Source organism: Citrus sinensis, chromosome 7, assembly GCF_022201045.2.
Source record: "Citrus sinensis cultivar Valencia sweet orange chromosome 7, DVS_A1.0, whole genome shotgun sequence".
Taxonomy (NCBI): Eukaryota; Viridiplantae; Streptophyta; class Magnoliopsida; order Sapindales; family Rutaceae; genus Citrus; species Citrus sinensis.
The window spans coordinates 22,718,959-22,863,137 of NC_068562.1; the positions used below are offsets into that span (position 1 = coordinate 22,718,959).

General features: G+C 33.1%; 13 protein-coding genes and 2 long non-coding RNA genes across 35 annotated transcripts; 8 read left to right on the forward strand and 7 right to left on the reverse strand.

The window, feature by feature from the left end:
- Positions 1-4,771: 4,771 nt before the first annotated feature.
- LOC102616819 (uncharacterized) lies at positions 4,772-7,230 on the reverse strand. 2 transcript variants are annotated; one of them, XR_001507776.3, is made up of 5 exons: positions 6,955-7,230; positions 5,581-6,310; positions 5,283-5,439; positions 5,082-5,186; positions 4,772-5,000 (listed from the first exon to the last, which is right to left on the reverse strand). It is a non-coding gene; the product is annotated as an uncharacterized LOC102616819 (long non-coding RNA). The 2 variants fall into 2 exon arrangements; XR_369248.4 differs by having other exon boundaries at positions 4,772-5,186.
- Positions 7,231-17,119: 9,889 nt separating this feature from the next.
- Positions 17,120-18,781, forward strand: LOC102615939 (uncharacterized). 6 transcript variants are annotated; one of them, XM_052443939.1, is made up of 3 exons: positions 17,144-17,287; positions 17,684-17,743; positions 17,990-18,781. In XM_052443939.1, the coding sequence occupies exon 3, from the start codon at positions 18,002-18,004 to the stop codon at positions 18,347-18,349; it is 348 nt and encodes a 115-aa protein (XP_052299899.1). In that variant the 5' UTR covers positions 17,144-17,287; positions 17,684-17,743; positions 17,990-18,001; the 3' UTR covers positions 18,350-18,781. The 6 variants fall into 6 exon arrangements, with proteins under 6 accessions (XP_006465098.1, XP_006465099.1, XP_052299899.1 ...); XM_025097919.2 differs by having other exon boundaries at positions 17,146-17,287; positions 17,970-18,781; XM_006465035.4 differs by lacking the exon at positions 17,684-17,743 and having other exon boundaries at positions 17,120-17,287; positions 17,970-18,781.
- A 4,735-nt stretch (positions 18,782-23,516) lies between these two features.
- On the forward strand, positions 23,517-24,087 carry LOC107176416 (uncharacterized). The gene is made up of 2 exons (XM_015528908.1): positions 23,517-23,622; positions 23,690-24,087. The coding sequence occupies exons 1-2, from the start codon at positions 23,517-23,519 to the stop codon at positions 24,085-24,087; spliced, it is 504 nt and encodes a 167-aa protein (XP_015384394.1).
- Positions 24,088-25,279: 1,192 nt separating this feature from the next.
- LOC112496041 (uncharacterized) lies at positions 25,280-27,843 on the reverse strand. The gene is made up of 11 exons (XM_052431485.1): positions 27,634-27,843; positions 27,417-27,482; positions 27,260-27,325; positions 27,103-27,168; positions 26,946-27,011; positions 26,610-26,854; positions 26,396-26,480; positions 26,241-26,321; positions 26,019-26,156; positions 25,680-25,939; positions 25,280-25,595 (listed from the first exon to the last, which is right to left on the reverse strand). Exons 2-8 carry the CDS (start codon positions 27,426-27,428, stop codon positions 26,241-26,243), a joined length of 621 nt encoding a protein of 206 aa, XP_052287445.1. The 5' UTR covers positions 27,429-27,482; positions 27,634-27,843; the 3' UTR covers positions 25,280-25,595; positions 25,680-25,939; positions 26,019-26,156.
- Positions 27,703-29,447, reverse strand: LOC112496108 (uncharacterized). Its single transcript, XM_052431484.1, has 4 exons — positions 28,629-29,447; positions 28,403-28,549; positions 27,935-28,279; positions 27,703-27,849 (listed from the first exon to the last, which is right to left on the reverse strand). The coding sequence occupies exons 1-3, from the start codon at positions 28,779-28,781 to the stop codon at positions 27,971-27,973; spliced, it is 609 nt and encodes a 202-aa protein (XP_052287444.1). The 5' UTR covers positions 28,782-29,447; the 3' UTR covers positions 27,703-27,849; positions 27,935-27,970.
- A 1,393-nt stretch (positions 29,448-30,840) lies between these two features.
- Positions 30,841-33,787, reverse strand: LOC102615635 (uncharacterized). The gene is made up of 3 exons (XM_006465033.3): positions 33,366-33,787; positions 33,161-33,282; positions 30,841-31,342 (listed from the first exon to the last, which is right to left on the reverse strand). Exons 1-3 carry the CDS (start codon positions 33,622-33,624, stop codon positions 31,178-31,180), a joined length of 546 nt encoding a protein of 181 aa, XP_006465096.1. The 5' UTR covers positions 33,625-33,787; the 3' UTR covers positions 30,841-31,177.
- Positions 33,788-54,901: 21,114 nt separating this feature from the next.
- LOC102614865 (pentatricopeptide repeat-containing protein At2g13420, mitochondrial-like) lies at positions 54,902-58,496 on the reverse strand. 5 transcript variants are annotated; one of them, XR_003067219.2, is made up of 4 exons: positions 56,749-58,496; positions 56,408-56,553; positions 56,215-56,316; positions 54,902-55,395 (listed from the first exon to the last, which is right to left on the reverse strand). XR_003067219.2 is itself a non-coding variant. In XM_006465031.4 (2 exons), the coding sequence occupies exon 1, from the start codon at positions 58,413-58,415 to the stop codon at positions 56,793-56,795; it is 1,623 nt and encodes a 540-aa protein (XP_006465094.1). In that variant the 5' UTR covers positions 58,416-58,496; the 3' UTR covers positions 54,902-55,400; positions 56,749-56,792. The 5 variants fall into 5 exon arrangements, 1 of the variants encoding a protein (XP_006465094.1); XR_369246.4 differs by having other exon boundaries at positions 54,902-55,400; XR_369247.4 differs by lacking the exon at positions 56,408-56,553.
- A 1,555-nt stretch (positions 58,497-60,051) lies between these two features.
- On the reverse strand, positions 60,052-60,970 carry LOC127903841 (uncharacterized). 2 transcript variants are annotated; one of them, XR_008056716.1, is made up of 2 exons: positions 60,545-60,970; positions 60,052-60,429 (listed from the first exon to the last, which is right to left on the reverse strand). It is a non-coding gene; the product is annotated as an uncharacterized LOC127903841 (long non-coding RNA). The 2 variants fall into 2 exon arrangements; XR_008056717.1 differs by having other exon boundaries at positions 60,497-60,970.
- Positions 60,971-62,027: 1,057 nt separating this feature from the next.
- Positions 62,028-65,925, forward strand: LOC112496378 (uncharacterized). Its single transcript, XM_052444155.1, has 10 exons — positions 62,028-62,181; positions 62,628-63,390; positions 63,477-63,629; positions 63,718-63,822; positions 63,906-64,163; positions 64,252-64,422; positions 64,508-64,939; positions 65,025-65,120; positions 65,219-65,347; positions 65,465-65,925. Exons 2-9 carry the CDS (start codon positions 62,632-62,634, stop codon positions 65,321-65,323), a joined length of 2,079 nt encoding a protein of 692 aa, XP_052300115.1. The 5' UTR covers positions 62,028-62,181; positions 62,628-62,631; the 3' UTR covers positions 65,324-65,347; positions 65,465-65,925.
- On the forward strand, positions 65,330-65,863 carry LOC127898876 (uncharacterized). The gene is made up of 2 exons (XM_052431374.1): positions 65,330-65,347; positions 65,465-65,863. Exons 1-2 carry the CDS (start codon positions 65,330-65,332, stop codon positions 65,861-65,863), a joined length of 417 nt encoding a protein of 138 aa, XP_052287334.1.
- Positions 65,926-69,839: 3,914 nt separating the features above from the next.
- On the reverse strand, positions 69,840-82,347 carry LOC102613690 (protein CHROMATIN REMODELING 24). Of its 6 annotated transcripts, none has more exons than XM_006465028.4 (24): positions 82,060-82,344; positions 81,833-81,946; positions 81,542-81,640; positions 81,200-81,232; positions 80,052-81,103; positions 79,831-79,961; positions 79,674-79,728; positions 79,116-79,244; positions 77,946-78,053; positions 77,751-77,806; positions 77,586-77,676; positions 76,551-76,688; positions 76,378-76,455; positions 75,897-76,106; positions 75,739-75,810; positions 74,777-74,857; positions 74,579-74,697; positions 73,517-73,628; positions 72,987-73,055; positions 72,805-72,899; positions 72,070-72,198; positions 71,503-71,568; positions 71,274-71,406; positions 69,840-70,261 (listed from the first exon to the last, which is right to left on the reverse strand). In XM_006465028.4, the coding sequence occupies exons 1-24, from the start codon at positions 82,163-82,165 to the stop codon at positions 70,088-70,090; spliced, it is 3,450 nt and encodes a 1,149-aa protein (XP_006465091.1). In that variant the 5' UTR covers positions 82,166-82,344; the 3' UTR covers positions 69,840-70,087. The 6 variants fall into 6 exon arrangements, 4 of the variants coding, with proteins under 4 accessions (XP_006465091.1, XP_052300965.1, XP_006465090.1 ...); XM_052445005.1 differs by having other exon boundaries at positions 80,052-81,112; XR_369244.4 differs by adding an exon at positions 71,045-71,121 and having other exon boundaries at positions 70,113-70,261; positions 80,052-81,232; positions 82,060-82,346.
- Positions 82,348-111,413: 29,066 nt separating this feature from the next.
- On the forward strand, positions 111,414-125,755 carry LOC102612697 (uncharacterized). Of its 5 annotated transcripts, none has more exons than XR_369241.4 (14): positions 111,414-111,801; positions 111,901-112,037; positions 112,147-112,238; positions 112,934-113,047; positions 113,669-113,999; positions 114,564-114,743; positions 115,873-115,953; positions 117,429-117,647; positions 117,825-117,967; positions 123,021-123,187; positions 123,786-124,003; positions 124,187-124,279; positions 125,114-125,365; positions 125,450-125,755. XR_369241.4 is itself a non-coding variant. In XM_052444752.1 (14 exons), exons 1-13 carry the CDS (start codon positions 111,585-111,587, stop codon positions 125,306-125,308), a joined length of 2,187 nt encoding a protein of 728 aa, XP_052300712.1. In that variant the 5' UTR covers positions 111,414-111,584; the 3' UTR covers positions 125,309-125,351; positions 125,454-125,755. The 5 variants fall into 5 exon arrangements, 4 of the variants coding, with proteins under 4 accessions (XP_052300712.1, XP_006465087.1, XP_024953905.1 ...); XM_052444752.1 differs by having other exon boundaries at positions 125,114-125,351; positions 125,454-125,755; XM_006465024.3 differs by having other exon boundaries at positions 125,114-125,755.
- Positions 125,756-127,109: 1,354 nt separating this feature from the next.
- On the forward strand, positions 127,110-127,574 carry LOC102627478 (hypothetical protein). The gene has a single exon (XM_006465065.1). The coding sequence runs from the start codon at positions 127,110-127,112 to the stop codon at positions 127,572-127,574; it is 465 nt and encodes a 154-aa protein (XP_006465128.1).
- A 3,251-nt stretch (positions 127,575-130,825) lies between these two features.
- Positions 130,826-140,671, forward strand: LOC102627192 (uncharacterized). The gene is made up of 3 exons (XM_006465064.2): positions 130,826-130,987; positions 133,644-133,984; positions 140,219-140,671. Exons 1-3 carry the CDS (start codon positions 130,838-130,840, stop codon positions 140,508-140,510), a joined length of 783 nt encoding a protein of 260 aa, XP_006465127.1. The 5' UTR covers positions 130,826-130,837; the 3' UTR covers positions 140,511-140,671.
- Positions 134,432-135,809, forward strand: LOC127898731 (uncharacterized). The gene is made up of 2 exons (XM_052431223.1): positions 134,432-135,311; positions 135,623-135,809. The coding sequence occupies exons 1-2, from the start codon at positions 134,537-134,539 to the stop codon at positions 135,658-135,660; spliced, it is 813 nt and encodes a 270-aa protein (XP_052287183.1). The 5' UTR covers positions 134,432-134,536; the 3' UTR covers positions 135,661-135,809.
- Positions 140,672-144,179: the final 3,508 nt, after the last annotated feature.

A 144,179-nucleotide genomic window follows, 5' to 3' on the forward strand; every position in this document is an offset into this window, starting at 1 on the left:
GATGCGGCCTTACTCCAGTGAAAACATACCGAATCAGGGCGGCAATTCCGTGACTTTTTGTAGCTTAGATTGTGGCTTTCCGGACGCTCAGCGATTAGGACGGCAAGAAGATGATCGACGACGCATGAGCTTTTGATCGATACCAAACTTGACTGGTGGGGTGGCCGAAATTACGAGATCGGGTCGGGTCACGTTCGCAGTTCAGGTTGACCCGACTCTGTTTCCTCTCTCCCCCTCTCTCTAATTGTGGTCTTATTACAAGTAGTGTGACTTTTCGTACCGTCCTCACAGACAGCGCCAAATGTTGATGCCAAAATCTGGTTGAGTCAATTAGTGACTTAATATCAGATTTCTGCACCAGCATTAAATTTATTTGTTGGTGAAGCAGCCTACGATCACTAACAGATCACTCGTAAACACCTGAAATCAAAATGAACAGTAATAGGCACTGGAAGTTTTTCCGGCGTGAAACCTTCAATGCCTAAGTTAATTTCTTAGTTTATGGAAAAAATAAAATATTTCATTTCTAGTTTTATGAATAAAATAATCTCAGATAAATATAATAAGAGAATCAAAATTGTTGAGGAGTCTCCCCCCGCTCTGGATTTTTCAGTACCTTTATAGGCATCTGGAATTGTCTTATCATATTCAATGCATTGGTGTTACTGTGTTGAATGCACCTGTTATAGAGTACTTGTTGAGCTACAATTATAGCAGCTGAGTGTGCATGGACGTTATGCCTGACTTTTTATAAGGAACCTGTCAGTTGAACTTAATTAAGGTCGTTGGCCTGACTTAGTTCTGGTCTCCTCAAACCTATCTGCTCGAGGTCACTAGGATTATCACCTAGTTGAGGTGATCTGCTCGTAACCTCAAATGTTACCACTTGGTCGAAGTGGTTTGCTCATGGTCATCAGAATTAGCACATGGTCGAAGTGGTCTGGTCATATTCTCAAGATTACCACCTGGTCAAGGTGGTCTGCTCATGGTCATCAGAATTACCTCCTATTAGCCTATCAACCATTTGCTCACTTTAATTTTGAAGAGATAATGGTCACCTTATTTTTTTCCCCAAACATATTCATTCTTGTTTTATTCAACAATTCACTTTCCAAATAACGGCTTTAACATTCTCTTGTTCGCCATGAGAGTAAAGTATCCGAAATTTTTAACTTTCACTAACACGATGATTTTTGCCCTTGATGGCCAATCTTATGCTTCTGGTGAAGACCACTTTGCCAACCATGAAAAGGGAATAGTAGTTAGTGAGAATGGTTGAAGGAGTATCCACGGCAATATTTCTTATTAAGTAAATGAGAGTTAAGAGTTCATATCAGAAAAACAAAAGAATGAGAGTTAGAGTTCCTCATATCATGAAGTATAAGAAGATTGTAGTGTGCCATGTTTATTTGACGTTTATACCCTTTGCATCTTGAAATACAAGACAAAGTACAAGACCTTGCCTTATATGCAAGATGAAATGCATGATGGTATCTTATATGTATGATAAAGTGCACGACATGGTCTTGTATACTTGAGAATTACAGATGGAATATCTGACGCACTTTAAATTTTTTTATAACAAGGTTATGTGATATTAAGACTGACACATTTATCCATAATTGCTTCTTTGTGTGATTATAAAAAAAAATATTATAAGTTTTATTATAAATAAAAAAATTAGAATTAAAATTAATTACCTTATGAATTTTTCACTATACCCTCCTCCTAGAACAGTAAAATCGGACACTATATTAATGATAGAGTTACACTCATTAGATGGAAACCCCTGGGTTTTTCGAATTTGATTGAATATCAATAGCTAGCTAAAAAGAAAAATATTTTAAATTAAAATAAAAATTAAAACATATTAAATATTTCTATATGAAATATAACAGAATGCATATTTGTTTACATGCACATATGACATAACATCGAAGGGAATTTGTTCATTTAAATTCAAATAGAGTAATCTATAGTGGATTTTTGCTTTATTCCAGCTTTTCTTCTATCTTCAATATACTTTTATTTATAAGTTATAGTCTCTTTTTTAGCATACCAATCTGAAAGCATATATGCTTCTTTGTGTAATTATAAAACAAATAAATTAAATATAAATTTTAATCTAAACTTATAGAAATAAGATTAGAGATAGATTAATTTATTTTCTTATTAATTTTTTCATCGAATATCGAAAACTAAAAAAAAAACAATTTAAATAAAATGATATCACAAAAATCATGTAACAATATGCAGAATATTATCACTTGAATAAACTCGCACATTTAGCAGTATTTTAATACCTCCTTCACTTTGAGTATTCATCAACGGTGCCTATCACTTCTAGATTGACCATTGTTATGCTCACCGGTGTTTTCCATAAATTTGAGGTACGTGACAAAATTTTGGAAACTAAATTTAATTTGAAATAAAAATAAGTTGTTGTTCATACGATTTATTATTAATACTGTATAATTAAAATTTGAATTTTATATTTTTACTAGAGATCACGCGCCCATGATTGTATGCCACCTTTTGTTCTATCTTGTCTTCACTGCTAGGTTGTTTCTACATTTTCCTTGTAATTTATTACTTCTTTCTACTTTACTGATCTGAATTTATAGTTGTTCATGTGTGATTCTGAATAAAGGAAAAAAAATTGATATCCACAACCACAAACTATTAAAAATATTCTTATATGCCAGAAGCATGCATCTTTGCTTTCATGCGCATGTGAAATAACATTAAAGGGATTTAATCCTTTAAACTAAAAATGAGTAGTGATGCACTGTGGATTTTGGGAAATTTACAAAATTATCCTAAAAGTTTTAGGTATTTTCAGAAATAATCATCTTAGGTTTTTCTATCATATCTAGCCATATATGTAACTTATGGACCTAAATACCCTCAGACCTATTAACAAAATGCCTAAAAAATCTCACAAAAAATCACCACCCATTTCTCATCCAAACTAACCATTCTCTACACACCAAATCATTAATTGGAAAGCAAGAAATTAAGGTTAGTGTTTATTTTACACAATATGTATTTTTATCTTTGGATTATTTGAAATTTATGCATGTATTTTGAGTAAAAATGAGTTGGGGGACAAAGCCAGAAAATGTGCGATAGGCACCTGTCGCACATTGAGGTGCATGTCGCACACAAGCTGTCTCACCCATCCCACGCCCATCCCACGTGCGACAGGTGCCCGTCCCACATATTTTAAGTTTTTTTTTAAGTAGTGATAATTTTATTTATCTTTCCTTAATTATTCAGGCTTGATGGAGTCAGTTGTTCTTCAAATGTGTTTTGATGGATCATGGGAGGAATTGACATATGGTCGTTTTCAGTATAAAAACAGAAGAAATAGAGCTTTTTTTGTTAAAAAAAAATGTACGTTTGCTGTATTTCTTGCAAGAGTATATGAAGTTTTGCAAATAAATTCGAACAATTATAGCATCACATTAAAGACAATTTTACAGTCGAGATGTTCTACTCAACCTCTATGTACACTACCTATGGATGTACAGGATGATGAAACGGTAAGAGTTCTGTTACATATGAGCTCTAATTCGATGAACGAGGGGTGCATCCCTATTTTTGTTACCAAATCCCCTAAAATAACAAACTAAGAGCCTGTTGAAGAAGAGAACGGCATTGCACTGGTAGTTGTTGAAGAAGAGGTGTTCCCACTGACATCACCGCAACAAGATTACTCTTCTTTTCAATATAATAATGATTTGGTTGATGACACAAATAATACATTAGCAGATAGTATTAATGCTGAATCATACCATAGCCCGATTGATGATGAGGACGATGATCTTTTCAATGCTTATTTTGATAATGGTAATGATGATTATCTAAGTAATACTTATGATAATGGGGACGATATGCATGATGAGGGTCTAGTCGACGATAGGGAAGAGTTACCTGACTTTCAGATTGAGCAACAACTGCCCCGGAGTCGTCCTGTCATTCCAAGGCCCCATTCGAAGGGCGTAACAGTTAACCCCATTATTAGTATTGCACCAGTTTTGCCTTCAGACTTGGTTGCTCCAGATTTTGTTAGAAACATTGGGTGCAATGATATTTGTGTGGGCAAGTTGTTTGATTCTAAATATAATTTGATATTGGAATTACGCAAAGTTTCCTTGAGGGATATTGATTTCAAGGTTGCAAGGTCCACATCAACACGTTTCGAGGCGCATTGTACTTCAATGTCATTTAAATGGTGACTTCGAGCAAAGAGAGCATCAAATCAAGAGAATGTACATTGGGTAGTGATGAGATGTGATGACACACACACTTGTCGTATCCGCTAGCTATTGGGATTAGGGATTCCAAAAATAATGACTCATGGGAATGGTTTATGAAGAATTTGCATGGAGTAATTGGTGACATGCCAAATTTAGTAATTATCCCCGATCAATGCACTTTTATTCAGAGAGCTATTCTGAAGATATTTCGTAGTGTCATCCATGGCATTTGTTTTTACCATGTCAAATGTAACATGAAGTCGAAATTCAGGATGTCAAAAGTTCTTTGGGATAAGTTTAAGCCAGCATTTATAAACGCAACAAAAGAGTATGGATGCAAAGAGTTTAGAACACAACTTGAGGGGTAGTGGGGGATGCATTCGGGAGCAGTTGATTATTTAGAGAACAACGTGGGCACGTGTAATTAGGCACGATCTCAATTCTATCTATCCGAAGAATAACATAATCATATGAAAGCTTTGATTTCATCTGTGATAAAAAACCAAAAATAAAAAATAAATTAAGCAGGAGAAACTTTATGTATAACTTGTTAAATCCAACATCATTGTTTTAAAATTAATTACAATATTAACAACAACGTGTTACCTCTCTTTCATGTGAATCATCTACTTCATATTAATTGTGATCAAGTGATTGATCGTCCACTTCATATTTATCATCAACTTCTGGCTTATTTTGGTCCATTTCGATGGGCGGCACTTTTATATTCAGGTGATGCTATAACGAAAACAATTAAATAACTTGTAGTAGTCCTAGATTCAATAATAATATTATAACTTCATTGAATAATGTACTTACACTATGGACCCAATGTGGGATTGATGGCCTAAAATCCTTCACACTATTCCAATATGCCTTGTCTTTTTCACGCGTGCTAGGCTCGAGTGTTTGTTTAACAATCCCCTGTGCATAAAAAGTAACCCAAAATTATTGTTTGGCAGATCATCCTTTATTTACTATATACTTACAACTAAAAATTAAATTATATGTAATACTTACAAGACGGTTGTTGTCATTGAAAAACTTAGACACCTCAGTATAACATATTTTAGAGGATAAAATGCCTTCCCAGTTCAATATACGAGAAGCCTTCTTATTTGTTGGGATAGCCCATTTTTCCCTTAAAAAAATCATCACTTACTTCAAACAACCAAGCCTGTATCAAACAAAGATACAAAGTCAAGGAAAATGAAAAAGATGTTAATCATTGTTATGTATAAAACAAATTAACCATATTGTTAAGTATAAGACAAAGTACTTGAACCCCATGACAGAAGCCATAAATGTTGTACTTCACCTCTTTGAGAGTGTTCTCTTAGAAAGACTCTAATTTTTGGTTTAGTGCAGTGTCCAAGCTGTCATATACGATGTTCCAGGATTCAAGACCCCATAGAAGAATTCTAAAGTACTGAAGATCATCAACATTGTTTAGCAATGATGGATTCAGTTTGCGTTCATCTTTGCTTCTATTAAGAACTCTATCCGCAAAGTAATATAACACAATCTTTAGCGCATCAGTGTTGTCCATATCTTTAAATTTCAAATCCTCAAAGTTTTCATCTAATTCTTTAAAATTTTCCCTTATACTACCATCAAAGTACAAATCACGCAACCGGTGGTGTGTCTTAAGCTTTGCTTTTCTGTGTATATCGTATGTCCCATAGCAAAGTCCTATAATTAAGCATCACTCACTGATCAATAATTTCACCAATAGGCCACCAAATTCAAACCACAACCGATTATCATCACTTTCATCATGCGCTACTTGCCTCAGCAGTGCGTTCTCCACGATCACGCCATTAAACACATACGTATCCATCTTTACGAAATGTCCAAATACATCTTCCTTGAATAATTTTAATTGTCGCTTTGTTAACTTTGTTTTGATCACTTCCATTACATTTCCAAACTTTGAAAGATTCATAATACAACCAGGGAAATGCTCGGATGCATAAATGTTTATTGTACGTGGTTCCCTCTTTGGACCGGCAGATTACGCTTTGCCTGCAGCTTCTTGGCCATTTTATCTGCACAAAAATTTCAAGTTTATTTGTTATAACATTCAGTAGTCACAAAGAAAACAAATAGTAGATGATAGAGAGGTTGCTAGAATTTTAGCTGACAAGCGCCCGTCGAACAAAACTCCAGCAATATTGCTTTTGGAGTTTCAGGCGACGAGCCAGCAACGTTGTTATTGGAGTTTCGGGCAACGAACGAAACTTAGAAGCAACCTTGCTAGAATTTTGGCTCGTCACTCGAGCGACCAATACCCATCGCTCAAAATTTTAGTAAAACGTTGCTTCTCACTTGTTGCCCAAAGTTCAAACAACAAATCACGCAATCTTGGTTGGGCAACGGGCACCTATCACCCGAGCAACGAGCTTCAATTAGCAACCTAAGTGTTTTTGATAATGCACTAAGTGTTTTTGGAAATAATTCAAACGGAACAATTCCCCCAAGCCACCATCAACCCATAATACCGTAAGTTATAAACATAACAAGACAAATAAAGTCTTAGAGGCATTTTATCAAACACCAAACGTGCCATTGGTAATAGAAAACTTAACACAAAACAATATTCACCAAATGCTCATCTATCATGAAATATATGCAAATTTACACCCAAATACATCCAATTGATGATTTAATGTTATGGAAAAGAAAAAAATACCTTACTTTGACATCAAAATCTTGAGATGTAGCTATCAAATGCCTGTCTTGCCAGAATAACGTTTAATGTTATAGAAAATCACAGTCCAATTGCTGGAAATATAGTCGCGTCTCATCGAAATTGATGTTGCTGTCAAAAGCCCGTTGAGTCGCCGTTGATCTTGTTGGAAAAGCACCGACAGTGGAGGATGATCAAGCCACCAACGGTTTTGAGAGAGAAAAGAAGAGAGAGTTGCTACTTTGGAAGGCAAAGGTTGTTTGGTCTAAAAAAAATTAAATTGGCTACTAATGATACAAAATCCTAAGGTGGCTATTTGTGAAAATGCCTAAAACTTTTAGGCTATTTTTGTAAATTTCCTGTGAATTTTTGTCATCCTTAATGATAGTGAAACTATAAAATTCAATAAATAGTAAATAAACTCCACCGTACTATTTTATTTTATTTTATTTTATTTTATTTTAGGTGATGACGTGATTATTGTCACCAGTTTCTTATGAGAATGCCCGCAGTAAGATTGAAAGATCCAAAATGAAAAGTTCCTATTAGTTTTTTTTTTATCATTTTATTGTATTGTGTATATGATCACAATATAACACTGTTGTTTCATACAGAAGACAAAATTCCTATCTATTTTTATATCTATTGGCAAAGCCTTTGCTCCTTTCATTCCCAAAAGACTTAATTTTGATGTACATTAATGTTAACAATTATATTATTGTTCACAATCACTTTCTTTACACCACACTGACTTTTTTTTTCATTTTGTTTTTGTTTATGAAAAAAAAATTCTATCCTAGATGTGCCTAAGATCTAAAGGACAGTGAGATGAAAGGATTGTGGGTGAATTATAAGAATATGGAGGCAAAGAACAAAAAATATTTCTTAGGATTTGAGACGTGTTTGCACACTTTCCTTTAAGGTTTTATTTGCCCTCACTAATCTTGGTTTGCTATAGAGTTTTAATGGCAAATTACCCCAAAAATATATCAAATCTTGAATACAATCTCTAGCAAATAAGATTGTATTTCCAGAACATATATGAAACTTGCAAAATCTGATGATATTCTAATTGTATATTTTTCCTTTTAATGAAGAAGATGTTTATTTGAAAAAATACAACCATTTGAAATGGTACTTCTTCAAAGACACTCTTTTTTGTTTGAATTTGCATCAATTCACAATTGAAATTTTCAATCTTGTTAACCGTTTTTCCAATTGACGCCTTTTTGGAAATAAACGGTTAACCGTTTTCTCAATATTTAGGTATTTTGTTCAGCTTTAGGAAAAGGTTTCTTAGTTAATTTAGCTTGGATGCAGATTTCACACTTATGACCTTTAACATCATTGCAATTAATCAAACCATGCTTAGACATGTATTTCAAATATCTAAAGTTCAAATTTGCTAATCTAGCATGCCAAACATCACAAGACTCAACAATATAAGCTAAGTTGATATTATTATTATTAATGCTGAGTTTGTACATTCCATCACAAGAATACCCTTTTTCCCAACAAATAATCCATTCTTTGAGATAATACAAGTATTACCCTCAAGCACAATCTTAAGCCCATGCTTACACATACAACTAGCAGAAATAAGATTCTTCCAAACAGAAGGTACATGAAAGACATTATACAATATGACTTTCTTTCCAGAAGTGAAATTGATCTCAACTACTCCTTTCCCTGCTACTATGGCTGCATTATTGTTCCCCATGAGAACCATTTGTCCTTCTGTTTCTTCTTTGTATGATAAGAAAAATTTCTTATAATTACAAACATGAATTGTTGCACCCGAATCGAGCCACCAATCATAAGACTTAGTTTCAGCCATGTTGGTTTCGGTAATCATGCCAATTTGCATTTCAGAAACCATAGCACAAATCTCTTCAGATTTGTTTTCAATAACATTAGCTTTATGGGAATTCACTTCTTCTTTTTTCTTCTTGAATCTGCAATCACTTTGGCGATGGCCTTTCTTACCACAAAAGAAACAATTTCCAGAAAACTTTTGTGTGCTGGACTTCTTGAATTTCTTGTTATTCTTGACTTTAAAATTCTTTGAGAATTTACTAGCTTCAACAACATTAACTTTAGTAGAATCATGCTTATCCTTGGATTCGCGAGACCTAGTCTCTTCTTCAATTACCAAGTGTTTTTGCAATTCTTCTAAAGTTATGTTCTCTTTACTATGAAGGAGTTTCTTTCTATAATCGTTCCAACTTTGAGGCAATTTAGCAATAATAGCCCCAACTTGAAATGATTCAGAAATTTCAACTTTTAACTCTCGAAGCTTAGCAACAATAATTTGTAACTCATGTATTTGATCAAGAATGGATTTTGTGTCTACCATAATAAATTCAAAATATTTAGATACAAGGAATTTGTCGGTACCTTCTTTCTCCGTTTTGTATTTGTACTCAAGAGCATTCCAAATTTCCACCGGAGAAGTCATAGAATTGTAGAGATCATATAACCTGTCAGAAAGCGTATTGAGTATGTGACCTCGGCACATCAATTCATCATCTTCACGACATTTTCGTGCAGCCTTAACAACTTCGGTATCATCTTCTCTTGGTTCTAGAAATGGTTCCAATTTCGCATCAAGAACATATGCCACTTTAAGAACAGTAAGGAGAAATAACAATTTTCCCTTCCAACGAGTGAAATTAGTTCAATCAAAACGATCGAGATGGACACTAGGATTCAAAAATGATGTCAAACTCTTCTCAGCCTCCATTTGCATAAATAAAACCTTAAAGATTGTAGGTGAATTATAAGAATGTGGAGGCAAAGAACAAAGAAAATTTCTTAGGATTTGAGACGTGTTTGCACACTTTCCTTTAAGGTTTTATTTTCCCTCACCAATCTTGGTTTGCTATAGAGTTTTAATGGCAAATTACCCCCAAGATATATCAAATCCTGAATATAATCTCTAGCAAATAAGATTGTATTTCCAGAACATATATGAAACCTGCAAAATCTGATGATATTCTAATTGTATATTTTTCCTTTTAATGAAGAAGATGTTTATTTGAAAAAATACAACCATTTGAAATGGTACTTCTTCGAAGACACTCTTTTTAGTTTGAATTTGCATCGATTCACAATTGAAATTTTCAATCTTGTTAACCGTTTTTCCAATTGAAGCCTTTCTAGAAATAAACGGTTAGCCGTTTTCTCAATAAACGATGAGCCGTTTTCTCTAGAACATAAAACATGCACTCTGGAGTTAAACGGTTAGCTGTTTTCTCAATAACGGTGAACCGTTTTATTCCAGAACAGAAAACATGCTCTCTGGACTTAAACGGTTAGCTGTTTTCTCAAGAAACGGCAAACTGTTTTCGTCCAAAATATCAAACCAAAAAATTGAAAAATGTTACAATCTCTCTTACAAGGATTGGGCCGTGAAGGTTTGAGATGTAAATTAATAATCATTAAATTTTGTGTTTGGATTGAGAGCAAGAAGCAAATAGCTGATTGAGATGAAATTAATGATGATTAAATCTTATATTTTGATTGAGAATGAGGTGCTAAGATAAATGGCAAATGTTAAATATAACCAAATCTACCGCCAATATTAGTTGATGGTTGATAGAAGATCTCGTGTTATGAATATGAAATTAGTAAGCCCCCAATACTAAATAATATAACCAACATACTAATTAATTTTAATATACATATCACTCAGGAGTAATAAATTCAACATGTAACCTAATTGTAGCAGGGATTAATTAAACGGGTAAGTTGCAAATAAAAATCAACATATACTCTATTAAAGTTCTAATAAAAAGGGTTCAGAATCATGAACAAAGTGAAATATATCATCTCTCTTAACATGAGAATTTCATTTTTCAACTTGTAACATAAAAATTCAGTGATAAAAAACCGGATACTTGCAAAAAAACACATGCAATATATGTTTTTAGTGGAGTTTAACCGAGCCCTCAATTTGCTCAAGCCACAAGCCACTCTTTTACAAAGAGAATTGACTCATCGTTTCCATAATATTTTAAATCTCTGACTCATTTTTTCCCCCAAAAAAAATATAATTTATTTTACAATTTTAGTATTAATAGATGGATTTCTCTATGATGCTATATGAATTTTTATAGTATTGATAATGAAGTTATTATGGACCTTTGGATTTAAATATTTTAATTTTCACTATTGATTTAATTTAGTGGATAAATAACTAATTACAAATATGAAACAAAACATCAATATTTTAAATTAGCTTCATTTTTTTAATTTAAAAATAGGAAAACTTCTATCAACTATCCATCCAAAAATTACTCTGTTAAAAAAAATCTAACAAAACTTTGAATCTATTCGATTTTTCACCCACCACTTACAATGTGTATCAATCTTCCACTAAAAAAAAAACAAAATTATCCTTACAAAATAACAACCACTATTATTGTATTTGCTTTTGAAAAAAATTCTTAGGTGTTTTTGGAGCATTACTTCTTAAGGTTCAAAAATAAATCAGTAATCTAGATATATAATTAAGAAAAATTCCGAATATATAATTATATACAATAACTTCAATAAATCAAGATTTCTCCTTGTTCTTTGAGTGTATATTCATGAACTTGACTCGAATGTGGTATACAATGGCACTCCAAGGCTCTTATCACTATTTGTTTATAAACCTCTCTTAATTTTAAATTTGGTTTTTCTCTTTAACAAGTGAAAAAATAGTCAAAAGATTCTTTCTCGATTCTTTTGTCCTCTATTGATAGAACAAAGAAAATAGTCATGGTAGGAGATTTGATATCAAATCTAAATCTTTGTCCTTCATTCCTTTTTTTCGTTCAACGCTGTTAGACTTTTGAACCATTTTTTTCTGTACTTGAACAGCTAACATATGATTTTGTTAGTAATGATGTGTTACTTATTGGTAATGTTATGGGTTGAATTAGTTATTTTTCCCATGCTTAACAAAATTGTCATGTGTTGATATCTCTTAAACTCGGATCCGAAGTAATATGAAAATTTTTATAATTTTCTAGACATGTGGTGCAATGTAAGTGGCTGTGTATTTTATTACTTACACCATCCTCCCATGGTGTAGTCTATTCAATAACCATTTATAGTAACGTTTCGTATGTAGAATACATCTGATGTTTCACTCGCCATCGCACACGTGTCCATTGCTTGCCCACTTGTTTACTTGTAACTAATTCTGCTTAGACATCATGGGGCGATTGCTTTGAATTTTAACTGCTGCTGCTTGGTTTTCCCTCCACTGTTGTGGAGACCGTGCCTTATCAAAGTTCGTTTCCGTTTAATTTTGGGAACTATTTGTGATGCCCGCTCACCACATATATATATATATATACATACATATACATATACTAAAAAATAGAACCGCGTTTCAAGCAAATTTAAAAAAAAAATTTAGTATTATCCTTTTTTTTACTTTACACTTGATAAAACTGATAAAAAATATTAATTGATTTTTTTTTTAAGATGAGACAGCCTTATAAAAAACAAAAAAAAAACTATTAGCCATCAATACAAATAAATAAGCAACGCAAGATAAAGAATAAAATGAGAGAATATATTATACTGTGATTTTATTCATTCCAATTGTGTGTGTACAAAACAAAAAGATGAGCTCTCCGTTTATAGTTACATAATCACTCCATGAAATTAATGAAAAATTATGGATCATAATTTCTTGTGAGATAGTGGGAGTTATAGGGAAGCTAAATGTTGCTAATGGGAGATAGTGAGGAAACAAAGAGATATATGTTATGAACATCTACATTTATTTTAATAAATTCATAATACTCCCCATTGGATGTTCATTATAAAGAATATGCCTCATTAAAACATTTACATAATTGTTATTGTGTAATAACAATCAAATTAATTATGAGAAAATGAAAAGCTAAATTTAAAAGAAAAATTCTCTATTTATTAGATAATAGAGAATATACAAAAATAAGAAATGGTGATGCCACATCACCTCCTCAAGTCTCAACTTTATATATATATTAGGAAATAGAACCGCACTTCGTGTGGCTTTAATAAAAAGAATTTAGTATTATTTTTTTATTACTTTACACTTGATAAAATTGATAAAAAATATGAATTGATTTTTTTTTAAAGATGACGCAGCCTTATAAAACTAATGTTATTTATGAAAGTTAATTATTTTTTTGTTAACTTTAAAAATATATATTAATGTGTATAGTTAAGTGTATACAACATTTTCATCAATAAAAATTATGTTCACACTAATCAACTCTCTATTCTTCTTGGTGTTAACAGACTCCCACATTTTACAAAACCTAACCCTTATCATCCAACTATCTTTATCATTGTTTAACTCATGAAGAAAAGAATACTATATGAAGCACACAATACAAAAAATTTAAATAAGTCAAAAAATAAAAACACAAGAACATTTATAAAGAGCATGTTGGTTAAATAATAAAAAAAAACCCAAACATAACAAAACTTAAATACTTAATATTTATATAGTTTGAAGAAGCCAAAAGACACTAAATAAAAAGTTGCATAATTAAATATGAAATTATGACATTAAAATTAGGTCCTAGTGGTATTGGTGAGAGAAGATGAAAGAACATTCCTTCCTATATTAATTAATTGATGTATTTTAAACCATTAAAGTTTAGTTGTTGGCTTAATAAAATAAATGAATGTTTCAAAACTATAATTAATTTATTATTAATGGTTACATATTGTTGAATTTAAATAGAAAGAAGAAGAGACATGTAATCTTTTATAATCTACTAATTATTTTCTATTTTTAATATTTTGTAATGTAATTATTTTTTAATCTCAACCAATATATTAGATTATAGAGAATATAAAAAGATGAGAAATAATAATGCCACAAATCTTAACTACTTAATATTTATAAAATTTGAAGAAGCCGAAAGGTACTAAACAAAAAGTTGCATAATTAAATATGAGATTATAGCATTAAAATTAGACCATAATGGCATTATTGAGGGAAGATGAAGGAACATTCCTTTCTATATTAATTAATTAATATATTTAAGCCACAAAAATTTAATTGTTGGCATAATAAAATAAATTAATGTTTGAAGACTTATAATTAATTATTATTAATGGTTACATATTATTGAATTTAAATAGAAAGAGGAAGAGACATATAATCTTTTATAATCGAATAATTATTTTTTATTTTTAATATTTTGTAATGTAATTATTTTTTTAATATCAACCAATTTATTAGATAATAGAGAATACAAGAAGATGAGAAATAGTGATGCTACATCACCTCCTCTAGTCCTAACTTTATATATATATATATATATATATATAGATAGATATAGATTTTTAATATTTTGTAATGTAATTATTTTTTAATCTCAACCAATATATTAGATAATAGAGAATATAAAAAGATGAGAAATAATGATGCCACAAATCTTAAATATTTAATATTTATGGAGTTTGAAGAAGCCAAAATGCACTAAACAAAAGATTGAATAATTAAATATGGAATTATGACATTAAAATTAGGCTCTAATGGCATTGTTGAGGGAAGATGAAGGAACCTTCCTTCATATATTAATATTAATTAATTGATGTATTTTAAGCCACTAAAATTTAATTGTTGGCATAATAAAATAAATGAATGTTTCAAGACTTATAATTAATTATTATTAATGGTTACATATTGTTGAATTTAAATAGAAAGAGGAAAAGACATGTAATCATTTATAATCTAATAATTATTTTCTATTTTAATATTTTGTAATGTAATTATTTTTTAATTTCAACCAATTTATTAGATAATAGAGAATATGAGATGATGAGAAATGGTGATGTCACATCACATCCTCAAGTCTCAGCTTTATATATATATATATATATAGATAGATAGATAGATTGGACAAGATTCAACATTTATCTGTTTACTCTTCATTTTGTTCTCTCCTCCTTTTGCTCTAAATTTCTTTTTTTTTTTTGGAATAATTTCACAATGTCTCTTTTGTGTTTATGGACTTTTTTCACACTTCCATACCAGTCGTAGCTTTTAAGTCACGGTATCTCAATATCAAACAAGTACTACGTTAATAAGCAAAATTATTTAACACAAGTTTTTAACATATATGAAGCTGGTAGTAAAATAAAGGTATGTTTGGGACAGTAGTGCTGCCACAGTGTAGCTGCTCCACACCCTATATTCTCATGGATTTCTATAAGATTATAGGGTGCAGAGTAGCTTTGCTACTGCCCCAAACGCACCCCAAAACTAGAAACCCAGTGACACCAATATCACCTTCTTTATGCTAGCATGAAACTTAGAGAATTCTACTTTATCTGCTTATCCTTGGCTTGCTGAAATAAGAAAATTAATGACCAATTTAGAGAAAAAGAAAATAAGTGTTAACTATATATTGAGAGCATAAATTGGCAAATAAAAACAAAATTACCTTGCATCAGCCACAACATGGACTTCAACACCACATCCATGCAAGTCGTAAAGCAAGAGCTTCGATGAATGCTGTCGTTTGCCCAAGATTGTTCAAGTATCTTGACGAAATGAAAACGTAAAAGATTATAGATAGTTGAAACAGAAGTTTCTTAATAATTAAATTTATTGAATAAGTCTGAATTAATAAAGTTAGGGTTTTGGCCTTTTTACATAATAACCCTAAATATTTTGAATTTATCAAAATAAGTAAATTTGAAATATTATTTTATGATAAAATTCTCCTAATCTAAATAAGAAAAGGAAAAAAAGTTTTCCAAATCTGAATTCTAGAAAAAAAAAATGATAAAAATATAGAAGAAACAAGAGAAATAAGAAAATATCTTAAAACTGAAAAATGATCAAGGAATAAGCAAAAGTTTTTGCTCGACTACTAGGTAGAATGGTACAAGCGACTCTGGATTTGTTTATCTTGTCACAAATTTCGTAATGGTATATTATACGCTGAAAACAAATACTTATAACTTAAGTTATGACTTTCAAAATATACCCTACTTGTAATACACAACCATCCAACATCAGATCTTATTTTCATAATATATAGTCGGACCATCATCTTTATGGGATTGTGAATTTGGCTTCATACTGGTTTAGCAAACAATTGCAGAATCCAGCCTGATAATGTTTTTTTTTTCTCCCATTTGCTTGGTCAGCAAGAAAACCGGATCCAAACAGCCCGGTTCTTTGGACCTAATTCAACCCAAACTGGATGTATACGGTCTCAGATTCTTAAACCCAGGCATTTTGGGTCAAAACCGGTTCATAGAACCCTCTTATCCAAACTCGGAGGTTGGTTTTCATGTTAAGTAACATAGTACGGTATAAATTATTTTTGTATAAATGTAATTCTTGTAAAAATTATGTGGACTCATATAATTGATTGAATAAAAATTTAAAATAAAAAAATAATTTATATAGCTCGTGTCATGTGATGTTAAATCAACTTTGACAAAATAGTTTGTATAAAGTATTTGATAGCTATATCATTACCCTCAAATTTTTTTTAACCAAAAATAACTTTTTTTAAGTATATAATTAAAAATTTTTTTTACCAAAATTACCTTTTTTTTAAGTACATAACTAAAAGAGAATAGAGGACAAAAAATTCTACCCATATTTGAAAAATCTTAGTTTTACATCAGATCTAACTTTGACAAGTTTAAATCGAGAACTAAACCTAAATTTTGCCATCCCTAATTGGGTTGAATCCTAAGACTAAAAGTTATTTCATCTAATGGCTCCTATTTATTGTCATTTGCAAATGGAAGTCATACATTGTGTTAAAAGTAAAATAAAAATGAATGCATATTTATTTATACTTATTAAATAAATAATTTTTCAGCATATTTTTATTTAGAACAGTTAATACAATATATTAAAAAAATGTTTTATTTAATATTTTAAGAGGAGATGAAATTTAAAATTCGGAAGAAGAAGTCATTAGCTGCTTCAAATAGAAGGATAAAAAATGATTATTTTAATTATGGCCCACTTGTTGGACTTTTTGGAAAATAAATTGAGTCTTCAACCTTCTAAATAAAAACGATAAAAGAAAAAAAAAACTTGAAAACTGTCGAAGAAAATAGTTATTAACTAAAAAAAATATTAAAGTACAAAAATAAAAAGAAATTAAATAATTGAAAATAACTATATTTTTTCAAGTGCATACAACAGTAGATAAGTGGCATTTGGGCTCAATTGAATTTGTAACTGATTTTGGGCTATGTTTCAACTGAGCAAAAACCCTTCCCCTTTTCCCAAAGGGTTTAGGGTTTCTTTCATTTTCCCAGGAAAGAGAGATCTTCATCTTCTACATTAATTAATTATCAGGTAATCTCAATTCTCCTTTCTCTATAAAACACATACGCGCTGGCTATAAATAAATATTAGCTGCTTTTTTCTTTCTTTTTTCCCCGAGCTTCTTAGATGCTCTTGAAATTGAAATTAGTGTTAACCATGTCTGCATTCTTCAGTGCCCATTTAATAAGTTATCCAATTGCTTATAACGATGACTTTTGTACGGTAAAGTAGTAAAAATCAAGTGAACAGTTAGCAAAATAGTATATGTTGGATTCGAAGAAAATAATTTTAAAATAGGATGATTGAAACAAGATTTGGATTTGATGGTGGTTGTACTTTCATTTTTAGTTTGCATATAAAGTTGTGGTTTCCTATCTTCATTTTGATGTTGTCTGTTGGTTTGATTGTCAAATTTCTTATTTTCAGTTTTCGGTACTTGATTGTGAGTGCATTTTTTTGTGTAGATGGATGGATAGAATCTGACTTGTAAGCTATCTTACATCGACATATTCAAAATTTTAGTTTCTTTTATGCCCAAAACTGATCTAACAAAATGACTTATAAGACACATGATTTTGGTCAATGATCCTTAAATGACAGAGATGGATCTTACAGAGCTGGTGCATGACTATGCGATTCATTCAAATAGTGGGTAATAACTTGTTTAGACTATCAAAATTGATTTTTATTCTGTATTTTCTGATTTTTGTAGTTTGCTACGTTGTGTAAAAGCATAAACAAGAAATGACAACTGAGCAAAAGAGAGAAGATGATCAGTCAACTACTAGCTCCCCTGCTGTTGGTTTAAATGGGATTGTTGAACAGTACCGGAAGATCAGAGAACATGCTGAAACATATCCTTACGTGTGGGCTTCTTATTTAGTTGTTTATGGTGGTTTTGGCCTCTGGGCTACTTATAGATGGAGAAAGCTTCGGAAAACCGAAGACAGAGTAAGAGCTCTTCAAGAGCGATTGCGTAAACTTGTTGACACTGAAGAATCTGCTGGCTCTGCTACTGCTACTCCAGTTGAAAAGTTTCACCCATCTACTGAAAAGACTTCTCAAACTGCTGATAAAGCTTCCAGGTCATAAGGTTATCTGTTGATTAAGCTCAGCTTCCTTTTACCTGAAAATTTGTTTAAGGAATTTACCCCTTTTTTTGGCTGCCTCCAGAAATCTGATATAAATGATATGTGGAAAAATTTTTAGGAATTCAATTATGATATTTTCCCTAAAACTTAATTGTTGAGATCTACAATTCAGCTATGTCAAAATCTTTGCACTCATGTCATCCGGAAGCTGTGTTCAAATTATTGTCTTATTGTGTTGGGGGTAATAGAGTTAATAGATGTTTTCTAGTAGTCAACTCAAAATGAGGATAACAGATGATTGACTGCATCTATATGTTTGTAATTTTGGTATAACAGCTTTTTAAAAACTGAACTCGCAATTGTGAAAGTATTTTTCTGGTTTAGCTGATCCCACTATTGAGAATATATGATGGTTGCTGCATTTATTTTTTAACATTCTGTGCTTTAGAATTGGCAATAGACTTGTAGTTGGATTTGCAATGACTGATATTGTGCCAGCTAAACACATTAATTGCAAAACTGGCATGCAGCTCTTTTAAGGGACTCGTTCTCTGACAAGTTCTGTTTGGTTATATTTAACATGAAGTATCTCTCTAAATTTTCTGGGCTTATGCTTGAGTTGCAGTTAAACAAGGAGAACTCATAAATAAGATGCAATCAGCGCACATTTAGTGTATAACAATTCTAAGTCCGAAACAATAGAAATATTTATAAATTAATTGATACTAGATTAAATGATAAGTTCTTCAGGTTGCTGTCGTAAATCTGTAATTCAAGATGGAATTAGAAAGCAACATGAATAATGCAGAAGATAGTTGCATACAATCTGCCGATGCGGATTAAGGCTTAGGGCGGGGAATCAAGCATGGTGAAAGATACAAAAACCAATGGAGAGCAAATTTGCTTCCTTAAGTACGTAAACAGGTATAGTCTGGACTCATGCTCGGGTGCCAATTTGTAAGTAAAAGCATTCATTGTATTTTCTTCTAAACAAAAGCCGTACCGGGGCAGTGGAAATTTTTTTTTTCGCCCTCCAAAGTACTGGATGGCAGTAGGCTTTTGGAGTTGATCATTATACTTGCCTCATGATAATAAGCACAAAGATGGAGTAAAATCACTAATTTCACGAACACTTACCAAAGTCATTATGGTCGATCTTGGAAACAACTTTAGAAAAATAGATTTAAGGACATTAATAATTATAATACCTCAATCCGAACCATGAGTTCATAAAATTAATAATTCATGATGCATCTGGCATTGGAGACTTCTTCATTTCACATTCCACTAGCGGACGACTGAGTAATTTACTTCAAAACTTGAGAAAACATAAAAGGATTAAAAAAAAGAAATAATAATATTAATAAAAAGCCAACAAAATGGCAGCAACTCATCCACTTTTGCGAGTTAAGCTCAACTTTCGTTGCCAGACTCCAGATAGCAGCTAAGCTGGCTAATATGACATGTTTTACAATTTCAACAAACTTATATTCGTTCAAGACCCTGTACTCTGCTCTTAGTTGTTAAGTAGTCTGCTCAGTGCAAATCCGTCAGATACAACTGATACACAAGCTCACAAACGGGTTTTTTATTTAAATGCCCCCAATTCACCCTCAAATACCAAATTTATACCCTATTACATACATATACCCCATGAAGATAGGAAAAGTCAAAAATAACCTTAAAAAACCAAGAATTCACATCTTTTTTTCCCCCATGGCTTCTCTTTTTCGGGCTTCTCTCACCATTCTCTATTTTTCTTCTCAACATTTCCCTCTTTATTTTCTTCTCTTCTCGCCATTTTCCCTCTTTGACAGTTTCCTTCTATCTCTCCATTTCATTATTTGATAGTTTCCTTACTTGACTTTAGCTCCAATACAAAGGTTTTTGATAAAAATAAACAGTTAAGAAGGTGCATTATCAAGGTATGTTTGAAATACATTCTATTTATATGGTTAGGTTTTGATTTCATTTCATTATAAGTGTTCTTGCTAATGATTTATAAATTTTAGTAGTACATTATTTATTTTTTGTGCTTGCACACACACACTATTTCATAGAATGTAGGGATTTAAGACTACATTTAAGTTTTGAGTGATTGAAGAATCAGTACAGGAAGAAGTCGGGTACGAAGTCGGGTAAATCGAGAATTTAGTCGAGTAAGAATTGGAGATAAGTAAGTCGAGTATATGGTCGGGTAAGAAGTCGAGTAAGAATATTAAATTAGTCGAGTAAGAATATTAAATAAGTCGAGTATATGGTCGGGTAAGAAGTCGAGTAAGAATATTAAATTAGTCGAGTAAGCATATTAAATAAGTCGAGTATATGGTCGGGTAAGAAGTCGAGTAAGAATATTAAATGAGTCGAGTAAGCATATTAAATAAGTCGAGTATATGGTCGGGTAAGAAGTCGAGTAAGAATATTAAATGAGTCGAGTAAGCATATTAAATAAGTCGAGTATATGGTCGGGTAAGAAGTCGAGTAAGAATATTAAATGAGTCGAGTAAGCATATTAAATAAGTCGAGTATATGGTCCGGTAAGAAGTCGAGTAAGCATATTAAATAAGTCGAGTATTAATGGTCAAGTAATAAGTCGGGTAAGTACATTGAGTTGAGTATTAATATTTTTAAAGAAGTCAAGTATGGAGTCTGGTAAGTTGAGCATTCAATCGAGTAAGAAGTGAAGGCAATTGAATAAGTCGAGTATCTAGTCCAGTATAAAGTCGGGTATAAAGTCAGGTAAGTTGACCATTTAGTCGAGTAAGAAGTTAAGGCAACTGAATAAGTCGAGTATCTAGTCAAGTACAAAGTCGAGTATAAAGTCTAGTAAGTTGAGCATTCATTCGAGTAAGAAGTAAATGCATTGAATAAGTCGAGTATGTAGTCCAGTACAAAGTCCGGTATGAAGTTTGGTAAGTTAAGCATTCAGTCGAGTAAGAAGTGAATGCATTGAATAAGTCGAGTATCTAGTCGAGTATTAAGTCGGGAATGAAGTCTGGTAAGTTGAGCATTTAGTCGAGTAAGAAATGAAGACAATTGAATAAGTCGAGTATTTAGTCGAGCGCGAAGTCGAGTAAGTGGATTGAATAAGTATAGTAAGAAGTCGGGTAAGTCGAGAATTTTGATGAGTAAGAAATGAGTTGAGTAAGTCAAGTAAGAAGTCAAGTTAGTGTGTTGAATGTTGAGTATTAAGTCGAGTAATTTTACAAAATAAGTCGAGTAATAAGGTCGAGTAAGTCACTAGATCCATATTTTTTGTACTAAAATTTTTCTAATGATGGCAGTGTCTTCACTCATTCATGGCAATTGTACGTGTTCCTATATTGTATAATGGTGAATGGACTCAGGAAAATGGTGAATATATATTTACCGGTACTCAGATACGGGGTATTAAAGTACCACATTCAACTACACTTGAGCAACTTGTTGAAAAAGTGGCAGAAGTGATTTCTATTGATCTTTCTGAATTTGTTATTAGCATGAAGTTCAAGTTCAAAACATCGTCAGAGCCTTTGCCACCTATGGAAATTTTGAATGATTGTGATGTAGAATTTTTTTTGGAAGAAGCTAATAGTGGTTTTAGAAATCCTCTATGCATCACTTATGAACGTAGGGTAAATATTATCGAGCGTAATGGCGATATAAGGGCAGAGAATAGTCCACCTGCAAGACACCTTTCTTGGGAGGAGAGTCACTATTATCCAACCGTTGATTTATCAGCTTCCCAACCTGAAGTTGACAGAGTTAGAATAGAAGATGATAGTTTTATTCCTCATCCAACAGAGGTCCATCTTGATGTCGAAGACAGAATGGTACCGGATATTGAAGCACGAACTGTCCATCTTGATGCCGAAGACATGACACTACCGAATATTGAAGCAAGAACTGATAGTCCACCGGTGTTGACCATAATTCAGCCACGGTGTAGTAACAACTATTTGCCGAGACTTGGTTTGCTGGCTAGTAGTAATTCAATAAGCACAAATGATTCGTTCGTTAGTGTTGATAATTTAGCATCAAATGAAGTTGGTGATGATAGTGATGGATTTATGGAAAGACAACAATTTTCTTCCAGAGAGGTCTTGCAAGGCAAGCTCAGTGCATATGCTATAGCAAGAAATTTTGAATATAAAACCTTTAAGTCTGGTAAGAATCTACTTGTTGTCACTTGCGTGGATAAAAACTGTAAATGGCGTCTTCGTGCTGTTAAGGTCAATAATTGTGGTATGTTCGAAATTAGGAAGTATTGCCATGTACATTCTTGTTCCCATGATGTCTCGAAGAAAGATCATCGCCAAGCTTCTGCAAAACTAATTGCCCAAAATATTCAGTTTAAGTATGATGGTTCATCTTCTTCATATAGGGCTGCAGACATTATGCAGGATTTTCAGCAACAATATGGTTACGATATAAGTTATCACAAAGCATGGAGAGCAAGGGAATGTACAATGCAAATTGTTCGAGGTTCACCTGAAGAGTCTTACAAATTGCTTCCACAATATATGGCAATGCTTGAGAAAAAGAATCTTGGGGCTCGAACTTTCCTTGAGATTGATAACACAAATCACTTCAAGTACTTCTTCATGGCAATAGGTAGTTCTTTGAGGGGATTTTCTTCTTCCATTAGGCCAGTTATTGCAGTTGATGGTACCTTTCTCAAAGGAACTATGTTCATTGCCACATGCAAGGATGGTAACAATCAGATTTATCCATTAGCTTTCGGTGTCGGTGATAGTGAGAACGATGCATCTTGGTTGTGGTTTTTCACAAAGTTGGGGGAATCAATTGGGGAAGTTGAAAATTTAGTTTTCATTTCTGACCGCCATCCAAGTATTAAGAAATCTGTATCTACTGTGTTCCCGAATGCAACCTATGGAGTTTGTACATACCACTTAAAGCAAAACCTTAGGACTCACTTTAAAGATGTTGATGTTGGTGGTATATTTGAAGCGGCTTCAAAAGCTTATCGACTAACACACTTCACATATTATATGAATGAGATATACAAGGTCAGCGAAGCAGTTGGAAAGTATCTTGAGGAGGCAGGGATTGATAAGTGAGCACGTTCGCACTTTGATGGACGACGTTACAATATTATGAATACCAACATTGCTAAATGCATGAATGGGATTTTAAAATCTGATCGATTGTTACCTATTCATAAACTAATGGATGGGATAATTGACAAACTACGAGAGTGGTTTTGTAAGCGTCGTGAAGAGGCTGCGGCTACAAATAGTCGACTGACAAAATGGGCGGATAAGGTAGTGAGAAGTAGACAAATTGCCTCTCAAACTTTTTCGAGTGATCAACTTAAATCTATATGAATTTATTGTTAAAGATGGTGATCTTGATGGGCATGTGAACATGTTAGAGAAAACTTGCACTTGTCGGGAATTCCAACTTGAACAATTACCATGTGTACATGCTGTGGCGGTGTGTAGGCATCGGGATTTTTCAATCTATGATTACTGCTCCCATTACTATTCAAGTGATGCATGGGTGTTAGCATATTCTGAGACTATTTATCCTGTTGGTCCTCAAGAGGGGTGGGATGTTTCTGGTGATGTATGTGCCCGCGAAGTACATCCTCCTCTAGAAAAGCGGTCAAGTGGGCGTCCAAAAAATAATAGAATACCATCTAGGGGTGAGGAAAAGGTGCCTCGTAAATGCAGTCGGTGTGGTGGTCGTGGACACAATCGACTCAAATGCATGACGCCAATGTCGTTACATGAGTGATACCTTGTTTTAAATTTATATGCAATGTAAGTGTCTCAATTCTTGGTATTCATTTATGTTTTATTTATTTCGTTAATGTTGTTTAAATATGTACTAAATTTAACATTATGTGTACAGGGCTTGACGAAGGATTTAGCTTGTATGTTGTCTTTAAATTGTGGCATCGTAGATTTTTGGGTTATGGCTTGAGTTCTTGGAGCAATTAAAGGACTATGCTAAGTCATTGTATAAGGATTTTCGTATTGAAATTGTAGAAGGATGAATTTACTAGTTGCTATTTAATGTTTCCTAGATAAAGATCAATTTACTAGTTGTTATTTACTAGTTGAAATTGTATAAGGATGAAATACAATTGTATTTAATGTTTCCTGGATAATTTAAAGTTGTTACAGATACTATTTCATGGTCAGTTATTGCAGATAATATTTAGTAGCTATTACATTTTTTGATAGATTATTACATATTGATACAATCAAAGTCGAGTATTCTCGACTTTTAACCCGACTTTTATATTATAGTCGAGTATTCTCGATCTCAATCCCGACTGCACTGAAAAAAGTCAAGTATTTTCTGTTATTTACCCGACTTTGATGAAAGTCGAGTATTCTCGACCTCATACCCAACTTTGATGAAATAAGTTGATTTTTCATTCAATCTGACGTAATGTTACATTAAAAGCCGAGTATTCTCGACCTCATACCCGACTTTGATGAGTCGAGAATTTTCATTCAATCTGACATAATGTTACTATAAAAGCCGAGTATTCTCGACCTGATACCCGACTTTGATGAGAGGAGAATTTTCGTTCAATGTTAGAGAAGATTGCAATATAAGTTGAGTTTTCTCGATTATTTACCTGACTTCGATGAGGAGAAATTTTATGTAATGTTAGGCAATATTACACTAAAAGTCGAGTTTTCTCGACTGTTTACCCGACTTCGATGAGGAGAAATTTTGTTCAATGTTAGGCAAGATCACATTAAAAGCTGAGTATTCCCGACTATTTTCCTAACTTTGCTGAAGGAAGTCGAGAGTTAAGTCAATTAGAGGAGAATTTTTTAGGCAAACATACATTGAAGTATGGGAATCAAAATACCAGACTTTGATGAAATAAGTTGAGTATACTCGACTCTTTAGCCGACCTACATAAAAAAGTATAAAATTTCTTTGGAGATTTAATGCTGACTAAATAATAACAAAACCCAAAATATTTAACTTATTTCACCCATTTACAACAATACAAGCCAGTTCATAAGGTTTTGATTAACATTATCCCAAAAGTTAAACTACAAACTAATACGAAGTCGAGTATTCTTGATTATCCAAAACAATGAACTTCTTGTCATCATCAATCGCACTCCTCTATCAACTTCTTGTCAGAAAACAACCTTGTTGCCACTTGTTTTCGGTATGAGTTAATGCCTGCTTGTGTACGAACGTCATATGGAATGTCTAGACCATATACAAGTGCCTCCAAATAAAACATAACAAAAACCCCACAATCATTGCTGCAAGAGATAAATATAAAGTGATAGTTATTTGATATTACATAACTCAAGAGATAATATAAGAGAGGCAACAATATTTCTTACTTGTTTTTTTGTTGTGGGATGTCTGAAACTCGCACAGCCTTCCACTTACGAGTTAGAGAATTATTATCAGAATGTGAAGTATACCATGAGATCCTATCTAGAATCAATGGCATCATAACTACAAACGGCAACAATTCCTTCTCAAATGCACTGTCATTCATATAATCTAACATGGAGTCATACACAAAAATTATCTCCTTTTGAAGGTCAAACTGTGCTAGTGCCCAATGATCTTGATTAGGATGAAGCGGAATATATACCTACAGAAAAAACCATGTAAACCACTAAATGGAGAAAAAAAACTATAGTCAACATATCAAATAAATATAAGCAACTTACTTTGGAAACATCTTTCCAATGAACAACACAGTTAAGTTTTTCACCCTTGGCATAATCAACGACATAATTAGTAGCATTATTTGTCCATACTTTTTCAGGGTTGATCACGTAAACTGAATACAGATGCTCTAACTTTCGCTATCATTACAGAAAACAAAAGTGTAAGTGTCTTATATATTTTATATTTTCCTATATGTTTTATAAATGTAATAACAAACTTACTTAATATATAGTGTCCATTATGGCACAAGATGGGGAGTTTACCAAGCTGTGTCGTACAGCATAAAAAAAAGAGTCCAAGTGCTGTAGATAATAAACAATAGTTATTATATGCATTGTTTAACATATTCATTAAAGTACCTAACAAAAATTATTACTGCGCTAGATATCCATGATCTTGGTTTGCATAATAGACGGAAGAAGTCTTTATCTGCGTCGTGGACGGGCCACCTTATTGTCAAACTACCATAAAAAATAAGAAATATTATTACATAGCAACTTGAATAAATATAATTAACCCTAAAACAAGAATAAAAGAAGAAATAAATATAATTAACCCGAAAACAAAAAAAAAGAATAAAATAAACTTACGGCTCCATATTGCCATCACGCATCCAATCATCAAAGTTTATTGGACCTTTTGATTCAGTTACTGCATCCTTTCGTGACTTCTTATAAGGGTCAGTGTAAGGTGTGCTAACATATACTGATTTTTTTCTCTTTTTTCTCAGATAATGTTGTTCCAATGGAACACAATCTTGTTCTTTGCATCTTTTTTTGTCGTGAGATTTGCTAGAAATTTCATCAGTAATGTTAATTACACCATGTACAGGTGGCTGTATTACAGGTAAATAAAACAAAATTTAGAATTTTGTATATAATTGCTAGTAACTTATTTTAACACGAACTAAATTTAAATTTACCAACCTCAACATCAATTTTATCGGCATCTACATGAGCAGCCCCTGCGGTTTGATGATCATGTGCATATGGCTGTATTATCGATAAATACAATCAAATTTAGAATTTTGTACATAATTGCTAGTAACTAAATTCAACACGAACTAAATTTAAATTTACCAACCTCAACATCAATTTTATCGGCATCTTCATGAGCAGTCCCTGCGGTTTGATGATCATGTGCAAGTGGCTGTATTACGGATAAATACAATTAAATTTATAATTTTGTACATAATTGCTGGCAAGTAAATTCAACACAAACTGAATTTAATATTACGAACCTGATCATCTATTTTATCATGGTCTACATGAGAAGCCACTGAGATATGAGGATCATGTGCAGGTAGCTGTATTACAGATAAATATAACATAATTTAGAATTCTTTACATAATAGTAACCAACTGAATTTAACTTCAACTAGATTTAATATTACAAACCTGAACATCCATTTTATCTATGACTACATCAGAAGCCACTGAGGTAGGAGGATTATGTGCAGGTGGCTGTATTATGAATAAATATAACAAAATTAGAATTCGCTCGTAATTATTGTCAACTGAATTTAATTTCAATTTTTTCTAAGCCACTGAAATAAATGTAAAAATATATAAAAAAATAAAAATTGCTTCTAAAAGTGTTTAAAATGTTGCAAACCTCATCAGTGAGACTATCTTTGGCTGCATTAAAAGATGCTAAAAACTCCTCGAGTAACTTCGTCGTTCTCCATAAGTCTTTTGTAATGTTGTCAAGCTTTGCTTCCAACACATCAATCTTTTGCACCTTTTCCTCGATTTTGCTTAATCTGTCATAAATTTTCTGAAATGTTGGAGCAACATGATCGCCTATGGAGACACGACAAGACGGAGTGACCTACGAACATGTTTTAAGATATACTGCTAAGTTAATTTCATAAATAAAAATCTCAAAATGTCTTTAAACAAATCAACTAACTTACATTTTTGCTTGTTTTTTCGTGGAACAGTGTTGTCCTCTAAAAAGTAGGTGCATTACGTGGCGAAGGAAAAAATCCTGGGGAGGGTGCATTGAATGGTGTGTGTGAAATATCATCAGTGATGGTTGCATGCCTATCATCCATTACAACATCAACTTGCTGCTGCATTTGCACATTTGAATGTGCAGAATTTGGTTCGTTGTTAGGCTCATCACCACTCACAGCATTGAGTTCGCCAAGCTCTTGCTTCCACTCAATTTCCGAAGCCAAGAACCATTGCATGTAATGTTGTGCAATCTCATTACTTCCATCACTTCCGGTGGCATGCAATGTTGTCGCTACAGTAAACTATATAATATAGATGTTAATTAAATTATACCAAGAAGGTACTAATGCTTTAACTAAATAACTCAAGTTAAACTAAATAATTCATGTTAATGGTTCGCACTTAAATAAGAATGAAACACTTACGGTGTCTTCCTCTTTCAAGGCTTTATTAATTACATCAGCCATAATCTTGTTCTTACAAAACCACTTAAGAATTCTTGGAACCTTTAAATCACCCTTTTCGGTTGCAAATTTTTGGCCGAATTCAGAAATGACCTCGTATGTCCACACCTACAATATTACAACACTACATCAATATCATATAAAATTCATGTGTTTATTATAAAAATAAATAAATAAGCATTCTCACCTGAAACGCAAATGGAAAACCATAAAGGCTGTATTTCTCTTCTGTGTTTGGATCTAATGAACCAATTCTTTTACTTCTCCTTGTAACTGTGTTTGGATCTAATGAACCAATTCTTTTGCTTCTCCTTGTAACTGTGTTCTTCAAGCTTAACATTGTTGCCTCAAATGACAAGCGACCCCATGGATAATTATTAAATTCTTTAAAGTTGTCTAATAGACGAAAAAGTTGTCTAATAGACGAATATGGAGGTCATCAATCTTATTCTTGGGCTCCTTTCCTAGCAACACAGACTCCAAGAAATATAGCATGGCGAACTTAACCATCAAGGTATCATCATTGGACTGGGCTGTTGAAAAAGCTTTCTGTAATTGTTTTTGAGTAAATTCATGATTGCCCCCCATGAACACATCACATATACTATCAGTATTGTCTTTCTCATGTACTAGAAGATCATGTTCTTTATGGCATTTCAATCCCGTAATTAAGGCAAACTCAAGCATAGAAAATCTGCACTCTTTTTGTCCTATTTTGAAGTACATTGCCTTATCAGTTGATCTCACATATCGTAATAATAATGCATGAACAATTTGGCCAGCGAATTTTAGATCTTGAAGGTACACAAAATGACCAAAGCATGTTTCCTTAAACACTTCATATTGTTGCTCTGTGAGACGTTGCTTTATAAGTGAAAGTGCCTTTAGTGATGACATATTAGACACTTTTACTAAAACCGCCTTATGATCGTCGTTATCTAAATTATCATCGGATGGCATGGTTTTTTTTGGTATATAGTCCAGAACCTACAGGATCAAGTAAAAAATTTTATCTAGAGGTTAAATGAGTTATAAACTAATCATATGAAGCATTATAGTAAACAATTCAAATGTTATTAGGCTAATAACATGCCAACAACTATTTTCCAGCTCATAATTGAACTCTAACCCTGATTTTAGAACACAACACATATAGATTCTTACACTACAATCCTTAATTTCATAAATTTACAGAACAATATGTTTATAACAAAATTCAAAACAATAATCAATAAAAGGCAGATCCAATGAACACAATCAAATAACCTTTAAAATTGAATCATAATGTTTCAAAACTAAACACATCCTTTCTCCAACCGCAAAGCAAAAATTGAGAAAATTAACCCACATTATTCTTTAATCAACTTTTCTTTAACCACATTGTTGCCAAATCTTAATTGTTGCACTAAAAAAAAAAAGAATACAAAATCCATAGAGGAAATAAAATAAATTTGAAGTTCTTCAAATTAAAATATGTTGTCTAACATTTGTTTTTGTATGTCTTTTCGTGATATATTGTATTACATTGTTTATGTTATACTTCTAATTCTTTCTATTTTCAGTAATCTCATAAATTATACCCAATTCACTAAATCACTTACTATTTTCAAGCAAAACCCTAAAATTTTTCTTTCAATATTTGTAGGAGAAAGAAGAAAATGAAAATTGCTTACCTAGTAACCAATGACGGAGGCAAGACAAGGTGGTGGTGACACAGCTGAGGCAATGGGGATAGCTGAAGTGCAGAATGGGTAGAGAGCCGCTTGTTCTTCAAGGAGTTTTCTCTCTTATTTTGTTTACTCGACTTTGTGATTTTGGGTGGGAATCGATTCTGTTTTGTTGGCTTTTATTAAGGTTATTTTTGTATTTTCCCTGATCTTTTTAAGTATATATGTGTAAAGCTAGCAATTTTAATATATGGAGGTATATTTTAAGTATTTTGAGGGAAACCAGGTATATTCCACGCAATTCGCCCCTCACAAACAAACATGTTTCTGCTTTCTATTTATTTGCCAGCAGTGAATTTCTTCCATTCCCCACTGACCAACAGTTAGCCAATCCTACCCTTCAATACTACATTGAGTTTATACAAAAACATCTCTATTAGCTTAAGAGACAAAAGATTGAGACCAAAGCCATGCTCATGCCTCCTAGTTTCCTATATTTAAACAAGTTCATCTTGCCTATATGTCAACCTCCAGACATACTACAAATTCAATAATCATCAGTTCTGAAGTCCATGAAAGCATACCCCAGAGATTTAAGGGATTGGGGAATACAGTTTTGAATACAGTTTGAAACTTCTGATATTAAATTACTCAAGAATTAATCCAATCACTTATATGCAAAATATGCTAGTTCTGGCACATGCTTAGGTAAAGACAGAGTCATTACACAACTTAAATTTGAATACTAATTCATTCTGTTTATTCTTCTGTAAAGAAAATGTTTACAAGTTAAAAGGCCAACTCTTTATTCTTCAATCCCACACTAAGCTCTGAAGAAAAATCAACTCCCAATCTACCCGTCTTGACTACCAATTCCAAACGACAGGAAATTTGACAAACACAGATCAAGGCAAGTGAAACATGTGCTTCAGAAACTGCACAATATCACTAGTATTTTCTAAGGTTTCAAACAAAAAACAGTAACCTAAAAAACCACAAATTTGGAATAAAATCAAACAATCAAAAGTCAACATCTTCGTTAAGACTGCAAATGTAAAGAACAAAAATTTCAAGATATGGATATTTTCTTCTCTTCCTCAAGCCGCTGCAGCTCTGCCAGTCTTTCAGCCCATGCCCTTTCCCTTGCCACTGCAGCCATCTTGTGCTCTACCCTCTGAGCTCTTTTCTTCCTGTTAGCCTCCTGCAACTGAGCTTTTCGCTTCTTTGCCTCTGACTGCATAGGTTTAATATACAGAAAAGATTTTGTGATTACAAATGTTTGCACCAGAGCACATCCTAATCTAAAAATATTGCACCCAACACAAAGGCCCCAAAAGCCTCTTATTAATTTATAAGGATGCCAAAATTCTAATAGAATATAACAAATAACAAATAGGTAAAACATAAGCTCAGGCCAATTGTTGAATTTATCTTTGTACTCAATTCAAATGTAATCAGTGTAGGTGATGCAGCGTGGTTCTATAAACGAACGTTTTGCAATAAAACTGATTCAGCAGAAGGATAAAAATGTAGGGTGATGGAAAGATAGTGATATTTTTAATATCCCGTTGATCCTTGAGAGTACTGGAATAAATAAATAAACTAAATTCATATTGACTCGAAGAATATCCACGAATCTAGGTCTCGTTAATTCCACAAAAGATCAACAAAAAACAAGAATATAACTCAAACCTAGAGTTTATTCCAAGAAATAATCAATAACAAATAACCAAGGCCAGCCTATAAAAGCTACAAAAGACACTGATTTATACCAACTACGACTTATCCTAATATGACTAGAAACCTATTTTAATAAAGATCATACCTAAACTAGGAATACAACTCAAATAAACAATATATAAACAATAAACTCTAAATAGCAACCCCTAAATATTATAAATTTCAATCTAAATAGGATTTTTGCAATTTCTTGCTCTTCATCAATAGGTCTTTCCCTTAGCAAACTCTAAGGAATAGAAAAAGGAAATGCATGTCGCTCATCACAAAATGGAAGAGGAAACCAATTTTGTTTACAACATGGTGCACAAACAATGAAGATGTTACTGAAGTGTAAAAAGCAAATAAGATAGTATTGATTTCAGAAAGGAAGGAAAAATAGTGAAAACATTCAAGAGAGCAACTGTATTGGATTTTGAACAAAAATGAAAATTCCTAAGGATGAGACAACCAATCTATTTAGTTTCTTGACCATGAGCCTACTCCAGACAGGTGACTTCCACACAAATGAGATTCGCACTGAAGAAAAACACTAATGGAGTATTTAGCTTTCACAAGAGATGTTGGAGTAAACTCAAGTTTCACAAAATTAATGTCAAAATAGTTTTGTACTAACACATTACGATGAATCTCCTGTAAAACAGAAAACAATAAATAATACAACATTTACAATACTTCAATTAATGGGCGATGACGAAGCTTGAGTTGAAACAAAGGGTTTCCATGTCGTCTCTTGTGCGAAACCTTGCCTATGTCTATCTGAGCTCAATTGTTAATAAAGTTTTACTATTCAAGTGTAATTTGTCCATTAGATACTAAAATATAGTTTTCTTATTTACAAAAAATAAATTAATGTACCAAAGAAATAAAATAACGTGCAATAAAGGTAGAAAGGTCATCTAAGATTTAAAGACAGCACTGCTGCAGCCATCTCACAGCAAAATTTTCCCCCGTGACAAGTACGACAACACCAGATTTTGAAGAAATTTCAAAGACTCTCTCCCCTTGACATAGATAAATGCCTGATACATGGAAAATCTTAAAGAGAGACACCCAAAAAAAAAAAAAATTATTTCTTGCTTTTGTGTTTGATATCAGCATTTTTTAGTGAAAATAAACCATTGTGATCAAATTCGAAAGCCAAATTGAAACCTTACGGCCAGCTCATAGAGAAAGTGGCTCTACTGACTCTACCAATTAGCAACAATGTCTTTACGCTTTATCCGAAAGTGGAACATCAATTTGACAAATAGGACGTGCAAAAATCCATTAACAAGTCCAAAAAAAAAAAATGATAAGTTGTCAAATAACGCACCAAAATAAAAGCGCGCCGCTGCCTCATTCGCTTTTTCTCGTTTCTTCTTTTGACGCTCCCTTGATTGGGATTATTAGGACTAATCGGCTGCCCTGGCGTGTACTGAACCCAAGCATAAGGCCCTGCAAATCAATTTTTTTTTTGAAAAATTGCAAAAATCGTAAATTGAATCAAATGTAAATTGAAAGCTTAAGGGAATAAGTACCTGGAGGACGCAAGCTGGCTCTTTTACGGCGAGGCTTTTCAACCGGTCTCCGCTTTGGAAATCGTGTGTCGGTTAGGCTGTGGAAATGGTTCGAAATCGGGATCCATGGAGATTGGCGGGTCGAAAGAAGTTGAAAATAGGGTTTTAACAACGAAGAGGAGGAGAAAAACGGCGTCGTTGAGGAAGTGGAAGTCGGACTTCGTGATATTAAAGTTCTTGATAGGGGTCGAATAATGCTTCTCAGGACTCCAAATCCCATTTCCTAACAGTCTTTGAAGGCTTGATGATGATTGCTGCCGTATCAGTTTTCAGTATTGTATTACACGGTTACACTACAGAGTTATTTTCAGTTAAACCCTGAAAGCCGTATGGGAGATGAAGCACCACGAAACATTGAAACAAATCATCGCTTCTCGCTCTCCAAGTGGGGCCCGCCCCCCCCCCCCCCCCCCCGCGCGGCGCGTCTGCCTACGTGTCCCAATCTCGGGGCATCAGTGAGTCACTTCACTGTCATTATAATAGTAATAATGTTTGGTCAAGTTCTTGCTTTTGGTATGTGTTACGGCCTAGTGTTGGTTGAAAGGTTCATGGGCTCGAGCCTTATTTCTACATTAGTTGCACTCAGGGAATGGGCCCAGATCACAATTCCCTTCTTCACCAAATTCTCGAGGTAGTTAGTCTTACTATATGATACATTTTAGATATTTCCTTGAGTTCTATTGCTCTAAATTCTACTGCAATTGACTATGCTTGTTTTTGTTGCTACTAGCTCAGGTGAGGACGGGGGAGGCTAAAAGGAATAGTGGGGTTTCCAAGTTTTTTACTAAGAGAAATTTTAAAATACATAAGAGATTTCATATCAATCGTACAACAATTAAAATATTATGTCAGTGGTAGCTATATTTAACTAAACTACACCTCCTCAAAAAAAAAAAAAAACTAAACTACACATGTCATTTATGTATTAATTAGTTGTATTACATATGTCATAGGTGCATTAATATATGCTTATTTTATCAATTACAAAAATTAACACTTTGGATTTTGAGATTTATTTGTTTTAATAAATTCAGGGGTATTTTTGTAATTATAATTTTATTTTTTAAAATTTTATAGGATAAAATAGTCTATGAATTTATTTAAGGGTAAAATGATCATTTTATTTGAATTATTTAATGAATTCTAAATTTTGTTGGTGTCAAAGTAGTTAATCGATACAAGTTTAGAAATAAAGTGATGCAAATCACTTGTTAAAATTTTGTGATGGTTAAATATACATATGACAAAAAATAAATAGTGCAGAGAATTTATTTCAAAAAAATATGCAAATCCGAATATTTAGTTTTCCAAATGCAAATGAATATGGATCCACATGAATCCTCAATTTCTACATCTAGGTCCACATTTTTTATTACGTGGATCAAGATTTTTTGAATTTGAATCTTTCAAATATTTGTGGATGCGGGATGGACCTAGATTTATTTGCTATCTCTAGTAGGGAAGGTTTTAGGTTGAGTAGCTTTATGGGGCGCTGAAATTATTATTGGCTGATTAAGATCAATCCTAAAGCCAAATTTGTCCAGATTTTGGTTCTCAAGATATAAATAAATGGCATATACTAAAGCTTGACCAAGGTTTCGTTCAAATTTAAACTACAGTGATGTGGAGGCTTAAAGAGTTAGAGTTCCAAACCAAATCCAAGCTTATTTATAACGGAATTTCTAAATTGTCTACGTCAATTTAAGATGAGACAAAAATGACTTCTAAGTTAGGCTAAGGCTAATCGCAATGGACAATAGCATGTACTTTTATCAGTAAGGATATTAGATAGCTAGGAGAAGTCTATGTTACAGATTCTGTAACATACATCCCCCACTCCACACACTCCACGTGTCCCTATATGTGGAAACAAAGTCAGCAGATGGCACCATTGGGGAGCTGGCTAACCTGGTCTGTAAGGTACAGCATCTGTACCGTAGCCAGCTCCTAGATAGCTAATAAATGAAACCAAAAAGCATATAACATATGAAATAGGTAAAGCTTACATTACATATAATGTAACAAACAACCAATGAATATATGCCATTAATTTTTATATTTTTTAAATTTAATAGATAAAAATAATTTTAATATAAAACAAAGTACAGGTGAAATAGATATTTATAGAAAATTTTATTTTTAATCATATGTTTACTTATTTTTTCAAATAAGTCCTCATTGATTTTTTATAATTAAATCATTTTTTCATCCATCTTTTCTATATTTATTTTTAAAACTTTATAAATTTTTTACAACATTTTATAAAGATTTAAATTATTATTATACTCATAAAGATCCACAAATTTTGAATATATTTTTGCACTTACATTTATAATTTCTTGTCTCTCTTGAGACATAAACTAATTTTTTCTTCTACCATACACACACACATTCAATCTATTTTCCTTCTTAAATACATACGATCAATGCCATCACACAGATTTTGTAATCTAAATTTAGTATCATGAATTATAAGAGATATTATATGTAATAAATATCTTATAAATCCAATGAATTATTAAAAAGATTGTACAATGAATAAATTATCAAAACCTCTAATAAAAATATTTCAATTCTTTGATCTTATCAATGATTCAAACATGTGGAGAAATAATCAATTAAATTGAATGTCACTATATTTATTTAATAAATTAGAAAATCTAAACTTATCTATAAATGATATAGAAATGGTAGACAAAATATTAGAAATTAATAATTTCAATGAAGGAATATAAAATAAATTAAAAAGTTAAGAGATCAAGTGATCAACTAAGTAAAGAATTTAATAAAGTTAAACAATTCATAAAAGACTTTAACATTAAAAATCATGATATATTAAACCAAGAGATTATTAATATAATGAATAAAAACTCAATAGATATAAAATTAAACAAGTTAAAGATTCAATTAAATAAAATAGAAAAAATTGTTGAGGAGTTTGATACTAACTTTGCTATAAATATAAACGAAGAACTTTAAAAAAATTGAAATATTGCAGCTTGGGTGTAAACAACATGGAGTATAAACAACCTAGGGTATAATGTAAAACATTAAAATTTATTGACCTTTTTAATAATTATTATCTTTTCTAAGAATTTAAAAATTTATAGTTGTAACATACAGCTAATGTAACATAAGCTTTGACTATGAAATAATACCATTCAAACAAAAAGGTTTGTCCAAAGATACACTAGTATCTAAGCATATTGATGCGTTTAGAGATTTGCCAGAAAGCCTCGGTTGTAGGAACTTACACTACCTACACACTAGGGTAGGCATGTACCCATTAAATAACAAAAAGTATTAACAATAAACTAAAAGGTAATTCTACTAAGTACTTTAATATCTAGACAAAGCTTCAGTGTACATTTGTTTATAAGAGGAAAAAAATTTTCTTAATCAATATTTTATTATCTTCCCCACATCTGAGCATCCCCAGGCTTAAAAGGAAATAGGAAAAACCAAAGTTATTTTATATTGACCTACTTTTACTATAATTGAATCTGACTATAGGGTGTGGATGCAAACTACCAAGAAGAAGGCGTTTTTTTTTTTTGAAATGAAAGTAAACATTTCATTACTGATTAAACGACACTGTTAAATACATTCTGTACTTCTACTGGTAATAAATCTAACCAGACAGCAGTTGTATCTTTCCTTATAGTATGTTTAGCTAATTAATGGGCATGAGCATTACAAAATCTTAGTACAAAATTAAAATGGATCCTTTGGAACTCTCATTTCTAGGTTTGAATTTCCGAAATTATCCAGAAAATCTCAGACCTACTGCCCTTTAAACTAACACTAACCAGATTTAGACAAGCACATTCAAAAGCTTGCAATTCGTCTCATCACACAAGAACCTTCGGAAAATGGCAAGACTAGAGCAGAAAAACTAGCTTTCCACTATTGAATATGACATGAATCAATACATGATCTTCTAAAATATATGTTTCAAGATTCCTAGTATTTCTTAGTACCTATGCATCTACACAAAAGAAACAAAATGTCATCAAGAACATACCTTAGTCAACATCATACACATAAGAAGAATCTTTATTCACCTTAGGCATCATTTGCACCAGGACCAGCTTTCTGCCGAGGCAAAATATAGAGACAATTGGATAAAACCAATAATGATTTTGAAAAGATGCTAAGTTTTCCCCATTTCATTTTTCTTGAAAGGTATTAAGAAAAAAACACTTAAAACCAAAAATGAATATTTTTTAGGAAAAAATTATTTCTTTTTTTAGGTAAGAATAAAGTCATAACAATATCAACTATCAAGTCAAGATGACTACAAGACGCATAAGAAAACTATGATGTAAATCAACAAATAATTGTTTGAGAAGTCGTTTGACCCAAACCTTAAGCAAATTGAAGGAATTATTGGCGGAGCTTGCAAGTAGGGGATTTGAACTTGAGACCTTAGCTCTAATATTGACGTTAGATAAACTGTTTTTTATCATTTTTTTAATTTTTTCATGATTAATTGCAAGAATTAAAAGCTTAAATTAGAAATCTTATAACATAAATCAATTTAATAACTTTTAGATTACATACAACAGTTAAAGATATTGTGATTTAATTAGCTGACTAGATTATGATTCTAAATTATAGAGCTTTTAATTGAAAGTGACCATTACAAATTTGAATACAATTAATTATGGATGATACTACCCTCACCCGAATGTCTATAAATTGGTGGCTTCTCCTCATTTCAAAAGCAAAATCACACAAAAACACAAAACATTTTTTTCCTCCTTTGACTTTTTTTGTGTCAACGAGTTCAAGCACTTCAGAAGTTTACTAAAAACAATTCAATAGTGTGCTGAACTTGTTCCATATCCTATTATATCCTGAGAAATAGTTGTCATTCAGACTTAAAGCACCCGTTAATAGGTGGCAAATCCATTTTAAGAAAATTGTATAGTACAAGCCTCTTTTTTTTATAATTTTATATTATTTACAATTTCTATTTAGTTACAATATGAGTTGTAATTTAGTTTTACTATTTAACGGTATTTCAATTTTATTATAATCAAAATATTATAAGTTGTACACGATCAATTCTGGAGTGTTTGGTTAACTCTAAAGACAATTTAGTCTACTTCGGATCAACTCGAGAAGCAATGGCCACTACAAAGTATTGTGCTTTTACTTCTTAATTTTAAGAAATTGGGATCCGGAAAGTTCAGGGAATGGGAGACTAATTCCCCAGTTGGATTGTTATGGAATCATTATTTTTTGTTGGATTGCTATGGAATTATTGCCGGAATTTTACTCGCATGTCTCTGAGGATTTCTGTTAACTAGCAAGAACTATCTTGATGCATCAAATACTGCGTCCGCTTGTTCTTTTTCACTATGTACATTGAAAAGAAGTCGAACAAGGACAAGAAATGTTGGCTAGTCAAGACCAAATTGAAAGCTTCCTTCGCCTATAAACTCCTGAGAATATTTGAGCTGACTTGTAAAAGAGATAAGCTTTCCTTGTTAAAGAACTCTAAGATTAGTGGATGAACAAGAAACGTCAATAATGGATCTGCTAATGATATATCTATCTTCTCGAAACTTTCATCCAACGGGTTAGTAAGTCCCCTTAGATACTCCTTGACTTCCACTCCCTTTTGTACTTCCCTTTGTTCCCTATTCTTTAGATCAATTATCTCTTCAGTGGTCTATTTTTACCCTATAGTCAAAACATCATGTTTCTCAGATACATCTCCAGTTAAGTCAACTGAAACAAATGAGTAGAGACGTTAAGTGGAATAAAATCCAACTCCTTTAACGCAGTGAAAAGAAAGAAAGCAAAAATTTTATAAAATTAATGAAAGAGAGAGTTTAATAGTTAATGTTAAGCAAATAAAAGATAAACCAAGCTCGATTTGTCACTAAGAATTAGAGTAACCAAAAAAAAAAAAGAATCATGAACAAAGGTAATCCAAAATAACAAGAAAGAAATAACGTGGGAAGAAAGCTAGAGGCAGAAAGACACAAAGAAACAACAAAGAAGATTTACGTGGTTCGGTGCCAACGTACCTATATGCATGGTTGAAGAACCCAAACAAGGTGTGAAGCTATATTGATTATATTGATTACAATGAATACTCATATGGCAGAGAACAAATTACTTGCACGAAGAATTCTCTCACTCTCTACCTAGGCCTCTTAAAAAATCGATAAAAGATACCAAACAGTCAGCCTTTCCTTTGCGTTTTATACACTCCTGGTCATAACTAATTAACCACCTGCTGGCCAACACATGCTGAGTCATCAAGTCACCTCATCAGTGATTATAATAGAATGTAACTAACTCGGCTTCACAATTAATTATATAGCATTAAATCAACAAATAATCTTGGCCACTCTTTTTTTTTTTTTGTATATGTGGCACATGTTACTAGAACTTAAAAATCTCAAAATAGACTAGGAGGAAAATTAAGTAGTGTTAAACACATCCAATACTTCGGCAAATCTTTCACTCAAGTGCTAATTGAATTAATGAAAACCTAAGGTCTTTGTCTCGCACACTCTCTCACCTAGAATCACAAGCGAACCTTAAACCCAAGCCTCGTTGTAATTACTCACACTCGACATTACCCTAACCGTCATAAAATTCATTTAACTAACAAAAACTCCAAGCCCTTGTCCTCTAGATTCGACAAAACAAATCCAAAATTATTGTTCCAAAATACGTTAATCTCCATTGAAGTAACATCTTCACATTCAACTACTGTCAACCTCACAAGTACTTTCTCACTCATTCCCTTGACTCCCTAATAGAGCCATGCATCCAGCTACATTTTTTGCTATTATGATTAACTAAAACAAGTTTAAAAAAGTTAGAAAAACAAAATTGAATCATGATAGGACAATCGATCAAAGGGCACAAAACAGAAAACCTGTTGTTTTTCTAAGGTTGGATTTCGAGATAAAGGTATGACACACATGTTGAAGAAATTGTTGTCTAGATAGATTAGAGTGATCTTAAAATGTTTTCTATTTTCATAGTATATTATGTATGGAATGTTCTATATTTCTCATGAAGACTTAATGTCTCCCACTGAAACTAGTGCCATATCCTTGACCACCATTGGCACAGCTTCGAAGAATTTTTTTTTTCTTTTTTACTGTCAATAACTATAGATGCTATTCATATGAGAACAGGCTGATCGAGCATTCCAAAGATGACATTGCAATAGCAGCACCCTTGCTAGATAACGCCAAAGAGATTAGAGAAAATGCTAAAAGTAACTTGTGTTGAATTCGTAGAGAGATAGAACTATATGCAGAGAAGAAGATTGAATTTGCAAACAGGAGAAAGCCAAAGATAACGAATGAGCTAAGAACTATCCATAATTGGCTTGACGCCATCATCATTCTTCCCTAAATTCTTAGTAATAATGCAAAAAAAAAAACCAAAAATGGATGTCCTGGAACAGCTTAACTTTGCTTTAAGTGACAATTGATGGGTTGTTACTAAACAAGGATAATGGAGAGTGAAGTTATATTTTAATTGTGAATTAATTATACTTTGTCTTTCTTACTTTTATTATCTCAGTAATTATGTTTTATTTTTGTTTGAATTCTGCTTTGTCTTTTTTTTTTTTTTACTTTTCTTGTTATACATAATTGTGTTTGAACTTTCGTATGTTTTTTCAATAACATCATGATTTTGGGCAAAAAAAAATGGAGTTTGATCTTTTATTTATGTTATAATTTAAGATATTTAATATTTTAAAAAATTCGTTTGATTTCATTAATGTTAAAATACTTTTATTTCATCAAATTTCTCATCAAAAATTTCTCTTACAGATGATCCAGTTGTTAGTCCATTGTTTGCAAATAAATGTTAAAAGTCTATCATGTTAACGTACGATGCAAAAATGGCATCCAACTCTCTGCCATCAAATACTCTATATTATCTTCTTTAGTCAACTTCCTAGTTAGCATTATATAATATATATTATAATGTACTCATGATTAATGTCCACTACTGAAATGTACTCATGGTTTATGTTTACTATTGCAATGTACTCCTGCATAAGTATTAGTGGCTAGTTAGAACGGCAACAACAAACGTTGTGGTGATAGTGTAACGTGCAATAATAGTATTCATTATAATACCTTTGTCTTTGGGAAATTAAAAAAAAAGACAAGGTAAAGACAAAACATAACAATTAAAATAGCAAATATAATCTATACTTTTAAGAACTAGAAGCCTTACCTTTCCCTGAAAAACAAGAATGGAGGTTGATAAGAAGACCTATCTGAGTTAACTAAACTCGAAGATCGAATGTTATCGCATTTGCTTAAGTTATCTGCCTCATCCAATCCATCTTTATCATCTCTAGAGCTCACCCCCTCCTTATCATTCAAAAAATCTATCATAGCCACATTTGAGTTCACGTGACAGTAAGGTAGATTAACTTTTACCATAAATGGATGAGTCATGTTCTCTTGAGTAATTTTATACTCTGAAAAGCTCTCTGACTCCCTCAACATTGACGATGGGCACTGTAGGAAGGCTAAACCGCAAAAGTAGTTATAATATATCCATCAGAGAATTGAGAGTCCCAATTTTGAAAATTCACCAATCAAGCCACCTTAGATTGGTATTACTCCAAATTCAGCTTGACCACGCTTTGAATGGGCTTACCCCAAAAATTGTGTTTTAAGTAAGTCGTAAGCTCATTTGTAGTAAATGTCTGGGGGATTAACGATCTCTCTAGTTAGCCAAGAGAGCAAAAACATAGAAGAAAAAAAAAAAGATAGAGGGAGAAGCTGGAGTGGAATAATCAAGAAGTTCAAGCCTAAACTCGCGAGGAATTCAATTGCTCGTGTTAATGCCTCCTCCACCCAATCTTTATATTTGTTAGACTGCTTCAAAATCATTTCCTGAATTTCCCATGGATGTTTTTGAGGATTTTTATTAACTGACAAGAACTATTTTGTTGCATCAAATACTGCATCCACTTGTTCTTCTTCATTATGTACATTGAAAAGAAGTAGCAAAAGAACAGGAAATATTTGCTAGTTAAGACAAAATTGAAAGCTTTCATTGCTTGTAAACTTATCATAATATTTGAGCTGACTTGCAAAAGAGACAAGCTTGTCTTATTAAAGAACTTTGAGATTAGTAGATGAATAGGATATGTCAATAACAGATTTGCAGATAATATATCAATATCTTCCAGGAACTTACATCCAACGAGTTATTATGTCCCCAGATAGATCAATTACCTCTTCAGTGATTTGTTTTTACCCCATAGTCAAAACATCACGTTTCTCTAATACATCTCTAATTCAGTTAATTAAGTGGAATCAAACCCAACTCTGTTAACCGCAAAGAAGAGATAGAAAACATAAATTTTGTAAAATTTATGAAAGAGAGAGTCTAATAGGTAATTATATAACGTTAAATTAGAAAATAATCATGGCCACTCATTTTTTTTTTTTTTTGTATATGGCACTTGTTACTAAATCTTGAAAAGCTCAAAATAAACCAGGAGAGAAAATAAGTAGTGTTACACACATGCAACACTTTGACAAATTTTTCACTTGAGTGTTGAATGAATTAATGAAATTATAAGCTTTCTATCTTAGGCATTTTTTGTCCATTACCCGAAATCATAAGTGAACCATAAACCTTAGCCTCGTTGTAATTACTCACACTCTACATTACAAAATCACTCTAACCCTCATAAAATTCATTTAACCAACAAAAGTTCCAAAACCCTTCCTTGAGACTTGGCACACACAAATTCAAAATTACCTTATTGAAATATGATGTAATTCTCAATGTCTCCCAATGAAACTAGTACCATATCCTTCACCACCATTAGCACAACTTTTTGAACTTGTGTGGAATTTGTAGGGAGTTGGAACTGTATCCAGAAAAGAAGATTAAAGTTGCAAATACAAGAGAGACAAAGATAGCAAAAGAAAAATTAAAAGCAAATGCCTTGGAACAACTTAACTTTGCTTTAAGTGACTATTGATGGGCTGCTGCTGAACAAGGATAATGAAGAGTGAAGTAACATTTAGTTACGTTTTAATGTATTTTAATTGTGCTTTTTCTTTTTTTACCTTACTGTTATACTTAGCTGTGTTTCAAATTTGTTGAGTTTTAATAACATCATGATTCGTTACTCTTAAAAAAAATGGAGTTATATCCATTACTTATGTCATAATTTAAGATATCTAATATTTAGAAAATTCTTTAGATTGCATTAATGTTAAAATACTATTATTTCATCAAATTTCTCATCTAAGATCTCTATTGCAGATGATTTGATTGTCAATCCATTGTTTGCCAATAAATATTAGAAGTCTATCACGATAATGTCTGGTGCGAAAATAACATCCAACTCTCCTATTTCAAATGCTTTACAATGTCTTCTTTAGCCAACTTCTTAGTTAGCATTTTATAATTTATATTACAATGTACTCATGGTTTACATCCACTGTTGAAATATGCTCATGGTTTATGTTCACTGTTGCAATGTACTCCTGTCGCAGGAGGAATAATGGCTAGTCAGAACAGCAACAATAAATTCAGTGGCAATGGTATGATGCGCAATAATAATATCCATTATAATACCCTTGTCTTTGGAAAATAAAAAAGAGAGAAGGCAAAGACAAAAACATAACAAATGAAACAACGAATATAATGTGTAAGTTTAAGAACCAAAAGCTTTACCCTTCCCTGAAAAGAAGAAGAGAGGTGGATGAAAAGATCCATCTAAGTTAACTAAACTCGAAGATCGAATGTTATCACTCTTACTTTAGCCATTCGCCTCACCCAATCCATCTTCATCATCTCTGGAGCCCACACCCTCCATATCACTAAAAAAATCTATCATAGCAACATTTGAGTTCACGTGATTGTAATGCAGATTAACTTTTACCATGGATGGAAGATTCATGTTCTCCGAAGCCATTTCATACCTCTAAAAAAGCTCCTGACTCCTTCAACATCAATCACAAACATTGCCAGAAGGCTAACCCCCCCCCCCCCCCCCGCCCCCCAAAAAAAGAGTTATAATATATCCATTAGAGAATTAAGAAACCCAACGATGAACATCCATTAATCAAGCCATCGTAGATTGGTACTGCTCTGAATTTAGCTTGACCACATCCAGTACCCTAAAAATTATTTTTTAAGTAAGCCTATCGTTTGGAAACATCTGGGGGATTAATGATTGATTGACACTAAAAAGTGTACATTTAATAAGAATAAAATTATTAATTTTTCACTTATTGTGTCGATTAATGCGCTCTTTATTTCTAAATTATCTTAATACTCCCTAAATATATTTCTATGTTAAATTAATTCGTAATATGTTAATATCTTGTAAATATTTTTTAGGAATAAAGATGGAATTAGAATTGAAAGCGAGAATAAAGGACTGATGGAGTAATTTGGAATGCATCATTAAGGAGATGTAATAAATAATAATAAATTAAAAAATTAAAAAATTAAAAAATGATAGGCAATCATGTTGGTGATGGTCAGGGGGCCATCACGCTTCCTGACCATTACAATATATGTATATAATATAAAAATAAAATATTAATATTAATAAAAGAAAAAAAGATACTTCCCTTGCCTATAAAAGGCAAGGGGATGCAAGCAGGGGAGGGAGAGTTGAGGTGACATGAGAGAGTGATAGCCAAGAGTATAGCTGAAGAATTTTTCTTTTTTTTTCTTTTCTTTTATTGTTTCCATCTGTATCAATTTTTTTTGTAACATATTTCAAAAGTTTATCAAATAAAAAGAGTGTTGTGTTTTTTTTCAATATGAGTGGCTAATTTATTAAGTTTTTTTTTATTATTTTCATGTCATGTTAATTTATAGATTCTCTTAGATCTATATGGTATTTTGACATAATGTCGACATATTAATATAGTTGTGGCACATTAGGTATTTTATTCCAAATTTATCCACACACATATATTAAATGATATAAAAATTAACTGGTAAAAGTGAGGCAAAATATAAAAATGAGAGAGTATTAAAATTATAGTTTGAATAACTGGGAGTGGATCCTATAACCTTAGCATATTTTTAAATCACTTTCTAGTGATTTCTTTTCCCTCAATTAATTTTCTTTATTTAACAAATTGACAACTAGATTTTAAATTTCCTGTGATTCGATCCCGAACTCACCGGGTTATATTATAACTAGACACTCTTATATTGAGGAGTAATACACTTTTGAGTCACATCAATGATCTCGATCTCTAGATAGTCAAGAGAGTAAACAAAACATAAGGTAAAAAAAAAAAAGGCAGAGAGGAACCGAGTGGAATACTCACGAAATTAGAGCCTAAACTCATGAGGAATTCGGTTGTGCATGTGATGCCTCCATCAGCCAATCTTTATTTCTGTTGGATTGCTATCAAATTATTTTCGAAATTTCCCTTGGATGTCTCTGAGGATTTTTATTAACCGACAAGAACTATCTCGATGCATCAAATACTGCGTGCACTTATTTTTCTTCACTATGTACATTGAAAGGAAGTCGTACGAGGACAAGAAATGTTCACTAGTCAAGACCAAATTGAAAACTTCCATCGTCTGTAAACTCTTAAGAATATTTAGTTAATTTACAAAGGAGATAAGTATGTCTTGTTAAAGAACTCTAAGATTAGTAGATGAATAGGAAACGTTAATAATGAATCTGCTGATGGTCTATCAATGTCTTCTTGAAATTTACATCCAACGGGTTAGTATAGTCCTCCAGATACACCTTGACTTCCACTGCCTTTTGCACTTCCCTTTGTTCCTTATTCTTTCGATCAATTGTCTGTTCATTGATCTGCATTTACCATATAGTTAAAACATCACGTTTATCTGATGCATCTACAATTGAATCAATTGAAACAAATGAGTGGAGACATTAAGTGGAATCAAACCCAACTCCCTTTAACTGCAAAAAAGAGAGAGAAACATAAATTTTGTAAAATTAATGAAATAGAGAGTTTAATAGTTAATTAATTATATAGCATTAAATTAGAAAATAATCTTGGTCACTATTTTTTTTTCTTTTTTGTATGTGGCACATATTACTAGATCTTAAAAAGCTCAAAATAAACTAGGAGAAAAATTAAGTAGTGTTAAACACATCCAACACTTTGACAAATCTTTCACTCAAGTGCTAATTGAATTTGTGAAAATTCAGATTTTTTCTGTTTTTAATCTCTATTTTCTCATATTATACAATAGAGAAGAATATCTATTTATATACATTACACCCTGTGAACAAAATGGTAAAAAACAACTAAGATATTGAAAATTAGTATCCCTGAAATTAGGGATTATATCTCCTAAAATCTAGTATTTAAGTCAACACATAGCTATAAAATACAACTGACATCTACAACAATAGTCAACACACAACTGTAAAATACAGGTGACATCTGCAACACTCCCCCTCAAGCTGAAGCATAGATGTTCGTCATGCCTAGCTTGCATACAAACTCTTCAAACTTGTGTCCAGGTATTCCTTTTGTCAACATATCTGCAGTTTGTTGTCCTGTAGGAATATACACCAAACAGATAACTTCAGTTTCCAATTTCTCTTTAATAAAATGTCGGTCTACCTCCACATGTTTTGTCCTGTCATGATGGACATGATTAAGAGCAATATTAATTGCTGCCTTATTGCCATAGTAAAGTTGCATAGGACTGTTTTTTATTAACTGCAGTTCTTTAAGAACACGCTCTATCCACATAAGCTCACATACCGCGTGTGCTAGTGCTCGAAACTCTACTTCTGCATTGTTTCGTGCGACTACAGTTTGCTTCTTACTTCTCCAAATTACAAGGTTTCCCTACACCTTAGTACAATAACCCGTTGTAGACTTCTTATCCATGACATTTCTAGCCCAATCTGCATCAACAAAAGCTGCTACATTCTTTTTTTTTCTCCCTTCTCAAAATAAAGTCCCTTTTTCGATGTTGACTTCAGGTATTGAAGTATCCGGTTTACTGCCACTAAGTGATCTTCTCTTGGAAAGTGCATAAACTAACTCACTAAGCTAACCACAAAAGCAATATCAATTCTAGTATATGAAAGATAAATTAATCTCCCTACTAGTCTTTGATATCTCCCCCTCTCCACGGGTGCACTATTTTATCCAAGACTCAACTTGCTATATGGTTCAACTGGTGTGGCAGTAGGTTTACAGTCAATCAACCAGTATCCTTTAGCAAATCTAGGGTGTATTTCCGGTGTGTAACTAGAATACCTTTAGTTGTTCTAGCTACCTCCATTCCCAAAAAATAATGTAGTGGTCCAAGATCCTTGATTTCAAAGTCACAAGCTAATTTTGCCTTTAATCATTCTATCTCTTTTTTGTCATCTCCTGTTAGTATAATGTCGTTAACATACACGATCAAAATAGTTAACTTCCCTTCTTTAAATTGTTTGTAGAACATAGTGTAATCGGCTTGCCCTTCAGAATAACCATAATTCTTCAAGACTTTTCCAATCGATCGAACCAGACCCTAGGTGACAGTTTAAGGGCATAGAGAGACTTTTTTAACCGGAAAACTCTTCCAGTCGGTCCTTTTTCTTCAAAACCAGGTGGCATAATCATGTAAACTTCATCTTCCAATTCTTCATTCAAGAAGGCATTCTTGATATCAAGCTAGTTGAGAGGCTAATCTAAATTTACAGCAAGAGAGAGAAGGATCCTTACAGTATTAAGCTTTGCCACTGGGACAAAAGTCTCTAAGTAGTCCACCCCATAGGTTTGTGTGAAACCCTTCACCACGAGTATTGTTTTGTACCTGTCCACACTTCCAAGTCTTCAAATAACAAAGTTGTATCCTAAAGCCATTAAGTGCATATTTCTAGGATATTCTCGTACCAAGAAAGGGTACAAGTGAGAATAACCATAATCCTTCAAGACTTTTCCATATAGCACTTGTACCCTTTCTTAGTATGAGAATATCCTAGAAATAGGCACTTGGTGGCTTAAGGAGACAATTTTGTTCTTTGAAGACTCAGAAGATATACAAAGGCTGTACAACCAAAAGTTTTGAGTGCAAGATTAGAGGTAACAAGGTGATTTTATGGGTAGCTATCAAGAAAACCAGAAATAGGTGTCTTGAATTTAAGAACTCAAGAGGGCATATGATTTATGAGATAAGATGCTGTAAGAATGGCTTCTCCCCAATATATTTTTGGTACATTAGTTGTGAACATAATAGCCCTAGCAACCTCTAAAAGGTGTCTGTTTTTACGTTCCGCAACCCCATTTTGTTGTGGTGTTCCGGAACAAGAACTTTGGTGACAATTCCTTGTTGTGATAGGTAATTCCGTAAAATATAATTAAAATACTCAGTTCCATTATCTGTACGGAGTACACGAATGTCAGTTTGAAACTGAGTTTTTACCATGGCATTGAACTGTTTAAAAGTTTGTCCAATTTCATATTTTTTCCTTCAAAAGGTACACCCAAGTGGTCCTAGAGTGGTCATCTATGAATGTAATGAACCATTTTGCTTTTGACAGGTTGTTAACCCTTGAGGTCCCCAAATATCACTATGAATCAAAGTGAAAGGTTGGGATGGTTTATAAGTACAGGCAGGAAATGGAACACGTGTTTGTTTAGCCATTTGACAAAAATCACAATATAATAAACTCAAATATTTATTTTTAAATAAAGAATGAAACAAGGTTTTTAGATATGGAAAGCTAAGGTGGCCTAACCTATAGTGCCACAACATTATTTCAGAAGAAACAAATTCACATTGAGAGACCTGAGCATGTCCTTTCACAGGTCCTTTATTCTCGAGATAATACAGCCCCTCGTATTCCTTCGCATTCTCAATCATCCTCCCCAATATTGGATTCTAAAATAGACGTTTAGAACCACAGAATTTAGCTACACAGTTTGTGTCCTTGGTAAGTTTACTAATGAAAGAAGATTACATTTAAGATTTAGGACATGTAAAACTGAAAAAAGAGTCAAACAATTTGCTAGTTTTACTGTTCCTTTTCCAGCTACAGTGGATAATGATCCATCAGCAATCCTCACTTTATAATTACCTAGACATGGAGTGTAACTAGAGAAAATTTGAGAAGACCCTATCATATGGTCTAAGGCCCCTGAATCAACAATCCAAGGACCTTTTTCAAGGTATTAGATGCTAAGGGCTGATGGGTTACCTGTATGGACTACATTACAACTAGAGGAGGTCAAGTCATTTATTTTTGCTTGCTGATTTTGTATGAGAAGCTGTTGCAGCATCTCAAATTAATCTTTTGTGAGAGCAAACTAATTAGTTTTCTCTGTCACCATTCCCTTTGCTTCTTGCTGACGTTTTGGTTTCCAATATGCTGGCTTTCCATGAAGCCTCTAGCACGAGTCTCAAGTATGTCCTTTCCTGTGGCAATAGTCACACTCATCCAAGGACTTGTCTTTTGCTTGATGACTCTCTTTCGACTTTCTTTATGTCTCACCTCAGCAAAAGCTTCTCGGATGAAAGGTAGAGGATTCTTTCTCAAAATGCTGCCATAAACTTCATCAAGTTCTTTGTTGAGTCCATAAATGAAATCAAAGAGGCGTTCTTTATCCAACATCCTCTTATATTTGATGGCATCCTCAGAGCAATGCCACTGCGATTCGTAGTAAAGGTTGAGTTCATGCCATATATTGTTTAGAGAATTGAAATATTGAGTCACTGAAAGACTCCCTTGTTTCTTGTCACGTAATTGTGACTTGATTTCAAAGAGCTGAGCCGCATTCCCAAGGTCAGAGTAGGCTTCTGTCACGGCTTCCTAAAGCTCCTTCGCAGATAGTAGGAAAAGATAAGTCCTACCAATATCCACGTCCATCGAGTTGATCAACCAAGCTTGCACCATTGAATTTTCAGCATCCCATTAGGGGTAACCAGGATCCAAGACATTAGGGGCTTTAGTTTCCCTTGTAATATACCTTAATCGACCTTTGCCACGAAGAAATATGGTGACGAATTGAGACCATTGCAAAAAGTTTCTGCCATTTAACTTGTGCAGAGTTATTTGCATAAAGGGGTTTTCGGTACCTAAGGAGACCGAAGAGATGTCCTGTCTTATTACAGAACTAGAGGAAATCTCATATTCTTGTGTAGGGTTTGTTGTCTTCTCCATTGGAAGGCTTGAGACTTTCGAACGAAATAGGAGAAAAATTCAGAGGCTCAGTTCAAAAGAGCTGCTCTGATGCCACATGAAAATTTAGATTTCTTCTGTTTTTAATCTCTACTTTCTCATATTATACAATAGAGAATAATACTTATTTATATACATTACACCCTAGGAACAAAATGGTAAAAAACATTTAAGATATTGCAAATCAGTATCCCTGAAAATTAGGGATTATATCTCTTAAAATCTAGTATTTAAGTCAACACGTAGCTGTAAAATACAGCTGACATCTGCAACACTAGTCAACACACAACTGTAAAATACAACTGCATATGCAACAGAATTAAGCCTAAGCTCTCTATCTCATGCATCTCTCTCTCCCTAACCTGGAATAATAAGTGAGCTCTAAACTTAAGCCTCGTTGTAATTACTCACACTCTGCCTTGGAAAATACCTTAAGCCTCAAAAATTCATTTAACTGACAAAAACTTCAAGCCTCTTCCTCTAGATTCAATGCCACAAATCCAAAATTGTTGTTGTAAAATACATTGATCTCCATTCAAGTAATACCTCCTCACTCAACTGTCATCAACCTCGTAGGTATTTTCACACTCATTCCCTTGACTCCCCAACAGAGCCATGCACCAAGCCATGATGTTTGGCTATTATGATTAGCTGAAACAGAGTTTACCTCAAAGCATAAAGAACCTCTACTTAACCCAAAGTCTGTTGGTTAAAAAACGTTTTGCAGTGGAAATATTTAGATCGCAATTATCATACAACATAAAAAATTACCATAATCTAAAAATGATTCCTTTGCTTTTTTGTAGAAGTAATTTATCCTCATAAGTCATGATATGTCACTACCAATCTTGTTAGATTACGATCTACCACCAACTATCTTTCACATTATGTCTCAAGTCTGATCTGCACTTAATGTGTGGGCCCCTTTATCACTACTGAAAACAACTAGCAGTAGAAAACTTTTTATCTCAAAGCTAAAGAGAAAATTTTCTTTTTCATTATTTTGTATATTATGGCTCACCTATTCTTCTATGAAAGAACAAGACTTTTTCTATCTTTTGGTGGAAACCCTAAGCTTCTTATCTATCTCTTTTTAATTTTATTAAATAAAAAATATTTGATTTAAATTGACATATACGATTAAAACAAAAAAAAATAGCGTTATACTAGTTTTTAGTATAGGGATCCACTTTGTATAATAACACATGACCCCTTATACATTAAAATATTAAATGGAGTCTCTCACCAAATAATATATTTCGGGTTTTAATCTAAATTACTATTTATCTTACTTAGCAATCCAGAAGTGGTACAGTTAATTAAAAGAGTTAACTCAGATCTTATGGGTACATATAATAATGGCTACAATAATTAGGTCTGTAATTAAATTAGCCTGATTTAATTACAAATATACTTCACTAAAATATTGAAACTAACCTCTACAATTGTACGGTATCAATGATAGTGTTCTTGAATAATAATTCGACTCATGCGATATTGATTTCTTTACTGAATAATATTTTGTACCACATCGTTAATAAAATTGATATCTTAGTTATCCAATCAATTTAATTACATTTATTCCTTAACACTTGTTGTGTTTCTCTGATGATCAATTTCAACATACTAACTATGTTGACACATTCTGACCAGAGAATTCCATGATCAAGTACCGAAAATCTGTTAAAAGATGTGTTGTATAAATTCTATATTGTTAATTTATAATCTCATTAATCATAATTGCTTCCACTAAGATACTGAATAATCTTGCTATAAATGTATGTCACGCCTATTGGTAACTCAAATGAAATTATAATAAAAAATATGAAACTATAATGAACTCAAGATTGAGATTGTAATAAAATCAATGCCCATGATATTTAACAAGTTTAACAGTCATTTTAAAGTTAATTAAATTTCAATTATGATATATTTCAATGGAGTCAAACTATATCAGTAAATTTATATATGATTAAAACAAATAATTCAATAAAGTTACTACAGTCTAAATATAAATAAAGCGATCAATTCTATTTATCAACTATGAACTTAATTTATTGAAGGTTATGGTAGAGTTGCTCTAAGTAAAGCACGAATCACCGCCAAACATACAAAGTGATAAATAGTAAAAAAACTCATTCTAACTTTAATCGTGTGGTTATTAAAAAGTGTTTTATTTTATAGCAACTGCTAAATGGTTAAATGGACCTTACGCAAAGGGTTCCAACATAGTCGAACCCTTTATCTAATCATAAGATAACTTTATAGCAACTCCAACGTAGAGCAGCCTCCAGAACTGTTGGATGCATGTACTTGAATTTGAAATAATTGTAACAACGTGCATCCAACAGTTTTGGAGGCTGCTCTACCTTAGAGCTACTCCAAGATAGTTGAACCCTAACTTTATTTATGTCTTCTGTGGATGCATATAATAATCATATAAATATATATAATATAATTAAATGGATTTTATTAAAAAATATTTATATAATTAAGATGCTTAAAAGTATCTTAAATATTTTATTAATTAAAAATATTTATTAAAAATAAATCAATCAATATCCTACATAATCCCAACATACCGAGCATTGCCCGTCGAATGGAAGGGTAGTCATCAGTTGCCCCAGGAGGGTTGACCCTCGTAGGAGGCGGACATCAAAATTCTCCACGGAAAAATATGAATACCAAGAAGCGCTGCAGTCCCTAAAGCATTAATCCTCACATCCGCGGAGGGAGACGGGATCTCGTGGAGAGGGAACAAGTGAGGACCCTCTAGCGAAGAATCCCAATGAAAACAATTTCCTAGCAATCCCATGAATTCAACTAGCTGCCCAAAAAATAAATAAATAAATAAAAACGTTGGGGTTAGTGGACATTTCAAGTAGATATTGTTGAGATTTAAAATGGACACGTGGTATTTTACTTATTAAAAAAAGATCCCATTTACGATATTTTTTGTAAAACTTAGGCTCCGTTTGGTACAACTTATTAAATAGAGTTTATAACAATAGAATTTATAGCAGTAGAGTTTATACCAATATAATTTTTGGACAAAAAGTCATTGGGTGTTTGGTTGTCAATAAAAAAAATACTTTTGAACCATTAAACTATGTATTATTTTTTATATTATATATTTTTAGAAAAGCTCTATAACATCTACTCTCAAAAACTTAAATTTTGGGTTTTTGCTAGTAGAGGTAAATTAGCTTATTTAAGTTAAAAAAATTTTACTAAAAAAATAACCAAACACCATAAAAAATTTTAAAAAGTGCTTATACAATTAAATAAGTACTTATGACTCTTAAATAAGTCATACCAAACAGACATTTATTATTGAGATAAAAAATTCAGCTGTATTTAAATTAAAATGTTTGAACTCATTTCACCAGGAAGCTGTGCTCAAATAATTGAAGCTGTGCTCAAATAATTGTCTTATTTTGTTGGGATTAGTAGACATTTTCAAGTAGTTAATTCGAAATGAGGATAATAGATGATTGACTGTATTTATATGTCCTGTAAATTTGGTACAACAGCCCAAAAAAAAAAAAAAAAAAAAGCGCTGAGCTTGGAATTGTGATGGTACTTTTCCAGTTTAGCTGACCCCACTATCGGGAATGTATGACGTTTGTTGCTCTTGTTTTTCTGAACATTCTGTGCTTTGGAATTGGCGTTAGATTAAGCATATTAGTCGCAAATTTGGCACGCAGCTCGTTTAGAGGGACTCGATTTATAACGAAGTCTGGTTGGTTAAATTTAACATGAACTAATATCTCTAAAATTCCTGGGCTTATACTTGAGTTGCAGCTGCCACTGTTCAACTTGGCAGTTGCTTATGGCCAGTAAAACAAGGAGAATTCATAAATAAAATTCGATCAGTGCACACGGAGTATGTCAACTCTTCTTAGACTGAAACAATAGAAATATTTATAAATTAATTGATACTAGATTAAACAAGTTCTTCAAGTTGCTGTTGTAAATCTGTAATTCAAGATGGAAATAGAAAGCAACAAGAATAATGCAGAAGATAGCTGCATACAATCTGCCAATGCCGATCAAGCTATAGGCTTCGCAGTGAATCAAGTATGGTGAAATTTCTGTCCAAATGATGGTGAAAGATACAAAAGCCAGTGGGGAGAAAATTTGCTTCCTTAAGTGCCTAAAGAGGCATAGCCTGGACCCGTGCCTGTCAGTCAATTTGCAAATAAAAGCTTCATTATATTTTCTTCTAAACAAAAGCTGTACCACCGCATTGGATTTGTTCCTTTTTCAGTGCTGGATAGCAGAAGTTTTTTAAGATCATCTTTTTCACATGCCTCATGAGTCATGATAATAAGCACAAAGGAGCAAAATCACTCATTTCGAAAATACCTATCAAAGCCGTTATGGTCGATCTTGGAAACAACTTTCGAATTAGATTAAGGAGATTTATAATTAAAATACCCCAATCCGAATCATGAGTTCATAAAATTGATAATTCATGATAGATTCCAGGTTTCTTCAAAACATCTGCCATTTGAGATTTCTTTGTTTCACACTCCACTTGGGGATGACTGAGTAATTTACTTCAAAACTTGAGAAAACATAAAAGGATTGAAAAAAATAAAAAGACAACAAAAATGGGAGCAACTCATCTACTTTTGTGGGTTTGGCTAAACTTTCATTGCCGGGCCAGCCAGCAGATACAACTGACACACGAAGCTCACAAACAAACAGGTTTCTGCATTCTATTAATTTGCCAGCAGTTTTCTTTTTCCATTCCCCCCCGACCAACAGCTAGCTGTCTCTTTTTAGTTGAGCTGCTGCTTCTTTTTACTCTTCCATACTCTGTTCTGCGAATCAAAATTCATTACTCAGTTTCAGTGAGAAGGAAAAGCATTCGAGTTTATACACAAAGCAACTCTATTAGCTCGAGAAGAAATATTGAGAGAAAAGCCATGCTTATGCCTCCTACTCTCCTATATTTAAACAAGTTCAACTTGCCTACATGTCAACCTCCAATTCCAAACATACTACAAATTCAATAATCATCAGTTCTGAAGTGCATGAAAGTATCATCCAAAGATTAAGGGATTAGGGAATACAGTTTTGAAGATAGTTTGAACTTCTGAATTTAAATTACTCAAGAATTAATCCAATCATTTGTATTTAAAATATGCTAGTTCCAGCACATACTTAAGTATCGACAAAGTGTCATTACACCACTTAAATTTGAATACTAATTAATTCTTCTTATTTTTCTGTAAATATACTACACCTACCTACTGTACTTAGATCAAGAGGATCAAATATTCCCACTAGCTGTCTCTCCAAGTTGAAAACTTGGATTTCCATCAAAGTAAAATACTGTATCTTAATTCTTGTCATAACTGAAATTTGTACTATTAATAACTGGAAGTGGTAAATTCTAAACCTCAGCAGGTAGTACCAATGCTATAATGCCCTCCATTGTGTCACTAACAGCTGGATTGTAATTTCAGCTCATAAGACTACAAATTAAAGAGCGATCCATTAATGAAGATAAGAATATAAACTAATCCAGGTTGTTTAAATAAAAGGACTGATTTATTCCCATCGACAGAGAAGCATGAGAATACAAAAAGGAAAAATCAACCAGCAGAAAAAAATCTATAAACAATAAACTACCTTCATTTAGTTATAAAACTCAAGGTACATGCCCCAAAACCTTTTTACAGGCAGAAGCAAGGAAATCCACCATGTTTGGGTATTGGTCCCTTGATAAAAGTCCTGTTTACAAGGAAGTTGGGAGCAAAAGTAAGTGTGGGTTCTGAAAAAGATTAGAGTTCAAGAACATATTATAAAGGTATGTATAGCTGACCTGCAAAGCAGGCACCTATATCTAATAATATTCACAGGGACTTCAATCTAGACTTTGACCACAGTTAAGAATGCTGTTTTCTTCAATTTACACCAATAACATTACAGGAACATTGAGGTTTTCAAAGGCTTCAAAATCTGCTATCCCTACATCAATCATCAACAAAAATATATGTAGCATTAAAGTTGGAGATACCTGAAGTGCTGCGGGAATAGACCAATTAACTTAGTCTTAATAGTTGATATGAGATTCATAGTATTGGATTATTAACCAGCTTAATTACACCAGAACAGTGACTAAATTAAATTTTGAAATATGCCAAAATTACTGTCATTGAGTACCTCACGAGCTGAAGATTTGATTCAAGCTGCAAAGACATGGTGCATCATCTCCTATATGGCTTAAAGTGATAATTTTGGAACTCAGAACCAAAAGTAATTGACTCTTCATCAAGCTTCTTCTTCAATCTTCTCCATGTTCTCAACATATCGGATTGTATTAAGCCCCTATAAAGAGTTTCAAAAGTAACTTTTTGTGGAAGCAAACCCTTCTCTATCATCTCAACGAAATACTGGCAAGCCTCTTTCCACTTCTGTTTCTCGCACAACCCATGAATTAACATTGTGTAAGAATCTAAATCCGGCCCCAACCCACTTCCTTTCACATCATTCCAAATCTCCCTCACCATATCCATTCTATTCAATGCCATAAACATCCCTATCAATATATTATACGAATGCATATTGGGGACACATAGACCATCTTCTTTCATCTGCCGATACAACTTCATAGCCCCATTCGCATCCTTCCTCCCCCTATATTCCTTAAAGAAACAATTATAAGTCTCCGCAGAAGGACAAACACCGTTCCTCACCATCTCTCCAAGTAACTCCTCTGCATCCTCGATCCTCCCACATGAACAAAGACACTTAACAACAGAGGAATACGTAGCAACAGTCGGACAAATCCCTTTCTCCTTCATAAAATTCAACTTATCAAGCGACAACTGCGGCTGATGAGCCCGGCTATACACATGTAACACAATCGAAAAACTAGTGACATCCGGTTCAATCCCTCTCACGCGCATTTCATCAAACACCTTCTCGGCGTTCCTTATTGTTTTCTCAAATCTCTCACTCGGATGCAAGCTCGCCCTCCTACAAACCCCATTTAACAACACATTATAAGTCACAACATTCGGCTCGACTCCTCTCTCTATCATCTCTCCTAAAAACCTCTCCGCCATGTCAATTCGATTAATTTTACACCACCCATAAATCAAACTCGTGTACATTTTCACATTCGGTATGATCTCATGCTTATTCCTATTAAAAACCTCAACAGCAACTTTTACATAGCCGTATTTACAAAGGGTATCGAGCAAGAAGCAAAAGAAGTTAACGTTATTGTTGTTGTTTTGATTTTCAGTTTGAACAAAACATTTCATGTCGTCAAATGCTCGGATCGCCTGACGGGTGAGGCCAGCGGCGATTAATCTGCGGATTAAGATCAAGAAAGCGGATGAAATGGGGGTGATGTTGTTTTGGTCCATTTGGACGATGAGTTGCCAAACGACGTCGAATTGGCGGACTTTGGAGAGAATGTCGATGATGAGATTGTAAGAGGAGGCGGAGGTGGAGGGACGAGGGTTGTTGGAGTTGGAGGGTAAAGATTGGGAATAGTGGAAAAAGGCAAGGGCAACTTTGGAAGAGTGTTGGAGGCGGAGGAGTGTTTGGTTTAGGAGGTGAGGGGAAAGAGTGATGCCGTGGAGTTGGAGAGAGGACTCCATGGCGTGGAACGGGTTGTGGTGGGCAAGTACGATTTGGGAGAGTAAGTCGGCGTCGTTTGATGGCTCGAGTTTTGGGAGATCGATGGTGAAAGGAAGAACGGCGTCGCTTTTTGTGGAGTAGAAGTGGTAGTGGTTGTGGTTGAGTCGAAGGAATCGGCGCGTAATGGTGGACGTAGGGGTCCGTGTTTGGACTGAGAATAACGATCGAAGCAGCGCCATATTCAGCGTTCAAACAAACTCCATCAAGAACCATGATTCTTTTGTATTTTATCATGAGTGGGGCTCCAAATAAAATGATTTTAATTTAAATAAATTTGGTGAAACTTATTTAATGGTTATAAATATTTATTTAAATTTTATTTAAAATTGAGATAGTGTATATTTTAATTTATAACTGTTATAGAAAAAAAATTATAATTATGAAATATAAATTAATAGTATATAGTAAATATAAATTTTAAATAATAATTTTAATAAAATTATTAAAGATAAAATAAATTTTTTTATCGTATAAGTAAAAAATTATATTAACATAACTTTTAAGGTACATCAACTAGTGTTTACCAAATAACAACTGCACAACCTCAATCCCCAACGAACCTTTAATCCGATAAGCTCTTATCATAATTTTTGTTATTATTTAATTATTTTTCTAATAGAGTTTTTTAAGCTTAAATAAGTTATTTTGCTTCTATTTGTAAAAACTAAAGTTTTACGCTTTTGGGAGAGGATGTTGAAATTCTTTTTAAATGTTAAAATATTTAAAATATCATTTACTTATTTTACAATCTTAATTTATTTTTTTAATAACATAATTTTTTAAAAAAACTTGCCTATTAAAGTAATTTCATAATTTTTTTAATAAAATCTTATATTAACAACCAAATAACTAAATTGTTTTGGTAAAACTAATAAAAGCTCTATTTGAAAAATTGTACCAAACAAAGTCTTAAGGTGGTTCTGTATATCTTTTTAAATAAATTTTTATAAATAAAATTTTCACAAAATAAATTTTAGTTATTTAGTTATTAACGAGATTTTTTATTAAAAATTATAAAATAACTTTAATATACAATTTTTTTAAAGTTATATTATGAAAATAATGAAATATGATTGTTAAATAATTAAAAGATATTTAGTATTTTAAAAAAATCAACCTCTACTCATAAAAATAAAAAATTTGGGCTTGCAAATAGGAATTAAATAATTTATTTAATCTTAAAAAACTTTACTAAAAAAATTACCAAACAACAATAAAAAAAATTTTAAAATAGCTTATCAAATTAAAAAAGTATTTATAACTAATAAATAAGATCTACTATACACACTTATTTTGTCCTTAAATGTAATTTCAGTGAAAGATTTCAATTAACAGCACAACTTTTATAATTTAATAGAACTATAATCATGATATTGAGACCAAATTTTTTTTATTACTATGAGTGGGTTAAAAGTGTAGTTACAAAATTTATAATTTTTATTTAGTTACCCATAATTCAAGTGGTATACAGACAAAATATGTACTATATTAATAATTAATAAATGAAACATATCAAAATTTATATATAAACATTCAAAAAAGAGTTATACATTGTTTCAAAATACTAATACATGTTTCTATATAATATTAAAAATATGTAAAGTTATCTTAAAAGTTTCTAAACTTTACTTTTTCCTTAAGTTTTCCTCTCGTTATCTTATTGTACCACGTGGAGAGAAGTTACTTTAAAACAAAATGTTGGTGGTAAAATTTGAATCAAGCATGATATGACACGTGTGAAGATATTGCACATGACTTTAAAGTAGTGAATGAAGAGTTGAGGATGAAAGGACAAAATAAAAAGATCACGAAAAATCAGCATCAACCACTCAAATCATCTTAAAATAACAAAAAATATCTCATACAATATGTTCAAGTTGCCACATGTTAGTACGGACTACAGAACAGTGACAGCCTTGCAAACAGAACCAAGACATGTCATCATTGCATGGTCCCTACTCGGCTGTCTCCAAAATATCCCCTTACAAGCCACCAAGATTAGAAGGAGAAGGTCCCCTAATACCTCCACTTTAAGATTCTCTTTGATTTCGATCACCTGCGGACCTGATCACCAAACTTTATCTTCAGCCAAAAGGTTTCCCAATGTTTTCACATCAACCTTGCTTTTGAGCTTTTGAACGAGTTTTATTACTGAATCCTTGTCATGTTGGCTTACCTCGCACGTATCCGCCCCTGTAAGATGGGGGATTAACATAAAGATAAAGAGAAAAAGCTAATGGAAATGAACAATCAAACTCACAAAGAGGAATGCAAATAATGAAAGTCTCCTATGAGATGTAGTGAATACATGAGGAACCTCCCTTCTATGGGTGATTTCTCTGGCCATGACAAACTAACGACCATACCAAGACGTCAAATAAGTAATGACACCTCAAAGGCACAACACACCCTCTTGAAATACCCCTTAAGTGGCAACCAAAACCTCATGAGGACCGATTCCGCACGAATGGCAACCCTGTTCTCCAAAGGGCTACATTTATCCTCCTGGCCGCCTTAGTCCTACACTAGGCAGTAGCTTTGTGGGGGAAAGGGGGGGGGAAGCAAATGAATATGAGGATCATGCCACAAGATCCCAGGATGATCCCTATTGAGACTGTCCCCCAATAGAAGATCTACCTAAGGAGAAGTTTAGTGGTGATAAAATTTGAATAAGGCATGATACAACACCTGTGAAGATATTGCACATGACTTTTAAGCCCTTGAAAGTAGTAAAGAAAAGGGCAAAATGGAAAGATCTCTAAAAATTAGCACCAGCCTCTTAAATAATTTGAGAACAACAAAAAATGCCTTCTACAATATATCTAAGTCACCATGTGTCTATACAGGACCGCAGAACAGTGGCAGCCTTGCCAACAACACTAAGATACTTAGGTTGTCTCCAAAATATCTTCTTACAAGCTACCAAAGTCAGATTAGAGAAAGGGGGACTAGGACACAACTACCTGTACAATCTCTAGTGAAATCATGTGCTTCTTAGCCTAATTAATTTATTTAAAATGAGGTAATTAGAATTAAGGACATGTTGCCAACAAAGACTGTCCCTTAGAGGACAGCTATCCAATCCAAGTAAGCTCAAAGGTCTCAATTAGAAAGGCCAAACTATCCTTAAAACCCTACTCGAAGAGAGAACTAATTAATAGTGGATCATCACATGTTCAAAAAGACACAAAGATGCTCTCGAGGGTATTGCACCTTAAAATGTCTAGTTGATCTCACAAAGGGTGGGTGAGTTCTCTTATTGACAAAAGTATCAACTTTTCTCCTTTTAAGCCCTCGAAAGTAGTGAAGAAAGAGCCGAAGATGAGAGTGCAAAATGAAAAGACCTCCAAAAACCAGCATCAGCCTCCCAAATAATATAAGAATAACAAAAAATGGCATTAAAAAATTTCATAATGTAATATATTAAATAAAAAAATAATGTCATTAAAAATTTTATTTAATTAGAAAATTATGAAGATAATATAAATCAATTTATAATTATATTACTTTTGTTCATATTCTCATTGTTATAATCATCTTTATTGTAGGACCCATGAACTTTATTGTAATGATTATATAAATTCAAATTTGTGAGACCCCTAGCAGAGATAAAAAATTTGAGAATGCCAATATGATTTTTTCTAGTTTCCTTCACAAACTTCAAAAAACGTAAATGATTCATTTTTGAGAAATTTAAACTAATAACCAAAAAAACTTTGCTTTTTTTCATCTTAACCCCCCAAAAATATTTCTATCAACATTAGCCATTAAACAACATTTGAGTCCAAAATACCCCTCCCTCATCTCTTCCCCAACACTCTCTTTCTCTCATCTCTCCCAAACCGATCCAACTCCCATCATCGGCGGCGACATCAACCCCGTCGGCGGCGGCTCCATCTCTCACCGGCATCCGATCTACGATCCACAACCTTCAACAAAACCTAGGTTAGTCATTTTTCTTATTTTCATTAATTTAAAATGAGATTTTAGAATAATAATAGTTATAGCTTGAGATTGATAATGGTGGTGATGATGTTTGTGGTGGTTGGTGGTGTTTGGGAGTACTGTTTTTGATTTTGGGGTGATTGCGCTTAATTTTGGGGGTGGGGAGGGAGGGGGGCAGGGCGCGCACCGGCGCCCATCGCTGGGCAGCAGCGCGCGCCCATGCGCGGCCTGCGGTCGCACCAAATCTGGTGCGACAGCAGGCGCTGTCGCACCAATTTTTTGGTGCGACAGGGCCTGTCGCACGAGTTTTTTGGAGCGACAGGCTTGCCTGTCGCACCAGATTTAGTGCGACAGGCGCCTGTCGCACCAAAAAATTAGAGTTTTTTTTTTACGAGTTAATTTTTTATTTCTGTAAATATAATGTAATAATTTTATAAATATTACAGATACATGGCGAAATCAGAATCACCGGATATTGAAGTAGGCAAGATGTATTTTCGTTATGCTGATCACTTTCCTGGTCGAATTTCGAGCATGTGTATGTTATCTTCGGTCGTAAAAGCTATCGAGGAAAAATTAACAAACCGGCAGTTGAGTATGTTCAAAAAGGATATATTTGGGCATTTCTTGGAGTGTCGAAGTTTTCCATTTAGTGGGGTAATTTTGCATAATCTTTTACTGCGTCAAGTGGCCCATGAAGAAGATAGCCGTGAGGATCAGTTATGGTTTCAAATTGGTAAGCATTTGATTCGCTTGTCAATTGTCGAATGGTGCTTGGTTATTGGACTTTCATTTGGTGTTGATACCAATGAAAAAAATGATGAAATGGAGCAGAGGCTACGGAATACGTATTTTGGTGGTGTGCATCGTAAGATTAATGTGAAGCAATTTGATGCCGTATTTAAGGAGTTGAATTTCGAGGAAATAGACGATATGGACGCATTAAAGATTGCGATGTTTTATTTTGCGGACAGAGTACTAAATGCAAGAAAAAATCACTGTCAAATTAATTTCGATTGGCTTGACCAAGTTGATGATATTCAGTACTTCCGAAAGCGTCCATGGGGTCTATTGTCGTGGGAAATGATTTATGAGAGTCTTGACAATGCACTGTTCGAAAAAGACGAGAAATTTAAGAAGACTCGGTTGAAAAATCCAGATCATAATATTGAAAAATACAATCTTTACGGATTTACGTCTGGGGTGCAGGTGCTTTTTTTTTGTTTATTAATAAGTTTTATAGTATTAAATATTTGATAGTTGTTTTATTTGATTTTTCACTTTGGTTGTTGTAGGCTTGGATTTATGAAGCAATCGGAGGGTTACCATCAACATGGGTCGTCAAAACGAAGAGTAAGATTCCCCGCATTCTGCAATGGAAGCCTATGGCGTCTTCGAGAATCAACTTTGCGGAGGTTTATTCGTTCTTCAACGACGAATCTCGTCTTGTAAGTAATATGTATTACTTATTTTTTTAACTTTACTAAATTTAAGTTGGGTTTACTTACTTAAATTTTTCAATTAAATTTATGGCAGACGGACGTTTTACAAACTCTTGAGCCAAATTCAAAGGAGAGTAGCAGAAAATATTGGCTCTCTGTGAAGGATTACTTGCCAAGCATTCCAGACTGGGTTCATAAGGTCGGTATACTGTAAGTACAAAAATTTTTTTTATCGAAATTTTTGACTTTTCATTTAGTAATTTTAAATGATACTTTATACAGCACCAACCCTCAATCAACGCGATGCCGTCGGTTACAAGACAATCGGACGAGCATGACGATCATGACGACATACCAAACCCAATACCAGAGCAGCGTCATGACACTTTTGAGCAGCGTCATGACGCTTTTGAGCAGCGTCATGACGCTTTTGAGCAGCGTCATGACGCTTTTGAGCAGCGTCATGACGCTTTTGAGGATGAGGTGGCTGTTGATGACCAGCAGCAAACAGACAACTCTGATGACGCACGGGATTCTGAGGTTATAAATAATATACGATATTTTTCACTTTGGTTGTTATTATTTTTTTATTGTTATTCTAAAGTTTTATTTTTTTCTTTTGTATTAGTCGAGGACAAAGCAGTTTAATGATTACGTACGACGACGGCTGGATAAGATTGATCGTAACGTGTATGAAATAAAGTCAGAATTAAAAGATTTTAAAGAAACCGTTGTTGGCTTCATCGACACATTTTCTAAACGTCCAAATAAGGATTCTCCCACTGCACGCTCGTATGCGGTAAGCTAATTTATATTAAATAATTATGTTCGTTTAACTTTTAATTTGATAATTATTTAATATGTTCTTTTTGGCGATTGTACAGGCCCCGGATGACTATGGAGTGTATACTGACGTGGGCAATGAAAATTTGTCTACGCCCACGTCATTGGTTAGTTTCTACGGGGATGTTAGTGGGGAGAGCGTGCAGGTGTTCACAGAGGTGCCTCCGGGCGTTAGTAAGTTCGGCCGCGCGTACATACCGTCGTATGTTTATAACAGTCCTTACATGATTCCTCCGGTCAGGCGAGGACAGAACGTCCGGAGGTTACCTCGACCCCAAATCATGGAGCATGCGATTGACATGAGTACGAGTGTGGATGTAAATCCGCTGAGAGGATTGGAGGACTCTAGTTGGTTTGCTGAGTTTGATCGATGGTTCACTGGTGATATCAGAGTCCGCCGGAACGTCCAGCACCCGCGGTCATTCTTTCAAATAATTTTGGGGACAGCTTCGATGGGATGGCTAGGCGATGAGGTATTTATATTTTCCTCGTGGTGTATACTGTTGTGTATTTGTGTATAATTTTTTTTTAAATCGTAATATTTCTGTTTCTCTACAGCATATTCACGAGTATCTCCGCTTGATTAGCGGGAAACAACGGCAGTATCCAAATGCCTTACTCCAACGTGTCACACATACGGACACATTTTTTTGGGTAACGTGCCGACAAAACTTACAAATACTATTTAATTTCTTTAATTATTGCCTTTAAGTTTAATTAATTTATGCATTTCTTGGTTATCTATGTACTAGGTGTTCTTGAATCAGTTATGGAATAACGGGAATTGTGCAGTCGATTCAATGGTATTCGACGACCGCTTGAATAGTTATCTGTGTGGGCGACAGCACACAATGTAAAAATCAATGACGGATGTCGATATGGTATGTATTTTATTACATTTCACATGTTCTATAATGAAAATATTCGAGGAGTTGTTTTTTCTTTGTTGTATTTCAATTTCATATATAACGAACATGTTTTTAAATTTTTATATGCAGTTACTCATCCCTGTTAACTTGGACGGCGCGCATTGGGTACTAGCACGAGTTGACTTTCGGAAAAATAAAGTCTGGATTTATGACTCATTACTCACATTTCGCGACGACAAAAGGTACAAGTTGAAATTCAAGCCACTTGAAGTTATATTCCCTCGCTGGTTGGAATATGTTGGCTTCTACAATATACGACCTGAGTTGCGGAGTGAAGACCCGTGGAAAGTTATCGCAGTTAAGAGCGCGCCACAACAAGAGCCTGGAACTGGCGATTGCGGTGTTTTTGTATTGATGGTTACGATGTATTTAATGTTCGGGCTTAGGTTGGAGTTTAACGCTAGTCATGTCGAGTACTTTAGAAAGAAGATTGCGGTTGATATATTTAATGACGATATTATATTGTAGACCTATGTAGTAATTTCAATGTTGAAATTTACATTTTTTTTAATTTCCGCACTTAATTTTATATAATTTTAATGCCTCACATTTTGAACTTTAAAATAAAATAAAGTTTTATGAATAATAACAATTTTAACCAACGAAATACAAAAAACAATAACAGTTTTAACCAACGTAACACAAAAACAATAATAGTTTTAACCAACGAATAACACACAAAATACAACTAACTTCGAGTCGACGCAATAGGATTCTTACATCGCTTACGATTATGGCCAAGTTCATGACACCGGCCGCATCTTACAGTTCGCCGGTCAACGTCCTCGCCAGCCGAGGGTATTCTGCGCTCTTTACGACATCCAGGTGGCGGTGCCTCAACTGGTGGGTATACCTGCAGCTCCTGAATTTCATCTGGAACTTCCCAATCAGCCACATCACCAACTGGCTCCACTGGTTGTGCATAAGCCATCGCCAACGATTCTGTAGTGTAAAAGTCCGAGCAAAGGTTAATAAAATCCACCCGGTGTGTTAGACACGCCGCAATTGCATGAGCACACACAAGCTGATCAAGCTGAAACACTCTGCAGGAGCAAGTTCTCTTTTGCAAGTCAACCAACCCTTCCTTAAGCCCACCGCCTATAACTTGAAAGCGATGCGGAGACACCGGCCGAACTATCATTCTTTCAGCTATAGTTCTCCTCTCAGTGACTATTTCATCCGCCCATGTTGTTAGCCGAGTAGTCATGGATTCAGCCACAATTTTTCTATCATAAAACCATTGCTGCAATGTTTTCCTGAAGTGATCAACAAGATGAGTAACAGGAAATTTTCGAGGTTCCCTCATGAAAGCATTAACACTCTCCGCGATGTTGGTGGTAAGAATGCTGTACCTCCTACCTTCAAACTGAGACCTTGCCCAATTACACGTACCGACATTATTTTCTAGGTAATCAGCCGCACCCGAGTGGATCATCCACAACCCTTCAAGTTGTCTCTTAAATTCCTCGTGGCCATATGCTTTTGCTGCATTAATAAAGGCAGGCTCAAATTCATCCCAAAGAGCTTTGGACATTCTAAATTGTGACTTAATGTTACCTTTGACGTGGTAAAAACAAACGCCATGAGTTGCATTGTGAAATACTTTAAGAACGGCTCTCCTTATGGCAGTGCATCGATCAGAGATAATTACCAACTCAGGTCTATCACCAATCACTCCATGTAACTTCATCATAAACCATTCCCAAGCATCATTATTTTCTGAATCCATGATCCCAATGGCTAACGGATACAATTGATTGTTACCATCAAGACATGTTGCCACGAACATGCTTCCACGATATAATCCCTTCAGATGAGTACCATCTACAGCAATGACAGGCCGAATGTACTGCATAAACCCCTTGATGGAAGATCCGAGTGCTACAAAATAGTACAAGAAATTACCATCTCCATCCTGCTCGAGGTGAGTGACTGTACCCTCATTCGCTGTAGTTAGTACGTGAGAGTATTTAGGGAGCAAGTTGTATGACTCTGCAGGGTTGCCGCGTACTATTTCAAGACCAACTTCTCTCGCCCTATATGCCTGCTGGTATGTTAACTGAACACCGTATTCCTGTTGCATATCTGCTCTTATGTCATTGGGAGTATAAATCCTCTTATCTTGAATATATTTTTCTGCGATAATATGACCGACAACCCGGCTCCTTAGTTGATGACGTCCATCAACCAATACCTCATTATGACAAGTGTGTACATTATCAATTCTCTTCACCACCCAAGGAACATGTTGCTCGTTCGAACTTCTAGTTGCTCGAATACGCCATTTACATGATTCTGAACAACAGTGAGCCTCGAAACGTGTCGTAGTAGACCGTGCAATCTTAAAATCAAACTTATCTCTAAAGGCCACCTTGCGTAGTTGTAATATAAGCTCATTCTTCTCAGCAAATAGCTTACCCACGCTGATATCATCTGAGTCACAACTGCTAACAAAGCTTGGAGCAACCATGTTCGAAGGTAAAGTTGGAGCAAGACTTGTAAGGGGGTCAATTCTCCTTCTCGATCGAACCATAGAAGGAATAGGTCTATTGCCTCTGTTATTCATAGGAGTATTGTCTTCACACTCATCCTCATCCTGAAACGACGGAACATTCGAAGGACCGGCTCCTCCATCATCACCATCATTATTGAAACGAGTGCCCCGCCTTGTATTATTAGAAGGTTCTGCACAAACATTATCCCCCTCTGTCTCATTATGAAAATCATCATTGTCCCGAAAATCATTGTTGTGATACGGAGAATATTGTTGCTCCAACGACGTTGTTATTGGAAATACCGTTGCTCCAACATCCTGTAACGTAACGCCATTATCATCAATGTTGTCATAATTGTCGTGGATTGGAGAGTAATATTGCTGCAGCGATATTGTCCTTGGCAACACCTCTTCATCATTATCGGGGCCAGACATATTTGCTCTAAACGAAGTTTCTGTATCGACATGTGGCTCAATACTTTCGCTCGGAACTCGAGGTGATGTGGTCACGAATATAGGAATGCATCCAAAATTAGCTACGTCAGATGCCATATGCAACACAACTCTCACCATTTCATCATCACATATATCCATGGGCATTGCACATATACGATATAATGTGTTACTAGACCTCAAAGTTGTCTTCATTGTGATACTATAGTCATTACGATTTATTTTTAACACCTCATATACTCTTGTCAATAACTGATCAAACAGGTAATTTTTTCCAACCAAAAAAGCTTGATTTTTACCATTCACGTACTCCATACAGCCATTCTCTAATGTCTCCCACCAACCATCGTAACACAATTCAAGTACAACTGAATCCATTAAGCCTGAAATTAAAAAAAAATATTTTATTTCAGTCCTAATTAAAATAATACAATTTTAATAAATCTCCAAGAGTGGGTGCGACAGGCAACCTGTCGCCCGAAGCTTGGTGCGACAGGGTGCCTGTCGCACCAAGTTTTGGTGCGACAGGCACCTGTCGCACCAAGTTTTGCTGCGACAGGCAGCCTGTCGCACCAAGTTTTGCTGCGACAGGCAGCCTGTCGCACCAAGTTTTGCTGCGACAGGCAGCCTGTCGCCAGATTCAGATTCACCCGACTCAGTTCAGTAAGTTCAGAAAATAATTCATACCAGTAAGTGACGTCGATTTGTGTTGAATTTGGATAGATTATGATCGGATATCACTTTTACAGTTGTCTTTTGCGGTCGCCGTTGGCTTATGATTCAAGAATGAAAAGCTGCTTTTGGTTTGGCGAGATGGGAGAAACAATGTTGGTTTTGTTCTGTAAAGAAGGGTAATTTGGGAAGAAAGGCTTGTGTTTGGCTAATGTTGATAGAAAAAAGTTGAGAGGGTTAATTACGAAAATAATAAAATATTAATGGTTATTTTTGTAAATTTCCCTTCATTTTTGGTTATTGTAGTAATTTCCTAAAATATAGCCCACCAAACAAGTTTTATCCATTTTCTTTTTCATAAAATGAAAAACAACAAATTAAAAAGTTACCAAATGCACCTTAAATTTGTTCTATTTCTACCCACGAATCTGATCAAATATAAGAGGGGAACAGAGTCCTAAGAACAATATTGTGACCCGAACATTAGGTTAGCCTCTAATAGGACCTTAGGTGACTGGATTCTAAGACGAATTGAAAGGGGCTGGGGATCGTTTCTTGTGCCACTTCTTATATACCAACAACTTTTGATGTTTACTCCTAAAACTCTTCCGCAGCCAACCCTTTTGAACTATATTATGGGTGCCTCTTTCAAACCAATCATACCATCGAGTTTCATTAAGATTAATGGAACCTATTTGCACATTTGACATTTGGGGTTTGATGAAACTGAAAAGTGAAAATACTTTTCTGTGAGAGAACAATTCTGTTGGTTCGCAGCCTTCTCTTTTGAGAAAATTCCACTTTCATGCGAGAAGAGCCTTGAACTTGAGTATTGCAACTACGCTGTGTTCTTGTTTATTTTCTTGTTCAGGCTCTTTTACAATTTCTAGAAGGATTCCAATTACCAAATAAAAATGATTACTAATGAGTAATCGTCAGATTCATGTTTCTCAAAACGTATTCTCATTTCACTAAGTGACTTCAGAACTGGAATTAGAAAGACAATCTCATATACAACAGCATTGTGCTGTAACAAACATGCCAAAATTCTCAGACGACCATTTTTCCTAAGTTCAAAATTGCTGAGTCAAAAAAAGCCCTCGTTGGAGCTTCCCAGTAACATCATCCAAATCAATGACTCCTGGCTCAGGTCTTTTCTCCATCTTAATCTTGTTAAGCTCTGAATTTAGTTCAGCAATCTGCTTCTGTAATTTTGTTCCCTTGTCTGGTAATCTCTCTACGGTAACCTGGAAACAATGTTTCAAAAAGAACATTCAACATTCAAGCAACTGAGGGTAAATGAGCACATACACCTGTAAGTTTTTCAAATAAAATTTCTTAAGGAGACTGTCTAAACTATAGGCTGCAATCAAAACAGTCAGAGTACATTGCCAGCGTAATTACTCAAACTCAGTTTTTGAGATTTTATACTAATCGACTTCAGCATAAAATCCCTTGTGCTTATATATACATTCACCACCCTCATAATCAAGGTTTAGATCCTTAGAAAGAAACAATGAAATTATGATGACAACAATAGTATAAATGCTGATGAATGACTCAAAAATTTTGCAGGCAATCAATAAGCACTCCCACAAATAGTATAAACTATAGGCTGCAATTGAAACAGTCGAGTACATTGCCAGCCTAATTACTCAAACTCAGTTTTTGAAATTTTATACATATCAACATTAGCATATAATCCTTTGTTCTCATATATTCAGCACCCTCATAATTGAGGTTTAGATCCTTAGAAGAAACTATGAAATCACGATGACAAAAATAGTATAAATGCTGATGAATGACTCAATTTTTGCAGGCATTCAATATGCACTCCCAGAAATTTTACATGTGCTTTAACTAATTAACTTTTCTAAATAACCATTTACTCAAATTGATAGAGGCGCACAAAGGAGACGAGAGAAGATAAAAGGATAATGTTGGTTTTGGCTGACAATTCCATGAACCCCAAGTGCTTATAAAGCCACATCCTAGGGAAAGAACTTGCACTGATACCAACTGTCACGCACACATTGGTAAAACTCCTCTTCAAAAATCAGCTTCCAAGGAAAGGAAGCCCAAATACTTATAAGCCCACAAGCCAAGCCTAACATAGCAATGTGGGACTCAATTAGAGTCGTTACAAAACCTATTTAAATAAAAGGCTAAAATCCAGAAAAACTGGGGAAATTTTTTAAATAAACAGGTTTATCAATTGTCAAGATATTCTAATTATTATTACTTACAATAAAACCGTACCTTGTTTGATATAAGTTGTGACAGCCTTTTAATTCTTTCCTTGATATCAGACTCTTTTAATTTAGCTTCATTTTTTGGGGAAGAAGATTTTTTGTTCAGTTTTATGTCTCTAGGATTGAACGCATACTCAGCCCTGTGAGAAGCACAAAGATTTTACTAACAGCATGCTATTGAAATATAACAAATACATAAACAATTGGTTCAAAAAGGTGAAAGATCCTTCAAGTACCCATCGACGTTTCGTGCAACCAAGTAGCTAGATGACGAATTACCAACAAATGCAGTTCCTTTTCTCCTGCACCCAAAGTTAAGCAGCAATAATTTTGAAACAGTGAGGCAGATGGAAGTCAACCAAAACATTATAGTCCATGAACAACAGTACACCATTAACTTAGTAGACCAATTACTTTTATCTTAATGGTTTTTAGCATCTTCAATAAAAGCCTGATAAACTAGAAAAGAAGAAAATGTTACAAGATGTTACTTGTACTGCACATTTACAAGCTATCCAGAAAACATACAACTTAAATCAGAATTTCACGATCTTGGAGTTGAAAATATATGTAACACCAAACAAGTTTTACTATTAGCAGCACGCATGCCCAGACACTGATACTCTTGCAAATACAAATATAGGATATCAAATTTGCAACAGTTCTGACTTCTAGAAATGTGGATAGGAAACATGTTGAAAACAAGTACTTAAAAAGTCAAAATGTCAGCAATAGACATATCATTGGTGTAATGAGCTAGTTTATTGCACCCAAGGAGGTAAGAATAAGATAGAAATTTTCACCTTGTCGCTTCCTCTTCTTCCTGCACTACTTGCACTCGTGCTGTCTTGGAGAAGAGTAAACTGTGATGACTGACTCCTGCTATACCTAGTGTGTCAAGGAACTGTATGTGGGCTTCCAAGGACTCATCCCTAGGAAAAAGTGTATTAGGATACAAAAAAATTAAGTTTATCTCTTCTGTTTAAAAGAATTAAACACACAACCACAGTCAAACTGTACATTGAGTGAAAGCATACTGTACATGTACAGACATGCTCACAATGCTGGTTAACAACTTAACATATTATGTTACAAAACTAAGATTCAGCTATGCATACATATATTGCTAAAATTCACTATAATATTATAATTTAGCATATAAAAGTCACAGGCATCATAAAAGCATCCATTATCAAAATTAAAAGGATGGATCTGACAAGAGTATCATAACATTGAGCTAATAAAAAAATAATCACAACCTATTTGACCAACTTAAATAAATATGGTTATTAAGATTATATTGCGGCCCAGCACCATTTAGATGTTTTCATTTGACTCAGCTCAGGGAAAAGGACTCAGTTATTGCCACAAGGAGCAGGAGGTAAAAGCTCCAAAAAAGTTTAAGGATGGGACCATTACCAATTTACCATGCAAGTTTATACTATGTTGACTAAATCATTGCACAGTGTAAGCATGCAAATGAGGAACAAAAAGGTAAAGATTTCACAGAAACTAAAATAATGCTGTAGTTTCATTACATGTTGTGCTGGTCCCCATGCTCTTCATGTAATTGCTGCTGGGTGAGAGAAACATCAAACCCCTGTTTGGGTAGACTGAGAAGTTCCCGAAGATCCTGAAAGATAAAGAAGACAATACATCAAGCATCATATGGAAATGAAAATTCAGTTCAGCAACATATTTGAACTTTACAGGCATATACCTGCTGGCTAAAATACCGAATCTGTTCTTTGTGCTCAGTGGCTGTCTTAAACAATCCGCCTTTGAATATCTAAACCACGCAGTTTGAACAGTCAAGATGATGCCAAACTCACGTGTAACAAAAATAAAGACAAGCAAACAGTAAACCTTCTAATCATCCCTTCATAAAGAACTGCATAGAGACTATCTTAATACAACTTGTATCATAGAAAGCATCTAGAAAAATCCATTATTTCTCTCAAATAAGTGTTAGATTGTGTTGAAGTATAGAACATGAGCTTCTTCAATTCATTTCAACACTTCAACAGAGTATGATATTTCCTTCAAGTGATTGAGATGATTCTAAACAGCTATGGGTCCATGTAGGCTTATGGGCCCATGTAGGTTTACAACTTGTTAAAACATATTATTTAGCAGTGTGGTAGTCTCAACAGCTTAAAATCACATCTTTGGAATTACAAAATATGGCTAATAAAAGGGAAAATCTCTGTACAGCTACAACCAAACAGAGGAAGGAAACAAATCTCTAACCTGCTTTCTATAAATCTTTTCTTCAACTGTTCCACATGTCATTAATCTGTACACAACGACATCCTTTTTTTGTCCAATTCGATAAGCACGATCAACGCTCTGATTATCAGTACTGTATATATAAAAATAAATTAATTGAATCAAAATAATGGTTAAACAATGAAAATATTATGCCTTAGTGACATTTTTCAATAGACCACCATCTCATCGTAACTACAATTTACACATCATCAACTTTGCAGTTGACTGTGATTCCTCTACTTTTTTTTTCCTTTTTTTAATCTGTTTTTGTGTTTGGGTCAGACAATGGAGCCTACTTTTAGTTGTACCCTGAAAGATGGGTTTAGAACCAGGAATCCTGTACAAAACATGGGATGCTCCATGACAAAGGAGGTAGCATCTTAAAGATCAATATCCAACAGTAGTTCACTTTTATTTCAAGTCTCTGCCATAGTTTTCTGTTATTAGAGTGTAAGAAATAAAATCAATAAGAGCAAATGTATGTTGATCCAACAGCTTTTACCATGCTTGATCTAAATTTCAATATAAATAGTCAAATTTCTCTCTCTCAGCTCTTGCAACAATATAAACATGATTTCCTCAGCTGTATGCATTTTGATGTTAACAAGTGTTATTTTCCTTGACCCATTTTATTGAGATAGTTTCTGGTCAAGCAAAATTGGGAAGGCCATATGTTTTAGAAGTGACCCGTTTTCTTTTGACATTATAGTGGGTAGAGAAAAATGCTCTGGTCATCCATACTTGGACATGACAGCCTTATTCAGTGTTAACCGAGAGGCATAGGATAAGAGAAGAATCAAGTAACCAGTAGATACGGTACATTAGTAATCAAAAGCTGATAGTTTACCGTATGTATTAAGCTAATACTCAAGGTAAAAAAAAAAAAAAAAAACTTACATGGAATTCTTATGGCCATACACATTCACCCAATAATGCGCATCACAGCCTTTCATATATATATCCAGCATTCATGTCGAGATTCAGAAGAATCATGTGTAAATAATAAATTACCAAGTCCAAGAGGGTGAAAAAAGGAGGCACCTTGGATTCCAAGCAGGATCCACCACAATCACACGGTCTGCTTTAGTAAGTGTGAGGCCTAGACCCCCAACTTGAGATGTCAAAAGAAATATAGGAGCCACGTCACCCTCTTGAAAATCCTTTAAATGAAGAAATATTAAGACATTAAGATTTCACACCAGCAAACAATCAATAAAATCGACTTTGTGGTAAACTCACATTAACAATCTTCACTCTGTCACTAGCTTTTGTGGTACCATCAATGCGTAGAAACTTGTAACCTTTGGAACCAATAGATTCCTATGAACAAAACAAAGATCAAGCACAAATTGGCTTTTATATACAGTAAATTACTAATCCAATATTCAACCAACAGAATGTCTTGATTTGTGACCCAGATTACTTTTGCAAACTTCACAAATGAAATTCAACTGAATTTTTTAAATATACAAACTGGCAGTCTAGTTTTTATGTTGTTTCCACCTTTCAAGTTGGCAATAAATGAGTTCATGCAAAAGGGAAAACAAAAAATTAAGGTTGTAAGAAAAATGGTAAAACAACATGTCGAATGCATCATATTTATATTTCAGTATTCAAATATTTCAGTATTCAAACAATGTGTCCTAGCTTTTGGAACTAATATCACATGTTTTTGAGTACCAATAAGTTGTCACAACCTTTGTATCGAGATTGTAATGACAGGAATATCTACAACAATAGATATTTTGCCACCCCAATCATTTTTTGGATATGAAGCTTAAAGCATTTAAGAGTGTGAGAGTACAAAGGCAGACGAGATGTCGACTTGAGAGGCAAAAACAACTTTACCCAGCAACACCATACAATAAGCTGATTACTCATCCAAACTAACCATGTACAAAAAATAAATAATTTTTACCAGTTTAAACTCAAAATGAAACAAGCCAGAAGCTATAGCACCTAGACAGAATCAGAACTCGACTAACTTTGGAACTTGAATTACAAACAAGGTAATGATATAATGATGAGATTTGGATTCAATTTTTTCAAATATCTCAGCAAATTCCTGAAATGAGTGAGTTTATAGCACTCTTATTTACCACACTATCAATTACCCTCATGAAACACTTGGAAGGTCAACAGCTAAAGATCATAATACTTCAAAGGCATCACAGGCTGGGAAACCATAGATTAGAGCAAACCTGAATAAGGTTAAGCATCTTGCGAGTTTGTGAGAAGATAAGAACATTATGGCCCTCTGGAATCAATTTATCCTGTCAATGAACATAGAACAAATTACACTTCAGCAAAGACAGAACATATTCAGACCATTAATCTGCAAATTTGTGGCATCTCTAACCAATAGTGACAAAATAAAAGATATTTTGCATGAGATGTTGTCGTGCTGCTCTTGAAAGTCATCTTTCTCAGCAACATCCGCAATATGCATAGCCAATTTTTCTGCCAGGGCAGCATCTTCTGGATTAAGCATTGAATCCATCCCATCTAGAACATCTTCAGCTGCTCTCTTTGTCAAGAGAAGTGGGTGATCACATATTTTCTTCAGAATCTACTTCAAAGCAAACAATAACTGTTTATTATCTTGTCGTAAGGTATAGCCAACTAAAGCATAAAAAGTAATAAAATACTTTGCAAACGTCCAAAAAAATAATAAATAAAAGAATTTGGCAAAAAAACCAAAGAAAAAACAAACTGAATAATTCGAAAGGAAATATCTGTAGAAGCCTCAGTAGATGTAAAAAATAATTACATTTAGGATCACACACTAAAGCAAGAAATAGAAAGAGTGAGCAAAGTGAAAACTAAACAACAAAAATTACCGTAAGAGCAGCCAATGGTGAGCCATCAAAAGCAGAAAGAACTATCTCACTATTCAAGAAAGCTTCATAGAGTTGTCGCTATATAGATGAGAGAAGAACTGTGAGAATAACAAGATAATCAAAGATGAAATTACAAGAAACGAAAAATGTTGCCAGAGTAGAGCAAAATGTACCTGACAACTAGTCAATCTTAGCCACACAATCATCTCATTCTTTTTAGAAAGTGTTGCACTTGAAGTGACATCATCTTCATGAAACACCTCATTCTTTAAGCGACGCAAAAAGTAAGGTTGAATCCGTTCCCGTAGTTCCTAAGCAAAAAAGAAAAATGCCAAACATCATGCTACAGTAAAAATCTCTTTATTGGCATAATATTATGCAAGCATGAAAAAAGAGTGTGTTTAGCTGTAATTACCATAATTATAGGAGCTTTAAATTAGAAAGATTGTAGGAATTAATTTAGGTGTTAATTTAGGAAGGACTAGGTTATGTTTTCCTATAAATATGTAATTGTATTGATTAGAAAAGAAATACAGAGAAAAATTATTCTTTTCCACAAAGAGTTAATAGTTTTTACTTTTTACAATACATAATAACAAAAGGGCATCTAAAGTTAAAAACAAATGAAAACAAAAACTAGAAAAACAAAACAATAGGAATAACTAGCAATCACATCTCCAATTAAACTTAGCTGATTTGCGATATTCACCGGGCAACTTGATCAAACCCCCAAAGAATTTAACATATAATACATCCATTATTTATAGCTAAGCTTTAAGCGTCTTAAACAATATTTTCTTAGTGATTATAGTCTGATCATAAAGGAAGAAAAAAAATCAAGGAACCAATGACCACTGTACATTGGTATGAATGCATCATACATGATAAGCAGAGAATTTTGCAATTCGTATAATTTTCTTAGAGATTTTCTGTATTTAAATGCAAGTCCCACTACCACCACAAAACAATTAATAAACTTAGATAGAGACCAAGAAAAGGCTTGGAATGAACCAGTTTAACTAACCACAATATACATGCTTGGTGTAAAAAATAAAATAAAAAAGCTCAAGGTAATTGAAAACGCTATATTTTAATTAAATGGAGATATACATAATATACATACCATGACAAATGAAGTAAAAAAGGGAGAATCAGAACCTCCAAGTTATGATGTTCCAATAAGATAATACAAATAATAAAATCATCACCTTTGCAACTGCAGAACCAATACGCTTTTCCCTATCTAAAGCATGTTTGTCATTTCCACGAAGTATGGGTAGCTCATATTTTTCCTTAAACCTGACAATATTTTGAACCTTCAAGCCACAAGAATCACAAACTCAAGCAAAATAGAGCTTTAAGAACGTATTTACCATTTATTATCGCCCAGTAGCTCAGGGCAACAGAAGTTGAACAAAGCCCACAGTTCCTATTTCAGAGTAACAAGAAACAAAAGCCAAAACATAACATCATATATGTTTTGCCTCAAATGCAGTAAAATCTTAGTGGAGTATTATAAGGTACAAAGAACCAAAAAGGAAAAAAAGAGCAAAGGTTAAAGAAAATACTTTAAGATTGTTTTGAATTGGAGTGCCGCTTATGATTATACGGTGAGCACTTGGTATCTCAAGCAAACTTTTGGCCCTCTGTGTGCTAGGGTTTTTTATGAGATGCCCCTACGATGGTAAATCCATCAATCAAGGAAAAGATAGAGTCATAATGTAACGTAACAGTGTCAAAGTAAATCAAATGCTGATATGAAAGCAGTTACAGGCAAAAGATAACTTCACAAGCCAGTTTCGCTATTATCCCCCAAGTACAAACCCCGTATGGCGCATAAAACAAAAGAGAGAAAAGGAATATATAAGAAGACTCCAAATTCAGAGTGAACACTTTAAATTACCTAAAACATATACCACCTCGTTATCTATAAGCATTTTTGGCGATCCATATTTCTGTTTCCTTATTCTGAATAGACACATCAACAGGAAAGCACCCTTTTTGTTTGCAACATAATTCATTAGTAAAGTTAGCAAAGACTACCAAAACCAGATTTTCTTCCGATCAGGGTACAACTGTCAAGATTTCTACCAGCAATTATAACAAATCAAAACTTATTAGAATTGAAGTTCGAAAAATAGATAATGACTCTCCAAAGTGACACTTGTGGATAGAGATAAAATAATAGTTAATTAGATTTACAAGAATTGACAATGAAGTAGGACATCTAGTCACAACAATTCATCAATAATAAGGCCAACAATCAAGAAAAATACCACAACCACACTTTGGTAAAAGTTATAATTTATTGCTTTTGTTCAACTTCACCTAAAATTAGACATCTAAATCACATCTGCACTGGCAATATTTTACTGCATTTTGAGACCAATAGACGAGAGTGATGGAGCTTTGTCTGAATCAACTGAATTTTGGTGCCCACCATGAGTACAGCTAAAAGCATGCAAGTATGTATATACCCATGAATGTATGTATATAAGCACAAATGTACACATGCATGTAGAGTAAAAGAGAGAAGAAGGATAAATCAAACAACATAAAACATATAAAATATTCATTTCACATTGTAAAATAATGTGTGAAACAAAGAAAAACCCCAAAGAAAGAAAAGCATTTCTAGGTGTACAACTGACTGCATAAATGTTCATGAATGTATTATAGCATAACTGACTGCATAAAAGTTCAGAATTTCTTAACTATAGCTAGCATAAAATTCCTACCTCGTCGAGTATCATATAATCCCATATGGCATCATCATCACCAGCTTCATCACTTATGAAACTGCTCCCTCTCAATGACTTTGAGTTATTCCGCACAATATCATAAGTCGTCAAAAGCACACCTTTGTCCTACAAGGAGACAAAAGATGCAGATAGAGATGGTACCCTTAATGTCATGCCCACAAACAAAAGACCATGAATCTCAGTCATGTATCAAAAAGAAGAAAAAGAAATGAACCTAGACGTTCAGAAAGCTTACAGAATTATTCAGCTTCTAAATTGTCTAATGTTAAATAAAATTTAAACTTTGAAACCGTGCATAAATCAATAGAAAAACCTCATCTACTAAACGCACTAATCGCTTCAACTTCTTTTAAATCCCGAGTTCAATTAGAAGTTTAAGATCTATGTGTATTTGTGGCATTTTTTCTTCCCGTAGATATTATTGACTAAGAATTTGTGGCTTACATGCATTTCTTGCATCTTATTTTATAGCGATTTAGCTGGTGATTAGTCAACGTCTTTGATAGATAGATAAGCAAGGAGAAAAAATAAAACCTGAAGTACATATTGGAGCTCGTATTGCCGAGTTTTAACACAAGTCCCGAAATATCTGCATGAAAAGACATAGATATGTATGTTATAAACAGAAAAATTAATTCTAGCAATTTAGAAAAAATCACAAAATTCAGATATTCTAGCCAAACAGCCTCACTCTCTAATCTTTGCAGAAAGCCCCACGGCAGTTAATTCTTTGATCCAATGAGATAGCAATGTTTTTGGGGCAACAACCAACGCCCTCTTGATCAATCTTGAGTGGAACAATCCAGCTAGAAAGCCACATATCTGCAAAAGGAGGCAAATCAGAGTCAATTGCTTCTACAACAAACATTACGAGTTAAATCATCTCAGAAGGCCTTGCATGCATTTTCTTACCTGCATTGTTTTCCCCAAACCCATGTCATCCCCTAAGATTCCACCCTTCCCCTGACAATGCAAAGACCAAAGCCACCTCAGCCCCTCACGCTGATGTGGAAACAACATATTTCCAATTTTACCAGGCAGCATGTAAGTAGACCTTGGTCCACTCAAAGTAATGGAACCCTCATCTTCCAAAACTGAATCATCTGAGTAATCATCCAGCACATTGACCAAACCAGAGTGAGCAGACTTATTTAACTTACCATCACGTCTATCTGGTCTATTAACCACAAGTTTTCCACTCACAATTACACAATCATCTTCATCATCATACTCTTCTCTACCACCAGATACAAAAGATTGACCATTAAACCTTTCTCCATCATGCACCCTCTTTGGTTCATTTTTCTTCTGCCTTTGATGATGTTTCTTAGTTTCATGTACTCTACTCAAATGCTCATCACCTTCAACCTCACCCAACGAACCACCATCCTCTTCCCCATCAAGATTAGACTCGAATGATTCTCTTGCAGACACCAAATTATTGTCCACCCATCTTGGTTCATTCCTCTTCAACCCTATACCAACATTCTCGGTTTCCTGTTCCTCATCAGCAACATCATCACCCTTAGACTCTTCATACTCATCTGCCACACTCTCAACAACACCTCCAACATTATCCTTCGTTACACCAGATGAGGAATCAGAAAGATCAGATGTGAGGGAAAATGAGGACTCCGCACTTGCATATTCTGGCAAATTTCCTTTGCTCCCTTGACCAGTATCTCCATTTTTAACCAACCGTGAAAAATCATCTTCTGGATCTACAGTTTTAGGGACTCTTCTTTTGTCAATAGACAAAATCTCAAGCCTTGCGCTCAAATCATTTAGAATATCCCTAATTTCATTCCCACCCTTATAATTATCATTCTCACTCACAGTTTTAGCCTTTGGTGGTGAATCAAAAACCGTAATATCTGAAAATTTAGGCCCATCATCAATAACAGCTCTGCTCTCAATGTTCACCATCGTACTCACAGTTTTAGACTGTAGGGGTGAATCAAAATCTGTAATATCTGAAAAGTTAGGTTCATCATCAACAACAGCTCTGTTCTCAGTGTTATCAACATCTCGAGATGAGACTTTGCAGAGCCGACGTCTACCTTCAATTTTAACCTTTTGTGGCTTTTCTTCATCTGAAATAGATCCATTCATGAACAAACCCACGTAAGACAACAAATTTTCCATCATAAGGGGTGAAACATATACCAATTACTAAACCAATAACAATGCTTAAATACAAGTCAAATTTTCAATTTTCAATATCTTCAGTGTTAAGTGTGGCCTCACTGCTTACTACTAAAGGCTAACTTCAATGTCTAAAAGTTTATCATCATTTGTTACAAGTCTTGAGTTGCAGTAAGAATTAATACACCAGTAACTCCATAAAATCCAACAAATGAATGGACAAAAATAGAATCAGAATCCGAAATTAGTTTCCTCACCAATTACTGATCTACTTTCAACATGATCATGATCTCGAGACAAGACACTGCAATCATTAGTTCTAACTTCTGCTTCCACCTTCACAGGCTTCTTATCATCTAAATACATAAAAATTAGAGATTAGTAATCTAATAAAAGAACCACTATAGAAAATCAAAAAAAGTGCTCTTCATATTCTAAGTACGAAATGAACACATAAATAATTAAATAAATAAAACAAATAATAATAATCTAATTTACTATAAACGGAAGTGTATATATATATATATATATATAAAGAACAAAAATACCGAGAGTAGAATCGAAACGAGTGGTGTCGGAAAACTGAAGTCTCTTAACAGAAGCGTTGTCGTTTAGTTTGGAGGAGGCCAAGTGTTTGGCCACGGATGGCTTTTCTTCGTATTCTATAAACAGGATATCAATCAGCAGACAAATTAATTATTACTAGAAACAAACAAATAATAATTGTCAATTAACTTTTAAACCCTAAAAATAAAATTAAAATAATAAAGTTTACCGGAAAATGACGAAAGGGCGCTTCGATTCGTGGGAGAGGCGAGGTCTTGGAGAAGACGATAGTGACTGTCGTTTAAGCTTCGTGGCTTGCTCTTCTTCTCTGCCATTTTTTTTTTTTTTTTGGGTTAAAACAGAAATTCAAGTCGTCGATTTTTTACAGAGAGCAAAAAAGCGAAGGCCAATTTGTACGAATCAGCTTGTTTGGAATATTCTTATTTATTTATTAAAATCATTTGGGCTGCCCTTTCTTTTTCCCGCTCATCCACCGGTTTTTGAATTTTGATTCGCTTTGATTTGATTTGCTACATTGGAAGCAAAACCCAAATACATCAATTAAAAATATGCATTTACAATTTGATTTATGTTTTTTTTTTCCATTTTTCTATGATTTTTTATTTATATTGCAAGTATTTTAGTGGGATTTTTATTTCAATTTCAAGTTTATATTCCAATTTCCAAGTCAAATAATAACAAAGGTTCGCAATAATTACTTCCAGCCTAATTATTAAAGTTTACAGATTTTATAAACACTTGGAAATATTATTTCCCAAATTCTTGTTTCATCATATACTATGTAATATGCTAACATTTAATAAAAATGTTTTTTCTGCAGGTAAGATTTATTTGTAAGGCGAAGAAGACGTTGACACATGGTAGCAATAAGATGGAGGTACGAAATGCGAGAATAATTAGCATGCCCTTCGATTATAAAAAAGATCTACTGTTCAAGGATATAAAAGATTAATATAAAGACTATGGTTATGTTGGAGCAGAGTTACAGTAGAGCACGAATCTCAACCACACATATAAAATGATAAATAATAAAAAATTTATTATAATTTTGATTATGTGGTTACGAATGAGTACTCTACCTTATAGCAACTCTAATATAACTAAACCCTAATATAAATTATGTACACAATGGCAAAATGATAAAAGATTTTCAATTTTCACTCAACCTTTTCTTTTTTCGGAATGCTCATAATCTCATAGAGAACGTCATCTTTCAGTCACTCCTATGCCTTTGTTTCTAGGTATTTCTCTAGTGATGCAAGATTAGATATATGATCAGTTCGGTAATGTTATAGCTTTTTTAAGTAATTGTTATTAATTATTTTGTCGAAATAATCAATTATGAAGATAATTACTTAAATATTTGATAAATTTTGTATTTGAAAATGCTATGAGTTTTAAAAATAGTTATAGATGTTTAGTAAATCTTATTATTAAATAGTTGTAAGAAAATAAATGACTAAAACAAACATAATATAAGATTAAATTTACTTACACACATAAAAACATGTCCATACAATATTTTTATTCTATATTTATAATAATTTTAACTAAAAATAAAATTTGTACTTCATTAATTCCATTTCTTTTATATTATTATCTTAAAATAATCGATAATTAAAAAATCATCTAATAATTTTCACAAATAACATAGTTATTGTATAATCAAAGTATAATGAGGCCCTCTTTCACAAAAACATAAAAAAAAAATGTAATGAGCTACAAAGTATCAAAATGGAAACAAATAATAGATTTCATGTAATAGTAAATTATCATTAAACTTTCAACAATATTATTTTTTAGAACTTTCATTTCTTGTGTTTCGAGTTCATTGTTAATATGTCTTGTGCTAGACCTTCTTGTTCGTTGACTTATTTCCTTATCTCATTGTTGATGTGAAATGAGTTTTTGACTAATTTTTTTTCATCCTAATTTTGTAAAATGAGTTCTCGGGCGATGTCATTTCTCTACTGTTACCTCTTTCCTTGTCTCTTTGTTGGTGTAAAATGAGTTTTTGACCAATTTTTTTCATCCTAATTTAGTAAAATGAGTCTCAGGGCAATATCTTTTCTCTACTCTATGATACGCAAGTTTCAAAAAATTAACAGTCTCATTATCCTATATAGTCTTATCCCGTGGTACATTATTAGCTTTAGTTTGATTGACAATTTTCTTGTTTCTGTCCATCTACATAATTGTAAACATATTTTAACATCAACGATGATTTAAAACTTATAATGAATAAAAAGGAAATGAAAGGTGGATACAATATATGAGAAAAAGGTAACAATCAATAATATTATTGGAAAGAATTGATAGATGATATAAAAACTAACAGTGACAAACACCCATATACATGAACCCATTGATTGGCACAAAAAAATTATTAGAAATAAACAAAATTTAATTGGATGTTATCATTTATCACCTAATATTTTTTGACATATGCTATACTACCAAAGTTTTCGATAATTACTTTTTCAGTATTTCAGTTTTTATCCTTTACCACTAAACCATTAAACTTAATAGAATTTTTAACGACAATTATAATAAATAAATTTTAATCCTAAACTATGTAAGTATAATTTAACCATCTAAATTTTTAAAAATAAGAAATAAATTATAACCAAAGAAAAAAATGCTTCTGTTAATTGATTATTTTAAAATAATTAATTAATGGAAATATTGCTCTCACCAAATTTTCTCTAGAATCCAAATTAAATCATTTAGTGGATGTTTTACTGAATCTAGATGAAATCTTATTCAAACAAATAAATTTATATTTAAAGAGAACTTTAGTTAATAAAGGTTTAAGTGTACTAATATTTAGGATATGTGATATAGTTGAAGTAATTTGGGAGGTGAGTTGAGGTGATTTTGGAAGTGAACTAAGGTTTTTGAGTTTGGAATAATATGGAAAGCTTAATGAAACTCACTTGAGTTAATTTAGAGAGTTGACATGGGGAGTTCAAGAGAGCTTAGGGGATAGTTCTGGTGAACTTGAGGCTAGCTCTAAAGAGATTATCCAAGGAACTCAATAGAGCTCATAGTATAACTCATGTGAACTTGTATATGAAATACGATTTGGGCATCAAAATCATCATAATAAGTAGAAAGTAAGCATAATAGAATGCACAAGATTTGACGTGATTCGGCCCTTTAGCCTACATCCACAAAAGTAATTTATCTCAAATCCACTATATAAATGAAGTTTTACATTGCTTTACGATACCAACAAACCATAACAAAGATTGTTTATGATAAATAATAACAAAAATGAGATGTGGGTCTTATGGAGATTAGAGAGTTTTTTAAGAAAAGAATAAGGAAAAAGCTCCTCTAAGATGTGAGATAGTCAAGATCTTCCATAAAGGTGCAGAGTGGAGGAAAGAAACCTTAGAAATTGAGGAAAAAGGAGATGAAGAAGCCTTTTAAGAAGTTAGATCTAGAAAAGACCCTTTTCTTGTGTCTTAAGCTGAATTTATAGGATTAAGGGGCATTTTTATTTTTTCTGCCACATGGAGATTTTTCATTAGTGCTACCCTCCTTAACCCTCCTTAGTTGGGGCTATTTTCATCTTTTTCTTTATTCACTTGATAGTGAGCAAATAATTTCTCTAGCCCTCATGTAGTCTTAACTCTTTGTCATGTGGTGAAAGCTAGTGCAATGGTCCTGCTGCTTTTTAGGGGATAATTGAGGGGTGTTGATGTTTCTTTTTTTCATTGAAAAAGATCTTGCATGTAGCTTAAAGGAAAAAAAAATATTTATGTCTTTTTTTATGACATGCAGCCCTCAGATATGAAGCCTTCAATTGTCATATTTAAATTTCAATTTTACCCCTCAAAGTGGTGGAGTTGTTCTCTCAAAGAGTACTCCGGGCTTGCCTTGAGCTATACTCCATTCACTCAATAGTGTTGACTTTTCTTCTCTTTTATTCTTTGTTGCCTTGTGTTACTTGCCCATTGGTCTAAATCAATATCTCAAAATTATCCCAACTGATTGTAAATATTATACCTTTGAAATTCCTAAAATAATGGATATATTGAAATTTCTAAAATATCTCTTTGACATAAACAATTAATTAATGGGTTAATGATTTGGTAGTAAAATGATAAAAATTAAAACATTAAGTGGGAAAAAGTAATTATTAGAAAACTTTGATGGTAAATGTTATGTTATAAAATATTAAATGCTAAAATGATACTATCCCAAATTTAATTAAAAGGTAACGAACACATATGTTTGTCAATGCTCTTGCCTCTATGGTTGCCGACGGGGTAAACAAATGCGTGAATTAAAAAAAATATAATAAATTTTATTGAAATATTGATTTTGTTTCCAATTTGAATTGGGATATTTTTGGGTTTAGGTGATAATTATAAGAATATTTATGGGACTTTATTAAAGTATAAACTTGTTTATTCAAATCAAATTTTGAAAAGTTATTCATTTCTACTTTTCAAAGCCTGTTGTAGAAGAAACCGATTTTGTTAATAGTGATTTTAATTTTTTAACTAAACATTAAAATTAACTTTAAAATTTTTAAAATTACTTTTGAGCCTCATAAAAACAATCTCAAACAAGCGCCAATTCCAAATCCAAGTCGTCTAGCCATTTCCATTAGATCAATATTGACCCTTGATCCATTCAATATGTTTAAGTGAGAACACGATTTCTAATGTCTCGCCATTTGTTTTATGCAGAAGATAGATGAGGTTTTATTTTATTTTGTTCCAGACATTTAAGCTATGTTTGAGAGCTAAAATTAAGTGTAGGATTGGATTAATTTTGGGATAAACTATTTATCCTATATTTGGCAAGCTTCACTTTAGATTAGATTAAGGTATTAAGTTTGATTTAATTCTTAAATCTTTGGATTAACAATCCCAATTTACGTATGAATTTAGTAAGGATTAATTTTAAAAATAATTGTCTATTTAATTAACCATTACTCGTATATCTAATATAATATTTAATTTAATAATCACTATATTAAAATTAATAATGAAAATTGATAATAGAAGTAATTGGTTGGTTTTATATATATTATTTGCTAACTTTCTGATAAAATAAAAGGTATTTAATATATGTAATAAAAAATTAAATTAAATCTTTAAATGCTTTTTAATTTAGCTTAATTCAGTTTAATCTATTTGTATTTGTCTGTTATAATTTTGTCTACCTAATAACTAATTTTCTATATATTTAATTTTTTATTAATTGTCTTTTAAGTAATTTTAATAATGATTTTATATAAAATATTCATGAATAGTTCGTATTTATACTTTAATGTCAACTTAAATATTATGCAATTTCATTCAAATATAATTTATCATGGTCTAATATGATATTATACCAAACATAAGATAATATTATATAATCTAGACTGACTCAACTGAATTTGATCCGGTCTAATCCTAATAGTTAATTCAATTTAATATTACGTGTCAAACGTAGCCTTCGGAGCTGTTTGGCTGCTGCTATATACATTGAGATTGGATAATATTAAGAAAAAATAATACAAATCTAACATTCAGAGCAAAAAATAGAGGTAGGATAGGCAAATCCAGGGCGCCTCACCATTAATCCGGCAAATATTTGCAAAACATATCCTATGGGGGACCCTTGCGATAAATTTTTTTAAACCAAAATCTTATCCTATCTTATTAGAATGGACAAGAGAAACAATATCCCTCGTTTTCTCGGATACCCAAATTGCTCGATCTCACAGGAAACGTGCCTGCATCATCTCTGATCTTCTATATTTTCATCAGTTTAATGCAATAAGACTTCTCAAATTTGGATTACACTTTGTTAACTGGTCGTTTTTTATTTTTCTCTTAATTTACTTACGTAATTTATTTCCATTAGAAATCTGATGCTATTTATTTTGGATTGTGAAGTGAATGATTTCTGGGAATTGTTATGGACCAATTTATTAAGTGGTAAAAAAACACGGCTAGAAAGTAGAAAAGAATCCATGTGCGGTAATTTGGAAAATGGCTGATTTCTTTCGTTTTTTACCTATAAAATGCTTTAAGTTCGATTATATTTCATAATAAATTAGAATTGTATTTGTAGCTAAGTTCAGCTTCGGATGTTAGAAGTTATGATTTAAAAAGTAAACCAAAAAAAGTAGTAAAAACTAAAAACAACAGGCAAATATTTTCCAGTTTTTAATATAACAATTAATTTAACATAATTTTCACAGAATTAATTTTTAAATTTGTATTAGTTGCTAACCAACCAAATGGCCTACCAAAACAAAAAATAGGATTATTTATTATCCAATCTTATATTACACCAAACACAAAATAATATTATATCTCATTCTATCCTTTCTTATCCTATCCTATCTTATCCTACTCTATCTAATCCTATGTACCAAGGATTAGAAACTCTCTCAGAATTGATCGTTATTATTTTTCGAACAAGATGAGCAACATAGGATAGTATATAGATGATTAGCACTAGAAAGTGTGCTTTTAATAAAGGTTAAAATTATTATTTTTACTTACAGTGTTGATAGCACTAATAATTTTATCACATTTACAAATCCCTAACCTATTTTATGACTTGTCTATTTTTATTTGCTTTTAAGTATGATTTTTGTGTTTTATAGATAAATCCCGAAATTCATGATACTTGCATCGAAAAAATAGATGTGAAATTTGAATTCTAAAGAATTAGAAGCCTTTGGAAGATTTGCTAGTCCTTCGGTCTACCATTGATTTTGGACAGGTGAGATCGTGCCATGTGTTTGAGCTCACATGCACCTTGTTGCACTAGGTTTAAGACATCAATTTGGTGGATAAACCACCTTTAACAAATGAGCAAATGGAGGGTCTTACTTTGACTTCATTTGTTACCATTGATTATGCTCACTCTAACAATCTATAATGGTTGCAACTTTAGAGCCTTAGATTGTGCAACTAAAATTGCACATAAAAAATATCATGTAAATGTCCATACTTGATCAACTCAAAATTTGCCTATATAAAGGCAAGAGCTCTAAAAAATTTTGTGCTTGAATTTTTTATTAGGAATTTGTAGAGAGAAGTAGAATATTTGTAGAGAAATTTGAAAAGTGAGTTATATAGCAAAATTTAAGTGTAAATCTGGAGTGAATTCTGTTAACATATATGTTTCCATAATATTGATTTTGATGATAACAAACAAGATTAAAAATGATTAATTTTTTAAGCTCAAATTATTTAATATTCTTTTTAAATAAATCATTATTTTCATATTATAAATGTTTCATATTTAATGGAAAAATGATTTTATGAAATTGGTTGTTTTTCAAAGTTTATGGTTTAATTGAAAGAATTTTGAAAACTTTGAAATAAACAAATAGTTTTCTAAATTTCGGACTTGGACCTATTTGAAACTATTTAAATGTTTTTGGGCCATTCTATAATTTCACAAAGTTTGGGCAAAGTCATAATTTCAGAAAGTTGTGGGATTGACACAGCATTATTCTAAAGTTCTGAAATTGGACCTTTTTGCAAACTTTCATAACGTTTTGGGCCACATTATAGTTTTATAAAGTTTTGGGGTCAAACTGTAAATTTGAGAAAATATTCACTGTAGCAGTTACTGTAGCAAGCGGAAATCCGGTTTCTGATAAACGGAAGTCCGGATTCGAGGCAGAATCTATCCGAATTAAAAGCGGAATTCCGGATCTTGACAAACGAAAATCCGGTTGTTGAGCAGTATGCTACTGAGCGTAAGCGGAAATCCGGATGTGACAAAGCGAAAATCCGGATGTTCAGAAATTCAAATTTGTGGCTGTAACGGTAACATTAAGCGGAATTCCGGATGTCCATAACCGGTAATTCGGTTACGACCAAAATGTGAGTAACGGCTAGTTTTCGAGCTCAAACTATAAAAACTCAAATCCAACTCATTTTGAAGCTCTCCAACAATCTCCAACAAGCAAGAACAAGTGCACACAACATATATTGAGCTTCAACTTCGTGAATCATCATTCTTTAAATCATCTTTGTTCTTCAATTTGTATATCCACTCTTAAAGAGAGATTCATTGTTGTATTTATCATTTCTCATCAAATTGTGAGAGTACAAGTGTGGGAAACACTTGGGGTAAAGAGATTGGAGATATAATCTCTTGTTGAAAAGGTTTATTGACACCTCGAAGTCAATTGTAATCGTTGAAGCCTTGGAAAGGCTTGGATAGTGAAATCCTCAAGCCCGGTGTGCTTGGAGGCGTGGACGTAGGCGGGGATTGCCGAACCACGTAAAAATCCTTGAGTTTGCTTTCTCTTCCCTTGCTCATTTATTATTGTGCTTTCATTGAATTTATTGTTTTCGAATTGATTAAGGCATTAGATTACTTGTTGTGTGGATTTGCTAGGATAATTTTTAAATTTCCAATTCACCCCCCCTCTTGGGTTGCACACTTATATTTCATTTGGTATCAGAGCAAGGTGCTCTTGTGTAGACTTAACCGTCTAGAGTTAAAGATCAATAGCAACCCAAATTAGTTCAACTTTCATGGAAGGCCAATCCACCACTAGACCTCCATTCTTTGATGGTAATGATTATCCTTATTGGAAAATTAGGATGAGAGTGTTTTTACAAGCCTTAGATTATGAATTATGGGAAATAGTTTGTGATGGTTCATTCATTCCTAGGAAGAATGTTTTAAGTGAATTGGATAAGAAAAATATGTCTTTAAATTCCAAGGCTATGAATGCTTTATTTTATGCCTTAGATAAAAATGAATTTCATAGAGTTTCAAATTGTTCTAATGCTTATGAAATTTGGAGAAAACTTGAAATTGTGTATGAGGAGACTACGAGCGAGGAGGAATTTCATGAAGTGCCGAATTTGGCACTTATGGCAATTGGAGATGACTCGGATGATGAACTTGAAGAGGTAAATGATCTTCCTACATATGATGAATTACATGATGCTTTTAAGGATTTGCATGATGAGTTAATGAAGATTGGTAAAAAGAATATATGTCTTAAAAAGAAGATGATGGAGCTTAAGAATGAAAATGAATCATTTAGTGCAAAGATCACATGCCTAGAATTAGAAAATAAAACATTGCATGATAGAGTTGCATTATCAAATGAGAAATCTAGCACTTCATACAAGCATCTAGAATCACATGTAAATGATTTGAAAACTGAAAAAGATGCCTTGCAAAAATCCAATGTTTCATTAAATGAAAAGATCAAAAAATTGGAATTAGATAATGAAATGTTACATGATAGAATTGCATCATTCACATGTAAACAAAGTACTTCATATGAGCATGAGAAATCATATGGTGATGAATTAATAAAAGAAAATGAAGTGCTTAGAAAGAAGAGTGATGAGTTAAATCAAATTGTATTAAAATTTACAAATGGGCAAAAGATGTTGGACAATTTGCTAAATTCACAAAAATGCGTATTTGACAAAAGTGGCATTGGTTACAAACCAAATTTGAAACAAAAATTTTACAAGAGTTATTTTGTGAAGAATACATCCATTAACAATCAAATTGTATGTCATTATTGTAATCAAGATGGTCACATGAAGAATAGATGTCCAATTAAAAGAAATGTGTATTATGGCGTCAAATGTATTTGGATTCCAAAAGGAACTAAATCTAACATTCAAGGACCCAAGAGTATTTGGGTACCAAAGGGTACAACTTGAATTTGTTTTGTAGGTACCACAATCAAGGAATGGTGGAGAAGTTCCTTGATGAAAGCTTGTGAGGATAATTATTTGAGCATGATCTAGGAGAAAAAGATGAGGCAAGATAATTTAATTGGTTTGGTAACAATTCTTGCCATATTAATTTTGTTGAATGAATCATGATAAATGAAATTGCGAAAGTATGCTTGTATGTTTACATGATGGAATTATCATTGTGTGTAATATTGAGTGATTTATCATGATGGATTTGTTTGATGTTAATGTTTATGAAGTGTTTAAGCATGATAGTTAAGTGGTGTGTTTAATTTATTCACTTTTGAATGTTTATATGTTTAATTATTGTGAAAATCTCTAGTCTGCACAAGTTGTAATAAATTGGTCACAACTCCTTCTAGAGAACTCCAAATCCATCTCTGTAAAATTTATTGGAAAGCTAACTTAATTATCTTTCCAACGGTATATAGCTTGTACATTACTTCTGGCTCAATCAATACAGTTTTTATTCCGAATTTGACCTTTCTGCATTTTATTTTTGAATGATTATAAGCACTCCAAATCAAGTCTGCACATGTTGTAATGAATTGGTCATAACTTCTTCTAGAGAACTCTAAATCAAGCTCTGTAAAATTTATTGGAAAGCTAACTTAATTATCTTTCCAACGGTATATAGCTTGCACGTTACTTTCTGCCTCAAATCGGACTACCAGTTAGCAAAACCGGAAAGCCGGATTAGCAAGGAACGCTTGCTGGACCAAACCGGATTTCCGGTTCTGTCAATTCGGAATTCCGAATTCGAGCTGCATTTTGGCAAACCGGCAAGCCGATTCTCTCTTGCTATCTTCTGGATCCAACCGGCAAGCCGGTTCGTGTTATCCGGAAAACCGGATTTGCGTGAAACATTTGCTGGAACCAACCGGATTTCCGGTTAATCTCATTCGGCAATCCGGTTTCGGATGCTATTTCAACTATTCATCTTCTCCCTCTCTTTTGGCTTTCCGTTTCTCTCTCTCTCACTAGAAGCCGATTACTCCTCACTTGATTTCATTCCAAAATCCATCATTCTTATTCGTTTTCAATCCAAATTGATTCATATAAATTATTCCCCATCCATTCTTGTGTCTAAAATCATTCTTGTGTCTAAAATCATTTTAATTGATTCAAACTTACTCATTTTACTCAATAGCTTGAAAAATTCGAATTTGTGCATTTTGAGTATTTCAAATTACCACTTCCATAGTGTGCTCTCCTTACGGATTTTACCATAGTTTTCTATTATATTATGCACCTACATTTTTATATGCATTGTTGCTTTCATTGTGGATTGATGATGATTATTATTTGATATTTGGATGCAAATGTTTTATTTTGAGCACAAAAGATAATCTTGGTAAATTTGATCCAAAATTTGATGTTGGTATTTCTCTTGGGTATTCAAACACAAGCAAAACTTATGGAGTGTATATCAAAAGAACTTTGATTGTGGAAGAATTTATACATGTTATATTTGATGAGTCTAATTCTTCCTCTATGGAGAAAGTTGTTGTTGATGATAATGTAGATGAAAAGCTACAAGAAGATTATCAAATGATAGCCAAAAGAATGCACCACTTGAAAATCAAAAGGAGCAACATGAAGAAACAAATGCGGAGTAAGATGAAGGTACTTCTCAAACACTCCCTAAAGAATGGAGGTATATTTCTTCTCACCTTAAGAATTTAATTTTGAAGATCCATCACAAGGTGTAGCTACTAGATCATCACTTAAAAATATATGTGAGCATTTGTAATAATGGATTTGATCACTTGTTCTTTAGCTCATAATGATGGTTTTTTTGGCTATGTTGATTTTGATGATCTATAATGACATATGTTGATTTTGATTATCTATATATTGCTATTATATACTTATGCTTTGATGACAAAGAATGTGCTTTGATGACAAAGAATGTGCTTTGATGATTCCATTGTATTTGATGAAATTTGATCTTATGGGATCTATGATTGATGAATGGATGCATTTTTTGTTACTTATTGATGTATTGTCGAATATGCATTACTTGCTTTAAATGATATCAAAAGGGGGAGAAATACATGATCATTGAGATCTTGGCGCATATGAGAGTGTAAGTTATATTAAAATGTCACATTAGATCTTTGATAAGTTTAATTGTCTTGATTTCTAAAATGTGATTAGTAATTATATGACTTTTGAATTGTTGACATTATGCTCTTATGACTTTTGCATTCCCTTGCTTAGCTTATTACTTGTTCTATTTTGGATAATATGCTTTTTGAACATTTTTATTGTTCAAAGGGGGAGACAAAGTAATAAATCATTTTAATGATGTAAATTGAGGGAAATAATATGCATTTTGAGCATTCTTTTAATGGTTGATATATGATTATAGAATCCTCGGATTTAATTGTTACAAATGTTTGAGGAATTCATATTGATTTTGATGATTAATGATTATATGTGCATTGCTTAATGAATTGATGGAGTTATTGGTTTGTTATAATTGTTGAAGGTTATATCTTTTTAATCATGTTATGTATTTGAGGATTTGTTCATTTTTAAGGGGAGATAAATATGATTTGTTTTTGGATAAAATCATTTTGGTTAAATTTTTAAAATTGGCCATATATTTAGGGGGAGCATATAATATGTTTTTGAATAATATGCATTTTGAGTAATTGTTTTGATAATTGATATTTGATTATGATGATGATTTTGATAATTTTGAGATATGACGATTTGATTACATGGGTGTTTTATATGATAATTTCATATTTTGAGTTGTTGATTTGGTAATTAATGGAATAATGGTTCATGATATTTTAGTGTGATAATTTGTGTATGGAGTTGACTTTTATCATGATCTATAATAATTTGGATGTGATATTACTAAACTTGTATTTGAGGTGATGCTTGTTGTTAGGGGGAGAATGTGTTGAAATTTCTATTCGGACAACATGGGTCACAAATTTACTACTTTTATTCTTTTCCTTTATGTTTTCTTTTTTATGATGAAGGGGGAGAAGAATACATGTTTTCAAATTTATAAAAATTTGCTACTTTTTTTTTTTTTTTTTGCCAATTGAGTTTTTCTTTTTGATGATGAGGGGGAGAAAAATCTATGTATTTAAATCATTAATTTAGCTAATTGGCAAATTGTAAAAGAAGACTATATTTGTGGAATCATTCTTTAAATACATGAAATGTTTGTCATCATCAAAAAGGGGGAGATTGTTAACATATATGTTTCCATAATATTGATTTTGATGATAACAAACAAGATTAAGAATGATTAATCTTTTAAGATCAAATTATTTTTTATATATATTTTAAATAAATCATTATTTTCACATTATAAATGTTTTATATTTAATGAAAAAATGATTTTATGAAAAATGATTGTTTAAATACATGAAATGTTTGTCATCATCAAAAAGGGGGAGATTGTTAACATATATGTTTCCATAATATTGATTTTGATGATAACAAACAAGATTAAAAATGATTAATTTTTTAAGCTCAAATTATTTAATATTCTTTTTAAATAAATCATTATTTTCATATTATAAATGTTTCATATTTAATGGAAAAATGATTTTATGAAATTGGTTGTTTTTCAAAGTTTATGGTTTAATTGAAAGAATTTTGAAAACTTTGAAATAAACAAGTAGTTTTCTAAATTTCGGACTTGGACCTATTTGAAACTATTTAAATGTTTTTGGGCCATTCTATAATTTCACAAAGTTTGGGCAAAGTCATAATTTCAGAAAGTTGTGGGATTGACACAGCATTATTCTAAAGTTCTGAAATTGGACCTTTTTGCAAACTTTCATAACGTTTTGGGCCACATTATAGTTTTATAAAGTTTTGGGGTCAAACTGTAAATTTGAGAAAATATTCACTGTAGCAGTTACTGTAGCAAGCGGAAATCCGGTTTCTGATAAACGGAAGTCCGGATTCGAGGCAGAATCTATCCGAATTAAAAGCGGAATTCCGGATCTTGACAAACGAAAATCCGGTTGTTGAGCAGTATGCTACTGAGCGTAAGCGGAAATCCGGATGTGACAAAGCGAAAATCCGGATGTTCAGAAATTCAAATTTGTGGCTGTAACGGTAACATTAAGCGGAATTCCGGATGTCCATAACCGGTAATTCGGTTACGACCAAAATGTGAGTAACGGCTAGTTTTCGAGCTCAAACTATAAAAACTCAAATCCAACTCATTTTGAAGCTCTCCAACAATCTCCAACAAGCAAGAACAAGTGCACACAACATATATTGAGCTTCAACTTCGTGAATCATCATTCTTTAAATCATCTTTGTTCTTCAATTTGTATATCCACTCTTAAAGAGAGATTCATTGTTGTATTTATCATTTCTCATCAAATTGTGAGAGTACAAGTGTGGGAAACACTTGGGGTAAAGAGATTGGAGATATAATCTCTTGTTGAAAAGGTTTATTGACACCTCGAAGTCAATTGTAATCGTTGAAGCCTTGGAAAGGCTTGGATAGTGAAATCCTCAAGCCCGGTGTGCTTGGAGGCGTGGACGTAGGCGGGGATTGCCGAACCACGTAAAAATCCTTGAGTTTGCTTTCTCTTCCCTTGCTCATTTATTATTGTGCTTTCATTGAATTTATTGTTTTCGAATTGATTAAGGCATTAGATTACTTGTTGTGTGGATTTGCTAGGATAATTTTTAAATTTCCAATTCACCCCCCCTCTTGGGTTGCACACTTATATTTCAAATTCTAGGGAAGAATCTCTTCTCTTCTTCTTTGTTTTCAATTTTCTCATATTGTGTTTCATAAATTTGTCAAAAAAATAAGTGTTTTGCTTGTTAATATGTGTGGTTAATTTTATGAGGTTAGGTGGAGGGTGAAAGTCAAAGATTCAAATCATGGATTTAATTACTCTCTCAAGTGAATTTTAAGTTTATTATTTGTAGTTACATGTTTATCATTTGTATTTTCAACCAATTATTTTCATTCTATGTTTAATTTTAGACTAGATCTGTTTTGGATCTATGTGGGCATTAAGATATAATGTTGACACATCAATATGGTAGTTATAACATTCTAATATGGTTGTAACACATTATATACTTAATGAAATACTAACTAGGCAACCCAAGAAGGGGTGTGAATTGAGTTTCTAAAAATTTAAGCAAATAAAACTTAATGCAATTTAAACAAAGCTATGGGGTGGGCAAATCGGATTTCGGTTCGGGTTGTTTGGGTTTCGGTTTAGGATTCAACCCATTCAGTTTGAAAGATTCAACCCAATCGGGTTCAAACTACAAATCTGAACCAAACCAAACCAAATTTAATTCGGTTTGATTCGGTTAGAGTTATAAATTCGGGTTCGTTTATATGATGAAACATTAATTTTATTTCATCCAAAAACAGAAAAAATTAACTAAACATCACACAAATTTCCTATAATCTTAATTTTAAATTAACTGATTAACATATAGAATTCTATATTTAACAATTTAACAAAAAATTAATAATACTTAACAAAAAAAACTAAGAAATTAACTAATAATTAAAAAATAAATTATTAAACGATTAATTAATAGAGACTAGAAGAAGCAAAAGAAATATTTGGTAACCGAGGAAGAAAATAAGAAGAAGAAGAAAAAGAAGAGAAGAAGAAAAGAAGAAGAAGATGTTTGGCTGCGGTGTAAGAAGATGAAGAAGATGTCTGGCAACGGTGTAAGAAAAGAAGAAGAAGAAAAAACCGAAGAAGAAATGAAGAAGAAGAAAAAAAAAGAAGAGGAACAAGAAGTGGAGAAGTCAAGTGGCGGCTAAGAAAGTGAGAAGTGTATGTATCTATCTTTAAATTTCTTCAAAGTTTTAACTATATTTTTGTAAAGTTCTAAATGATTATCTCGTTCATAGAGATCTATATTTAAATTAATTCCTGTATTTATAATCATTTGTCTCTTTTGAGACATAGACCAAATTTTTTCTTCAAACATTCTTATGTATATTCCTAAACTATCTTCCCAACATAGTTACATCCTATCTAGGCTTTCACATATAAATTGTAATTTGAGATTCGTATCTTGAATCAACATCTCTATATTATTATTATTATTATCCATTGTTTTATGCTCGATTTTGTGTTTTTATTTTTGGCCTTGCACATGTCTTGGATAATTTGGAGGGTAGATAGAATTGATTAATGTTATCCTGTTTTCTTCTTCAAATGAATCGAATATTTCTGAATCATTAATTCTTTTCATTTCTTCGTACAAGCATTTGCTTGTAGTTAATCTTATTTTAATTATGGAAATTGTATAAGCAACTTAATATTCTCGACTAAAGTCTAGATGATCAATTGCGTCTAGAAATTTATTAACAGATCTTTCCATTTTTTTTTAATGAAATTTGAGTTATTTTTATCACTTCCTATCTCATAACACCTCAGAAAACAAACAAGACCCAACATACTTCCACTTGTAACTAAAATAAAAGAAGAGAGTTCAAGATTACTTACCAGTGTACTATCTCTCAGAATTTTGAGATAAATTCACTAATTGCCTATAACCATAGAGAGTTTATGGTCAGCACCGCCATAACTCCACACATTAAACATACAGCAAACTGCTCTAATGTTCTACATGGCCCAGCACAACATACAGCAAACTGCTCTAATATGATATGTCTAAGTGATTTTTTTGTAGTTGTCTCTGGAAGAGTACTTAGTAATAGAAAATCTTCTTCATTTAGCACAAGTATTGGCATGTAAGCTTCTTGGTTATTTTCTGAGGATATATAAGATATCTGGAAGATGATAATTTCACTAAAAAAAGTTTTATTTATTTCATCATTGAAATTGTTTACAGAGGATGGTTACAAAGAATATAGATGTAGGTGAAGGTTAGACATGGGATGTCCTTCCCTTCTTATATGCTTCTATTTATAAGATTAAAGAGATAAGGTTATCTCTTTTACATGACATTTGTTCAATTCTCTTGGTGGATTGTGGATTTTCCTGATAAGGTGACCCCTCTTTTTTTTTATCATTGAAGACAATGGTTGTCTTCTTTCCCGATGGCAGACAACCTTTATCTGGTTATGGTGAGCTTTATCTTTTCTAATCTTTCTTTTTGAATTATTGGTGCTTTTAGGATAACATCTTTTATCTTTTCTAATAGTTTCTGTTACATGCCAATTATCAAATCTTCATCTATCGACATGTCTTCTCCACTAGAATCCCCTTTTAATCCTTCGTAGCAGTAGTCACATGATGACTGATGCTTTAGCACCTTACATACCTCGTGGCATGTCAGTAAGCTGGATTCCATGAGATTTTCATATATTGCCTTTTTCTTTTTTTAATATGGCTTGTCTGACTAAAATGCTTTCTTTTCTACTTATAGAAAATATTATATGCTCCTTTTGTGGATTCGTGGAGCCATATTTTTTCTTTACTTATCCTCTTAAGAGATTTATAGAGGACTTTCATTACTATGACTCTTTTGCCGGTGAAAGCTTTGGGCCTGAATAATTCAAGATCATAATCATTGTAGACTTGTCTAAATCAACAGCTGGACTAACTTTTTTATTGCTAATTCCAACTTGAATCATATATTGCGTTGGATACCATTTGTTCTCATAGTATTCAGGGCAAGTAGTGAGAATCTTGATAAAAATCATTTCTTTTGTTTGGATATCCTTTTAAGGTCATTGACAACCTCTGTAATTTTTTCTAGGAGCTCTTTTATTTCCCTGCAATCATCACTGGCATAAATAAGGTTAAGAAAATCGTATTCAAACATGTCTTTTATCAATTTTGGATAAGCTTCTGGTACAAAGTTTATCCTTGGGTATAACTTTGAATGATTTGGTATAATAGTTTGGCTAGGACGAATCCCATAGGCTATTTTACGAATTCTTTTATAATCATAAGTGTAGTCGCTTCCTAATGGAATTTTAACCATAGGGACGGACTGTCCGCTTTTATCATATTGGGGCCTTAAGCTTACTGAAGACCCTTGAGATTCTTCTTTCTTCATGTATTATTCTTTAAGATCATTGATTGTGAGGAATTTCTATGGATGCGTGACCTTTGAGTTTTGTGAAGAACTCTGGGTGATCCAACCCTTAGTTTGATCCTTAAAATGGACATTTTTTAGTATATTGCTAATATATTATTATGAAGTTTGGACTTCTAGATGATTTTGCAAACTTTTATCTAGGCAAAGTTTGCTTAATTCTTCATAGGCATCATTTATCATGGCAAGCCCATCATAAATCATACCATTGCCTTTGAGAAGCAATTCTTGACCTTCAGAGCACATCATTATGCCCTTAATTATTTTGAAAAAACTCTTCTTCATTGTATTCTCGACTAAGAAAATCTACAATTTAATATATTCAATTTCAAAATCATATTCAGTAGAAAATTGTTGCTATCTAATTAATCTTTTATATTGAGGGAGATTCGGTAATTTATTAAATATAAATCCTTTGACTTGGGTGTTATCAGATCTTACCTTGAATTTCTTTGGTAACAAAAAGAAACCAAATTTAGCTATTCCGTTTTTAATAGCTAACAATTCATTTTCATTATTATGATAATTCTTCTTTGCGGGTTTGAATGTTCCGCTAGCATGTGTACAAATCTTTTCTTGATATGTTTTTAAGGCTGCACCCTAGTGATTATCTAAAGCATCTGTCTTAAGAATTAAATTATCACTAGAGGTAGGGAATCCTAACCTTGGAAGATTTTTACATTTTTCTTTTAATCTTTTTACTACTTTGGTATGGAGATCTTCCCATGATTTTGTATTATTCTTTCTTAATAATCCTTGTAAAGGTTGTCTTTCTTTAGCTAAGTTTTCTATGAAACCGTCAACATAATTAAGACATCCTAAGAATCTTTGAATATGTTCTTTAGATTCTAATTTATCTGGAAAATATTTTTTTTCAAAAATATAAGGTTGCATCTGTTATCAACCCCATAAATTCTATTATGGTTTTCATTATTTCAGCTTTCTTTTTAGAGAGTAATATTCCATGTTTTTTGCATTTTTCTACAAAAGAAATTAGATGGTTAATATGATCTATCTCATTATCTAAAAATAATAGAATATCATCTATACAAACAATGCAGAATTCATGAAATTCTTTGAAAATTTTTTTCCATATTTCTTTGAAATATTTGTCATGCATTTTTTAATCCAAAAGGCATTACAATCCATTCATACTATCCTTGAGGTGTACTAAAGGCAATAAGTGGTATACTTTCTTCTTCAAGTTTGATTTGCCAAAATTCAGATTTGCAATCAAACTTGCTAAATATCTTTTTATTAATCACAAATGTAATTAATGTATCTTTATGAGGTAAAAAGTATCCATCGAATTTGGTGTAATTATTCAATTCTTTGTAGTTAATAACCATACGAGCTTTTCCTCATTTAATTTCTGATGATTTCTAACCATAAAGGCTGGACTACTATAAGGACTTTTAGACTCTCGAATAATCTTAATTTCTAATAACTCTTTAATTTGTTTATCAAATTCTTGTCTATCTTCTTGCTCATATCTCATAGGCTTAACTCTTATGATAACATTTGGATCTTTTAATTCGATCTTAACATATATTTTATCAATTTCCCATAATTGAATTGGGTTTTCAACAAAATTTTTATCAAGTTTTTAAAAATTTTTTTCATAGTCTGACATGATTTGATTGATTTTTATACTGTAATCACCATGCTGGCTATGTCGAAAATGTAATTTTCGAGTTGTTCGTCTAATAGGGTTATAAATTCTTGGGGTAGTAATAGAATGATTACATGGTGTTTGAAGAGTAATGCCTTCGTTAGTCATTATATAAATGAATTGTCAAAGGAAATTGACTCCTAAAAATATATCTGATCCCATATGATCATAAGACCATAATATGGGGATACTTAGGATGTAATCTTCGATTTGGATTAAAGTCTTAATCCTACAAGTCCCTAAGGTGATCTGTTCACCATTTATTCCTAGTCCTTTTAAAGGTTTATAATCTTTCCAATATGATTTTGGATAAATCCTAGAATTAGCTAAATTAATTCTTGAACCAGTATCTATTAAAGCATGAAACCATTCTGCCTTGTGTTTATAATATGGTATAATCACTTTTATATGAACTATAAAAAGATTAGACATATCTTGGTATGTCTTGCTTAATTCATTCAATTGTTATGCTTATTTCTCTATCTCCTATGCAATAAGGAGAGAAATTCTCAAGAAAGTTCATCCATAATAATAAAAGACTTATTTGTGTTTCATAATCTGGTTCTATGAAAAAAGAAAAGTTGAATTCTATTCCTTTTATTTTTAATGGTATTTCACAATATTGACTTAATGTCTTTCTTTCTCCATTAAATCATACATAGGTATGAGGTTCAACAAGAAATTTTCTTTCTAAATATTTAATCATTTTGGCATATACATAAGATTTTGCATATAAATATTTAATCAACAAGAATTTTTCAAGGATAGCAAAAGTCTCATGCCATGATTTTCCATTATCATATTCGATCTTAATTTTTAGATTTTCATTATGTTTTCTAACTGTGGCTAATATTTCATGTGATGGTGGTATCACAAGATGGCTACATTTAGTCAAACTTTGGGTTCTACTTAATTATGGTACTCTTTTGGGTATACAGAGTGATCTTCTATGTCCTATAATGATTCTTTCTTCTGGAGTATATTTTATAGAATTAGTAGTATTTCCTCTAATCATAGTAGGTTGGTTACTTAGATCCATTTCTCATTCTTCTAGTAAATCTATTTCTCTTAAGATTTCAAGAGATTGTATCTTCCCTACTTTATTAAATAATTTATCTATTTCAATAAAGTCTTTATCAACAAACATTTCACTATTTGCTAAATTTGTTAAAGCATATTATATGGCATATGTTATGCTTAAAGGTGGCCAATGGGTCGGGTAGCACGTGACACGACACGTGTCCGTACAGCACGGCACGACATGAGCACGTTTTGGCAAGGCATGCGGCACGGTACGACACACACGTGGGGTAGGCCGGACTAAGATTTTTAGGCACGTGAGCCTTAAAAGCACGGCACAATTAGTAATGAACCAAAACACGGCATGCGAAAAGGCACGTAATAAGCAGCCTTTATTGGTGGGCTAGCACAAGACCCGTTGGCCATCAATAGCACGTGAGCCAAAGTGTATCAAAATAAATGTTTTTAATAAGAAGTAAAAATAAAATGTTATGATTTTACAAATATTTTAAAATTAAAATTTTTAATATATTTTATTAAATTAATTTAAGTCTTAGTTTAAAAAAATTCTAATTGTTTTATGTTTATAATTTATTAAATGAATAAATAAATATCACGATTTTATAAATGATATATCAAATTTTACGACAATTAACATTTCATTTATGAAATCGTAACTTAGTTAACGGAGATATATTTTATTTTTGATTTGTGAATAAAATATTTTTCATATTTATATACAAAAATAAAATTATGAATGAAATATTTTTTATTTTTATGATAAATTAAAAGTTGCATTTTCATTCAATGGAGTTCAAGTCCAATTATAATATTAATAGTTCAAATAAAATTAGGTGTAATTTGTCTCACTGTAGTTCAAATATTATTGTTGTGTTATAATTGAATTGATAATCGTGAAATTAAATATTTAAATATATAGTTGCAAAATTGTGATAAACTGATAATAAAATGTTAATTGTGTTTTTAATAATTAATAAAAGTTATTATTATTATTATTATTAGATGGGTTGATGGGCTTGAAAAAGCACGCTAGTCACGTGGGCTTGAAGTAAAAAAAAAAAAGAAAATTTTGATGGGCTTTTTTGGGCACCGCCCGAGCACTGCACACGTGGGCTCGTGCTGTGGGCTGTGCTGGGTTTAATAATAAAAATCTGTGGGCCCTCACGGGCCTTGGTTTTGATGGGTCGTGGTAGCACAACACGGCCCGTTGGCCACCCTTAGTGATGCTATATGGATAAGACCCATCATGCATTATATGAAAGTATTTAAAATCATGACATAAGGTTAATGTCTTATTTATATTTTTGTCCCTAAGACTTATAGAATATTTGGGATATATCTTAAATATCAATTTTTTATAACTCAAGTTTTCTTGTATTATTCCAAGTACATGTTTTCGATATTTTATTCTATTATCTAGTACTGCTAAATTTACCAGACTATCTATTACTTCTTGAAAATGAGCTTTTATCATGACCTAAATTCCTCCAATATGAATATATCCAATTTTAGGTCTATCGCTGGATTTTATTTTACTGATTTTAGCTTCTATATCAGATTTTAATAATAATGGTATATTTGTATTTTCTTTAGCATGCGTAATTTCAATAGGTTCTTCTCTCATGGAGAACCTATCTTATGTAATTGAATTTCTATCTTATTTAATTTATCTTCAATTGAATTTTTGTTTATGATATGGATGATTTTGTGTTTTAATTTATCTTGATCTTCAATTTTGAAATGTTTTATTAATTGTTTGATTGAATTAAACTCTTCACTCATGTGATCTCCCAACATTTTAAAATGTCTTATATTTTCAGCATTAAAACTTTTAACTTAAAATATTTCATTTGCAGCTTCTATATCGTTTATAGTTAAATTAGGGTTTCCTAATTTATTTAATAAATACAAAGAAATTCAGTTCAATTGATTATTTCCCCACATATCAAAATCATTCACTAAATCAAATGGTTGAAATCTTCCATAAGTAAATCTTCTATGCCTATAGTTAGAAGGTAGTAATCTATTGGTTTCAATGTTTTGAGAAATTATCAATTGTTCTGGTAATTTATTCATAATACCATCTGTATAGTATCTTATTATATTCTAACAAGTATTTATGACATATAATATTTCTTATATCCGTAGGAGTATTGTTTTCCTCTAATCCTTTATGTATACAACAAAGTTTATACATAATTAAATCTTTATATCCTATCAGCACGTTGCTAGAAGGATAGTATTTACTCCTGATCCTTTTATTATTCCAGTTATATTCATCTCTTTGTTTAATATTTAAAAATCCATTATAATCAATTACAAGTTCGTCTATGTAATCCTCAATAGAATTAATATTCCATTGTTTCCATGAAAAATTATTTCTATATACTTCTCTCCTAATCGTGAATAAGAGAATATGCTCAATGTTTAAATTTCTATTCTTTATTACTATGAGTTCTCCAATTCTAAATTCATGAGCTCTAGATAAATAAAATTGTTTTAATTGTTTATCATCTAATATATTAACTTCTGAATAATAATATTGTTTATGTCTAGTTATGTTATCCTTAATTATATTACTATCACTAGATTATATCCTCTATTATTAATAAAATAAACAATTGTTTCTTCCATTTTTATATTTTGAACTAAAAACTTGGCTCTAATACCATTTTTGCGGACAATTGGATCCGCCTATATTATCACTGTGGTAACATACCACACTTTTTGTCTCCATCCTAAACTGCCGTTGGATGTAAACTGAATGAATCTAATGGTCGAAAAAGAAAAATGGGTAAATGTCTATTGCCGGTTGTTGAAAGATATTGTATGAAATTTAATAATTAAACAAAGGAAAAAAATGTTAAATAAGCGTCCACGTATCTTTAAACAAATATTGACTCTGGTTTGAGAGGCCTTCATCAAAAGATTTTTCACACCCCAATTAAGATCATCGAAATCTTTTCCACCCCCAGAAAATCTGATAATTGAATTGTTTTTCACCCCCAGAAATCACGATCAATTTCCCCTAGAAATTGCTATTGTGAAGTTTAAAGTTTTGGTGTCTGCTGATAAAGTCAGAAATGATGCAAGTAAAATTCACGGCGGATACATGACAACGGCAACCAACTGGAAAAGATATTGGGTGGTGGTGGAAGTTTAGGAATTAGACACATTAATTTGCCTTAGAACAGAGTCAATTTCTCACGTGCACTTGATCTATTGTTGTGCCGCTGGAACAGAGGCAGCAAGTAATTAAAAAGAAAAAAATGTTTATTTTTGTTTGCAACAGTATGGCAATGGTAATTTGCTTAGGAGTGTCGGTAATGTTTATTTGTTAGAATAAGTGAAGGCGAGATTAGTAACAAGTACTGCTTGTTTAATTTGATTGCAATAAGCATTACGATTATGTAGAATGAATGATTGAGAAAAAAATTCCTTGGAGAAGATTTTGTAGAATGATTGGGCTATTATTTTGCAATAAACTGTGAAGGTACATATTTCTTTCTTTTTGTAATGGTTAAATGTAACCATATCGATGATTCAATTAACCTTGCTTGGTTATTATTTTTATTTTATTTTGTTTTTTGTGTTATCTGCTGGTGGCCAATTATGTATGGATGACATTGGGGTTATGAATTGTTAATTTAGTTTTGTGAATGGGCTGCACCTAGCTGAAGAAAAAAATGAGTTGCTTGGCTATAAAAGCAAGCATGTTCATGCGCTTTGGGAATGTACCCCCTTGAAATGCTTTGTATACTTGGTAAAATAGGCTATCTATCTGTTACAGAAAATGAATAAATTTTCATGTTGACCATGTTCTTTATGGGCCATGAGTTGATGTTCATGATTGTTTTATATTGTTGGACTGCCATGTGGGGTTCTGTTAAGAGAAGGTTAGGCTCTACCAGGTAGTCACCTTATGGCTCAACATTTTTTTCATAATGTTCCCATCACATGAGTCTGTTTGGACAAGTTCTGCCTGTTCAACATGTAGTGTCTCCGAAGTCTATCTTACTGTTTGTGTGTGAGGTGTTGCCCTCTCCATTAGTAGCAAGGAGCCAAGGACATGGCTGTTTGCAGGTGTTCTTAAATTAAGCATGCATTTGGAACATGTAAAAAAGAGTGCCTTTCTCATGGCATGCAGAGGAAAACACCCATGAGAAGAATTTAGCAGTAAACATATTATAAAGGGCATCTGATTTTATTCTTGGATGATGATATGGTTCTGAGCTGTTTTTATGATTATATTCATAATCATATTAGTTAAGCTTACTGTAAACAAATTTCAATTAAAAGGAGCCTCCGATTTAATTGAAAATTCTTCATCATTGGTTATTGGCGCTATTAATCACCGATGGATGCAAATTTTTCTTTATTCTAATAAATGGCGTTGCCTCTGTTGATTAGATGAATGCTGTCTCATATCAAAATTTTTTGTTTCTGAATGGTTGGCAGGCTGTCAAGGAGATTTATGAGATTGTTCCAGCTCGAAAATGGAGAGCAGAGGAGAAACAGATTAATAAGATAGTTTTTATAGGTAATCATCTAATGGTGTTGCTGTATTATTTTTCAGTAAAATCCTTCCCACGAAAAAAAAAAGAAAAAAAGAATTTTGTTTGAGCTCTTTCCCTCCCTGCTGCCCTCATTTAAATTTTTGTTGTAATTTCTCTGGTAGGTCATCATCTGAATGGAGACATTCTTGAAGATTCCTTCAGAAGTTGCACGTTAGCAACTATTTAACTAACAGTGAGAAGCATTCCCATGATATTTGCTATCGTGAAGATTCAATTTAGTGAAGATTGTTATTTAGTCCAATTATAAATAATTGAGCTCAAGGAGTTGGGCCATAAAGTACATACCAATTTTACCTGTTGAATAGACTTTTTCACGTAATTGGAATTTTATTAGTTTTAGTAGCAGCATGTATTTTATAAATTATCAGTGGTCACCTCTTCCACTTTAATTCAAAATTTTTTTTTCACTTATAAATGGAGAACCAGTAGATGCTTAAATCTTGATATTACTAAAAGTAGGGAATAGAAATGGTATTGCACTCGGGAGTTGCCGGCATCAAACTGCTCTGAATCTTCATAATCAAATGTTGCCCAAAGGAGACACAAGCAGAATTTATTATTTCCTACTTCCATTAGCAAACATAAAAGATAATCTTAATTTCTGTTTAAAAGATAGCACAAGAGCTCAACGGAAACAACATGAATCTCTTTCTTATTTTATACAACTGACAACTGGGAACTTTTGAATCACAGTTCAAGTGATATTTTTGTAGGCTGTTGGATTATTGAATATTATGTAGTTGTGCCCTTGATGGCCATTGTTCTGGTCATGATGAATGCAATTTCAAGAAGCTCGTGCCTGTATTATACATTGGAAGATGGTAAAATGCTTATAGCGACTTCAAGCATGATTCCATCTCATTATACTTCAAACTTGGGCGACTTGTTACTAGGTTCTTGTTAATTAATTTAATTTAGCATACATTATAATGCTGGGAACTTGTATAATGCAAAATACTACGTCAATGTTAAATAAATACATGGTTTAAACGGAAATGGTAATTGAAGTAAAAGGCCATAGGAGGATGTTAATAACATTGCCGTATAAAAAGGTAATAAATTACCTCTTGTCAGCAATGGATTGCCTTAGTCAGTAATAACAACAAACTTCAACAGCCTAGACACCAAAAAATATCGAAGATGAAGCATGCAGTTCACAGACAAAGTTAGTTTATAGGTTGTTAATGCACACTGTAGTAAGAGCAAACTGAATGACCATGGTGGTAGATATCAAAAGTTAATTTAAGAGATAGTCATTCTAGGAAATAATCACAATCTTCCTCCATCCGAAGACAAACAAAAGGCAATTTAAAGATCCTACATATATAACAAACCAAAGACAGTCATTTGAGGAAAGACTCAAAAGCTTCCTCTATCTGAAGACAAGCGGAAGGCCATTTAAAGATCCTACATATATAACAAACCAAAGAGACAGTCATTTGAGGAAAGAATCAAAAGCTTCCTCTATCTGAAGACAAACGGAAGGCCATTTAAAGATCCTACATATATAACAAACCAAAGAGACAGTCATTTGAGGAAAGAATCAAAAGCTTCCTCCATCCGAAAATCAACAAAAGGCCATTTATAGATCCTACATATATAACAAAACATTATAATGAAACATAGAGAGTTGAACTGCAAAAGGCTGATGTGGATTTCATCCAGCCGATCCAAATTGTTATCACATGCCTGCATAATAACACACACAAAAACAAGGCTTTTAGTATCTTTTTCTTGAAGATAAATAAGATAGCTATGTAAGGGAAAATAAATAACTTACAAATATGTTCGCTCATCCCCACAACAAAGTGGGCTTTGTCATTAATTGATGAACCAACAAAACTTTTTAACAAATTACACTATTCTTACAAAGTAATTCCATCCAATTGTATTAGTTATGGACACAATTTAGATATTCCTTAGAAGTCCCAATTGTTACAGTGCACAATCATAGTGGAAAAAATCGACATAATAGCCAACAACATTACGTTCAAGCACGCATGCAACATCGTTACTTGTACAATAAAAAAAATTGGGGAAAGACCAACAAGCCAGCACAAGGATATTAATGAATCCCTGTATAATAATAATGCTCGAGGATGGAAATAACAAAAAAATTTCCGACATAACAATGATGACAAAATCCTTTAGTGGTGGGTGCAGTGGACCGCCATGAAGATTGAATTCATGGTAGCGACATCAGAAATATGTATTGACAATGTAAAGTTGTGAATGCATATTCAGCAATTAGGAAAATAAAACTTACTTATACTACCATCGCTGGACGTGGATATCATCTGCATGCTATCCCTTTGTTCAACAGATCGAGTAACAGTTTCTTGTTGCGTATACTGCAACAAGTAAGAACTTAGTTCAGCTTTCGTGCCTAAATTAAACTTGGGAACATGTACTGTGAACAAGCACACTTAATTGAAGTAAAAGGCCATAGGACGACAAAATTGCTCCTGAGATTGTGAAGGATCCTGGCCCTGAATGTTCGTTAATTCTAGGAGTATGTATACACATCAAATCAGGAAGAAATTAAGGCTTCAAAAGATAAAACTTTCTAAGCATTTTGAAGACAAAATGGGATATTGTAATCACCCGTTTTATTTGGCAGCCTAGACAGGTAATCCAACATAAGGCTGAAAGTCGCTGACCATTCACTTAATCGATAAATCACAAGAAATAGCTAGCGGTTTCTTAATTGACCTTGGCCTAATTGCTCTAACTTCTCGGACAAAAAAACAAAAGTTTGGATTTTGAACCACTAAAAATTAATTAGTTCTCCTAACCGGGCGCATTTCGAATATGAAATTATTAATTAAGTTCACCTTGCTGATTAATTTGATTTGTTTGAAACGGTTCATATTTGAGGCAAGAAACATGCAATTGCATAGTTATATATTGACAAGCACAGGAGACATATCTCTGGTGGTCTCTGGAGACATTACGGACAGATGAGAACAAATTAAACTCATCAAACTGGAAGAAGAATACAAAAGCAATTCGTCTTTCTAACACATGAACATAACCCGTCTACTAAGCTAATCACCGGTATTAAATATTTCGATCAAAATATTAAATTTGTAGTAAGGAGTTACCTGCTGCGTCCGATTGAAAGCCTCATCACCAAATCAAACACACATCTTTCCACTCTTTTTTTTTTCAATTAATGAGATGTGCCTAATTCCTAAAGTTTCAGCTCCGCCCGATCTCTGCTGCAATTGCCTGGCACAAATCTGTTTTCGCCTTTAATTTATCTGACGTTGTTTAGAAATACTTTCTCCTAGTACCACTGCGATTCCATTCGAAAAGATTTCAACAATTCATGGTTTCTGGCTAACATTTGGTTATGGGTAGGGATGACAATTGTACCCGCAAACCCGCCCAAACCCACCCGCCAAAACCCGCCCGTTGCGGGTAATTTTATCCGTTGCGGGCTGATTTAGTATTATAAATTAAAACCCGCACATGGATGCGGGTGGGTTTGGTATTAACCTTATACCCGGTGGATACCCGCAATAATTTTTTTCAAATATTTTTAATTTAATTTAAATATAAAAATATATAAAGAAAATAATGTAATTAATCAAATTACCAAATAGCCAAAGGCTCAAAGTTGTGTATGTGTGTATATGGCTCATCTCCTATTCTAAAGTCATAACCTAAAGAAAACTAAAGACATTTCCCTTCGAATTAATATTTGAAAATATTAATCTTAATTATTATTATAGGCATTGTGTTGGATGGGTGCTTATAGTGGTGAATAAAATGAATATCTTCTTTTGGATCTTGTTTTAAATGATAATATAGAATGTAATTATGATTTTTAGATATTAGTTTGTGCTTTTTAAATAGATTTGTGTAATTTATACTTAAATTTGAGAATTTGTATTGAATTGATGTGGAAATTTTACTTTTTCATTTACATTGTTTAAATATAAAATTGAATATGTTATATGGAATTTGAGGTTATTATTATAAATTTATATATTAAAAATTTGTGATTTTAAATACGGAAACTCGCAAAAAATCCGCCGGATACCATTGCGGGTTTGGTAATTGTTAAAACCCGCTACGTGGGTTTTTTAAAAAAAATTAAAACCCGCCGCGGGTTGCGGGTGGGTTTGGTAATTTAAATTTTGTGCGGGTTTGGATTTGGTAATGGCAAACCCGCTGCGGGCGGTGCCCATTGCCATCCCTAGTTATGGGCCGTTCAAAGCAAATCAATTAAGAGAAGAACGTGCACTTGTCTAGGTCTTTATTAATTGAATAAAGTTTCCCCCAGTAACTTGAAGCAACCGGCTGCTATTATTATCCACCGGCTCTTGTCAACCGTTGGATCGACTCATTTTAAATCCAACGAAGGTACTAAAAGAGGACAAAAAGTGTGGTACGTTACCACAGTGGTAACATAGGCGGATCCCAATTTTCAACCCAAAATCCAAGTAAAGATGTAAATGACTAATCTTCAAAATTTTATGAATACTTTACAATTTTGCTTTTTCAAAACACACGGTTTTGTGCTAGATGTTGTGAAATCTTTTGTAAGAATTTCTTTTTCCTAATCGTAGCCACAGGATAGAGGCGACGTATAGTGCATCCTTTAATTCAATTATTCCATTACTATGTCGCTCGTCTTTCACTAGCCTTTCAGCACTAAACTAAAATAAGAATTTAAGAAATGGCAACACACAATCTCAATATCAATATCTCCGGCCGCCTTACCCGTCATTTCTTTACTCCACTCCTCTTCAAATGGGCCGCTCCGATCCGTGCCCGAACCCGAACCCGAACCCGAACCCGTGTGCTCCCCATCCGTTGCTATCTTCGACGTGCCTCAAACTTCTCCCGGCGTTTCTCGGTCGTACCTTCAGCTGCTTCTGCTTCCGGCTCCCCAGGTCGGTGCTTTTTGTTGTTCTGTTCTGTGAGGCATTTTGTCGAACTGGTTGTGGGAATTGTTTTGTTTAACCAATTGTCTTCTTTTTGTGGACTTGCAGAGTGGAATATTGATGAGAGATTCGATGTTATAGTCGTTGGAGGAGGGCACGCTGGGTGTGAAGCTGCCCTTGCATCTGCTCGTTTAGGTGCTAAAACCCTTCTTCTCACTCTTAACATCGATAAAATTGCGTGGCAGGTATCTCAATATCACACTACAAAAAGTTGTTCTTGTTATATGCAATTTTTTTGAATTGGTTTTTTAAAAGTTTTAGAAAGATGTTTATATTGAGAAAAGTTACTTGCAGCCCTGCAATCCAGCAGTGGGTGGACCTGCAAAATCACAGCTAGTACATGAAGTGGATGCACTTGGTGGTGAAATTGGGAAGGTTGCTGATATGTAATATCCAAAAACCTTTTATATCTTCTTGGATAGTCAATTCAGCGGCTGCAGCCATATTGTCACTGCATGTGTTGGAAATTGAATGTCAGACAAATATTTGCATTTGGACAAACTCTTTACAAATTTTTATTTTGTCTGAAAGCTCAAATACTGCATGGTATAATAAGAATATGGTTGTAGCCCAAGTTTCTGGGAATAGTAGTTGATTTTGACATGTCTTGCTAACATCAGATGATTGAGGCTTGGAAAACAAGTGAACAATCTATCTAACATTTTCATAAGCTGTCTATAACTACAACTGCAAACTTTTGAGAAGGTTCTTCATCTGCGCTAATATTTTTATGGCCCTTAGACAGCTGCAATACTTCATTATCGTTATTTTGTGTCATTCATGATATAGCTTATAGAATTTCTTTGAGCACTTCATCTGTTTTTCCTTCTGTTTTTTGCTTACTTGCGACATCAGTTTTCCGGTCACATGCCTTATTTTCAAGTTGTTGCTTATGTTAGTACTTTCTGGTATTGTTTTCTTAGTTTTTGTTGTGGTCCCTTATATTTTTCTAGAAGAAGTTGAATTAATTTATTTCAAGCAACTGACATGCATTTTTATTTTGTGTTTTTATCTTGCTAAAAATTAACATTTTTGCTTTGTATTATAACAAACGTAACAGTGATTCGTCTTTGTAATTTAGGTGCTATTTACAAAAGCGTGTCCTCAATACCTCGAGAGGTCCTGCTGTTCGGGCATTGCGTGCACAAACTGATAAAAGGGAATATGCTATGCAAATGAAGAATATCGTGGAGAGGCAAGTAATTTCTTTCATCTTCCATCTTACACGATGTTGGTAGACTAAACTTCCAAATGAAAAGGTCCTGAATTGTATGAACATGGTTGTTGGAACTTGTAGCTATTTCTTTGAATGCTTCATGATGGAAAGAGAACTAGATAATCACTTTCTGCCTCCTTCAATAGAGAGTGCAAATCCTCAATTTTATTACCACATGAATGCTTAGATCTGGGGGAAATATATCATGAAATCTCAGGGTTTCTTTAACGTAGTACAGCTGATAATTTGATTTGCACACTGAACTCTACATAACAACCTCATAATTTCTGTATTTTGACATCGATGAAGGAATTTATTGTTTGTATGGCCTAAAAAATTTTGAAAGTTTTTCTGTATTCATGTTTAGTTATCTTTCAAAACTGTCATAGTGGCACTTTATAATAGTTCGTCTTGTCAAAGACATGAGGTAATTGTCAAATGTCAACTGTTGTCTGTCTGCTGAGTGAGTTTTTTTTTTTTTTTCCCTCCAATCAACACAGATCAATGTGGTTCATCTCATTTCTCTATTTTCTGCACCCCTGCATATTGGTGGGTGGGTGTATTCTGCTTGCTAACTCTTTGTTTTCACTCTACCATCAGCACTGCAAACCTATGTATTAGAGAGGCTATGGTGACAGATATCTTATTAGGAAAGAATGACAATGTAGAAGGTGTTTGCACATTTTTCGGGATGAACTTTTATGCTCCTTCAGTTGTCCTCACGACCGGCACTTTTATGAGTGGTAAAATTTGGGTTGGTAGAACTTCTATGCCTGCTGGTAGAGCTGGTGAGTCAGCTTCTCATGGACTGACTGAGAACTTGCAACGCCTTGGATTTGAGACTGATCGGTTAAAAACTGGAACCCCATCACGCGTTGATCTTCGAACTGTAGATTTTTCAGGACTGGAACCCCAGCATGGAGATGAAGAGGTTTTTCCATTTTATCCATTGTGTAGGTTGAGTGACATAAATTCTGCATGATTCATGATTTAAATCATGTTTGTCAAGTTGCTTCATAGAGTTTATAAGCATGCATTTCATGCCATTTCATGCTGGAACATGTTACACATATTTACCCTATTAACATTTTTAAAGGTGCTCTTTTGATCACATCATCTATTACATTTATCCTATTAACATTTATAGAGATGCTAGCTTGGTGATTTCCAATGCATGGATAGCTCTATAGTTGGTCTTAGAATTAACTGCCAGGTCATTTCTACTTATAGATATTAGGAGTGCTGGACATCCTGCTCCGTTGAGCAGGTTCTTGGGCATATTTGAGCTAACTTATTTGTTTAATTGGCAGATTACCTCTTATTGAAGTAATGTTCATGATCTTATCATGTTACGGTTATTATCCTTTGGGTGAAGCCTATAATTTTGAATTGCTTGCTTTTCTGTTATATTTTCCTTTTCTTCTTAGTTTTAAGCCTTGAAGACTAATGTTTTATCATGAGAATCTTGTCTTAAATATGAGTTGATAATTTACAGGTCAGCTGGTTTAGTTTTGATCCTGACTTTCATATTGAGAGGGAACAAATGTGCTGCTATCTGACACGTACCACAAAAAGAACCCACCAGCTTATTAAAGACAACTTGCATGAAACTCCCACTTATGGTGGATGGGTAGAAGCTAAGGGGCCTAGGTACTGCCCTGCCATTGAAGATAAGGTACAGTTCCTTATTGATGTTTTGTTGAATGCTGAGAATTTCTATTTTGCCGATCATTTGTCATTTGTTATTTAAGAGAATTTTGAGTGATTAAATAATGAAAAGGCACATCATGTAGCACCTGCTGATTTATGCACCTCCTTTAATCAGACAAAGGAGATCCTCTGCTTATTATACTGTTCGTTGCTGTTATGTACTTTTTGCTCTTTGCAATTGTCATGGTGCCGAAATCTTCTTGAAGTTGTCTCCTTTGTATTTAATTTCTAGTTCCACAATCATTTATCATTGATTCAAAAGTTGGTTTGCAATTAAACTTTGCAATTAACCTTTATTCAAAAGTTGTTTATCATAACATTTTTAGACCACATGTGCCCTTTATAGGAGCTACTTTTTCTTACCAATTCTGGTTGATTAAGATCAAAATCTCTACGCTTGTGTTTCTATTGGTAATGAAGTTCAACTGAATGTCCTCATAATTCCTTTTTCAATCTTAAGGTTACGTTAATTATCATTTGCCAAAGCCACAGTGCAGCAAGTCTTCAATTGGTTGTGCAGTTTTCAGTTTTTTATGTTTAATAGAGTCAAATAAATGATTCATTAGCTTATACACCCACATTTTCTGTGAGCTGATATTTATTTCTGCACCCAGCATATTTGTTTGCCGTTTTGTTTTAAGTTTAGCTTCTTTCTCTGTTATGGTTTTGTCTTTAAGTATGCATGACTGTCCAGCACTCTTCAGAGAGAGTTATAGACAAAGTTGTTGTTGGTTTTGCAGTCAGTGTTTCAGGGAAGAGATGGCATCAATTTATTGTTTTAGTCTCGATGAATCTCCTTGCATTGATTTAATGCAGGGGAGAAAATATCCTAACTATGTTAATGCTGTTTGAAATTTTTTTCTATTATCATGAGATATCTTGATACATCTTGACCTTTTTCTTGTTCCTTTTCCTGAGATATAATATGGCTTTAACATGGATTCTGAAAGAATAAGTAGTTTATTTTTGCTGCATTACTAATTCCAACGATCTCAAATTAGTTACGAGCACAATGCTTTTCCATTTACATATTACTATTAGTAACTTCAGTGTTTATCAGTTCTATTGAGTTGTTTTTTTTTTCCTTGTTTCAGATTGTGAGATTTCAAGATAAAGAGTCTCATCAGATTTTTCTTGAACCAGAAGGCCGTAATGTGCCTGAGCTTTATGTTCAGGTTTGCTACCATATTATCTTTTCTTTTCTCTGCGACAGGTTTAGCAACAAAGAGAGCCGGAAAAATGAAAAAAATAGACTAAAAAAACATTTAAGAATGAAGAATTGATTTTTTGTATGGCAGATTGAATATTTTTGTTTTCGTGTCAGCTATCAATTGTCTTCTTCCATGACAATGCGATGATGAAGTTTGAATTGTGCTACTTGTGTCCAAATTCTACTCTCTTGGAAATATGTACTTTGTTGGGTTTTGGAGTTGAGTATAATTACCTGTACTGTAAATGCTGTTGTTGCAGTAGGATGTCTATACGATAATTTGATAATCCATCATTACATCCCTGTCTGTGCATGCGTTATACAGTCCTCCTTGAAAGTCTGCATTTGGTTCTGCATTATTAAGCTTAGAATACAAATATTAATAATAAAATAAGAAGAATTCTGTTTCAAATAATGAAAACCATGAAGAGTCTAGAGAGCAGGTATGCATAGAAAGCAAAAATATGGAGAGACAGAGCAAAGCTTTATAAAAACAACTATCATTAACAGAATGACGTTTTGAACACCAGCGAATCACCCATACCTGTACACCACTAAGCAAAATGCTATACAATTAGATTCACACAACTCCTTTGCTGAATGTAGAAGCAAAAGATGTCTTGGAACTTCTTAGAAACTGTAGTTCAAAGTGAAGCAGAATTGTGAACTTTTTCCCACAGCCCATCAGAGTTGTCCTTACCTGATTTCTTAATGATATGATTGTTTCTTTCACTCCAAATCATCTAAAAAGGCACTAAAACCACAAATCTCAAAAAAATGTAGGCTTCTTTTTCTCTTGTAAAGCTTAGAATCCAGTTAAACAATACATTTAAATTTTCCAAAAAGGAAAGCTTGATAATATACTTGTGCTTGATAGATCAGTAAAAATTGACATGGCTTCTGTTGTACTCTAATTTCAGTATATGCATCTTCAGCATAATAAAAATGTGGGGTCAGGTGACAACGGATTCAAACAAGATTTTGATGATTTAATGTTTTGTATAGTAAGTTGTATTGGTTTAAATTTTTTTTGCCTGAATCAGTTGTTTAAATTTATGATTTATTAGACATGGATGATTTGGAAATGAAAATTCTTTGTGCGGACTATAGGTTAGCTAATTTTTATAATAATACCTAGCCTGTAACTTCTAGAAGTTGAAGTGTTCTAGATATCTTTAATTTCAAGCAAACCTTTTTCGGTCTTTAATAGGCTTCATCGGTTTTCTCAGTTTTTTGACTCCTAATAATAGTAGAAGAGGGAACTGTTTCAATCAAATCAAAGTTTGATTCAAATTTTAATTGAATTTTTAAGTGTTTTGGTTATGGAATTCATGTCAGTCCTAGATTTTTCTCTTTCTCCTTATCAGCATAACTGTTATAAGTTTCATATGTAGATGCTTTGTGCTTTGTATTATATGTAATCATTTTATTTCGTCACAGGGATTCTCAACTGGTTTACCTGAGAGATTACAGTTACCACTCTTGAGAACCTTGCCTGGACTAGAAAACTGCTCGATGTTGAGGCCTGCTTATGCAGTAGAATATGATTACTTGCCTGCTCATCAATGTTATAGGTCTCTTATGACCAAGAAAGTTGAGGGACTTTTCTTCTCTGGTCAGATAAATGGAACAACTGGCTATGAAGAGGCTGCTGCTCAGGTTTTATTTTTTAGAATAATGGAAAATTTGTAATAATTGCTTTATTTTGTACTATAAGCATGCTTAAAGAATGACTACCACGAGGCCAGAAAAGAACCTTTTGCTAATTTGTTTTATTTTTATTTTTATTTTTTCAATAAGCAAGTCTGTTTTAAATATGTTTATTTTGTTTCATAGGGCATTATTTCTGGTATCAATGCTGCTAGGCATTCAGATGGCAAGTCGCTAATTGTTCTAGAGAGGGAAAGCAGTTATGTTGGGACTTTAATTGATGATCTAGTCACTAAGGACCTTCGCGAGCCTTACCGCATGTTGACAAGGTAACCGGCTGAAAGTGTTTCATTACCATGTTTAATGATTATTGATGCCTTTTGATTTGGGTATCAATTTTTATGATGGGAAATTCTATGTTTGAAAAGGCAAGTTGATTAATTGATTGAGGTTATAATCATTTTTGTTGTTTGCACCTTATAGGTGGTCGCATTTCTTCTCTTAAACAAAAAAATTGCAAAAATTTATGGTAGTTAAATAATTTTTATGCCTCCTTTATGAAAATATAATATGTTTTCAATAACCAAAGAATTTCTTCCAAGTATCGGGTGTTGTAGGAACAAAATAATAGATATAGAGAACAGAAATGGAGAAGAAAAGATTAGAAAGAGATTCAAGAAAGGGATCCAGCTATGGTACCACAGTTGAACCATATAGCCCCTTTTGACTTTTGTGACTTTACAACTAAAAATTTCATTAAGCACCTTACACTTTCTCTTATTTGCAAAATATATACAAGTACTATGGTACTTTCTACTTACTTACATGGCCAAAATTCAATTTAGCATCTTGCACTCTTTTTAATTTGCAGTTTTTTTATAAGTATTGAAGTATTTTTTGTTTACATCCAAATTACATTTATAAGCATGAAGTGCTCTATTAAAAAAGCATCTTATTCTTTCATTCTCTTATCTTAGCAATAGTTATCTATATTTTTATGGGTAAATTTGGTTGTTATTATCCAAATAAATTAATTATTATTATCCAAATCAAATATATTATTTATTACTAATCTAATTTTATTATTAGAGAAGTCATATGTCAACCCAACTATTAGTTTTTGTGATGAATTGGATGGTTGACAACAAGTTGACTTTTTGTTTAGAAAAAAAAAAGGACAATAAATTGATGGTGAAATTATTGAACCCACAAAACTGCTCAACGCAACTATTTCTCACCACACCCTTCATTAATTTTTAGAAAACCATATTTTTACTTGAATATTCAGCATAATTCCAGTTTTCTTCTTCTCCTTCCCCATTGAAACAAGTGATACCAACGAACACCATTGCCCTTAAACTAAAGTTTTAATCCTGCAACTTTAATAACAAATTGAACTCATTCACCCATGAAATCAACAGCACAAATAAACACAAATGACTTTGACAAGTTAGAATTCTTTTCATTTGCAACATATGGAGATTAGACCTATATACTACACTGCAGAAGATCCATAAATTGAGTAGAATTTTAATTCTCATTTAGATAATTGAAAACTTTGACAATAAAATTATGTTAGGATGACAAATAAAAAAAAGTAGAATTTAGGAAATAGATAAATAAGCGTTATTGAATGGTTAATTGGTTATAGAAATGGATGTAGAAAATAAAATCATTTCATTTAATAATAGAGTTTGTCTTTAATTCGTAAGTTATTCTATGGGTATTATATTAGTGATAATTTTATCTTTTTTAAAGATGGGTTTGTAGAGTATTTTGATGGGTTCAAATATCCTACTTAAAGTTTTATGTATCATTTTATAAACTCATCTTAATACCCAATATACCCTTACAAACTAATTCATGCATGATTTTTTTCAGGCAGCTGCTAAGTTTCATATGTTACATTATATGGAACTTATAGTTGACCCAAAAGTAGTGTCCTATGACCCTCTAGTTGTTGGACATGCAACAATTCAGTCATGCAAAAAAAACCTGATCTTGGGTTTATGTAAGTTAAAGATGATGTAACTTAGCAAAACTCTTTTTTAACTTTTTTTTTCTCGATTGTTTTTGCCTCTTCGTCCTCTATCTCTCCGACCCTTTCCCATCTCTCTCTCCAGTCTTTTATTTCTTCATACCCAAAGTCCAAATCCTTTATCTTCTTATGGAATTCTTTTTCTTCCCTTGTATTACGAAGGTATTATCCTAAACTGATATAAAACATATGAACATTATGCATAAATTAAATGATAATAAAATTATTGTTCTAATCATCAGAACAACTAAATTTAATGAAACTAACATTTGTCCATCATGGCCTAGCTGTATTGTCTGAACCAAGGAAAGATATTTGGTTGTTTGAATCTGAAAAAGCTTAACTAAGAGCATTTAATTCTAATGAGCTTTACCAGTGACAAAGTTTTTACCAGATGAATATGCCCGTTGACGGTAGGAGAAGAAGAACGAAAAAACAAAAAAAGAAGAGCATAAGGTGATAAATGAAATTTAACTATGTATTTAGACAAAAATTTCTTTAATACTTATGAGGAGGCTCTCAATGAAATTTTCAGTTGTTAAGTCACAAAAGACAAAAGTGAGGTTATGGTACAACTGTAGGTACCATAGCCAGATCCTCAAGAACGAAGATACAGAAGTTAGAGATTATCTTCTTGGCCAAAATAGGATAGAAATGAGTTGATGACTTTTTCTAATTCTTTTAAAGTCTTCTTGACTGACTACTCATCTCATCTTCATTTTTATTCTCTCATTCATACCTGTTAAAACCACAGTTTATGGCTATAAATCTTCTGGTAAGGAGAAAATAGTAAATGCCTCGCTGCTCAATAGTGAGAATGGTGCCAATAAATGCACTTTGGCACTTTGGTCTCAGATTTTCAATTTTGCTGCAGTTTGGATTAAGTATGTCTTATATAAGGGAGGTACCCATGGTAGCAAACTTTTAACAAAAATTGTTTCTCAGTTTTAGATCATTGGATCAATATACATTCAGCAATTGAGATTGTCTTACCTGTGTAATTAAAGCACCATAATTAATACACATCAAGATGCAATCTCAACTGTTCAAAGTGTATCAATCCAATGGTCTAAAAATTTGTGTGAAACATTGTGTGAAAATGAGTGCCCATGATTCATTCAGCCACACAGATAACAACCCTTTTCTTTTAACAGGTTTGGACTGAGTTTAAGTTTCTAGTTTTTAAACTAATTAATAAGCAGTGAACACCGCCATCAATTTTAAATTATTCCCTCCTCCCCCCACTCTTCTCCACCCCCCCAAATTGTATTATGCTACATGTTTGGTTAAAATTAAAGTATAACATGTCTTTATCATTTTCCCATGTGTGTAGCGACTTAAATAAGGGCATCTTTACTGACACTACTATTCAAAGGCATGCCTACTGAATAGAGATGCCCTTTTAGTCACCAGCTAAATAGAAGAAACTATGAAGGCATCTTATACTTTAATATTTAGCCAGACACGTATGAATGTTATCTTATCTCTTATCTTTTAAGAGTCTTAGTTAGACACATAGAAAAGATGTACGGTTTAACTCTTTACCGATAATACCAAGATGGTCTGCATAAATATAATCTCATTGAGCATTTCAATGAAGATAAAAATGGCTTAAAGTAAGAATGTAAATTGAGGATTCGATGATATGTTAGCGTAACTCTTAAGAATTTACACCAAAATTCTTTTGGATAAACATTTTTTATTTTAAAATTTTCTTCTGGATCTTTGATGGTTTTAAGACTTTGGCTTTTGGGTTTGTTTAAGCATGTGAAAGTTTAGCAGTGATGAGATTTGCACAAAAAGTTGCTCAAACGAAATGCACAAAATCACTAAAGAATATGAATATTTTTGTCTTTAGTGGTTTTGTGCAAATATCAGTGCTCAAAGTTTGGAGTTTTGATGTGAGACAGAAAAGAATAGGACAAGAAAGAAAGAGAAGATAGGAAAAAATAATTAATTATTAATGATGGGATCTACAGTTAATTAAATAATTTTTGAAAAACACAGAATTTCATGTATGTTCTAATCTTAATTATTGAATGATTTTTGATATGGTGGTTAGAAATTTGTGTCAAAAGTTGTGTAAAGGAATAGGGACTGCTGAGCTTGTTATTCTTATAATCTTATTTTATGTATATGTGTGCGCACATTCCCATTGGATTGATTTTCCATACAAATTGTAGCAAAATTATGGGCTTCCTGACTTAATTAAGTACTGTATATTTATATACTATTCTTATCTATTAGGGATATCCTTGGGATACCATAATAATGGTCAGTGGAATTTTTGTAGCTCACAATTCATTGTCTTTTGTGTGATAATAAAGCTTGCTGATGTCGACGAAAAAGTTGTCCTTTTATTACACAAAAGTGAATGAATACCCATTGGATTATCATTATGTCATGTTCTTTCTAAAAAGATATGGGAATCTTAATTAGAGAAGAAGTGTTTGTATCAAAGTAATGGAGTTTTAAATTAGCTTGTTGTGCATTTACAGTTTAGGGACAGAAAAATGCCCCACTGTGTAATGAAGCTGTGACTAGAAGGAGAATACTGTTGAAAGGTAACCATGACCACATTCTAAGAATAATGCCCCAGGAACTTAACATATAGAATGAATCCTAACAGAATGAAATTTGCATTGCATTCACTTTGAATAGTATGCATGATCTGTGGAAAGAACTATCCTAATGGGTGATGAATGCATAGATAGTGATATTATGTTGGTTCCCTACTTGAGACTATTCTGTAATATATATGATGTATAGGTAGAGACGGGTGTAGCCAGCATAGGACGCTTTAAAAAGTTTTTTTGATGGTTATCTTAAAAAAATATATTTTATTTATTATTTATAAAAATGCCCCAGGTGAATTGCAAAATTCTGAAAGTGCCACGTAATTTTAAAAAAATTTCATGCTGCCCCTAACTTAAATGTCTAATTCTAAATAATTTGATTAGCTATTATAATTTCATGAAAATTAATAAAGACAACAAGAGAACCGCCTTTATCAAATGAAATCCATTAAAATATCAATTAAAACAAATAAAATCTAAAACAAATATAAAATTTCAAAATTATATTATATTTTAAATGTGCCCCAGCCCAATTAAATTCCTGGCTACATCCCTGGGTAGAGATCCTGATAAAGCAAACTTCCTCGTTGCAGTTATTATTAATTTTACAAAAGGCGGTGCAGATGCTCTGGTTCTAGATTGTAATAGTATATTTTTAGTTACATAGTTTTATATCCTAAAGCTAATACAAGATTTATGCATACGTCAACATCTTTTAAATTAACCCATATGTTCATCTCATGTCATATTCTTGTTTTTTTCTCTTAGCCGCTCAGAACATCGATTGCTTCTTAGATCCGATAATGCTGATAGCCGTCTCACACCTTTGGGTCGTGAACTTGGGTTAATAGATGATAGACGGTGGAAAGTATACCAGGATAAGCTAGCTCGAGTTTCAGAGGAAAAAAGGCGATTGAAAACTGTGAGGATATCAGGTTTGTATTCTTCATTGCCCTCCTTGTGGATGGCAAATGATTGTGTCTTACCAGTGAGTGAGGGAGATGGAGAAAAATCTACAGAGGAGGGAATATGTATATTTTTTTTCCTCTCCTTTTACAAATAGCTGATATTGATTCCGGAAGAACTTCCTTACCGAGTATCTTGAATAAATGAATAAAAGAATTTTTGTTTTGGGGGGGGGGAACCGATTATCTTCCAGTAACTACCACCTGAGTTTTTATTTAATTAATTAATTATTTTATTTATTTTTTCAAAGATCTTTCATGATTACTAAATAAATAAAAAGACAGTAGATGGGTGAGGATTCTTTTTCTAGAGGTTTATTTATCTGTGAATAATATCCCCTCTCATCCATCATTGAATAATATTTAATTTGAGACAAAGACGGCATTTCCTGTCCTCGTGCCTGTGGATCTTGTCCTCAGGAACATCAGAAAAAGAGCTGCGTAAACTTCCAATTAACTGCACTTGTTTAAGCATGATTGCTTACTCATTGTTGTTAGCTTCAAGTTCTTCTATATACCATTCTATATTCGACTCACAACTTTAAACAGGCTCATATTTGATTTTCAGGTGGAGATTTGGCTGCTGATGTTACTCGATTGTCTGGTCAGCCAGTGAAGGACTCGTCAACTCTCGAGAGCCTACTGAAGAAACCACATATTCAATATGAAATACTTGATAAGCATGGTTTTGGAAATGGATTGCTAAGTAGAGCTGAGAAACAATGTGTAGAGATAGACATAAAGTATGAGGGCTTCATTGTGCGTCAGCAAAGCCAACTTCAACAGGTAGTAAGTTTTCATTTTATTTATTTATTTACTTTTTGGTGGATCCAAGAAGAAGTTCAATATTATCCATGCTTCATGGTATTTCATTCCTTATCTTCCATGGATGCTTATGTCAGCATCATCACGGCATGGTTTTGTCTATCTCTTAAGTTCTGTGCATTTTTTATGTATCTGTACTTGTAGATGGTCCATCAACAACATAGACCACTTCCTCCGGACTTGGATTACTATGCAATGACAACTTTATCTCTGGAATCACGTGAGAAACTATCTAAGGTGTGTAGCACAAATAATTTGGACCACTGCCTTTCTGTATTTGATACAACTTTGAGAATTAGTCACTTCCTTTCTGGACAGAGAACCAGTTCATTTTCACTTTGACAGGCATAAATTCTGAACCGATAATCCTGAGGTCACTTAGTGTTGCTGAAACAGTAGGCCTTTTCATTAAACATAAATGTTCAAATGCACCCATTTTTCACCATTAGGCATGTATTAACTGGTGACACGTATTTTAGGTTAGATTGAATGTGCATATATGCTTGCAGATTCTTTTAACTTTTTATGCATGTTGTTGCGTTGGGGACCAAGTGGGGTTGTGGATACAGGTCCTTACAAATATAATGAAGCCATGTTGAACATTTTTTAATGGAAAGATTTTGCAGGATAATGAATTATTCATAATGAGTTGAATAACCTTTGAACACATTCTGTACATCAACCTTGGCTCTTCAAAGGATGTAGCAAATCTGGTCGATACTGCGTAGTAATACCTGTCATCGAATTTTTTTTTGGAGAAAACTAACTTTTTAGCTGGTGGGTCGAATAGCTTGGAACAAAATTTACACTAATCTCAGTAGAGTTTTACTCCTGTTAAAGCTACATTTTTCTTTTGCTAAAAGAGTTGGAGAGGATGAAAGCCGGAAATTGTATAAGCTTCAAGTAAAGATGTAAGCTTCAAGTAAAAGATGCTTATGTCTTATTTGTGGAAGAAATATATCTTTTTGTTGTTATATGCTGGTGAGAAGGTAGATTTGTCTCGATTGAGATTGTGGGCTGCATCATTATTAGACCGTATAATTCTTCAAAACTATTGGTTGATGCTTTCAGGTCAGGCCACAGACGATTGGTCAAGCAAGCAGAGTGGGTGGAGTAAGTCCTGCTGACATTACTGCTCTTCTTATAATCCTTGAAGCCAACCGAAGGAAAGCTCAGGAACAGATGAGGCACCAAGTGCTGGCTTCAGTCCGGGCAGATTCAAATCAGCAATCTGAAGGCCCTTTGACAGAAACCATCAGCTCATGAAATGTTCCTCAGGGATCACTATCATTATGTTCAACTTGGGCAAGTGATATCATACATGTGAGTTTTTCAAATTTGGCATTGATGAATATCAACCAACGCGATCTGACTTTCGGCACTTTTTGGGACCTTTTTGGAAAGCAGCAAGTCATTGAAGATCCTTGTCTTATTGCCGACAAAAGTGGAAGTTGTCACAGTTAAAGCCAAGCCGGCTGTTGAAGCAATTGCAAAATATTAAGATTATGGGTATGTTGTCATCAAAGGAATTGAGCATCAGGTCCTCCCTCATGGTTTTTAAGAATGTTATTTCATGCCCCTTTTTTTTGGGAAATTTACATGGAAAGGTTAATGTAGATATTGTTCCTGTAGGAAATATAATTGTATTTATTAATGCTACTCCGCCATTCACTGATATATTTTATGTGTTATTAACTTTCTTTTGTTAGTGTAGCTCATTGATATGGTGATATTTATTTAATTTATAATAAAAATGAATAAAAATATACTTGAAAATAAGAGTAATATTATAAAATTATTTTGTTAGGGAATTATGGGTTATCATAAATAAAGTAGGAGATAAGTCATATATATTGATTTTAGTAAAGAAGAAATTAACAATCTCCCTCTTAAATAACTTAACGGTCACTAAAAAATATGGAGGACATATTCTAGACTGTTTTTTTGCATTTTTCAAGATAACTTACGATTGGATAATAATCATTTGTTTTATCCTATCTTTTCTCCAAAAGCCTGAAAGAAATGTTGTTGAAAATAAATATTTCTCTGATGACTCAAAATATTCGGCTATTCTAATGGGATCTAATAGGGTAACGGTCGGTGACGTGAGCCTCTCAGAAATGAGTTTTCTGCATTTGTGCATTTCAAAAGATATTTGCCGTCAAGATTAGCCATTTTTCTTTGTAGTCAATGAAGGATTTAAGCATAAAGCATTTGTGTTCATATCTTTTTCAATCCTAATTCTTTGGCGTTAAGGAAAAAAGCACACTTCTGTATTGCTTATTTATTTATTTTTTCGATCCCCTGTACATTTTGTAAAGAGATTTTACTAGTTGAGTCTTTAATATATTATAAACTCTCTAGTTTTTTAGTTTTTTTTTTTTTGACAAGTGTGAAGTTTTTTATCAATATGTTTTTTTGTTAACACTCTAGCATCAAAGACGAAAAGTTATTTTAAAATTTTAAGAGGGACCTAAAAAGCAAATAAAAGACCTAACTGTCAATATCTTCAAACTTATGATTTACACGTGAAAATGTTACTTAGAAATTTTGTAATTCCTCCATTAGTTGTTAGGTATTTACTCTTATAAAGATAAAATTTTGGAACACATAGCAACATATATATATATGTCTCATCTCTCTCTCCTCGTGGGTGTTAGCTAAGAGCTAGTTTGTTCACAAGCTCCATTTTTCCCGTAAACAACTTTTGAATACGTCCACCCTTCAATCCATGTATCATCGTTCAACATCATCAAAAGCAACAACGTACAGGGCGCGGTCCATCACATCATCATCATCATCATCATCATCATTCATCATCATGCATACTTTTTGATCTTTCCCTTTTGCCATTGTTACAAACTTGATTAAATTTCTGTCTTTGATCTTCAAACCAATACCCATTATCATCCCCGCCATGATTAGAATGGACCAAATGATCATAGCCCTACAGCAGAGTCGGTGTAATCTTAACATTATTGTTATTATTATTTGATGATATTCTCTCTCTCTGGGTTTTTTTTTTTTGTTTTTGGCCCCTTCAATAATATAAAATTCCAATATCCAAATGCCAGTTCTTGATCCCACGGCTGGATACGCTGCAATATGGATGGTATCTTGCTTTTTGTGTCTTTCTATTGCTGTCGGCGGCAGCTTTCTGGTAATGTACATGATTCTCCCTGAATCAGATTCAACATATTGGCTTCCAATTGCTGGGGTTACTCTTGTTTGCCTTCCTTGGTTGTTTTGGTTTTGCACGTGCTTTTATCGAATCATTTCTCGGCTTTCTGGGGTTCGGATGTCTATTGGTGGCGTTGCCGGTGGCGGCGGAGGTGGTGGCGGGTCATCAAGAGGAAGAAATATTGCGAGCTCCAACCATGGAGCTGGGAATGTCAATAATTATGGAGATTCTTCTGGGAGAGATAATAATAATAATCAAAATGCTATTGACAATAATGGGCAAGAAAGAAAAGAAGATTCCGTCCGTTCCCGTGAAAGTGAAATACCATTGACATCATCAATGGCGCCATGATATATATAGAAAAATTAGCTTAGCTAGTTAGAGCGAGAGAGAATCATATTGGAGCTGGCAATTATCAGCTTCATTTAACCATACAGGCAAGTGTTATGTTTCTATATGAACTCAGCTGATCAAGAATCAATACGGACTTATGTGATTCATGGTATAAAATTTGACGTTACAGGTCTCCATTTTATTAACTACAGAAAGCAAGATGTGAGAATCATATATATATATATATATATATATATATATGTATAGAGATAGATTTTACATCCGCAGAAAGAAAGAAATTTGTTATTGAGAGAAATGCTTTGTTCAGCCAATATTGTTCTTTTTTTTTTTTTTTGTCTTAACTACGAGGTGGTTCTGAGTGGGTTTTAATTATGGGAGGTACTTTTAAGCCCGTACCACAACTCAAACTAATCCCTGCTCGGACTGGGTCGGCCTGTAAGGGGTAAAGTGCTGGCCAAAGTGGTGACTTCATACGAGAGCGGGGCTTGAACCGTTGACCTCTCTTAAGGAATGAGAGTGCCGAACCACTCACACCAACCAACTTTGGTTAGTCAATATTGTTCTTTCGTACTCCTCTTGGTGACGAGTTGTGGTTTCTGTGTAATTGTAAAGTGACGGATGCATTTATTCTTAACATTACCTGGTGAAGTCATGGTTGTTAAGTTGTTGCATATCCTTTGGCATTTTTCTTTTACATGTTTTCTTTTTTTCCTTTTTTTTTTAGTAGCTTTTGGTATTTATATATTCCATGCAAAAGTTTCTGATATTAAGTCACACAGAAAGTTAACTCTTTCTTTCTTTCTTAAGATAAATTTCATTATATGGTAGAGTGGAAGTAATATCTGGATATATAGCAGATTTGATTGATGCGTAAGGTTAATTACTCTTTCTGTTGTTTGTTTCTGGAGATAAATTTATAATCTGCTGGAAATATTATATAGATAGCAGATTTAGGGTCTATTCGGTATTACGGAGTTTTAACAAGTCACAGTTATAAATACTTATAGTCGTGCTTTTCAAGCTTTGATATGAAACTTATATTTATTAAGAGTCTCTGAACTGGTCTAAAATGTTATTCTAGTTTATATTTAATAAAGTTATATAGATAAACGAATGGGTTAAAACAATCCGGACACAAGTGGTATAATCGCCTCACAAAATATTTGTCAAAAAAATGATATATTAATAATTTTATTTTCTCATGGCTCTGGCTAAGTTACGTTTAACGTAACTTACGCCAGACACAACAACAGTGTATAGTAATGCCAAGACCCACTGCTGTTATTGTACCTGGCGTAAGTTACGTTAAACGTAACTTAACCGGCTCCTTTTCTCATTTGTATTTAGAAATTAGTCAGAATCTAGTCTTGCCATTAGTGCGGTCTATAATAATGATTAAATTTGATTGGACTCATGAAGAGCTCCAAAAAATTGTTGACTACATAAAAAGAGATTTTAAAATGAAAGATATGTAAAAAGTCAGGTATTACTTGTCTCGATCTATAGACCTAATGGTATCTTTATTCATTAAGATCCATTCTGTCCGAACTCCTAGTGATGATGAACAAACATGATGACGAACAAACACTTGCTTCTAAAGTATTGTATTTGAATGTAGTTTGTGCTTCAATGAATTTAGCACGATACACTAGACTGGACAATTTTCGTTAACCCATCACCTAAGTTTATTTAAGAACCAATTAAGCAATAATGGAATGATATTAAACATATTTTTCAGTATCCCCAAACAACACTTAGTTAATTTGAGATTATTTTATTCTTGAATTGATAAAAAATAAACTCTAAATCTTCCTGCTTATGCAACATGCAAGTTATTGGTCTAAGCCCTATAAAGTTTATTCATAGACAGAATATTTATGAAAACTTTCCCTACATCAATATGTAATTAAGAAGGTTGTTTACGGTGCCAAGATGTGTCGACTTGACAAACCATTAAGTTCATATACCTCAAGAGGAAGCGCCTATAATATTTCTTGAGAAGAACTACTGCACGTGAATTGGACACATAAGCAGTGTCTTCTTTTTCCCTTGAATAGGTTTCATCCCATTGAGTTTTTTATTAGCTAAAGTTTTCAATGAGACAATTGTAAGACATGTCCAACACCAGTTAACGATTAATGAAATTGATTTTTTTTTTCAATTTTTTTATCCCCTAGTGTTTTTCCTAAATAATTGTTACAAAGTGGTGGATATCAAAAGAAGAGTGTTATGAAAAATTGGTGTGGATCCCATCGCTTATGAATATCTCATATTCTCATGTAATATAATGTGTGTTACACACATTGAGTGTGGGGAGGAGTAATATGAAGAAACTTTTATTTTATTTTATTTTTGTTTCATAAAAGATATGAAATAAAATTCTTTTTTGACTTAAACTTTATTGAATTTTTAAAGATTTCTTTCTACCTATTTTTTAGGGGTAGCACTTTATTTATTTTTATTTATTAGCTACTAATTAACAGTTGAATTATCTGCTTGGTACATAATCTGATTGAGAGAAAATCCTAGTCTAAATAGGACGAGACAGAATTAAGATCAATTTTTTAACCTCATATCTTTTTCAGAATTCAAACTCAATTAGCCAACTAAAGAAAGTTGATTAAAAAAATTGCTTGTTCAAGCTGTTGAAAACAAGCTAAGCGCCCTTTTTCTTTTAGGCTTTTAAAGTTAGAGGAATATTTGAAGTCGGGTTTCCGGCCAAAGCAAGCAACCCATTTGATTTCTGCATATCATTTGTTTGGAAACTTGGCAAACGTTGATTGCTTAGATATTAGAATGTACTATGAACAGGCTTGAAATATGAAACCATACACACCACATTTTCTGATCATCAATAAGCTGTCGGTCGTCTCTTTACTTCGTGTCATTTTATACCATCAATGATTATATACAAATTATTGGCTTCTCCTATATCTTTCCTCTTGTTTATATTGTTGTTATAAATGTTATGAATGTTATGATACTTTCTATTTAGATCCACAACAATCTTTTTCTTTTTCTTTTTATTTTCGGCATTATAAAATCGTTATGACGGTCTCTAAGCCAATTACTATGATGGATATCTGGCACCATTCAACACAACAAATAAAAGAACAAAAGTTTACGGCTGTCATTGGACCTTGCTTTACACGCAACTTAGATAATTATTTGTTTCATTTCTCTCTCTATATAAAACCCAGAAGCAGATTAAGGAAATTAATGCGAACAATTACAGTAAGACCTTGAAAAGCAGAATAGCTATGGCAAGATTGTTTGACAAGCAAGCAAAACTATACTTAGATGCAAGACCTACTTATACAAGAGAGTGGTATTCGATGCTGGCATCTCTCACCACTCACCATCTTTTGGCTTGGGACGTTGGTACGGGCAACGGCCAAGCAGCTCTCGGTGTTAGTTCTCATCTCCACTTCCCACTCTCTCTCAATTTAACTATCCATAATTCAACTTAATTATTTTTCTAAGTAAATTTTTTTTCATTACATACTATCTGGGTGTTGATTTGATTGCGTAATCAAGGATCAAGTCAAATCAGAAGCTCTTTGAATTGGATCTAGTGCTATAACGTACGATTGAGATTTAATTACTGATATATTTTTATTTTATAACCATTAGTCGTACCTTTCTAACATAGCGGCGCAAAAATTATATTAAAACTGAATTTTCGGCCTTTGTCATAATGACTCTTTTAAGCCGGTGGTGATATTTAATTTCCAGAATAGATTATAGTTTTATTAAGAGAATCGTCATAGGTCTGATAAATGTTTTTAAGAATAAAAAATAATGATAGTTTATTTTTATTTGTATGTTCCTTCTCTAATTTTTTTTTTCTTAATGTTATGTATTGTTGGGGAAAAATTAGGTTTTTAAATTTTTATAAAACCTTTTGAAGATCGCTCTCATATAATATATAAGAATTTGTATTCTAGAAATCGTACCTTGAAAATCCGAGTTGGCTTTTTCTGCTGAAGTGTTTTAGACTCCTAGATCACGATCCGCCACCACCACTCCTGTTAGATCACGATCCGTCACCACCACGCTTGTTAGATCACGAATAGTCTCCAATGATCTTCCAGGTTATGACTCAGGTTCGATCTACACTTGACGTGTGGGCGCCTTTATCACTACCAAAGCAACTAGCACGAGAAAATTTTTCTCTCAACAATAGAGAGAAAAATCTTTTTCTCTGATCTGTATAAAGTGGCTTCTCTTTTTTTTTATAGAGAAAATAAGCCTTATATATCTCCCTTTAGTGAAAACCCTCGGCTCCAAATAATGCCCTAAATAAAACTCACGTTATTTTCTTTTTCAATAGGAGACCCACCTTGTAAAATAACATAAGGCCCCTTATACAAAAGCTAATTAAATGGAGCCTCCCACTAAATGATATATTTAGGCTTTTGACCCAAATAGCTAGTTATCTTACTTATTAGTCCAGTAGTGGTGCAGTCAATTAAATGAGCTAACCCGGGGATCATTTGGGAACATACAATAGTGGCTACAATAATTAGACCTGTAATTAAACTAGCCCAATTATTTAATTCCAAATCTACTCCACTAAAAGATTGGAACTGACTTCCATAATTGTATGCTCGAATAATAATTCGTCCCAAGCCACATTGATTTCTTTACTGCACAATCCTTTGTACCACATCGTTAATTAAATTGATATCTCAACTGTCCAATCAATTTAATAAAATCTTATTCCTTGATCCTTACTGGTTTTCTCTAATGATCATTTTCAACATACTAAATATGTTGACACACTCTGGCCAGAGAATTCTATGATCAAGTGCCGAAAACCCATCAAGAGATGTGTTGTACAAATTCTATATTGTTAATCCATAACTCCAATACTCATAATTGCTCCCACCAAGATACCGGGTAATCTTGACCACAAGGATGTGTCGTGCCCATTGGTAACTCAAATGGAATAACAATTACAATCATGAAATCATAATTAACTCAAGATTAAGATTACAGTAAAATCAACGCCTATGAGATTTAATAAGTCTGACAGTTATTACAAAGTTAATTAAATCTCATATGTGATCCTGTTCAATGTAGTCGTACTACATCAATAAATTCATACATGATTAAGACAAATCATTCAATGAATTTATTACAGTCTATACCTAAATAAAGTGCCCAACTTTATTTATCAACTGCGAACTAAATTTATTTAATCATAAGATAACTTGTATTTATGTCTTCTGTGAATTCACATGGTGATAACATAAATACATATAATATGATTAAATGGACTTTAATACAAGTATTAATGCAATTAAGATATTTGAATAAAATACCTCATTTATTTTATTAATCAGAAAAATAGTTTATTACAATTAAATAAACACATATGCTTTTAAAGAGCATATTTTCCCAACATGTATCCCATTGAATTGTAAGCAACCGTATACAATGTGATCCAGAAAATCAAATGGTAGATATATAGTTAATTTATCCTTTATGCAGGAAATAAGAATTAAGCTATAACTCTCATTATCTAAGTGTTAACTTTTAGTTATGATATTAAATAGAGGGGCATAGCTAAAAACAATGACGTCAAATTGAGTTTACTTTGAACTCTTGTACTACATATATACAAACCTTGAATATTTAAGTTATATTGACTTGGACAAATAGTAATCTGCAATCAGGATGAATAAAACTGTTTTTCTTTTGGAAAAAAAAAGAGAATTCAGTTTCGCTAATATTAAATAAAAATCACGAGTAATTAATACTACACTTTTGGGCAATATTAAAATATTTTCTACCAAGTCATGTCTAGGTCCGTTGAGGGTAATTAAATATAGAAACAATTAAAATGTAGGGATGATATCAGGAAATAAATAAATAAATAAATAAAATTTGGGGTGCCAAATAATAAAATTTTCATAGAATATTAGAAATAAAGCCAAATTTCATTTTAAGCTCTCGTCTCATTTTAAACTGTTTTGTTAACCAAGTAATTTTACAAAACTGTGAAAGAGAGGGGTTTTGATTGTATATCAAAGAAAGTATTGAACCATGTCTTTTTTCCAGGTTGTTGAGCATTATGAGCAAGTGATTGCAACCGATGTGAGCGAAGAACAGCTAAAACATGCAATGCCACATCCGCGAATTCGTTACCATCACACACCCTTATCCATCTCCGAAGAAGAATTAGTGACCTTAATTGGTGGTGAAAATTCAGTTGATCTAGTGACTGTAGCACAAGCAGTGCATTGGTATGATCTTCCGAAATTCTATTCTATTGTTACACGAATTCTACGTAAACCAGGAGGAATAATTGCTGTTTGGTGCTACAAAAGCTTTGCCGTTAGTCCTGAATTTGATCCTGTGATGAAGCAGTTTTATGACACAACTCTTCCTTATTGGAAAATGTTACGAAATCATTGTAATCCATCTCCTATGATTCCTCTTCTCTGTATATCTTAGTTCTATTTGTATACGTTATGAGCTGTACACGATAGACTAGAATATTTGTAATTAATCTTTTTACTCCTGTAATTAGTTTCCTTCCTAGATTAGAAGTCTGCACTATTTAAACCCCATGAGTTGGAATAAAAGAAACACAGTGGAGTATTCCTTTGAATCTTATTTCCTCTGTACCATTGTTTTCTACTTGGTATCAGAGCTTTGCTCTTATTATCGTATATGAATTCTCATTTGTTCATTGTACTATGGCCGAAAGTAAAATTGAATCGTCTACACCAATCATACATGTTCAATCTGAAATCTCAGGTCTCAAAGCTGGTGTTACCCTTACTGAAACTAACTATGATGTGTGGTCCCAAATCATGGGGATGCACATTGCAGGACGTGAAAAACTTGAATATATTATAGGTGAAACAAATCAACCATTGGAGAATGATGCTTTCTATACAAAGTGGTATGCAGAAAATCAAAAAGTCAAGGGATGGTTATTGACATCCATGTCACCTGAAATCATGAAGCGTTATCTCAGATTACGCACTGCAAGGGAAATATGGAATGCTTTGGCTAAAGCTTTCTACGATGGGTCAGATGAATCACAAATCTTTGCACTAAATCAACGAGCTTTCTCTACTAAACAACTTGGACGTCCCCTATCAACATATTATGGTGATCTTGTAGAGATTTTTCAAGAGCTAGATTATCGTGATAAGGTCATAATGAAAGACCCCGATGATGTCATTGCATATAAAAAATCAGTTGAACGCTTGAGAGTGCACATCTTCCTTAATGGACTAGATGCAGAATTTGAACAACTCAGAGGAGAGATTCTCAGGAAGGATCCGACACTAGACTTTGAAGAAACATATGCGTATGTGCGGCGTGATGCTATGCGCAGGACAACAGTAAATGGAGAACTTGATCATCATGAGTCATCTGCCCTGATAGCTCGTCGAAACAAACAGGGGCGTAATAACCAACAACTAAATTCTAGCTCTTCAAAGCAGATTATTGATCAACATCAATCATCTGAAACGCAAAATCGCAGCTATGAAATTGGAACATCAAAATTAGAATGTATGTGCACACATTGTGGTGGAACTGGACATACCAAGTCAAGGTGTTATGAACTGATTGGGTATCCGGAATGGTGGGATCCTACTAAAGCACCCAAACGGAACTCAAAGACAAAAAATCAAGCTTTTGCTGCTATGGTTAAATCTTCAAACAGCCCTGAGGAATCTTCATCTTTAATTGCTACTTCAGGTAATATTGGTAAGGCTCTTAATACCTCTACACCTGATAGTAATAGTGCTTGGATAATTGATTCAGGTGCTACGGATCACATGACTTTTGACACTGATCATATTTTGTCTATGAAATCATCCAAACAAACTGTAGTATCCACAGCCAATGGTACTCCCTCTCCTGTCATGGGAGAAGGTTCAATTACTTTTATAGAGAATTTGAATTTGGAATCAGTTCTTGTTGTTCCCTCTCTTAACTATAATCTATTGTATGTTGCTCAAATAACACGTGCTTTGCATTGTATTGTGATTTTTTGGCCTAACCTTTGTGTTTTTAAGGACATCCGGACTCAGAGGACAATTGGTTATGGTACTAGAAAGGGGAAGCTCTATTATCTTGATTTGACTACAGCAAGTTTGGATCAATTATCTCAAGCATTCTGAACTGAAAGATCGGGCAAAGCACAAAGTTCTGAAATTTTGTTGTGGCATAAGCGATTAGGCCATGCTTCTTTTGGATATTTAAAAAAATTATTTCCAAAGCTGTTCTCTCATTTGGCTAATTCAAATTTTAAGTGTGATATTTGTGAAATGGCTAAGAGTCACCGTGTCTCTTTTCCACCTAGTATGAATAAAAGTCCAGCACCTTTTATGATTGTTCATTCAGATGTATGGGGTCATGCAAAGGTTCCTTCTTTAAATGGTGCATGCTGGTTTGTTTCCTTTATTGATGATCACACACATATGACTTGGGTTTGTTTGATGAAATCAAAAAATGAAGTTAGTTCTTTGTTCCAGAATTTTCACAAGATGATAGCAACTCAATATCAATCTCACATACGGGTTCTTCGCACTGATAATGGTGGAGAATTTGTTAATCACGATTTGAAACAGTACCTCACTTTACATGGCATTGCTCATCAGACAACTTGCCCCTATTCTCCTCAACAAAATGGGGTTGCGGAGCGCAAGAATCATCATCTTCTTAAAGTCGTACGTGCATCATTATTTGGTGCTCACATGCCTAAGAGTTATTGGGGTGAAGCTGTTACAGTTGCAACCTACCTCATTAATCGTGTTCCGTCATGTTTATTACAATTTCAGACCCCTCTCCATTTACTTTATGAGACTATAAGTGTTCCCACCATGCCGAATATGCAACCTAGAGTATTTGGGTGTGTAGCCTTTGTACATCTTCACAAATCCTTGAGAAATAAACTGGAACCTCGGGCTGTTCGGTGTGTATTTGTCAGTTATGGTTTGTATCAAAAAGGCTATAGATGTTATCACCCTCCATCTCACAAAACGTATGCTACACTTGATGTTACCTTTCATGAGGATGAAATGTATTATTCTGTCCCTGAGTTTTCATTTCAGGGGAAGAGTAGAGTTGAATTGCAGACTCTGGATTTTTTAGAAGATTTTACAAGCGATAGCTATCGGGAGAATTGGGAAACTCAAAATGGAATAGCTGATCACACTTTAGATGGTGAAAATCCAATGGAAGTAGTAACGCCGGCCTCTACATCACCGGAAGTAATGGCTTCCTCTCCACCCGAAGTAACAGCTTCCTCTCCTCAATCTATACCATTTAACCAATTGTCTCTCCAACCCGAGTCAATCTCTGAAACTCAGGTACATTTTGAACCTCAACCCCATTTAAAAGTGTTGCCTAATCGAGTCACTAGAGGAATACCTCGACTAAATTATGAACCTACTCTTACCTCCAAAGCTAAATATCCCACGAGTAATTTCGTGTCTGATCATAGGTTGTCAAAGGAATTTGAATCGTTTGTGAATCAATTATCTGTACTATCTATTCCTAACAATGTGCAGGAGGCTTTAAAAGATCCTAAGTGGAAGGAAGCAATGAATGAAGAAATGAACTCTCTCCAAAAGAATTCTACATGGGAGGTTGTTGATTTACCCGAAGGAAAGACACCTGTAGGATGTAGATGGGTCTTCACTATTAAATACAAAGCTGATGGAATTGTTGAAAGGTTTAAGGCCAGGCTTGTCGCCAAAGGGTATACTCAAACTTATGGGGTCGATTACATGGAAACATTTGCTCCAGTTGCAAAAATCAACACTGTTCGTGTTCTATTATCTCTAACCGTGAATCTTGACTGGCCACTACACCAATTTGATGTAAAAAATGCATTTTTGCATGGAGATGTTGTGCAAATTTTAATGTACTCGCAAGCGCACGAATCTATTGTAGTATAGATTAATGGTGACGAGTGTCCATCCCACGAGGAGGTGGATTTTAATTATATATAGAATTAATTTTGTAAATGGGTGGTTGGAATTGTGGTGGAAGTGATTTAAATTATCCTAAAATTAGAATTGAAATGGCGATAATAAATTCTAAAATTGGACTTGCAATGGCGAGAATAAATTGAAGAGAAATCTATTGAAATGACGTACTTGGGTATCTGGATCCGTATCAACATGCATCATGGGCTAAATATTCCTTATTAATACCAATTAAATCATAAAGGGGGGAATCCACACCTCATGAACCACGCTCTAATCAATATGGTGCTAAGGGCTTATCGTGCCAAATAATAATAACCTTGTACTAGAGGGCCGGTGAAACCAAGGCGGTACTAGACAAGATTAGTATTATTTGTCGACGAGGAGTCAAAACATCCACAAAAACTAGAGGGGAAAAGAAAATAAATTTACCAAATAAAGCCCATGACACATGTTGAGACTTCACCTTCAACCCAAGCTTGAAAGAAAATTAGCCACTCATAATTGAACTAGGGGCAAAATGGAAATTTATTAAAATACGAAGAAAATACAAGATGGAGAGAGAATTACAGAAAACAGAGTCCAAAAATGGATTCAGAGGTATCAAATTAGGGGGGAGAGGCCCCTTTTTTATAGATACATGGAGTAAATCATGGCCATCGGATTAAAAACAGTTTGGACGCTCAGGATTGCGCCACGTCATCAGTCAACAGTACGTGGTTTGACCACGCGGATGAACAGTAACACAGTTTGACCCGAATGAACAGTAACGTGGTTTGGTTGAAAATAATCATGTGTGATGCATGTACCGTACGCGAGATTTTTCGTCCACTGATATGCTGCCACGTGACCATCAACAGTACATAAGAATTTTAGCCCAACAGGATCGTGACACCTCATCAGTCAATGCCACATCATCGGTCAATGCCATGTCATCGTCCGTCTATGTGAACAGTGTCGTGAACAGTAACGTATACAGTACCGTACATGTGAACAATGCCCTTTTTCCTTTTATGCTCCTCCTAAGGTTTTTGACCGTCCTGAGTTCAAAAGTGATGTCCGTTTTGCCATCTGATCTCTCGTTTATTATGAAATGACTATGATGCCCCTAAAATACATAAAATACTTAATTAAAATAAAACACACGGAATTAAATCAAAAGAAGGTTAAATTCATAAAAGTAAAGGTGTTAGTAAAACTTGTAGTGTAAAATGACAATTTTCTCCTTTATAAATATACATTTTCTAACACTCAACAGGAGACCTCCAAGAAGAAGTATATATGGAATTGCCTCCAGGATGTAAAATACAAGTTGAGAGAAGTAAACAGGTTTGCAAATTGCGAAAATCTCTGTATGGCTTAAAGCAATCTCCTAGAGCATGGTTTGGAAGATTTACTAGCTCTATGAAGGCTTTTGGATATCAACAAAGTAATTCAGATCATACCCTCTTCTTGAAATATAATAGAGAAAAAATCATTGTTCTTATTGTGTATGTTGATGATATGATAGTAACAGGAAATGATCCGGAAGAAAAGGCTGCACTACAAGATCATCTTGCTCAAGAATTTGAGATGAAAGATTTGGGTTCGCTGAAGTATTTGCTAGGAATTGAAGTGTCAAGATCAAAGAAAGGCATTTTCTTATCTCAGCGGAAATATGCCTTAGATTTATTAAATGAAATTGGGATGTCCGCTTGTAGCCCAATTAGCACTCCTATGGAAGAAAATTTGAAGCTAAGCACGGATCCAAATCAAGTTCCAGCTAATAAGGAACGATATCAGAGATTAGTAGGCTGACTAATGTATCTTGGGCACACCCGACCAGACTTAGCTTATGCATTAAGTGTGGTCAGCCAGTTCATGCATTCTCCAAAGGAAGAACATATGAATGCTGTTATTCGCATTTTACGGTACTTAAAATCATCTCCTGGAAAGGGTATTGTGTTTACAAAAGGCGATAACTTGGATATTAAATGGTATACGAATGCTAATTGGGCTGGATCAATTGATGACAGGTGTTCTACATCTGGTTATTTCACATTTGTGGGTGAAAATCTAGTTACATGGCGAAGCAAGAAACAAGATGTTGTAGCTAGATCGAGTGTTGAGGCTGAATATAGAGGGATGGCCAAAGAATTTAATGCAAGATTTACGTATTCAACAAGTCAGTCCCATGAAGTTATATTGTGATAATAAAGCAGCCTGTGATATTGCACATAATCCAGTTCAACATGATCGAACTAAGCATGTTGAAGTTGATAGACACTTCATCAAGGAAAAGCTGGAAGCAAAAATCATCGAGATTCCTCATGTCCGGTCGGAAGATCAACTTGCGGATGTGCTAGCCAAGGCGGTATCCATCAAAGCCTTTAATAAGTGTCTCAACAAGTTGGGCATGTGCGATATATATGCACCAACTTGAGGGGGAGTGTTACGAAATCATTGTAATCCATCTCCTATGATTCCTCTTCTCGGTATATCTTAGTTCTATTTGTATACGTTATGAGCTGTACACGATAAACTAGAATATTTGTAATTAATCTTTTTACTCCTGTAATTAGTTTCCTTCCTAGATTAGAAGTCTGCACTATTTAAACCCCATGAGCTGGAATAAAAGAAACACAGTGGAGTATTCCTTTGAATCTTATTTCCTCTGTACCATTGTTTTCTACTGAAAAGAAATGTTCAGTATTTGACGGATGATTATAAGGAGCTTCCATTTCCTTTCGAAAGTGTTGGTTTAGGATTTGAAGGCCAGCCATTGGAACTTGACATGCCAAAAGAGGTGTCATTTGAGGGGTTTTTGAGGATGTTGAGGTCTTTTTCAGCTGTGAATACAGCAGTCGAACAAGGTGTGGATTTGTTATCTGAAAAGGTGGTGAAAGAGCTCGAGACTGCTTGGGGTGGGTGTGAATTGGTTAGGACAATTATTTACAAGACATTTATGCTTGTTGGAAAAGTTAAAGCGTAATATTAATTCGTTGGGTTAGTTATTTGCTTTGAATAAAGATTCAGTGATCAACCGATTTTGTATTGATCATTGAATCTACGCTCAAGATCTGAGTATTTAAGATGTTGAAGTTCAGGATTCAAATTTTGACCGTTAATCCAGTGTTTAATACAAAATCAGCTGAGCAATTAGCTTGTTCGTTTTCTTTTCTCACACCTCTTAACGTAAAATAAGACTTCGTTATGTTATATTTACTGTCTGGAAATTCCGAATTAATACATCTAGTCAGTAATAACATGATGTGCGCACTCTTATTTAATATAATTACTCATTTGTTTAGTAGTTTCTTTATATGAATGGACAGATAAGAAGTGCTTTTGTACATCCAAAGTATCAAATCATATATCCATACTAGAAAGCCAATCACATTCAATTCATTCACGTGTGCATTTAGGTTCAAATTTTCAAAACAAGTGGGTAGTACTTTTTTTAAACAAAATACTCATATCATTTACTGTTGGATAATTATATTAATGAGCAAATAAGGATTACCCTAAGTTGGTTTGAAAAACTAAGTGAAATCCCCCTTATGTTTTAAAATAGGTTCAAACTCTTTTGTACTTAAAATGATGTTAGTTTTATACATTATTTTATTGTTCTACACCTAATCTTGATGATAATCATAAAATTTAAATATTTTGAGGATTTTTTTTAAAACAAAATGACTTATGTTCTTAATGATTATAATAATAAATTGTAAATTATGGAGAAAATTTACAAGTAGGAAAAATGTTGTAAATACCCTTAGTAGGTGTATAAACCAGCGTAGCATACCAAAACGTGCCTAAGTATATGAAATATAAGATTATAAATATACCTTTGAAAACATAAAATAAAATGGTTGAAAGAAAGATCCAAATATACATGCAAATAAAGGCCAAATAAATAACTAGATTAAAAGGGGTAAATTCACCCACAATTCATTGCGAATAAATAATATATAATAAATTAAAAAGAGAAAAAATCACTATATTAAAGGGCAATAGAAGCAATTACTAACAAAAAAATAGATCACATACACTTGCTACTGTTGATGAGAAATAATTAATTAAAATACTTAATTAGCATAAGCAAGTAAGCAAGCAACAATAACAACGGTTATAAACAAGAAAAGATGTATTTTATGGCACAAGCTATGCTTCTCCAATGAAACGAGTGATTATATGCCACATTAAGAAGCAATAAAATGTAACGAATTTGTTATATTCATTTAAATGAATATACAATTGTTAGGGTATTATGACATTTCTCCTACTTGTAATTTTTCTACATATTTTGCAATTTTTTATTAAATTAATTTAATCATTAAAGGTATACAAGTTATTTTGCTTAAAAAGTTTTGCGAAATATTTAAAATATATGGCTAATATCAAGAAAATGGGTAAAATAATAAAATGACACCATTATAACTGGGGGGATTTGAATACATATTAAAATGAGAGGGGTTTCGCTTGATTTCTCAAAACAATAGAAAAGTAATCCTCATTTCCCTTATATTAACTTAGAAATGGACTTGTCATCAGGGGCGGAGGCTCTTGTAGACTACAGGTGCTACAACACTTGTAGACCTTAAAAGAATTTTGGAGTTTCTGAATAAATATTAAAAATAAGGTATAAAAATACTGATTTGACCCCTACACAATTAATTTGTAACTCTATTTTGTGGAATAAAGTCAAAGTAGTCCAATTTATTTTTATTCTAACAAAATGAAAAATGCCTTTTTAAAAGTTCAGTAAAGTTTGGACTCAACTCTTTGATTTTTGTTTTGTTAATTTTATTTTATCCCTTTATTTGTAATAGTAGCATCAATTATCAATCAAATCCCTAAATTAAAATTGTTGCAGTTACAAATAAAATTCCTAAATTCCCATAACTACATTACAGGCTATAGATGAAAAAAGGGTCTGAAATTTAAACTTACCCCCCCCCCCCCCCTCAAGATTTACTCCAAGCTCCACCCCTGCTTGTCTTTTAACTATTGTGGTATCTCCACTAAGATGATGATACCCCTCTCTCCATATGCTTGTCTTCTAATATTCTTATTCAGCTTGGAGACATATATATGATTTGAGAATTGGAGTATTAACTACCAAGTTTTGATAAAACAAGTTTCATGATGTGGTGAATATTGTTAAGATTTGATCATGTGTAGCACATCGAATGACCATGAATTTAATTTATGTTGAGTCCTAGTTAACAGGAGTTTGTTTCTTAGTGGCTTATTGGTAATGTTAACGTCCTATTCAAAAGCACGTTGTTATGTTTTTTAGGAAAGTTTGTTTGGCACATTATGTAATGCGTAGTTTCATGCTTTATTAATTGGTGTAATTGCCTATATAATGACTACTACTTAATGAATAAAGTTATGAATTCAGCACTTCCTTTTAACTTATCTTTTATATTTTCAGCTTTATTTTAGTCTTCATAGATAAGGAGGCTCTTTTCACTATTAGTGGTATCAGAGCGAGGTTAAAAAAACAACAACGAAAGATGATGGCCTTTAACAATTTTGTGAAACCTACAATTCTATACTTTAATGGTCACTATGACCATTAAAGTATGGTGATGGAGAATTTCTTTAGGTCTAAAGAGTACTTGCAAGTTGTCTTTAAAGGCATAGTTGAACCAGCGGATGGCATGGTAGTGATGGACGCGCAAAGAACAAAGATTGAGAAGCAACAACTACTAAAAAATTTGAGGGCAAAGAATTATTTGTTCCAAGCTATTGATCGGTCAATCTTCCAAGCTATTGATCGGTCAATCTTAGACATTATTCTTTGAAAAACTTCCTCCAAAATGATATGGGATTCCATGATGAAAAAGTATCAAGGATCGACAAGAATTAAGAGGCGGCAGCTTCAAGCACTTCGTACAGAGTTTGAATTACTTCATATGAAATTAGGAAAGTCAGTCATGAAGTATTTTTTTAAGGACAATGGCAACTACAAATAAGATGCAGATTCACGGTGAGAATATGACAAGTGTTACGATAATAGAGAAAATTCTTCTATCAATGACTCCAAAATTTAATTATGTTGTTCGTTCTATTAAGCAATTGAAAGACATTGAGGAACTTTCAATTGATGAGTTACATGGATCCATGCTGGTTTATAAGTAGAAATTCTTCCAAGAAGATAAGGATGAGCAAGCTCTAAAGGCTTCAACTAATAACAATGCTGTCACACCAAATAAATCAACTGATCGGGGAAGAGGTAGAGGAAGAGGAGGAGAAGAAAATGGAGATGGAGGTAGAGGTGGATCAGGCAATTTTAGAGATGACAAAGATCAATTCGATTTTGAAACCAAAGGTAGAGGCCGCAATCAACAATATGATAAATCGAAGGTAGAATTAGATGTCATAAATTCAGTCACTATTATCCTAAATGTTATACTAAATTGCCTAACAATAAAGGAAATGGAGAAAAATCAAATTTTACAGAAAAGAAAGAAGTGGAAACACGTTGATCACCGTTCAAGTCAATAAGAGCTTGAGTCAGATGTGTGATATGTGGATACATGCTATAACAACCATATATGTGGAAGTAAATCTCCTTTTTCTTCCTTAAATGAAAACGTTTATTTTAAAGTGAGTTTTGATGATTGCTCTACTAATGAAATAATGGGAAAGG

Bases quoted from the DNA above. Each gene is read 5' to 3' on its own strand.
- LOC112496108 (XM_052431484.1), bottom strand. From the start codon at position 28,781: ATGTTAAGCTTGAAGAACACAGTTACAAGGAGAAGCAAAAGAATTGGT. The intron at 28,550-28,628 runs GTGAGAATGCTT...GTAATATTGTAG, and splicing joins GTTTTCCATTTGCGTTTCAG to GTGTGGACATACGAGGTCAT. The intron at 28,280-28,402 runs GTAAGTGTTTCA...TATATTATATAG, and splicing joins CCTTGAAAGAGGAAGACACC to TTTACTGTAGCGACAACATT.
- LOC102627478 (XM_006465065.1), top strand. From the start codon at position 127,110: ATGCCAGTTCTTGATCCCACGGCTGGATACGCTGCAATATGGATGGTA.
- LOC112496378 (XM_052444155.1), top strand. From the start codon at position 62,632: ATGGCGAAATCAGAATCACCGGATATTGAAGTAGGCAAGATGTATTTT. The intron at 63,391-63,476 runs GTGCTTTTTTTT...TGGTTGTTGTAG, and splicing joins GATTTACGTCTGGGGTGCAG to GCTTGGATTTATGAAGCAAT. The intron at 64,940-65,024 runs GTATTTATATTT...GTTTCTCTACAG, and splicing joins TGGGATGGCTAGGCGATGAG to CATATTCACGAGTATCTCCG.
- LOC107176416 (XM_015528908.1), top strand. From the start codon at position 23,517: ATGGATGGGATAATTGACAAACTACGAGAGTGGTTTTGTAAGCGTCGT. The intron at 23,623-23,689 runs GTAGACAAATTG...TTATTGTTAAAG, and splicing joins GGCGGATAAGGTAGTGAGAA to ATGGTGATCTTGATGGGCAT.
- LOC102612697 (XM_006465024.3), top strand. From the start codon at position 111,585: ATGGCAACACACAATCTCAATATCAATATCTCCGGCCGCCTTACCCGT. The intron at 112,239-112,933 runs GTAATATCCAAA...TTTGTAATTTAG, and splicing joins ATTGGGAAGGTTGCTGATAT to GTGCTATTTACAAAAGCGTG. The intron at 123,188-123,785 runs GTTTGTATTCTT...TTTGATTTTCAG, and splicing joins GAAAACTGTGAGGATATCAG to GTGGAGATTTGGCTGCTGAT.
- LOC112496041 (XM_052431485.1), bottom strand. The intron at 27,169-27,259 runs GTTCGTAATATT...TCCGTAATACAG, and splicing joins ATGATAAAATAGATGATCAG to CCACTTGCACATGATCATCA. The intron at 26,481-26,609 runs GTAAGTTTATTT...TTTTTATGGTAG, and splicing joins CGTGATGGCAATATGGAGCC to TTTGACAATAAGGTGGCCCG.
- LOC102613690 (XM_006465027.4), bottom strand. From the start codon at position 82,165: ATGGCAGAGAAGAAGAGCAAGCCACGAAGCTTAAACGACAGTCACTAT. The intron at 76,456-76,550 runs GTACATTTTGCT...TCATCTATATAG, and splicing joins TAAGATTGACTAGTTGTCAG to CGACAACTCTATGAAGCTTT. The intron at 71,407-71,502 runs GTACTTGAAGGA...TGCTTCTCACAG, and splicing joins GTTGCACGAAACGTCGATGG to GGCTGAGTATGCGTTCAATC.
- LOC102614865 (XM_006465031.4), bottom strand. From the start codon at position 58,415: ATGGCGCTGCTTCGATCGTTATTCTCAGTCCAAACACGGACCCCTACG.
- LOC102615939 (XM_006465034.3), top strand. From the start codon at position 17,882: ATGACTATGCGATTCATTCAAATA. The intron at 17,906-17,989 runs GTGGGTAATAAC...GTTGTGTAAAAG, and splicing joins CTATGCGATTCATTCAAATA to CATAAACAAGAAATGACAAC.
- LOC102627192 (XM_006465064.2), top strand. From the start codon at position 130,838: ATGGCAAGATTGTTTGACAAGCAAGCAAAACTATACTTAGATGCAAGA. The intron at 130,988-133,643 runs GTTAGTTCTCAT...TCTTTTTTCCAG, and splicing joins ACGGCCAAGCAGCTCTCGGT to GTTGTTGAGCATTATGAGCA. The intron at 133,985-140,218 runs GTTACGAAATCA...TCTACTGAAAAG, and splicing joins ACTCTTCCTTATTGGAAAAT to AAATGTTCAGTATTTGACGG.
- LOC102615635 (XM_006465033.3), bottom strand. From the start codon at position 33,624: ATGGGATTTGGAGTCCTGAGAAGCATTATTCGACCCCTATCAAGAACT. The intron at 33,283-33,365 runs GTACTTATTCCC...ATTGATTTGCAG, and splicing joins AGCCAGCTTGCGTCCTCCAG to GGCCTTATGCTTGGGTTCAG. The intron at 31,343-33,160 runs GTGCGTTATTTG...AAACCTATGCAG, and splicing joins AGCGGCGCGCTTTTATTTTG to TCAGAGGCAAAGAAGCGAAA.
- LOC127898731 (XM_052431223.1), top strand. From the start codon at position 134,537: ATGTCACCTGAAATCATGAAGCGTTATCTCAGATTACGCACTGCAAGG. The intron at 135,312-135,622 runs GTAAGGCTCTTA...TGTGTTTTTAAG, and splicing joins TGCTACTTCAGGTAATATTG to GACATCCGGACTCAGAGGAC.